Raw genomic sequence first — 137,370 nt, forward strand, 5'->3', positions numbered from 1 at the left:
CCCCTTTGGAAACAAGGCGGCCCTTTGGGCCTGGCAGCTCTAGGCCAAAGTAGCACGCCCAGAGCAGGAGTTCTACTTCAGCCAGATCAGGCCTGCCAAGAAACTGCGTTTCACAGGCCTTGGTAAGAGATGTTCCCGGTAGGCTGTAAGAGCACTGGGCAGAGCCAGTTGTTTCTTACCTTCCTGAAAAGCTGGAAGCAAGACGCTTGGGACCCCTCTGCCCGTTTGGGAACAAGGCAGCCTTTTGGGTCGGGAAGCTCTAGGCCAATGGAGCACACGCAGAGCAGGAGTTCTACTTCAGCCTGATCAGGCCTGCAAAGAAACAGCGTTTGACAGGCCTTGGTAAGAGATGTTCCCGGTAGGTGTAAGAGCACTGGGCAGAGCCAGTTGTTTCTTAGCTTCGCAAAGACCGGGAAGCAAGATGCTTTGGGCCTCTCTGCCCCTTGGAAACAGGGCAGCACTTGGGGCCTGGCAGCTCTAGGGCAATGGAGCACACCCAGAGCCGGAGTTCTAATTCAGCCAGATGAGGCCTGCCAAGAAACTGCGTTTCACAGGCCTTTCAAAGACATGTTCCCGGTAGGCTGTAAGAGCACGGGGCAGAGCGAGTTGGTTCTTAGCTTCCCAGAGAGCTGGAAGCAAGATGCTTTGGGGCCTCTCTGCCCCTTTGGAAACAAGGCAGCACCTTGGGCCTGGCAGCTCTAGGGCAATGGAGCACACCCAGAGCAGAAGTTCTACTTCAGCCAAATCAGGCCTGCCAGGAAACGGCGTTTCACAGGCCTTGGTAAGAGATGTTCCCGGTAGGCTGTAAGAGCACTGGGCAACGCCAGATGTTTCTTAGCTTCCCGAAGAGCTGGAAGCAAGATGCTTTGGTGCCACTCTCTCACTTTGGAATCAAGGCAGCCCTTTGGGGCAGGTAGCTCCAGGCCAGTGGAGCACACCCAGAGCAGAAGTTCTACTTCGGCCAGTTCAGGCCACCAACAAACTGCGTTTCACAGGCCTTGGTAAGAGATGTTCCCGGTAGGCTGTAAGAGCACTGGGCAACGCCAGATGTTTCTTAGCTTCCCGAAGAGCTGGAAGCAAGATGCTTTGGGGCCACTCTCTCACTTTGGAATCAAGGCAGCCCTTTGGGGCAGGTAGCTCCAGGCCAGTGGAGCACACCCAGAGCACAAGTTCTACTTCAGCTAGATCAGGCCACCTACAAAGTGCGTTTCACAGGCCTTGGTAAGAGATTTTCTCTCAGGCTGTAAGAGCACTGGGCAGAGCCAGTTGTTTCTTAGCTTCCCGAAGAGCTGGAAGCAAGATGCTTTGGGGGCTCCCTGCCCCTTTGCCAACAAGGCCGACCTTTGGGCCTTTCAGCTCTAGGCCAATGGAGCACACCCAGAGCAGAAGTTCTACCTCAGCCAGATAAGGCCTGCCAAGAAACTGCGTTTCAAAGGCTTTGGTAAGAGATGTTCCCGGTACTCTGTCAGAGCACTGGGCAGAGACAGTTGTTTCTTAGCTTCCCAATGAGCTGGAAGCAAGATGCTTTGGGGCCTCTCTGCCCCTTTGCAAACAAGGCATCCCTTTGGGCCTTTCAGCTCTAGGGCAATGGAGCACACCCAGAGCAGAAGTTCTACCTCAGCCAGATCAGGCCTGCCAAGAAACTGCTTTTCACAGGCCTTCGTAAGAGGTGTTCCCGGAAGGCTGTAAGAGTACCTGGCAGAGCGAGTTGTTTCTTAGCTTCAAAAACAGCTGGAAGCAACATGATTTGGGGCCTCTCTCCCCCTTTGGAAACAAAGCAGCCTTTGTGCCTGGCAGCTCTAGGCCAAAGTAGCACACCCAGAGCACAAGTTCTACCTCAGCCAGATAAGGCCTGTCAAGAAGCTGCGTTTCACAGGCCTTTGTATGTGACGTTCCCGGTTGGCTTTGAGAGCACTGTGCAGAGCCAGTTGTTTTAGCTTCCCAGAGAGCAGGAAGCAAGATGCTTTGGGGCCTCTCTCACACTTTGGAAATAAAGGCAGCCCTTTGGGCCTGGCAGCCCTAGGCCAATGGAGTACACCCAGAGCAGAAGTTCTACCTCAGCCAGATCAGGCCTTCCAAGAAACTGCGTCTCACAGGCCTTTCTCTGTCACGTTGCCGGTAGGCTGTGAGAGCACTGTGCAGAGCCAGTTGTTTCTTAGCTTCCCAAAGATTTGGAAGCAAGATACTTTGGGGACTCTCAGCCCCTTTGGAAACAAGGCGGCCCTTTGGGCCTGGCAGCTCTAGGCCAAAGTAGCACGCCCAGAGCAGGAGTTCTACTTCAGCCAGATCAGGCCTGCCAAGAAACTGCGTTTCACAGGCCTTGGTAAGAGATGTTCCCGGTAGGCTGTAAGAGCACTGGGCAGAGCCAGTTGTTTCTTACCTTCCTGAAAAGCTGGAAGCAAGACGCTTGGGACCCCTCTGCCCGTTTGGGAACAAGGCAGCCTTTTGGGTCGGGAAGCTCTAGGCCAATGGAGCACACGCAGAGCAGGAGTTCTACTTCAGCCTGATCAGGCCTGCAAAGAAACAGCGTTTGACAGGCCTTGGTAAGAGATGTTCCCGGTAGGTGTAAGAGCACTGGGCAGAGCCAGTTGTTTCTTAGCTTCGCAAAGACCGGGAAGCAAGATGCTTTGGGCCTCTCTGCCCCTTGGAAACAGGGCAGCACTTGGGGCCTGGCAGCTCTAGGGCAATGGAGCACACCCAGAGCCGGAGTTCTACTTCAGCCAGATGAGGCCTGCCAAGAAACTGCGTTTCACAGGCCTTTCAAAGACATGTTCCCGGTAGGCTGTAAGAGCACGGGGCAGAGCGAGTTGGTTCTTAGCTTCCCAGAGAGCTGGAAGCAAGATGCTTTGGGGCCTCTCTGCCCCTTTGGAAACAAGGCAGCACCTTGGGCCTGGCAGCTCTAGGGCAATGGAGCACACCCAGAGCAGAAGTTCTACTTCAGCCAAATCAGGCCTGCCAGGAAACGGCGTTTCACAGGCCTTGGTAAGAGATGTTCCCGGTAGGCTGTAAGAGCACTGGGCAACGCCAGATGTTTCTTAGCTTCCCGAAGAGCTGGAAGCAAGATGCTTTGGTGCCACTCTCTCACTTTGGAATCAAGGCAGCCCTTTGGGGCAGGTAGCTCCAGGCCAGTGGAGCACACCCAGAGCAGAAGTTCTACTTCGGCCAGTTCAGGCCACCAACAAACTGCGTTTCACAGGCCTTGGTAAGAGATGTTCCCGGTAGGCTGTAAGAGCACTGGGCAACGCCAGATGTTTCTTAGCTTCCCGAAGAGCTGGAAGCAAGATGCTTTGGGGCCTCTCTGCCCCTTTGCAAACAAGGCGGCCCTTTGGGCCAGGCAGCTCTAGGCCAAAGGAGCACACCCAGAGCAGAAGTTCTACTTCAGCTAGATCAGGCCACCTACAAAGTGCGTTTCACAGGCCTTGGTAAGAGATTTTCTCTCAGGCTGTAAGAGCACTGGGCAGAGCCAGTTGTTTCTTAGCTTCCCGAAGAGCTGGAAGCAAGATGCTTTGGGGGCTCCCTGCCCCTTTGCCAACAAGGCCGACCTTTGGGCCTTTCAGCTCTAGGCCAATGGAGCACACCCAGAGCAGAAGTTCTACCTCAGCCAGATAAGGCCTGCCAAGAAACTGCGTTTCAAAGGCTTTGGTAAGAGATGTTCCCGGTACTCTGTCAGAGCACTGGGCAGAGACAGTTGTTTCTTAGCTTCCCAATGAGCTGGAAGCAAGATGCTTTGGGGCCTCTCTGCCCCTTTGCAAACAAGGCATCCCTTTGGGCCTTTCAGCTCTAGGGCAATGGAGCACACCCAGAGCAGAAGTTCTACCTCAGCCAGATCAGGCCTGCCAAGAAACTGCTTTTCACAGGCCTTCGTAAGAGGTGTTCCCGGAAGGCTGTAAGAGTACCTGGCAGAGCGAGTTGTTTCTTAGCTTCAAAAACAGCTGGAAGCAACATGATTTGGGGCCTCTCTCCCCCTTTGGAAACAAAGCAGCCTTTGTGCCTGGCAGCTCTAGGCCAAAGTAGCACACCCAGAGCACAAGTTCTACCTCAGCCAGATCAGGCCTTCCAAGAAACTGCGTCTCACAGGCCTTTCTCTGTCACGTTGCCGGTAGGCTGTGAGAGCACTGTGCAGAGCCAGTTGTTTCTTAGCTTCCCAAAGATTTGGAAGCAAGATACTTTGGGGACTCTCAGCTCCTTTGGAAACAAGGCGGCCCTTTGGGCCTGGCAGCTCTAGGCCAAAGTAGCACGCCCAGAGCAGGAGTTCTACTTCAGCCAGATCAGGCCTGCCAAGAAACTGCGTTTCACAGGCCTTGGTAAGAGATGTTCCCGGTAGGCTGTAAGAGCACTGGGCAGAGCCAGTTGTTTCTTACCTTCCTGAAAAGCTGGAAGCAAGACGCTTGGGACCCCTCTGCCCGTTTGGGAACAAGGCAGCCTTTTGGGTCGGGAAGCTCTAGGACAATGGAGCACACGCAGAGCAGGAGTTCTACTTCAGCCTGATCAGGCCTGCAAAGAAACAGCGTTTGACAGGCCTTGGTAAGAGATGTTCCCGGTAGGTGTAAGAGCACTGGGCAGAGCCAGTTGTTTCATAGCTTCGCAAAGACCGGGAAGCAAGATGCTTTGGGCCTCTCTGCCCCTTGGAAACAGGGCAGCACTTGGGGCCTGGCAGCTCTAGGGCAATGGAGCACACCCAGAGCCGGAGTTCTACTTCAGCCAGATGAGGCCTGCCAAGAAACTGCGTTTCACAGGCCTTTCAAAGACATGTTCCCGGTAGGCTGTAAGAGCACGGGGCAGAGCGAGTTGGTTCTTAGCTTCCCAGAGAGCTGGAAACAAGATGCTTTGGGGCCTCTCTGCCCCTTTGGAAACAAGGCAGCACCTTGGGCCTGGCAGCTCTAGGGCAATGGAGCACACCCAGAGCAGAAGTTCTACTTCAGCCAAATCAGGCCTGCCAGGAAACGGCGTTTCACAGGCCTTGGTAAGAGATGTTCCCGGTAGGCTGTAAGAGCACTGGGCAACGCCAGATGTTTCTTAGCTTCCCGAAGAGCTGGAAGCAAGATGCTTTGGGGCCTCTCTGCCCCTTTGCAAACAAGGCGGCCCTTTGGGCCAGGCAGCTCTAGGCCAAAGGAGCACACCCAGAGCAGAAGTTCTACTTCAGCTAGATCAGGCCACCTACAAAGTGCGTTTCACAGGCCTTGGTAAGAGATTTTCTCTCAGGCTGTAAGAGCACTGGGCAGAGCCAGTTGTTTCTTAGCTTCCCGAAGAGCTGGAAGCAAGATGCTTTGGGGGCTCCCTGCCCCTTTGCCAACAAGGCCGACCTTTGGGCCTTTCAGCTCTAGGCCAATGGAGCACACCCAGAGCAGAAGTTCTACCTCAGCCAGATAAGGCCTGCCAAGAAACTGCGTTTCAAAGGCTTTGGTAAGAGATGTTCCCGGTACTCTGTCAGAGCACTGGGCAGAGACAGTTGTTTCTTAGCTTCCCAATGAGCTGGAAGCAAGATGCTTTGGGGCCTCTCTGCCCCTTTGCAAACAAGGCATCCCTTTGGGCCTTTCAGCTCTAGGGCAATGGAGCACACCCAGAGCAGAAGTTCTACCTCAGCCAGATCAGGCCTGCCAAGAAACTGCTTTTCACAGGCCTTCGTAAGAGGTGTTCCCGGAAGGCTGTAAGAGTACCTGGCAGAGCGAGTTGTTTCTTAGCTTCAAAAACAGCTGGAAGCAACATGATTTGGGGCCTCTCTCCCCCTTTGGAAACAAAGCAGCCTTTGTGCCTGGCAGCTCTAGGCCAAAGTAGCACACCCAGAGCACAAGTTCTACCTCAGCCAGATCAGGCCTTCCAAGAAACTGCGTCTCACAGGCCTTTCTCTGTCACGTTGCCGGTAGGCTGTGAGAGCACTGTGCAGAGCCAGTTGTTTCTTAGCTTCCCAAAGATTTGGAAGCAAGATACTTTGGGGACTCTCAGCTCCTGTGGAAACAAGGCGGCCCTTTGGGCCTGGCAGCTCTAGGCCAAAGTAGCACGCCCAGAGCAGGAGTTCTACTTCAGCCAGATCAGGCCTGCCAAGAAACTGCGTTTCACAGGCCTTGGTAAGAGATGTTCCCGGTAGGCTGTAAGAGCACTGGGCAGAGCCAGTTGTTTCTTACCTTCCTGAAAAGCTGGAAGCAAGACGCTTGGGACCCCTCTGCCCGTTTGGGAACAAGGCAGCCTTTTGGGTCGGGAAGCTCTAGGACAATGGAGCACACGCAGAGCAGGAGTTCTACTTCAGCCTGATCAGGCCTGCAAAGAAACAGCGTTTGACAGGCCTTGGTAAGAGATGTTCCCGGTAGGTGTAAGAGCACTGGGCAGAGCCAGTTGTTTCATAGCTTCGCAAAGACCGGGAAGCAAGATGCTTTGGGCCTCTCTGCCCCTTGGAAACAGGGCAGCACTTGGGGCCTGGCAGCTCTAGGGCAATGGAGCACACCCAGAGCCGGAGTTCTACTTCAGCCAGATGAGGCCTGCCAAGAAACTGCGTTTCACAGGCCTTTCAAAGACATGTTCCCGGTAGGCTGTAAGAGCACGGGGCAGAGCGAGTTGGTTCTTAGCTTCCCAGAGAGCTGGAAGCAAGATGCTTTGGGGCCTCTCTGCCCCTTTGGAAACAAGGCAGCACCTTGGGCCTGGCAGCTCTAGGGCAATGGAGCACACCCAGAGCAGAAGTTCTACTTCAGCCAAATCAGGCCTGCCAGGAAACGGCGTTTCACAGGCCTTGGTAAGAGATGTTCCCGGTAGGCTGTAAGAGCACTGGGCAACGCCAGATGTTTCTTAGCTTCCCGAAGAGCTGGAAGCAAGATGCTTTGGTGCCACTCTCTCACTTTGGAATCAAGGCAGCCCTTTGGGGCAGGTAGCTCCAGGCCAGTGGAGCACACCCAGAGCAGAAGTTCTACTTCAGCTAGATCAGGCCACCTACAAAGTGCGTTTCACAGGCCTTGGTAAGAGATTTTCTCTCAGGCTGTAAGAGCACTGGGCAGAGCCAGTTGTTTCTTAGCTTCCCGAAGAGCTGGAAGCAAGATGCTTTGGGGGCTCCCTGCCCCTTTGCCAACAAGGCCGACCTTTGGGCCTTTCAGCTCTAGGCCAATGGAGCACACCCAGAGCAGAAGTTCTACCTCAGCCAGATAAGGCCTGCCAAGAAACTGCGTTTCAAAGGCTTTGGTAAGAGATGTTCCCGGTACTCTGTCAGAGCACTGGGCAGAGACAGTTGTTTCTTAGCTTCCCAATGAGCTGGAAGCAAGATGCTTTGGGGCCTCTCTGCCCCTTTGCAAACAAGGCATCCCTTTGGGCCTTTCAGCTCTAGGGCAATGGAGCACACCCAGAGCAGAAGTTCTACCTCAGCCAGATCAGGCCTGCCAAGAAACTGCTTTTCACAGGCCTTCGTAAGAGGTGTTCCCGGAAGGCTGTAAGAGTACCTGGCAGAGCGAGTTGTTTCTTAGCTTCAAAAACAGCTGGAAGCAACATGATTTGGGGCCTCTCTCCCCCTTTGGAAACAAAGCAGCCTTTGTGCCTGGCAGCTCTAGGCCAAAGTAGCACACCCAGAGCACAAGTTCTACCTCAGCCAGATAAGGCCTGTCAAGAAGCTGCGTTTCACAGGCCTTTGTATGTGACGTTCCCGGTTGGCTTTGAGAGCACTGTGCAGAGCCAGTTGTTTTAGCTTCCCAGAGAGCAGGAAGCAAGATGCTTTGGGGCCTCTCTCACACTTTGGAAATAAAGGCAGCCCTTTGGGCCTGGCAGCCCTAGGCCAATGGAGTACACCCAGAGCAGAAGTTCTACCTCAGCCAGATCAGGCCTTCCAAGAAACTGCGTCTCACAGGCCTTTCTCTGTCACGTTGCCGGTAGGCTGTGAGAGCACTGTGCAGAGCCAGTTGTTTCTTAGCTTCCCAAAGATTTGGAAGCAAGATACTTTGGGGACTCTCAGCCCCTTTGGAAACAAGGCGAACCTTGGGGCCTGGCAGCTCTAGGCCAAAGTAGCACGCCCAGAGCAGGAGTTCTACTTCAGCCAGATCAGGCCTGCCAAGAAACTGCGTTTCACAGGCCTTGGTAAGAGATGTTCCCGGTAGGCTGTAAGAGCACTGGGCAGAGCCAGTTGTTTCTTACCTTCCTGAAAAGCTGGAAGCAAGACGCTTGGGACCCCTCTGCCCATTTGGGAACAAGGCAGCCTTTTGGGTCGGGAAGCTCTAGGACAATGGAGCACACGCAGAGCAGGAGTTCTACTTCAGCCTGATCAGGCCTGCAAAGAAACAGCGTTTCACAGGCCTTGGTAAGAGATGTTCCCGGTAGGTGTAAGAGCACTGGGCAGAGCCAGTTGTTTCATAGCTTCGCAAAGACCGGGAAGCAAGATGCTTTGGGCCTCTCTGCCCCTTGGAAACAGGGCAGCACTTGGGGCCTGGCAGCTCTAGGGCAATGGAGCACACCCAGAGCCGGAGTTCTACTTCAGCCAGATGAGGCCTGCCAAGAAACTGCGTTTCACAGGCCTTTCAAAGACATGTTCCCGGTAGGCTGTAAGAGCACGGGGCAGAGCGAGTTGGTTCTTAGCTTCCCAGAGAGCTGGAAGCAAGATGCTTTGGGGCCTCTCTGCCCCTTTGGAAACAAGGCAGCACCTTGGGCCTGGCAGCTCTAGGGCAATGGAGCACACCCAGAGCAGAAGTTCTACTTCAGCCAAATCAGGCCTGCCAGGAAACGGCGTTTCACAGGCCTTGGTAAGAGATGTTCCCGGTAGGCTGTAAGAGCACTGGGCAACGCCAGATGTTTCTTAGCTTCCCGAAGAGCTGGAAGCAAGATGCTTTGGTGCCACTCTCTCACTTTGGAATCAAGGCAGCCCTTTGGGGCAGGTAGCTCCAGGCCAGTGGAGCACACCCAGAGCAGAAGTTCTACTTCAGCTAGATCAGGCCACCTACAAAGTGCGTTTCACAGGCCTTGGTAAGAGATTTTCTCTCAGGCTGTAAGAGCACTGGGCAGAGCCAGTTGTTTCTTAGCTTCCCGAAGAGCTGGAAGCAAGATGCTTTGGGGGCTCCCTGCCCCTTTGCCAACAAGGCCGACCTTTGGGCCTTTCAGCTCTAGGCCAATGGAGCACACCCAGAGCAGAAGTTCTACCTCAGCCAGATAAGGCCTGCCAAGAAACTGCGTTTCAAAGGCTTTGGTAAGAGATGTTCCCGGTACTCTGTCAGAGCACTGGGCAGAGACAGTTGTTTCTTAGCTTCCCAATGAGCTGGAAGCAAGATGCTTTGGGGCCTCTCTGCCCCTTTGCAAACAAGGCATCCCTTTGGGCCTTTCAGCTCTAGGGCAATGGAGCACACCCAGAGCAGAAGTTCTACCTCAGCCAGATCAGGCCTGCCAAGAAACTGCTTTTCACAGGCCTTCGTAAGAGGTGTTCCCGGAAGGCTGTAAGAGTACCTGGCAGAGCGAGTTGTTTCTTAGCTTCAAAAACAGCTGGAAGCAACATGATTTGGGGCCTCTCTCCCCCTTTGGAAACAAAGCAGCCTTTGTGCCTGGCAGCTCTAGGCCAAAGTAGCACACCCAGAGCACAAGTTCTACCTCAGCCAGATAAGGCCTGTCAAGAAGCTGCGTTTCACAGGCCTTTGTATGTGACGTTCCCGGTTGGCTTTGAGAGCACTGTGCAGAGCCAGTTGTTTTAGCTTCCCAGAGAGCAGGAAGCAAGATGCTTTGGGGCCTCTCTCACACTTTGGAAATAAAGGCAGCCCTTTGGGCCTGGCAGCCCTAGGCCAATGGAGTACACCCAGAGCAGAAGTTCTACCTCAGCCAGATCAGGCCTTCCAAGAAACTGCGTCTCACAGGCCTTTCTCTGTCACGTTGCCGGTAGGCTGTGAGAGCACTGTGCAGAGCCAGTTGTTTCTTAGCTTCCCAAAGATTTGGAAGCAAGATACTTTGGGGACTCTCAGCCCCTTTGGAAACAAGGCGAACCTTGGGGCCTGGCAGCTCTAGGCCAAAGTAGCACGCCCAGAGCAGGAGTTCTACTTCAGCCAGATCAGGCCTGCCAAGAAACTGCGTTTCACAGGCCTTGGTAAGAGATGTTCCCGGTAGGCTGTAAGAGCACTGGGCAGAGCCAGTTGTTTCTTACCTTCCTGAAAAGCTGGAAGCAAGACGCTTGGGACCCCTCTGCCCATTTGGGAACAAGGCAGCCTTTTGGGTCGGGAAGCTCTAGGCCAATGGAGCACACGCAGAGCAGGAGTTCTACTTCAGCCTGATCAGGCCTGCAAAGAAACAGCGTTTGACAGGCCTTGGTAAGAGATGTTCCCGGTAGGTGTAAGAGCACTGGGCAGAGCCAGTTGTTTCATAGCTTCGCAAAGACCGGGAAGCAAGAAGCTTTGGGCCTCTCTGCCCCTTGGAAACAGGGCAGCACTTGGGGCCTGGCAGCTCTAGGGCAATGGAGCACACCCAGAGCCGGAGTTCTACTTCAGCCAGATTAGGCCTGCCAAGAAACTGCGTTTCACAGGCCTTTCAAAGACATGTTCCCGGTAGGCTGTAAGAGCACGGGGCAGAGCGAGTTGGTTCTTAGCTTCCCAGAGAGCTGGAAGCAAGATGCTTTGGGGCCTCTCTGCCCCTTTGGAAACAAGGCAGCACCTTGGGCCTGGCAGCTCTAGGGCAATGGAGCACACCCAGAGCAGAAGTTCTACTTCAGCCAAATCAGGCCTGCCAGGAAACGGCGTTTCACAGGCCTTGGTAAGAGATGTTCCCGGTAGGCTGTAAGAGCACTGGGCAACGCCAGATGTTTCTTAGCTTCCCGAAGAGCTGGAAGCAAGATGCTTTGGTGCCACTCTCTCACTTTGGAATCAAGGCAGCCCTTTGGGGCAGGTAGCTCCAGGCCAGTGGAGCACACCCAGAGCAGAAGTTCTACTTCGGCCAGTTCAGGCCACCAACAAACTGCGTTTCACAGGCCTTGGTAAGAGATGTTCCCGGTAGGCTGTAAGAGCACTGGGCAACGCCAGATGTTTCTTAGCTTCCCGAAGAGCTGGAAGCAAGATGCTTTGGGGCCTCTCTGCCCCTTTGCCAACAAGGCGGCCCTTTGGGCCAGGCAGCTCTAGGCCAATGGAGCACACCCAGAGCAGAAGTTCTACTTCAGCTAGATCAGGCCACCTACAAAGTGCGTTTCACAGGCCTTGGTAAGAGATTTTCTCTCAGGCTGTAAGAGCACTGGGCAGAGCCAGTTGTTTCTTAGCTTCCCGAAGAGCTGGAAGCAAGATGCTTTGGGGGCTCCCTGCCCCTTTGCCAACAAGGCCGACCTTTGGGCCTTTCAGCTCTAGGCCAATGGAGCACACCCAGAGCAGAAGTTCTACCTCAGCCAGATAAGGCCTGCCAAGAAACTGCGTTTCAAAGGCTTTGGTAAGAGATGTTCCCGGTACTCTGTCAGAGCACTGGGCAGAGACAGTTGTTTCTTAGCTTCCCAATGAGCTGGAAGCAAGATGCTTTGGGGCCTCTCTGCCCCTTTGCAAACAAGGCATCCCTTTGGGCCTTTCAGCTCTAGGGCAATGGAGCACACCCAGAGCAGAAGTTCTACCTCAGCCAGATCAGGCCTGCCAAGAAACTGCTTTTCACAGGCCTTCGTAAGAGGTGTTCCCGGAAGGCTGTAAGAGTACCTGGCAGAGCGAGTTGTTTCTTAGCTTCAAAAACAGCTGGAAGCAACATGATTTGGGGCCTCTCTCCCCCTTTGGAAACAAAGCAGCCTTTGTGCCTGGCAGCTCTAGGCCAAAGTAGCACACCCAGAGCACAAGTTCTACCTCAGCCAGATAAGGCCTGTCAAGAAGCTGCGTTTCACAGGCCTTTGTATGTGACGTTCCCGGTTGGCTTTGAGAGCACTGTGCAGAGCCAGTTGTTTTAGCTTCCCAGAGAGCAGGAAGCAAGATGCTTTGGGGCCTCTCTCACACTTTGGAAATAAAGGCAGCCCTTTGGGCCTGGCAGCCCTAGGCCAATGGAGTACACCCAGAGCAGAAGTTCTACCTCAGCCAGATCAGGCCTTCCAAGAAACTGCGTCTCACAGGCCTTTCTCTGTCACGTTGCCGGTAGGCTGTGAGAGCACTGTGCAGAGCCAGTTGTTTCTTAGCTTCCCAAAGATTTGGAAGCAAGATACTTTGGGGACTCTCAGCCCCTTTGGAAACAAGGCGAACCTTGGGGCCTGGCAGCTCTAGGCCAAAGTAGCACGCCCAGAGCAGGAGTTCTACTTCAGCCAGATCAGGCCTGCCAAGAAACTGCGTTTCACAGGCCTTGGTAAGAGATGTTCCCGGTAGGCTGTAAGAGCACTGGGCAGAGCCAGTTGTTTCTTACCTTCCTGAAAAGCTGGAAGCAAGACGCTTGGGACCCCTCTGCCCATTTGGGAACAAGGCAGCCTTTTGGGTCGGGAAGCTCTAGGCCAATGGAGCACACGCAGAGCAGGAGTTCTACTTCAGCCTGATCAGGCCTGCAAAGAAACAGCGTTTGACAGGCCTTGGTAAGAGATGTTCCCGGTAGGTGTAAGAGCACTGGGCAGAGCCAGTTGTTTCATAGCTTCGCAAAGACCGGGAAGCAAGAAGCTTTGGGCCTCTCTGCCCCTTGGAAACAGGGCAGCACTTGGGGCCTGGCAGCTCTAGGGCAATGGAGCACACCCAGAGCCGGAGTTCTACTTCAGCCAGATTAGGCCTGCCAAGAAACTGCGTTTCACAGGCCTTTCAAAGACATGTTCCCGGTAGGCTGTAAGAGCACGGGGCAGAGCGAGTTGGTTCTTAGCTTCCCAGAGAGCTGGAAGCAAGATGCTTTGGGGCCTCTCTGCCCCTTTGGAAACAAGGCAGCACCTTGGGCCTGGCAGCTCTAGGGCAATGGAGCACACCCAGAGCAGAAGTTCTACTTCAGCCAAATCAGGCCTGCCAGGAAACGGCGTTTCACAGGCCTTGGTAAGAGATGTTCCCGGTAGGCTGTAAGAGCACTGGGCAACGCCAGATGTTTCTTAGCTTCCCGAAGAGCTGGAAGCAAGATGCTTTGGTGCCACTCTCTCACTTTGGAATCAAGGCAGCCCTTTGGGGCAGGTAGCTCCAGGCCAGTGGAGCACACCCAGAGCAGAAGTTCTACTTCGGCCAGTTCAGGCCACCAACAAACTGCGTTTCACAGGCCTTGGTAAGAGATGTTCCCGGTAGGCTGTAAGAGCACTGGGCAACGCCAGATGTTTCTTAGCTTCCCGAAGAGCTGGAAGCAAGATGCTTTGGGGCCTCTCTGCCCCTTTGCCAACAAGGCGGCCCTTTGGGCCAGGCAGCTCTAGGCCAATGGAGCACACCCAGAGCAGAAGTTCTACTTCAGCTAGATCAGGCCACCTACAAAGTGCGTTTCACAGGCCTTGGTAAGAGATTTTCTCTCAGGCTGTAAGAGCACTGGGCAGAGCCAGTTGTTTCTTAGCTTCCCGAAGAGCTGGAAGCAAGATGCTTTGGGGGCTCCCTGCCCCTTTGCCAACAAGGCCGACCTTTGGGCCTTTCAGCTCTAGGCCAATGGAGCACACCCAGAGCAGAAGTTCTACCTCAGCCAGATAAGGCCTGCCAAGAAACTGCGTTTCAAAGGCTTTGGTAAGAGATGTTCCCGGTACTCTGTCAGAGCACTGGGCAGAGACAGTTGTTTCTTAGCTTCCCAATGAGCTGGAAGCAAGATGCTTTGGGGCCTCTCTGCCCCTTTGCAAACAAGGCATCCCTTTGGGCCTTTCAGCTCTAGGGCAATGGAGCACACCCAGAGCAGAAGTTCTACCTCAGCCAGATCAGGCCTGCCAAGAAACTGCTTTTCACAGGCCTTCGTAAGAGGTGTTCCCGGAAGGCTGTAAGAGTACCTGGCAGAGCGAGTTGTTTCTTAGCTTCAAAAACAGCTGGAAGCAACATGATTTGGGGCCTCTCTCCCCCTTTGGAAACAAAGCAGCCTTTGTGCCTGGCAGCTCTAGGCCAAAGTAGCACACCCAGAGCACAAGTTCTACCTCAGCCAGATAAGGCCTGTCAAGAAGCTGCGTTTCACAGGCCTTTGTATGTGACGTTCCCGGTTGGCTTTGAGAGCACTGTGCAGAGCCAGTTGTTTTAGCTTCCCAGAGAGCAGGAAGCAAGATGCTTTGGGGCCTCTCTCACACTTTGGAAATAAAGGCAGCCCTTTGGGCCTGGCAGCCCTAGGCCAATGGAGTACACCCAGAGCAGAAGTTCTACCTCAGCCAGATCAGGCCTTCCAAGAAACTGCGTCTCACAGGCCTTTCTCTGTCACGTTGCCGGTAGGCTGTGAGAGCACTGTGCAGAGCCAGTTGTTTCTTAGCTTCCCAAAGATTTGGAAGCAAGATACTTTGGGGACTCTCAGCCCCTTTGGAAACAAGGCGGCCCTTTGGGCCTGGCAGCTCTAGGCCAAAGTAGCACGCCCAGAGCAGGAGTTCTACTTCAGCCAGATCAGGCCTGCCAAGAAACTGCGTTTCACAGGCCTTGGTAAGAGATGTTCCCGGTAGGCTGTAAGAGCACTGGGCAGAGCCAGTTGTTTCTTACCTTCCTGAAAAGCTGGAAGCAAGACGCTTGGGACCCCTCTGCCCGTTTGGGAACAAGGCAGCCTTTTGGGTCGGGAAGCTCTAGGCCAATGGAGCACACGCAGAGCAGGAGTTCTACTTCAGCCTGATCAGGCCTGCAAAGAAACAGCGTTTGACAGGCCTTGGTAAGAGATGTTCCCGGTAGGTGTAAGAGCACTGGGCAGAGCCAGTTGTTTCTTAGCTTCGCAAAGACCAGGAAGCAAGATGCTTTGGGCCTCTCTGCCCCTTGGAAACAGGGCAGCACTTGGGGCCTGGCAGCTCTAGGGCAATGGAGCACACCCAGAGCCGGAGTTCTACTTCAGCCAGATGAGGCCTGCCAAGAAACTGCGTTTCACAGGCCTTTCAAAGACATGTTCCCGGTAGGCTGTAAGAGCACGGGGCAGAGCGAGTTGGTTCTTAGCTTCCCAGAGAGCTGGAAGCAAGATGCTTTGGGGCCTCTCTGCCCCTTTGGAAACAAGGCAGCACCTTGGGCCTGGCAGCTCTAGGGCAATGGAGCACACCCAGAGCAGAAGTTCTACTTCAGCCAAATCAGGCCTGCCAGGAAACGGCGTTTCACAGGCCTTGGTAAGAGATGTTCCCGGTAGGCTGTAAGAGCACTGGGCAACGCCAGATGTTTCTTAGCTTCCCGAAGAGCTGGAAGCAAGATGCTTTGGTGCCACTCTCTCACTTTGGAATCAAGGCAGCCCTTTGGGGCAGGTAGCTCCAGGCCAGTGGAGCACACCCAGAGCAGAAGTTCTACTTCGGCCAGTTCAGGCCACCAACAAACTGCGTTTCACAGGCCTTGGTAAGAGATGTTCCCGGTAGGCTGTAAGAGCACTGGGCAACGCCAGATGTTTCTTAGCTTCCCGAAGAGCTGGAAGCAAGATGCTTTGGGGCCACTCTCTCACTTTGGAATCAAGGCAGCCCTTTGGGGCAGGTAGCTCCAGGCCAGTGGAGCACACCCAGAGCACAAGTTCTACTTCAGCTAGATCAGGCCACCTACAAAGTGCGTTTCACAGGCCTTGGTAAGAGATTTTCTCTCAGGCTGTAAGAGCACTGGGCAGAGCCAGTTGTTTCTTAGCTTCCCGAAGAGCTGGAAGCAAGATGCTTTGGGGGCTCCCTGCCCCTTTGCCAACAAGGCCGACCTTTGGGCCTTTCAGCTCTAGGCCAATGGAGCACACCCAGAGCAGAAGTTCTACCTCAGCCAGATAAGGCCTGCCAAGAAACTGCGTTTCAAAGGCTTTGGTAAGAGATGTTCCCGGTACTCTGTCAGAGCACTGGGCAGAGACAGTTGTTTCTTAGCTTCCCAATGAGCTGGAAGCAAGATGCTTTGGGGCCTCTCTGCCCCTTTGCAAACAAGGCATCCCTTTGGGCCTTTCAGCTCTAGGGCAATGGAGCACACCCAGAGCAGAAGTTCTACCTCAGCCAGATCAGGCCTGCCAAGAAACTGCTTTTCACAGGCCTTCGTAAGAGGTGTTCCCGGAAGGCTGTAAGAGTACCTGGCAGAGCGAGTTGTTTCTTAGCTTCAAAAACAGCTGGAAGCAACATGATTTGGGGCCTCTCTCCCCCTTTGGAAACAAAGCAGCCTTTGTGCCTGGCAGCTCTAGGCCAAAGTAGCACACCCAGAGCACAAGTTCTACCTCAGCCAGATAAGGCCTGTCAAGAAGCTGCGTTTCACAGGCCTTTGTATGTGACGTTCCCGGTTGGCTTTGAGAGCACTGTGCAGAGCCAGTTGTTTTAGCTTCCCAGAGAGCAGGAAGCAAGATGCTTTGGGGCCTCTCTCACACTTTGGAAATAAAGGCAGCCCTTTGGGCCTGGCAGCCCTAGGCCAATGGAGTACACCCAGAGCAGAAGTTCTACCTCAGCCAGATCAGGCCTTCCAAGAAACTGCGTCTCACAGGCCTTTCTCTGTCACGTTGCCGGTAGGCTGTGAGAGCACTGTGCAGAGCCAGTTGTTTCTTAGCTTCCCAAAGATTTGGAAGCAAGATACTTTGGGGACTCTCAGCCCCTTTGGAAACAAGGCGGCCCTTTGGGCCTGGCAGCTCTAGGCCAAAGTAGCACGCCCAGAGCAGGAGTTCTACTTCAGCCAGATCAGGCCTGCCAAGAAACTGCGTTTCACAGGCCTTGGTAAGAGATGTTCCCGGTAGGCTGTAAGAGCACTGGGCAGAGCCAGTTGTTTCTTACCTTCCTGAAAAGCTGGAAGCAAGACGCTTGGGACCCCTCTGCCCGTTTGGGAACAAGGCAGCCTTTTGGGTCGGGAAGCTCTAGGCCAATGGAGCACACGCAGAGCAGGAGTTCTACTTCAGCCTGATCAGGCCTGCAAAGAAACAGCGTTTGACAGGCCTTGGTAAGAGATGTTCCCGGTAGGTGTAAGAGCACTGGGCAGAGCCAGTTGTTTCTTAGCTTCGCAAAGACCGGGAAGCAAGATGCTTTGGGCCTCTCTGCCCCTTGGAAACAGGGCAGCACTTGGGGCCTGGCAGCTCTAGGGCAATGGAGCACACCCAGAGCCGGAGTTCTACTTCAGCCAGATGAGGCCTGCCAAGAAACTGCGTTTCACAGGCCTTTCAAAGACATGTTCCCGGTAGGCTGTAAGAGCACGGGGCAGAGCGAGTTGGTTCTTAGCTTCCCAGAGAGCTGGAAGCAAGATGCTTTGGGGCCTCTCTGCCCCTTTGGAAACAAGGCAGCACCTTGGGCCTGGCAGCTCTAGGGCAATGGAGCACACCCAGAGCAGAAGTTCTACTTCAGCCAAATCAGGCCTGCCAGGAAACGGCGTTTCACAGGCCTTGGTAAGAGATGTTCCCGGTAGGCTGTAAGAGCACTGGGCAACGCCAGATGTTTCTTAGCTTCCCGAAGAGCTGGAAGCAAGATGCTTTGGTGCCACTCTCTCACTTTGGAATCAAGGCAGCCCTTTGGGGCAGGTAGCTCCAGGCCAGTGGAGCACACCCAGAGCAGAAGTTCTACTTCGGCCAGTTCAGGCCACCAACAAACTGCGTTTCACAGGCCTTGGTAAGAGATGTTCCCGGTAGGCTGTAAGAGCACTGGGCAACGCCAGATGTTTCTTAGCTTCCCGAAGAGCTGGAAGCAAGATGCTTTGGGGCCACTCTCTCACTTTGGAATCAAGGCAGCCCTTTGGGGCAGGTAGCTCCAGGCCAGTGGAGCACACCCAGAGCACAAGTTCTACTTCAGCTAGATCAGGCCACCTACAAAGTGCGTTTCACAGGCCTTGGTAAGAGATTTTCTCTCAGGCTGTAAGAGCACTGGGCAGAGCCAGTTGTTTCTTAGCTTCCCGAAGAGCTGGAAGCAAGATGCTTTGGGGGCTCCCTGCCCCTTTGCCAACAAGGCCGACCTTTGGGCCTTTCAGCTCTAGGCCAATGGAGCACACCCAGAGCAGAAGTTCTACCTCAGCCAGATAAGGCCTGCCAAGAAACTGCGTTTCAAAGGCTTTGGTAAGAGATGTTCCCGGTACTCTGTCAGAGCACTGGGCAGAGACAGTTGTTTCTTAGCTTCCCAATGAGCTGGAAGCAAGATGCTTTGGGGCCTCTCTGCCCCTTTGCAAACAAGGCATCCCTTTGGGCCTTTCAGCTCTAGGGCAATGGAGCACACCCAGAGCAGAAGTTCTACCTCAGCCAGATCAGGCCTGCCAAGAAACTGCTTTTCACAGGCCTTCGTAAGAGGTGTTCCCGGAAGGCTGTAAGAGTACCTGGCAGAGCGAGTTGTTTCTTAGCTTCAAAAACAGCTGGAAGCAACATGATTTTGGGCCTCTCTCCCCCTTTGGAAACAAAGCAGCCTTTGTGCCTGGCAGCTCTAGGCCAAAGTAGCACACCCAGAGCACAAGTTCTACCTCAGCCAGATAAGGCCTGTCAAGAAGCTGCGTTTCACAGGCCTTTGTATGTGACGTTCCCGGTTGGCTTTGAGAGCACTGTGCAGAGCCAGTTGTTTTAGCTTCCCAGAGAGCAGGAAGCAAGATGCTTTGGGGCCTCTCTCACACTTTGGAAATAAAGGCAGCCCTTTGGGCCTGGCAGCCCTAGGCCAATGGAGTACACCCAGAGCAGAAGTTCTACCTCAGCCAGCTCAGGCCTTCCAAGAAACTGCGTCTCACAGGCCTTTCTCTGTCACGTTGCCGGTAGGCTGTGAGAGCACTGTGCAGAGCCAGTTGTTTCTTAGCTTCCCAAAGATTTGGAAGCAAGATACTTTGGGGACTCTCAGCCCCTTTGGAAACAAGGCGGCCCTTTGGGCCTGGCAGCTCTAGGCCAAAGTAGCACGCCCAGAGCAGGAGTTCTACTTCAGCCAGATCAGGCCTGCCAAGAAACTGCGTTTCACAGGCCTTGGTAAGAGATGTTCCCGGTAGGCTGTAAGAGCACTGGGCAGAGCCAGTTGTTTCTTACCTTCCTGAAAAGCTGGAAGCAAGACGCTTGGGACCCCTCTGCCCGTTTGGGAACAAGGCAGCCTTTTGGGTCGGGAAGCTCTAGGCCAATGGAGCACACGCAGAGCAGGAGTTCTACTTCAGCCTGATCAGGCCTGCAAAGAAACAGCGTTTGACAGGCCTTGGTAAGAGATGTTCCCGTTAGGTGTAAGAGCACTGGGCAGAGCCAGTTGTTTCTTAGCTTCGCAAAGACCGGGAAGCAAGATGCTTTGGGCCTCTCTGCCCCTTGGAAACAGGGCAGCACTTGGGGCCTGGCAGCTCTAGGGCAATGGAGCACACCCAGAGCCGGAGTTCTACTTCAGCCAGATGAGGCCTGCCAAGAAACTGCGTTTCACAGGCCTTTCAAAGACATGTTCCCGGTAGGCTGTAAGAGCACGGGGCAGAGCGAGTTGGTTCTTAGCTTCCCAGAGAGCTGGAAGCAAGATGCTTTGGTGCCTCTCTGCCCCTTTGGAAACAAGGCAGCACCTTGGGCCTGGCAGCTCTAGGGCAATGGAGCACACCCAGAGCAGAAGTTCTACTTCAGCCAAATCAGGCCTGCCAGGAAACGGCGTTTCACAGGCCTTGGTAAGAGATGTTCCCGGTAGGCTGTAAGAGCACTGGGCAACGCCAGATGTTTCTTAGCTTCCCGAAGAGCTGGAAGCAAGATGCTTTGGTGCCACTCTCTCACTTTGGAATCAAGGCAGCCCTTTGGGGCAGGTAGCTCCAGGCCAGTGGAGCACACCCAGAGCAGAAGTTCTACTTCGGCCAGTTCAGGCCACCAACAAACTGCGTTTCACAGGCCTTGGTAAGAGATGTTCCCGGTAGGCTGTAAGAGCACTGGGCAACGCCAGATGTTTCTTAGCTTCCCGAAGAGCTGGAAGCAAGATGCTTTGGGGCCTCTCTGCCCCTTTGCAAACAAGGTGGCCCTTTGGGCCAGGCAGCTCTAGGCCAATGGAGCACACCCAGAGCAGAAGTTCTACTTCAGCTAGATCAGGCCACCTACAAAGTGCGTTTCACAGGCCTTGGTAAGAGATTTTCTCTCAGGCTGTAAGAGCACTGGGCAGAGCCAGTTGTTTCTTAGCTTCCCGAAGAGCTGGAAGCAAGATGCTTTGGGGGCTCCCTGCCCCTTTGCCAACAAGGCCGACCTTTGGGCCTTTCAGCTCTAGGCCAATGGAGCACACCCAGAGCAGAAGTTCTACCTCAGCCAGATAAGGCCTGCCAAGAAACTGCGTTTCAAAGGCTTTGGTAAGAGATGTTCCCGGTACTCTGTCAGAGCACTGGGCAGAGACAGTTGTTTCTTAGCTTCCCAATGAGCTGGAAGCAAGATGCTTTGGGGCCTCTCTGCCCCTTTGCAAACAAGGCATCCCTTTGGGCCTTTCAGCTCTAGGCCAAAGTAGCACACCCAGAGCACAAGTTCTACCTCAGCCAGATAAGGCCTATCAAGAAGCTGCGTTTCACAGGCCTTTGTATGTGACGTTCCCGGTTGGCTTTGAGAGCACTGTGCAGAGCCAGTTGTTTTAGCTTCCCAGAGAGCAGGAAGCAAGATGCTTTGGGGCCTCTCTCACACTTTGGAAATAAAGGCAGCCCTTTGGGCCTGGCAGCCCTAGGCCAATGGAGTACACCCAGAGCAGAAGTTCTACCTCAGCCAGATCAGGCCTTCCAAGAAACTGCGTCTCACAGGCCTTTCTCTGTCACGTTGCCGGTAGGCTGTGAGAGCACTGTGCAGAGCCAGTTGTTTCTTAGCTTCCCAAAGATTTGGAAGCAAGATACTTTGGGGACTCTCAGCCCCTTTGGAAACAAGGCGGCCCTTTGGGCCTGGCAGCTCTAGGCCAAAGTAGCACGCCCAGAGCAGGAGTTCTACTTCAGCCAGATGAGGCCTGCCAAGAAACTGCATTTCACAGGCCTTTCAAAGACATGTTCCCGGTAGGCTGTAAGAGCACGGGGCAGAGCGAGTTGGTTCTTAGCTTCCCAGAGAGCTGGAAGCAAGATGCTTTGGGGCCTCTCAGCCCCTTTGGAAACAAGGCAGCACCTTGGGCCTGGCAGCTCTAGGGCAATGGAGCACACCCAGAGCAGAAGTTCTACTTCAGCCAAATCAGGCCTGCCAGGAAACGGCGTTTCACAGGCCTTGGTAAGAGATGTTCCCGGTAGGCTGTAAGAGCACTGGGCAACGCCAGATGTTTCTTAGCTTCCCGAAGAGCTGGAAGCAAGATGCTTTGGTGCCACTCTCTCACTTTGGAATCAAGACAGCCCTTTGGGGCAGGTAGCTCCAGGCCAGTGGAGCACACCCAGAGCAGAAGTTCTACTTCGGCCAGTTCAGTCCACCAACAAACTGCGTTTCACAGGCCTTGGTAAGAGATGTTCCCAGTAGGCTGTAAGAGCACTGGGCAACGCCAGATGTTTCTTAGCTTCCCGAAGAGCTGGAAGCAAGATGCTTTGGGGCCTCTCTGCCCCTTTGCAAACAAGGCGGCCCTTTGGGCCAGGCAGCTCTAGGCCAAAGGAGCACACCCAGAGCAGAAGTTCTACTTCAGCTAGATCAGGCCACCTACAAAGTGCGTTTCACAGGCCTTGGTAAGAGATTTTCTCTCAGGCTGTAAGAGCACTGGGCAGAGCCAGTTGTTTCTTAGCTTCCCGAAGAGCTGGAAGCAAGATGCTTTGGGGGCTCCCTGCCCCTTTGCCAACAAGGCCGACCTTTGGGCCTTTCAGCTCTAGGCCAATGGAGCACACCCAGAGCAGAAGTTCTACCTCAGCCAGATAAGGCCTGCCAAGAAACTGCGTTTCCAAGGCTTTGGTAAGAGATGTTCCCGGTACTCTGTCAGAGCACTGGGCAGAGACAGTTGTTTCTTAGCTTCCCAATGAGCTGGAAGCAAGATGCTTTGGGGCCTCTCTGCCCCTTTGCAAACAAGGCATCCCTTTGGGCCTTTCAGCTCTAGGGCAATGGAGCACACCCAGAGCAGAAGTTCTACCTCAGCCAGATCAGGCCTGCCAAGAAACTGCTTTTCACAGGCCTTCGTAAGAGGTGTTCCCGGAAGGCTGTAAGAGTACCTGGCAGAGCGAGTTGTTTCTTAGCTTCAAAAACAGCTGGAAGCAACATGATTTGGGGCCCCTCTCCCCCTTTGGAAACAAAGCAGCCTTTGTGCCTGGCAGCTCTAGGCCAAAGTAGCACACCCAGAGCACAAGTTCTACCTCAGCCAGATCAGGCCTTCCAAGAAACTGCGTCTCACAGGCCTTTCTCTGTCACGTTGCCGGTAGGCTGTGAGAGCACTGTGCAGAGCCAGTTGTTTCTTACCTTCCCAAAGATTTGGAAGCAAGATACTTTGGGGACTCTCAGCCCCTTTGGAAACAAGGCGGCCCTTTGGGCCTGGCAGCTCTAGGCCAAAGTAGCACGCCCAGAGCAGGAGTTCTACTTCAGCCAGATCAGGCCTGCCAAGAAACTGCGTTTCACAGGCCTTGGTAAGAGATGTTCCCGGTAGGCTGTAAGAGCACTGGGCAGAGCCAGTTGTTTCTTACCTTCCTGAAAAGCTGGAAGCAAGACGCTTGGGACCCCTCTGCCCGTTTGGGAACAAGGCAGCCTTTTGGGTCGGGAAGCTCTAGGCCAATGGAGCACACGCAGAGCAGGAGTTCTACTTCAGCCTGATCAGGCCTGCAAAGAAACAGCGTTTGACAGGCCTTGGTAAGAGATGTTCCCGGTAGGTGTAAGAGCACTGGGCAGAGCCAGTTGTTTCTTAGCTTCGCAAAGACCGGGAAGCAAGATGCTTTGGGCCTCTCTGCCCCTTGGAAACAGGGCAGCACTTGGGGCCTGGCAGCTCTAGGGCAATGGAGCACACCCAGAGCCGGAGTTCTACTTCAGCCAGATGAGGCCTGCCAAGAAACTGCGTTTCACAGGCCTTTCAAAGACATGTTCCCGGTAGGCTGTAAGAGCACGGGGCAGAGCGAGTTGGTTCTTAGCTTCCCAGAGAGCTGGAAGCAAGATGCTTTGGGGCCTCTCTGCCCCTTTGGAAACAAGGCAGCACCTTGGGCCTGGCAGCTCTAGGGCAATGGAGCACACCCAGAGCAGAAGTTCTACTTCAGCCAAATCAGGCCTGCCAGGAAACGGCGTTTCACAGGCCTTGGTAAGAGATGTTCCCGGTAGGCTGTAAGAGCACTGGGCAACGCCAGATGTTTCTTAGCTTCCCGAAGAGCTGGAAGCAAGATGCTTTGGTGCCACTCTCTCACTTTGGAATCAAGGCAGCCCTTTGGGGCAGGTAGCTCCAGGCCAGTGGAGCACACCCAGAGCAGAAGTTCTACTTCGGCCAGTTCAGGCCACCAACAAACTGCGTTTCACAGGCCTTGGTAAGAGATGTTCCCGGTAGGCTGTAAGAGCACTGGGCAACGCCAGATGTTTCTTAGCTTCCCGAAGAGCTGGAAGCAAGATGCTTTGGGGCCTCTCTGCGCCTTTGCAAACAAGGCGGCCCTTTGGGCCAGGCAGCTCTAGGCCAATGGAGCACACCCAGAGCAGAAGTTCTACTTCAGCTAGATCAGGCCACCTACAAAGTGCGTTTCACAGGCCTTGGTAAGAGATTTTCTCTCAGGCTGTAAGAGCACTGGGCAGAGCCAGTTGTTTCTTAGCTTCCCGAAGAGCTGGAAGCAAGATGCTTTGGGGGCTCCCTGCCCCTTTGCCAACAAGGCCGACCTTTGGGCCTTTCAGCTCTAGGCCAATGGAGCACACCCAGAGCAGAAGTTCTACCTCAGCCAGATAAGGCCTGCCAAGAAACTGCGTTTCAAAGGCTTTGGTAAGAGATGTTCCCGGTACTCTGTCAGAGCACTGGGCAGAGACAGTTGTTTCTTAGCTTCCCAATGAGCTGGAAGCAAGATGCTTTGGGGCCTCTCTGCCCCTTTGCAAACAAGGCATCCCTTTGGGCCTTTCAGCTCTAGGGCAATGGAGCACACCCAGAGCAGAAGTTCTACCTCAGCCAGATCAGGCCTGCCAAGAAACTGCTTTTCACAGGCCTTCGTAAGAGGTGTTCCCGGAAGGCTGTAAGAGTACCTGGCAGAGCGAGTTGTTTCTTAGCTTCAAAAACAGCTGGAAGCAACATGATTTGGGGCCTCTCTCCCCCTTTGGAAACAAAGCAGCCTTTGTGCCTGGCAGCTCTAGGCCAAAGTAGCACACCCAGAGCACAAGTTCTACCTCAGCCAGATAAGGCCTGTCAAGAAGCTGCGTTTCACAGGCCTTTGTATGTGACGTTCCCGGTTGGCTTTGAGAGCACTGTGCAGAGCCAGTTGTTTTAGCTTCCCAGAGAGCAGGAAGCAAGATGCTTTGGGGCCTCTCTCACACTTTGGAAATAAAGGCAGCCCTTTGGGCCTGGCAGCCCTAGGCCAATGGAGTACACCCAGAGCAGAAGTTCTACCTCAGCCAGATCAGGCCTTCCAAGAAACTGCGTCTCACAGGCCTTTCTCTGTCACGTTGCCGGTAGGCTGTGAGAGCACTGTGCAGAGCCAGTTGTTTCTTAGCTTCCCAAAGATTTGGAAGCAAGATACTTTGGGGACTCTCAGCCCCTTTGGAAACAAGGCGGCCCTTTGGGCCTGGCAGCTCTAGGCCAAAGTAGCACGCCCAGAGCAGGAGTTCTACTTCAGCCAGATCAGGCCTGCCAAGAAACTGCGTTTCACAGGCCTTGGTAAGAGATGTTCCCGGTAGGCTGTAAGAGCACTGGGCAGAGCCAGTTGTTTCTTACCTTCCTGAAAAGCTGGAAGCAAGACGCTTGGGACCCCTCTGCCCGTTTGGGAACAAGGCAGCCTTTTGGGTCGGGAAGCTCTAGGCCAATGGAGCACACGCAGAGCAGGAGTTCTACTTCAGCCTGATCAGGCCTGCAAAGAAACAGCGTTTGACAGGCCTTGGTAAGAGATGATCCCGGTAGGTGTAAGAGCACTGGGCAGAGCCAGTTGTTTCTTAGCTTCGCAAAGACCGGGAAGCAAGATGCTTTGGGCCTCTCTGCCCCTTGGAAACAGGGCAGCACTTGGGGCCTGGCAGCTCTAGGGCAATGGAGCACACCCAGAGCCGGAGTTCTACTTCAGCCAGATGAGGCCTGCCAAGAAACTGCGTTTCACAGGCCTTTCAAAGACATGTTCCCGGTAGGCTGTAAGAGCACGGGGCAGAGCGAGTTGGTTCTTAGCTTCCCAGAGAGCTGGAAGCAAGATGCTTTGGGGCCTCTCTGCCCCTTTGGAAACAAGGCAGCACCTTGGGCCTGGCAGCTCTAGGGCAATGGAGCACACCCAGAGCAGAAGTTCTACTTCAGCCAAATCAGGCCTGCCAGGAAACGGCGTTTCACAGGCCTTGGTAAGAGATGTTCCCGGTAGGCTGTAAGAGCACTGGGCAACGCCAGATGTTTCTTAGCTTCCCGAAGAGCTGGAAGCAAGATGCTTTGGTGCCACTCTCTCACTTTGGAATAGAGGCAGCCCTTTGGGGCAGGTAGCTCCAGGCCAGTGGAGCACACCCAGAGCAGAAGTTCTACTTCGGCCAGTTCAGGCCACCAACAAACTGCGTTTCACAGGCCTTGGTAAGAGATGTTCCCGGTAGGCTGTAAGAGCACTGGGCAATGCCAGATGTTTCTTAGCTTCCCGAAGAGCTGGAAGCAAGATGCTTTGGGGCCTCTCATCCCCTTTGCAAACAAGGCGGCCCTTTGGGCCAGGCACCTCTAGGCCAATGGAGCACACCCAGAGCAGAAGTTCTACTTCAGCTAGATCAGGCCACCTACAAAGTGCGTTTCACAGGCCTTGGTAAGAGATTTTCTCTCAGGCTGTAAGAGCACTGGGCAGAGCCAGTTGTTTCTTAGCTTCCCAAAGAGCTGGAAGCAAGATGCTTTGGGGGCTCCCTGTCCCTTTGCCAACAAGGCCGACCTTTGGGCCTTTCAGCTCTAGGCCAATGGAGCACACCCAGAGCAGAAGTTCTACCTCAGCCAGATAAGGCCTGCCAAGAAACTGCGTTTCAAAGGCTTTGGTAAGAGATGTTGCCGGTACTCTGTCAGAGCACTGGGCAGAGACAGTTGTTTCTTAGCTTCCCAATGAGCTGGAAGCAAGATGCTTTGGGGCCTCTCTGCCCCTTTGCAAACAAGGCATCCCTTTGGGCCTTTCAGCTCTAGGCCAATGGAGCACAGCCAGAGCAGAAGTCCTACTTCAGCCAGATCAGGCGTGCCAAGGAACTGCGTTTCAGAGGCCTTTGTATGTGACGTTCCCGGTAGGCTGTGAGAGCACGGTGCAGAGCCAGTTGTTTCCTTGTTTCCCAAACAGCTGGAAGCAAGACGCTTTGGGGCCTCTCTGCCCCTTTGGAAACAAGGCAGCACGTTGGGTCTGGCAGCTCTAGGGCAATGGAGCACAACCAGAGCAGAAGTTCTACTTCTTCCAGATCAGGCCTGCCTAGAAAGTGCGTTTCACAGGCCTTGATAAGAGATGTTCTCTTAGGCTATAAGAGCACTGGGCACAGCCAGTTGTTTCTTAGCTTCCCCAGAGGTGGAAGCAAGATGCTTTGGGGCCTCTCTGCCCCTTTGCAAACAAGGCATCCCTTTGGGCCTTTCAGCTCTAGGGCAATGGAGCACACCCAGAGCAGAAGTTCTACCTCAGCCAGATCAGGCCTGCCAAGAAACTGCTTTTCACAGGCCTTCGTAAGAGGTGTTCCCGGAAGGCTGTAAGAGTACCTGGCAGAGCGAGTTGTTTCTTAGCTTCAAAAACAGCTGGAAGCAACATGATTTGGGGCCTCTCTCCCCCTTTGGAAACAAAGCAGCCTTTGTGCCTGGCAGCTCTAGGCCAAAGTAGCACACCCAGAGCACAAGTTCTACCTCAGCCAGATAAGGCCTGTCAAGAAGCTGCGTTTCACAGGCCTTTGTATGTGACGTTCCCGGTTGGCTTTGAGAGCACTGTGCAGAGCCAGTTGTTTTAGCTTCCCAGAGAGCAGGAAGCAAGATGCTTTGGGGCCTCTCTCACACTTTGGAAATAAAGGCAGCCCTTTGGGCCTGGCAGCCCTAGGCCAATGGAGTACACCCAGAGCAGAAGTTCTACCTCAGCCAGATCAGGCCTTCCAAGAAACTGCGTCTCACAGGCCTTTCTCTGTCACGTTGCCGGTAGGCTGTGAGAGCACTGTGCAGAGCCAGTTGTTTCTTACCTTCCCAAAGATTTGGAAGCAAGATACTTTGGGGACTCTCAGCCCCTTTGGAAACAAGGCGGCCCTTTGGGCCTGGCAGCTCTAGGCCAAAGTAGCACGCCCAGAGCAGGAGTTCTACTTCAGCCAGATCAGGCCTGCCAAGAAACTGCGTTTCACAGGCCTTGGTAAGAGATGTTCCCGGTAGGCTGTAAGAGCACTGGGCAGAGCCAGTTGTTTCTTACCTTCCTGAAAAGCTGGAAGCAAGACGCTTGGGACCCCTCTGCCCGTTTGGGAACAAGGCAGCCTTTTGGGTCGGGAAGCTCTAGGCCAATGGAGCACACGCAGAGCAGGAGTTCTACTTCAGCCTGATCAGGCCTGCAAAGAAACAGCGTTTGACAGGCCTTGGTAAGAGATGTTCCCGGTAGGTGTAAGAGCACTGGGCAGAGCCAGTTGTTTCTTAGCTTCGCAAAGACCGGGAAGCAAGATGCTTTGGGCCTCTCTGCCCCTTGGAAACAGGGCAGCACTTGGGGCCTGGCAGCTCTAGGGCAATGGAGCACACCCAGAGCCGGAGTTCTACTTCAGCCAGATGAGGCCTGCCAAGAAACTGCGTTTCACAGGCCTTTCAAAGACATGTTCCCGGTAGGCTGTAAGAGCACGGGGCAGAGCGAGTTGGTTCTTAGCTTCCCAGAGAGCTGGAAGCAAGATGCTTTGGGGCCTCTCTGCCCCTTTGGAAACAAGGCAGCACCTTGGGCCTGGCAGCTCTAGGGCAATGGAGCACACCCAGAGCAGAAGTTCTACTTCAGCCAAATCAGGCCTGCCAGGAAACGGCGTTTCACAGGCCTTGGTAAGAGATGTTCCCGGTAGGCTGTAAGAGCACTGGGCAACGCCAGATGTTTCTTAGCTTCCCGAAGAGCTGGAAGCAAGATGCTTTGGTGCCACTCTCTCACTTTGGAATCAAGGCAGCCCTTTGGGGCAGGTAGCTCCAGGCCAGTGGAGCACACCCAGAGCAGAAGTTCTACTTCGGCCAGTTCAGGCCACCAACAAACTGCGTTTCACAGGCCTTGGTAAGAGATGTTCCCGGTAGGCTGTAAGAGCACTGGGCAACGCCAGATGTTTCTTAGCTTCCCGAAGAGCTGGAAGCAAGATGCTTTGGGGCCTCTCTGCCCCTTTGCCAACAAGGCGGCCCTTTGGGCCAGGCAGCTCTAGGCCAATGGAGCACACCCAGAGCAGAAGTTCTACTTCAGCTAGATCAGGCCACCTACAAAGTGCGTTTCACAGGCCTTGGTAAGAGATTTTCTCTCAGGCTGTAAGAGCACTGGGCAGAGCCAGTTGTTTCTTAGCTTCCCGAAGAGCTGGAAGCAAGATGCTTTGGGGGCTCCCTGCCCCTTTGCCAACAAGGCCGACCTTTGGGCCTTTCAGCTCTAGGCCAATGGAGCACACCCAGAGCAGAAGTTCTACCTCAGCCAGATAAGGCCTGCCAAGAAACTGCGTTTCAAAGGCTTTGGTAAGAGATGTTCCCGGTACTCTGTCAGAGCACTGGGCAGAGACAGTTGTTTCTTAGCTTCCCAATGAGCTGGAAGCAAGATGCTTTGGGGCCTCTCTGCCCCTTTGCAAACAAGGCATCCCTTTGGGCCTTTCAGCTCTAGGCTAATGGAGCACAGCCAGAGCAGAAGTCCTACTTCAGCCAGATCAGGCGTGCCAAGGAACTGCGTTTCAGAGGCCTTTGTATGTGACGTTCCCGGTAGGCTGTGAGAGCACGGTGCAGAGCCAGTTGTTTCCTTGTTTCCCAAACAGCTGGAAGCAAGACGCTTTGGGGCCTCTCTGCCCCTTTGGAAACAAGGCAGCACGTTGGGTCTGGCAGCTCTAGGGCAATGGAGCACAACCAGAGCAGAAGTTCTACTTCTTCCAGATCAGGCCTGCCTAGAAAGTGCGTTTCACAGGCCTTGATAAGAGATGTTCTCTTAGGCTATAAGAGCACTGGGCACAGCCAGTTGTTTCTTAGCTTCCCCAGAGGTGGAAGCAAGATGCTTTGGGGCCTCTCTGCCCCTTTGCAAACAAGGCATCCCTTTGGGCCTTTCAGCTCTAGGGCAATGGAGCACACCCAGAGCAGAAGTTCTACCTCAGCCAGATCAGGCCTGCCAAGAAACTGCTTTTCACAGGCCTTCGTAAGAGGTGTTCCCGGAAGGCTGTAAGAGTACCTGGCAGAGCGAGTTGTTTCTTAGCTTCAAAAACAGCTGGAAGCAACATGATTTTGGGCCTCTCTCCCCCTTTGGAAACAAAGCAGCCTTTGTGCCTGGCAGCTCTAGGCCAAAGTAGCACACCCAGAGCACAAGTTCTACCTCAGCCAGATAAGGCCTGTCAAGAAGCTGCGTTTCACAGGCCTTTGTATGTGACGTTCCCGGTTGGCTTTGAGAGCACTGTGCAGAGCCAGTTGTTTTAGCTTCCCAGAGAGCAGGAAGCAAGATGCTTTGGGGCCTCTCTCACACTTTGGAAATAAAGGCAGCCCTTTGGGCCTGGCAGCCCTAGGCCAATGGAGTACACCCAGAGCAGAAGTTCTACCTCAGCCAGATCAGGCCTTCCAAGAAACTGCGTCTCACAGGCCTTTCTCTGTCACGTTGCCGGTAGGCTGTGAGAGCACTGTGCAGAGCCAGTTGTTTCTTAGCTTCCCAAAGATTTGGAAGCAAGATACTTTGGGGACTCTCAGCCCCTTTGGAAACAAGGCGGCCCTTTGGGCCTGGCAGCTCTAGGCCAAAGTAGCACGCCCAGAGCAGGAGTTCTACTTCAGCCAGATCAGGCCTGCCAAGAAACTGCGTTTCACAGGCCTTGGTAAGAGATGTTCCCGGTAGGCTGTAAGAGCACTGGGCAGAGCCAGTTGTTTCTTACCTTCCTGAAAAGCTGGAAGCAAGACGCTTGGGACCCCTCTGCCCGTTTGGGAACAAGGCAGCCTTTTGGGTCGGGAAGCTCTAGGCCAATGGAGCACACGCAGAGCAGGAGTTCTACTTCAGCCTGATCAGGCCTGCAAAGAAACAGCGTTTGACAGGCCTTGGTAAGAGATGTTCCCGGTAGGTGTAAGAGCACTGGGCAGAGCCAGTTGTTTCTTAGCTTCGCAAAGACCGGGAAGCAAGATGCTTTGGGCCTCTCTGCCCCTTGGAAACAGGGCAGCACTTGGGGCCTGGCAGCTCTAGGGCAATGGAGCACACCCAGAGCCGGAGTTCTACTTCAGCCAGATGAGGCCTGCCAAGAAACTGCGTTTCACAGGCCTTTCAAAGACATGTTCCCGGTAGGCTGTAAGAGCACGGGGCAGAGCGAGTTGGTTCTTAGCTTCCCAGAGAGCTGGAAGCAAGATGCTTTGGGGCCTCTCTGCCCCTTTGGAAACAAGGCAGCACCTTGGGCCTGGCAGCTCTAGGGCAATGGAGCACACCCAGAGCAGAAGTTCTACTTCAGCCAAATCAGGCCTGCCAGGAAACGGCGTTTCACAGGCCTTGGTAAGAGATGTTCCCGGTAGGCTGTAAGAGCACTGGGCAACGCCAGATGTTTCTTAGCTTCCCGAAGAGCTGGAAGCAAGATGCTTTGGTGCCACTCTCTCACTTTGGAATCAAGGCAGCCCTTTGGGGCAGGTAGCTCCAGGCTAGTGGAGCACACCCAGAGCAGAAGTTCTACTTCGGCCAGTTCAGGCCACCAACAAACTGCGTTTCACAGGCCTTGGTAAGAGATGTTCCCGGTAGGCTGTAAGAGCACTGGGCAACGCCAGATGTTTCTTAGCTTCCCGAAGAGCTGGAAGCAAGATGCTTTGGGGCCTCTCTGCCCCTTTGCCAACAAGGCGGCCCTTTGGGCCAGGCAGCTCTAGGCCAATGGAGCACACCCAGAGCAGAAGTTCTACTTCAGCTAGATCAGGCCACCTACAAAGTGCGTTTCACAGGCCTTGGTAAGAGATTTTCTCTCAGGCTGTAAGAGCACTGGGCAGAGCCAGTTGTTTCTTAGCTTCCCGAAGAGCTGGAAGCAAGATGCTTTGGGGGCTCCCTGCCCCTTTGCCAACAAGGCCGACCTTTGGGCCTTTCAGCTCTAGGCCAATGGAGCACACCCAGAGCAGAAGTTCTACCTCAGCCAGATAAGGCCTGCCAAGAAACTGCGTTTCAAAGGCTTTGGTAAGAGATGTTCCCGGTACTCTGTCAGAGCACTGGGCAGAGACAGTTGTTTCTTAGCTTCCCAATGAGCTGGAAGCAAGATGCTTTGGGGCCTCTCTGCCCCTTTGCAAACAAGGCATCCCTTTGGGCCTTTCAGCTCTAGGGCAATGGAGCACACCCAGAGCAGAAGTTCTACCTCAGCCAGATCAGGCCTGCCAAAAAACTGCTTTTCACAGGCCTTCGTAAGAGGTGTTCCCGGAAGGCTGTAAGAGTACCTGGCAGAGCGAGTTGTTTCTTAGCTTCAAAAACAGCTGGAAGCAACATGATTTGGGGCCTCTCTCCCCCTTTGGAAACAAAGCAGCCTTTGTGCCTGGCAGCTCTAGGCCAAAGTAGCACACCCAGAGCACAAGTTCTACCTCAGCCAGATAAGGCCTGTCAAGAAGCTGCTTTTCACAGGCCTTTGTATGTGACGTTCCCAGTTGGCTTTGAGAGCACTGTGCAGAGCCAGTTGTTTTAGCTTCCCAGAGAGCAGGAAGCAAGATGCTTTGGGGCCTCTCTCACACTTTGGAAATAAAGGCAGCCCTTTGGGCCTGGCAGCCCTAGGCCAATGGAGTACACCCAGAGCAGAAGTTCTACCTCAGCCAGATCAGGCCTTCCAAGAAACTGCGTCTCACAGGCCTTTCTCTGTCACGTTGCCGGTAGGCTGTGAGAGCACTGTGCAGAGCCAGTTGTTTCTTAGCTTCCCAAAGATTTGGAAGCAAGATACTTTGGGGACTCTCAGCCCCTTTGGAAACAAGGCGGCCCTTTGGGCCTGGCAGCTCTAGGCCAAAGTAGCACGCCCAGAGCAGGAGTTCTACTTCAGCCAGATCAGGCCTGCCAAGAAACTGCGTTTCACAGGCCTTGGTAAGAGATGTTCCCGGTAGGCTGTAAGAGCACTGGGCAGAGCCAGTTGTTTCTTACCTTCCTGAAAAGCTGGAAGCAAGACGCTTGGGACCCCTCTGCCCGTTTGGGAACAAGGCAGCCTTTTGGGTCGGGAAGCTCTAGGCCAATGGAGCACACGCAGAGCAGGAGTTCTACTTCAGCCTGATCAGGCCTGCAAAGAAACAGCGTTTGACAGGCCTTGGTAAGAGATGTTCCCGGTAGGTGTAAGAGCACTGGGCAGAGCCAGTTGTTTCTTAGCTTCGCAAAGACCGGGAAGCAAGATGCTTTGGGCCTCTCTGCCCCTTGGAAACAGGGCAGCACTTGGGGCCTGGCAGCTCTAGGGCAATGGAGCACACCCAGAGCCGGAGTTCTACTTCAGCCAGATGAGGCCTGCCAAGAAACTGCGTTTCACAGGCCTTTCAAAGACATGTTCCCGGTAGGCTGTAAGAGCACGGGGCAGAGCGAGTTGGTTCTTAGCTTCCCAGAGAGCTGGAAGCAAGATGCTTTGGGGCCTCTCTGCCCCTTTGGAAACAAGGCAGCACCTTGGGCCTGGCAGCTCTAGGGCAATGGAGCACACCCAGAGCAGAAGTTCTACTTCAGCCAAATCAGGCCTGCCAGGAAACGGCGTTTCACAGGCCTTGGTAAGAGATGTTCCCGGTAGGCTGTAAGAGCACTGGGCAACGCCAGATGTTTCTTAGCTTCCCGAAGAGCTGGAAGCAAGATGCTTTGGTGCCACTCTCTCACTTTGGAATCAAGGCAGCCCTTTGGGGCAGGTAGCTCCAGGCCAGTGGAGCACACCCAGAGCAGAAGTTCTACTTCGGCCAGTTCAGGCCACCAACAAACTGCGTTTCACAGGCCTTGGTAAGAGATGTTCCCGGTAGGCTGTAAGAGCACTGGGCAATGCCAGATGTTTCTTAGCTTCCCGAAGAGCTGGAAGCAAGATGCTTTGGGGCCTCTCATCCCCTTTGCAAACAAGGCGGCCCTTTGGGCCAGGCAGCTCTAGGCCAATGGAGCACACCCAGAGCAGAAGTTCTACTTCAGCTAGATCAGGCTACCTACAAAGTGCGTTTCACAGGCCTTGGTAAGAGATTTTCTCTCAGGCTGTAAGAGCACTGGGCAGAGCCAGTTGTTTCTTAGCTTCCCAAAGAGCTGGAAGCAAGATGCTTTGGGGGCTCCCTGTCCCTTTGCCAACAAGGCCGACCTTTGGGCCTTTCAGCTCTAGGCCAATGGAGCACACCCAGAGCAGAAGTTCTACCTCAGCCAGATAAGGCCTGCCAAGAAACTGCGTTTCAAAGGCTTTGGTAAGAGATGTTGCCGGTACTCTGTCAGAGCACTGGGCAGAGACAGTTGTTTCTTAGCTTCCCAATGAGCTGGAAGCAAGATGCTTTGGGGCCTCTCTGCCCCTTTGCAAACAAGGCATCCCTTTGGGCCTTTCAGCTCTAGGCCAATAGAGCACAGCCAGAGCAGAAGTCCTACTTCAGCCAGATCAGGCGTGCCAAGGAACTGCGTTTCAGAGGCCTTTGTATGTGACGTTCCCGGTAGGCTGTGAGAGCACGGTGCAGAGCCAGTTGTTTCCTTGTTTCCCAAACAGCTGGAAGCAAGACGCTTTGGGGCCTCTCTGCCCCTTTGGAAACAAGGCAGCACGTTGGGTCTGGCAGCTCTAGGGCAATGGAGCACAACCAGAGCAGAAGTTCTACTTCTTCCAGATCAGGCCTGCCTAGAAAGTGCGTTTCACAGGCCTTGATAAGAGATGTTCTCTTAGGCTATAAGAGCACTGGGCACAGCCAGTTGTTTCTTAGCTTCCCAAGAGGTGGAAGCAAGATGCTTTGGGGCCTCTCTCCCCCTTTGGAAACAAGGCAGCCCTTTGGGCCTTTCAGCTCTAGGGCAACGGAGCACACCCAGAGCAGAAGTTCTACCTCAGCCAGATCAGGCCTGCCAAGAAACTGCTTTTCACAGGCCTTCGTAAGAGGTGTTCCCGGAAGGCTGTAAGAGTACCTGGCAGAGCGAGTTGTTTCTTAGCTTCAAAAACAGCTGGAAGCAACATGATTTGGGGCCTCTCTCCCCCTTTGGAAACAAAGCAGCCTTTGTGCCTGGCAGCTCTAGGCCAAAGTAGCACACCCAGAGCACAAGTTCTACCTCAGCCAGATAAGGCCTGTCAAGAAGCTGCGTTTCACAGGCCTTTGTATGTGACGTTCCCGGTTGGCTTTGAGAGCACTGTGCAGAGCCAGTTGTTTTAGCTTCCCAGAGAGCAGGAAGCAAGATGCTTTGGGGCCTCTCTCACACTTTGGAAATAAAGGCAGCCCTTTGGGCCTGGCAGCCCTAGGCCAATGGAGTACACCCAGAGCAGAAGTTCTACCTCAGCCAGATCAGGCCTTCCAAGAAACTGCGTCTCACAGGCCTTTCTCTGTCACGTTGCCGGTAGGCTGTGAGAGCACTGTGCAGAGCCAGTTGTTTCTTAGCTTCCCAAAGATTTGGAAGCAAGATACTTTGGGGACTCTCAGCCCCTTTGGAAACAAGGCGGCCCTTTGGGCCTGGCAGCTCTAGGCCAAAGTAGCACGCCCAGAGCAGGAGTTCTACTTCAGCCAGATCAGGCCTGCCAAGAAACTGCGTTTCACAGGCCTTGGTAAGAGATGTTCCCGGTAGGCTGTAAGAGCACTGGGCAGAGCCAGTTGTTTCTTACCTTCCTGAAAAGCTGGAAGCAAGACGCTTGGGACCCCTCTGCCCGTTTGGGAACAAGGCAGCCTTTTGGGTCGGGAAGCTCTAGGCCAATGGAGCACACGCAGAGCAGGAGTTCTACTTCAGCCTGATCAGGCCTGCAAAGAAACAGCGTTTGACAGGCCTTGGTAAGAGATGTTCCCGGTAGGTGTAAGAGCACTGGGCAGAGCCAGTTGTTTCTTAGCTTCGCAAAGACCGGGAAGCAAGATGCTTTGGGCCTCTCTGCCCCTTGGAAACAGGGCAGCACTTGGGGCCTGGCAGCTCTAGGGCAATGGAGCACACCCAGAGCCGGAGTTCTACTTCAGCCAGATGAGGCCTGCCAAGAAACTGCGTTTCACAGGCCTTTCAAAGACATGTTCCCGGTAGGCTGTAAGAGCACGGGGCAGAGCGAGTTGGTTCTTAGCTTCCCAGAGAGCTGGAAGCAAGATGCTTTGGGGCCTCTCTGCCCCTTTGGAAACAAGGCAGCACCTTGGGCCTGGCAGCTCTAGGGCAATGGAGCACACCCAGAGCAGAAGTTCTACTTCAGCCAAATCAGGCCTGCCAGGAAACGGCGTTTCACAGGCCTTGGTAAGAGATGTTCCCGGTAGGCTGTAAGAGCACTGGGCAACGCCAGATGTTTCTTAGCTTCCCGAAGAGCTGGAAGCAAGATGCTTTGGTGCCACTCTCTCACTTTGGAATCAAGGCAGCCCTTTGGGGCAGGTAGCTCCAGGCCAGTGGAGCACACCCAGAGCAGAAGTTCTACTTCGGCCAGTTCAGGCCACCAACAAACTGCGTTTCACAGGCCTTGGTAAGAGATGTTCCCGGTAGGCTGTAAGAGCACTGGGCAACGCCAGATGTTTCTTAGCTTCCCGAAGAGCTGGAAGCAAGATGCTTTGGGGCCTCTCTGCCCCTTTGCCAACAAGGCGGCCCTTTGGGCCAGGCAGCTCTAGGCCAATGGAGCACACCCAGAGCAGAAGTTCTACTTCAGCTAGATCAGGCCACCTACAAAGTGCGTTTCACAGGCCTTGGTAAGAGATTTTCTCTCAGGCTGTAAGAGCACTGGGCAGAGCCAGTTGTTTCTTAGCTTCCCGAAGAGCTGGAAGCAAGATGCTTTGGGGGCTCCCTGCCCCTTTGCCAACAAGGCCGACCTTTGGGCCTTTCAGCTCTAGGCCAATGGAGCACACCCAGAGCAGAAGTTCTACTTCGGCCAGTTCAGGCCACCAACAAACTGCGTTTCACAGGCCTTGGTAATAGATGTTCCCGGTAGGCTGTAAGAGCACTGGGCAACGCCAGATGTTTCTTAGCTTCCCGAAGAGCTGGAAGCAAGATGCTTTGGGGCCTCTCTGCCCCTTTGCCAACAAGGCGGCCCTTTGGGCCAGGCAGCTCTAGGCCAATGGAGCACACCCAGAGCAGAAGTTCTACTTCAGCTAGATCAGGCCACCTACAAAGTGCGTTTCACAGGCCTTGGTAAGAGATTTTCTCTCAGGCTGTAAGAGCACTGGGCAGAGCCAGTTGTTTCTTAGCTTCCCAAAGAGCTGGAAGCAAGATGCTTTGGGGGCTCCCTGTCCCTTTGCCAACAAGGCCGACCTATGGGCCTTTCAGCTCTAGGCCAATGGAGCACACCCAGAGCAGAAGTTCTACCTCAGCCAGATAAGGCCTGCCAAGAAACTGCGTTTCAAAGGCTTTGGTAAGAGATGTTGCCGGTACTCTGTCAGAGCACTGGGCAGAGACAGTTGTTTCTTAGCTTCCCAATGAGCTGGAAGCAAGATGCTTTGGGGCCTCTCTGCCCCTTTGCAAACAAGGCATCCCTTTGGGCCTTTCAGCTCTAGGCCAATGGAGCACAGCCAGAGCAGAAGTCCTACTTCAGCCAGATCAGGCGTGCCAAGGAACTGCGTTTCAGAGGCCTTTGTATGTGACGTTCCCGGTAGGCTGTGAGAGCACGGTGCAGAGCCAGTTGTTTCCTTGTTCCCAAACAGCTGGAAGCAAGACGCTTTGGGGCCTCTCTGCCCCTTTGGAAACAAGGCAGCACGTTGGGTCTGGCAGCTCTAGGGCAATGGAGCACAACCAGAGCAGAAGTTCTACTTCTTCCAGATCAGGCCTGCCTAGAAAGTGCGTTTCACAGGCCTTGATAAGAGATGTTCTCTTAGGCTATAAGAGCACTGGGCACAGCCAGTTGTTTCTTAGCTTCCCCAGAGGTGGAAGCAAGATGCTTTGGGGCCTCTCTGCCCCTTTGCAAACAAGGCATCCCTTTGGGCCTTTCAGCTCTAGGGCAATGGAGCACACCCAGAGCAGAAGTTCTACCTCAGCCAGATCAGGCCTGCCAAGAAACTGCTTTTCACAGGCCTTCGTAAGAGGTGTTCCCGGAAGGCTGTAAGAGTACCTGGCAGAGCGAGTTGTTTCTTAGCTTCAAAAACAGCTGGAAGCAACATGATTTGGGGCCTCTCTCCCCCTTTGGAAACAAAGCAGCCTTTGTGCCTGGCAGCTCTAGGCCAAAGTAGCACACCCAGAGCACAAGTTCTACCTCAGCCAGATAAGGCCTGTCAAGAAGCTGCGTTTCACAGGCCTTTGTATGTGACGTTCCCGGTTGGCTTTGAGAGCACTGTGCAGAGCCAGTTGTTTTAGCTTCCCAGAGAGCAGGAAGCAAGATGCTTTGGGGCCTCTCTCACACTTTGGAAATAAAGGCAGCCCTTTGGGCCTGGCAGCCCTAGGCCAATGGAGTACACCCAGAGCAGAAGTTCTACCTCAGCCAGATCAGGCCTTCCAAGAAACTGCGTCTCACAGGCCTTTCTCTGTCACGTTGCCGGTAGGCTGTGAGAGCACTGTGCAGAGCCAGTTGTTTCTTAGCTTCCCAAAGATTTGGAAGCAAGATACTTTGGGGACTCTCAGCCCCTTTGGAAACAAGGCGGCCCTTTGGGCCTGGCAGCTCTAGGCCAAAGTAGCACGCCCAGAGCAGGAGTTCTACTTCAGCCAGATCAGGCCTGCCAAGAAACTGCGTTTCACAGGCCTTGGTAAGAGATGTTCCCGGTAGGCTGTAAGAGCACTGGGCAGAGCCAGTTGTTTCTTACCTTCCTGAAAAGCTGGAAGCAAGACGCTTGGGACCCCTCTGCCCGTTTGGGAACAAGGCAGCCTTTTGGGTCGGGAAGCTCTAGGCCAATGGAGCACACGCAGAGCAGGAGTTCTACTTCAGCCTGATCAGGCCTGCAAAGAAACAGCGTTTGACAGGCCTTGGTAAGAGATGTTCCCGGTAGGTGTAAGAGCACTGGGCAGAGCCAGTTGTTTCTTAGCTTCGCAAAGACCGGGAAGCAAGATGCTTTGGGCCTCTCTGCCCCTTGGAAACAGGGCAGCACTTGGGGCCTGGCAGCTCTAGGGCAATGGAGCACACCCAGAGCCGGAGTTCTACTTCAGCCAGATGAGGCCTGCCAAGAAACTGCGTTTCACAGGCCTTTCAAAGACATGTTCCCGGTAGGCTGTAAGAGCACGGGGCAGAGCGAGTTGGTTCTTAGCTTCCCAGAGAGCTGGAAGCAAGATGCTTTGGGGCCTCTCTGCCCCTTTGGAAACAAGGCAGCACCTTGGGCCTGGCAGCTCTAGGGCAATGGAGCACACCCAGAGCAGAAGTTCTACTTCAGCCAAATCAGGCCTGCCAGGAAACGGCGTTTCACAGGCCTTGGTAAGAGATGTTCCCGGTAGGCTGTAAGAGCACTGGGCAACGCCAGATGTTTCTTAGTTTCCCGAAGAGCTGGAAGCAAGATGCTTTGGTGCCACTCTCTCACTTTGGAATCAAGGCAGCCCTTTGGGGCAGGTAGCTCCAGGCCAGTGGAGCACACCCAGAGCAGAAGTTCTACTTCGGCCAGTTCAGGCCACCAACAAACTGCGTTTCACAGGCCTTGGTAAGAGATGTTCCCGGTAGGCTGTAAGAGCACTGGGCAACGCCAGATGTTTCTTAGCTTCCCGAAGAGCTGGAAGCAAGATGCTTTGGGGCCTCTCTGCCCCTTTGCCAACAAGGCGGCCCTTTGGGCCAGGCAGCTCTAGGCCAATGGAGCACACCCAGAGCAGAAGTTCTCTTTCAGCTAGATCAGGCCACCTACAAAGTGCGTTTCACAGGCCTTGGTAAGAGATTTTCTCTCAGGCTGTAAGAGCACTGGGCAGAGCCAGTTGTTTCTTAGCTTCCCGAAGAGCTGGAAGCAAGATGCTTTGGGGGCTCCCTGCCCCTTTGCCAACAAGGCCGACCTTTGGGCCTTTCAGCTCTAGGCCAATGGAGCACACCCAGAGCAGAAGTTCTACCTCAGCCAGATAAGGCCTGCCAAGAAACTGCGTTTCAAAGGCTTTGGTAAGAGATGTTCCCGGTACTCTGTCAGAGCACTGGGCAGAGACAGTTGTTTCTTAGCTTCCCAATGAGCTGGAAGCAAGATGCTTTGGGGCCTCTCTGCCCCTTTGCAAACAAGGCATCCCTTTGGGCCTTTCAGCTCTAGGGCAATGGAGCACACCCAGAGCAGAAGTTCTACCTCAGCCAGATCAGGCCTGCCAAGAAACTGCTTTTCACAGGCCTTCGTAAGAGGTGTTCCCGGAAGGCTGTAAGAGTACCTGGCAGAGCGAGTTGTTTCTTAGCTTCAAAAACAGCTGGAAGCAACATGATTTGGGGCCTCTCTCCCCCTTTGGAAACAAAGCAGCCTTTGTGCCTGGCAGCTCTAGGCCAAAGTAGCACACCCAGAGCACAAGTTCTACCTCAGCCAGATAAGGCCTGTCAAGAAGCTGCGTTTCACAGGCCTTTGTATGTGACGTTCCCGGTTGGGTTTGAGAGCACTGTGCAGAGCCAGTTGTTTTAGCTTCCCAGAGAGCAGGAAGCAAGATGCTTTGGGGCCTCTCTCACACTTTGGAAATAAAGGCAGCCCTTTGGGCCTGGCAGCCCTAGGCCAATGGAGTACACCCAGAGCAGAAGTTCTACCTCAGCCAGATCAGGCCTTCCAAGAAACTGCGTCTCACAGGCCTGTCTCTGTCACGTTGCCGGTAGGCTGTGAGAGCACTGTGCAGAGCCAGTTGTTTCTTAGCTTCCCAAAGATTTGGAAGCAAGATACTTTGGGGACTCTCAGCCCCTTTGGAAACAAGGCGGCCCTTTGGGCCTGGCAGCTCTAGGCCAAAGTAGCACGCCCAGAGCAGGAGTTCTACTTCAGCCAGATCAGGCCTGCCAAGAAACTGCGTTTCACAGGCCTTGGTAAGAGATGTTCCCGGTAGGCTGTAAGAGCACTGGGCAGAGCCAGTTGTTTCTTACCTTCCTGAAAAGCTGGAAGCAAGACGCTTGGGACCCCTCTGCCCGTTTGGGAACAAGGCAGCCTTATGAGTCGGGTAGCTCTAGGCCAATGGAGCACACGCAGAGCAGGAGTTCTACTTCAGCCTGATCAGGCCTGCAAAGAAACAGCGTTTGACAGGCCTTGGTAAGAGATGTTCCCGGTAGGTGTAAGAGCACTGGGCAGAGCCAGTTGTTTCTTAGCTTCGCAAAGACCGGGAAGCAAGATGCTTTGGGCCTCTCTGCCCCTTGGAAACAGGGCAGCACTTGGGGCCTGGCAGCTCTAGGGCAATGGAGCACACCCAGAGCCGGAGTTCTACTTCAGCCAGATGAGGCCTGCCAAGAAACTGCGTTTCACAGGCCTTTCAAAGACATGTTCCCGGTAGGCTGTAAGAGCACGGGGCAGAGCGAGTTGGTTCTTAGCTTCCCAGAGAGCTGGAAGCAAGATGCTTTGGGGCCTCTCTGCCCCTTTGGAAACAAGGCAGCACCTTGGGCCTGGCAGCTCTAGGGCAATGGAGCACACCCAGAGAGGAGTTCTACTTCAGCCAAATCAGGCCTGCCAGGAAACGGCGTTTCACAGGCCTTGGTAAGAGATGTTCCCGGTAGGCTGTAAGAGCACTGGGCAACGCCAGATGTTTCTTAGCTTCCCGAAGAGCTGGAAGCAAGATGCTTTGGGGGCTCCCTGCCCCTTTGCCAACAAGGCCGACCTTTGGGCCTTCAGCTCTAGGCCAATGGAGCACACCCAGAGCAGAAGTTCTACCTCAGCCAGATAAGGCCTGCCAAGAAACTGCGTTTCAAAGGCTTTGGTAAGAGATGTTGCCGGTACTCTGTCAGAGCACTGGGCAGAGACAGTTGTTTCTTAGCTTCCCAATGAGCTGGAAGCAAGATGCTTTGGGGCCTCTCTGCCCCTTTGCAAACAAGGCATCACTTTGGGCCTTTCAGCTCTAGGGCAATGGAGCACACCCAGAGCAGAAGTTCTACCTCAGCCAGATCAGGCCTGCCAAGAAACTGCTTTTCACAGGCCTTCGTAAGAGGTGTTCCCGGAAGGCTGTAAGAGTACCTGGCAGAGCGAGTTGTTTCTTAGCTTCAAAAACAGCTGGAAGCAACATGATTTGGGGCCTCTCTCCCCCTTTGGAAACAAAGCAGCCTTTGTGCCTGGCAGCTCTAGGCCAAAGTAGCACACCCAGAGCACAAGTTCTACCTCAGCCAGATAAGGCCTGTCAAGAAGCTGCGTTTCACAGGCCTTTGTATGTGACGTTCCCGGTTGGGTTTGAGAGCACTGTGCAGAGCCAGTTGTTTTAGCTTCCCAGAGAGCAGGAAGCAAGATGCTTTGGGGCCTCTCTCACACTTTGGAAATAAAGGCAGCCCTTTGGGCCTGGCAGCCCTAGGCCAATGGAGTACACCCAGAGCAGAAGTTCTACCTCAGCCAGATCAGGCCTTCCAAGAAACTGCGTCTCACAGGCCTGTCTCTGTCACGTTGCCGGTAGGCTGTGAGAGCACTGTGCAGAGCCAGTTGTTTCTTAGCTTCCCAAAGATTTGGAAGCAAGATACTTTGGGGACTCTCAGCCCCTTTGGAAACAAGGCGGCCCTTTGGGCCTGGCAGCTCTAGGCCAAAGTAGCACGCCCAGAGCAGGAGTTCTACTTCAGCCAGATCAGGCCTGCCAAGAAACTGCGTTTCACAGGCCTTGGTAAGAGATGTTCCCGGTAGGCTGTAAGAGCACTGGGCAGAGCCAGTTGTTTCTTACCTTCCTGAAAAGCTGGAAGCAAGACGCTTGGGACCCCTCTGCCCGTTTGGGAACAAGGCAGCCTTTTGGGTCGGGAAGCTCTAGGCCAATGGAGCACACGCAGAGCAGGAGTTCTACTTCAGCCTGATCAGGCCTGCAAAGAAACAGCGTTTGACAGGCCTTGGTAAGAGATGTTCCCGGTAGGTGTAAGAGCACTGGGCAGAGCCAGTTGTTTCTTAGCTTCGCAAAGACCGGGAAGCAAGATGCTTTGGGCCTCTCTGCCCCTTGGAAACAGGGCAGCACTTGGGGCCTGGCAGCTCTAGGGCAATGGAGCACACCCAGAGCCGGAGTTCTACTTCAGCCAGATGAGGCCTGCCAAGAAACTGCGTTTCACAGGCCTTTCAAAGACATGTTCCCGGTAGGCTGTAAGAGCACGGGGCAGAGCGAGTTGGTTCTTAGCTTCCCAGAGAGCTGGAAGCAAGATGCTTTGGGGCCTCTCTGCCCCTTTGGAAACAAGGCAGCACCTTGGGCCTGGCAGCTCTAGGGCAATGGAGCACACCCAGAGCAGAAGTTCTACTTCAGCCAAATCAGGCCTGCCAGGAAACGGCGTTTCACAGGCCTTGGTAAGAGATGTTCCCGGTAGGCTGTAAGAGCACTGGGCAACGCCAGATGTTTCTTAGCTTCCCGAAGAGCTGGAAGCAAGATGCTTTGGTGCCACTCTCTCACTTTGGAATCAAGGCAGCCCTTTGGGGCAGGTAGCTCCAGGCCAGTGGAGCACACCCAGAGCAGAAGTTCTACTTCGGCCAGTTCAGGCCACCAACAAACTGCGTTTCACAGGCCTTGGTAAGAGATGTTCCCGGTAGGCTGTAAGAGCACTGGGCAACGCCAGATGTTTCTTAGCTTCCCGAAGAGCTGGAAGCAAGATGCTTTGGGGCCTCTCTGCCCCTTTGCCAACAAGGCGGCCCTTTGGGCCAGGCAGCTCTAGGCCAATGGAGCACACCCAGAGCAGAAGTTCTACTTCAGCTAGATCAGGCCACCTACAAAGTGCGTTTCACAGGCCTTGGTAAGAGATTTTCTCTCAGGCTGTAAGAGCACTGGGCAGAGCCAGTTGTTTCTTAGCTTCCCGAAGAGCTGGAAGCAAGATGCTTTGGGGGCTCCCTGCCCCTTTGCCAACAAGGCCGACCTTTGGGCCTTTCAGCTCTAGGCCAATGGAGCACACCCAGAGCAGAAGTTCTACCTCAGCCAGATAAGGCCTGCCAAGAAACTGCGTTTCAAAGGCTTTGGTAAGAGATGTTCCCGGTACTCTGTCAGAGCACTGGGCAGAGACAGTTGTTTCTTAGCTTCCCAATGAGCTGGAAGCAAGATGCTTTGGGGCCTCTCTGCCCCTTTGCAAACAAGGCATCCCTTTGGGCCTTTCAGCTCTAGGGCAATGGAGCACACCCAGAGCAGAAGTTCTACCTCAGCCAGATCAGGCCTGCCAAGAAACTGCTTTTCACAGGCCTTCGTAAGAGGTGTTCCCGGAAGGCTGTAAGAGTACCTGGCAGAGCGAGTTGTTTCTTAGCTTCAAAAACAGCTGGAAGCAACATGATTTGGGGCCTCTCTCCCCCTTTGGAAACAAAGCAGCCTTTGTGCCTGGCAGCTCTAGGCCAAAGTAGCACACCCAGAGCACAAGTTCTACCTCAGCCAGATAAGGCCTGTCAAGAAGCTGCGTTTCACAGGCCTTTGTATGTGACGTTCCCGGTTGGCTTTGAGAGCACTGTGCAGAGCCAGTTGTTTTAGCTTCCCAGAGAGCAGGAAGCAAGATGCTTTGGGGCCTCTCTCACACTTTGGAAATAAAGGCAGCCCTTTGGGCCTGGCAGCCCTAGGCCAATGGAGTACACCCAGAGCAGAAGTTCTACCTCAGCCAGATCAGGCCTTCCAAGAAACTGCGTCTCACAGGCCTTTCTCTGTCACGTTGCCGGTAGGCTGTGAGAGCACTGTGCAGAGCCAGTTGTTTCTTAGCTTCCCAAAGATTTGGAAGCAAGATACTTTGGGGACTCTCAGCCCCTTTGGAAACAAGGCGGCCCTTTGGGCCTGGCAGCTCTAGGCCAAAGTAGCACGCCCAGAGCAGGAGTTCTACTTCAGCCAGATCAGGCCTGCCAAGAAACTGCGTTTCACAGGCCTTGGTAAGAGATGTTCCCGGTAGGCTGTAAGAGCACTGGGCAGAGCCAGTTGTTTCTTACCTTCCTGAAAAGCTGGAAGCAAGACGCTTGGGACCCCTCTGCCCGTTTGGGAACAAGGCAGCCTTTTGGGTCGGGAAGCTCTAGGCCAATGGAGCACACGCAGAGCAGGAGTTCTACTTCAGCCTGATCAGGCCTGCAAAGAAACAGCGTTTGACAGGCCTTGGTAAGAGATGTTCCCGGTAGGTGTAAGAGCACTGGGCAGAGCCAGTTGTTTCTTAGCTTCGCAAAGACCGGGAAGCAAGATGCTTTGGGCCTCTCTGCCCCTTGGAAACAGGGCAGCACTTGGGGCCTGGCAGCTCTAGGGCAATGGAGCACACCCAGAGCCGGAGTTCTACTTCAGCCAGATGAGGCCTGCCAAGAAACTGCGTTTCACAGGCCTTTCAAAGACATGTTCCCGGTAGGCTGTAAGAGCACGGGGCAGAGCGAGTTGGTTCTTAGCTTCCCAGAGAGCTGGAAGCAAGATGCTTTGGGGCCTCTCTGCCCCTTTGGAAACAAGGCAGCACCTTGGGCCTGGCAGCTCTAGGGCAATGGAGCACACCCAGAGAGGAGTTCTACTTCAGCCAAATCAGGCCTGCCAGGAAACGGCGTTTCACAGGCCTTGGTAAGAGATGTTCCCGGTAGGCTGTAAGAGCACTGGGCAACGCCAGATGTTTCTTAGCTTCCCGTAGAGCTGGAAGCAAGATGCTTTGGGGGCTCCCTGCCCCTTTGCCAACAAGGCCGACCTTTGGGCCTTTCAGCTCTAGGCCAATGGAGCACACCCAGAGCAGAAGTTCTACCTCAGCCAGATAAGGCTGCCAAGAAACTGCCTTTCAAAGGCTTTGGTAAGAGATGTTGCCGGTACTCTGTCAGAGCACTGGGCAGAGACAGTTGTTTCTTAGCTTCCCAATGAGCTGGAAGCAAGATGCTTTGGGGCCTCTCTGCCCCTTTGCAAACAAGGCATCCCTTTGGGCCTTTCAGCTCTAGGGCAATGGAGCACACCCAGAGCAGAAGTTCTACCTCAGCCAGATCAGGCCTGCCAAGAAACTGCTTTTCACAGGCCTTCGTAAGAGGTGTTCCCGGAAGGCTGTAAGAGTACCTGGCAGAGCGAGTTGTTTCTTAGCTTCAAAAACAGCTGGAAGCAACATGATTTGGGGCCTCTCTCCCCCTTTGGAAACAAAGCAGCCTTTGTGCCTGGCAGCTCTAGGCCAAAGTAGCACACCCAGAGCACAAGTTCTACCTCAGCCAGATAAGGCCTGTCAAGAAGCTGCGTTTCACAGGCCTTTGTATGTGACGTTCCCGGTTGGCTTTGAGAGCACTGTGCAGAGCCAGTTGTTTTAGCTTCCCAGAGAGCAGGAAGCCTGATGCTTTGGGGCCTCTCTCACACTTTGGAAATAAAGGCAGCCCTTTGGGCCTGGCAGCCCTAGGCCAATGGAGTACACCCAGAGCAGAAGTTCTACCTCAGCCAGATCAGGCCTTCCAAGAAACTGCGTCTCACAGGCCTTTCTCTGTCACGTTGCCGGTAGGCTGTGAGAGCACTGTGCAGAGCCACTTGTTTCTTAGCTTCCCAAAGATTTGGAAGCAAGATACTTTGGGGACTCTCAGCCCCTTTGGAAACAAGGCGGCCCTTTGGGCCTGGCAGCTCTAGGCCAAAGTAGCACGCCCAGAGCAGGAGTTCTACTTCAGCCAGATCAGGCCTGCCAAGAAACTGCGTTTCACAGGCCTTGGTAAGAGATGTTCCCGGTAGGCTGTAAGAGCACTGGGCAGAGCCAGTTGTTTCTTACCTTCCTGAAAAGCTGGAAGCAAGACGCTTGGGACCCCTCTGCCCGTTTGGGAACAAGGCAGCCTTTTGGGTCGGGAAGCTCTAGGCCAATGGAGCACACGCAGAGCAGGAGTTCTACTTCAGCCTGATCAGGCCTGCAAAGAAACAGCGTTTGACAGGCCTTGGTAAGAGATGTTCCCGGTAGGTGTAAGAGCACTGGGCAGAGCCAGTTGTTTCTTAGCTTCGCAAAGACCGGGAAGCAAGATGCTTTGGGCCTCTCTGCCCCTTGGAAACAGGGCAGCACTTGGGGCCTGGCAGCTCTAGGGCAATGGAGCACACCCAGAGCCGGAGTTCTACTTCAGCCAGATGAGGCCTGCCAAGAAACTGCGTTTCACAGGCCTTTCAAAGACATGTTCCCGGTAGGCTGTAAGAGCACGGGGCAGAGCGAGTTGGTTCTTAGCTTCCCAGAGAGCTGGAAGCAAGATGCTTTGGGGCCTCTCTGCCCCTTTGGAAACAAGGCAGCACCTTGGGCCTGGCAGCTCTAGGGCAATGGAGCACACCCAGAGCAGAAGTTCTACTTCAGCCAAATCAGGCCTGCCAGGAAACGGCGTTTCACAGGCCTTGGTAAGAGATGTTCCCGGTAGGCTGTAAGAGCACTGGGCAACGCCAGATGTTTCTTAGCTTCCCGAAGAGCTGGAAGCAAGATGCTTTGGTGCCACTCTCTCACTTTGGAATCAAGGCAGCCCTTTGGGGCAGGTAGCTCCAGGCCAGTGGAGCACACCCAGAGCAGAAGTTCTACTTCGGCCAGTTCAGGCCACCAACAAACTGCGTTTCACAGGCCTTGGTAAGAGATGTTCCCGGTAGGCTGTAAGAGCACTGGCCAACGCCAGATGTTTCTTAGCTTCCCGAAGAGCTGGAAGCAAGATGCTTTGGTGCCACTCTCTCACTTTGGAATCAAGGCAGCCCTTTGGGGCAGGTAGCTCCAGGCCAGTGGAGCACACCCAGAGCAGAAGTTCTACTTCGGCCAGTTCAGGCCACCAACAAACTGCGTTTCACAGGCCTTGGTAAGAGATGTTCCCGGTAGGCTGTAAGAGCACTGGGCAACGCCAGATGTTTCTTAGCTTCCCGAAGAGCTGGAAGCAAGATGCTTTGGGGCCTCTCTGCCCCTTTGCCAACAAGGCCGACCTTTGGGCCTTTCAGCTCTAGGCCAATGGAGCACACCCAGAGCAGAAGTTCTACTTCAGCTAGATCAGGCCACCTACAAAGTGCGTTTCACAGGCCTTGGTAAGAGATTTTCTCTCAGGCTGTAAGAGCACTGGGCAGAGCCAGTTGTTTCTTAGCTTCCCGAAGAGCTGGAAGCAAGATGCTTTGGGGGCTCCCTGCCCCTTTGCCAACAAGGCCGACCTTTGGGCCTTTCAGCTCTAGGCCAATGGAGCACACCCAGAGCAGAAGTTCTACCTCAGCCAGATAAGGCCTGCCAAGAAACTGCGTTTCAAAGGCTTTGGTAAGAGATGTTCCCGGTACTCTGTCAGAGCACTGGGCAGAGACAGTTGTTTCTTAGCTTCCCAATGAGCTGGAAGCAAGATGCTTTGGGGCCTCTCTGCCCCTTTGCAAACAAGGCATCCCTTTGGGCCTTTCAGCTCTAGGGCAATGGAGCACACCCAGAGCAGAAGTTCTACCTCAGCCAGATCAGGCCTGCCAAGAAACTGCTTTTCACAGGCCTTCGTAAGAGGTGTTCCCGGAAGGCTGTAAGAGTACCTGGCAGAGCGAGTTGTTTCTTAGCTTCAAAAACAGCTGGAAGCAACATGATTTGGGGCCTCTCTCCCCCTTTGGAAACAAAGCAGCCTTTGTGCCTGGCAGCTCTAGGCCAAAGTAGCACACCCAGAGCACAAGTTCTACCTCAGCCAGATAAGGCCTGTCAAGAAGCTGCGTTTCACAGGCCTTTGTATGTGACGTTCCCGGTTGGCTTTGAGAGCACTGTGCAGAGCCAGTTGTTTTAGCTTCCCAGAGAGCAGGAAGCAAGATGCTTTGGGGCCTCTCTCACACTTTGGAAATAAAGGCAGCCCTTTGGGCCTGGCAGCCCTAGGCCAATGGAGTACACCCAGAGCAGAAGTTCTACCTCAGCCAGATCAGGCCTTCCAAGAAACTGCGTCTCACAGGCCTTTCTCTGTCACGTTGCCGGTAGGCTGTGAGAGCACTGTGCAGAGCCAGTTGTTTCTTAGCTTCCCAAAGATTTGGAAGCAAGATACTTTGGGGACTCTCAGCCCCTTTGGAAAGAAGGCGGCCCTTTGGGCCTGGCAGCTCTAGGCCAAAGTAGCACGCCCAGAGCAGGAGTTCTACTTCAGCCAGATCAGGCCTGCCAAGAAACTGCGTTTCACAGGCCTTGGTAAGAGATGTTCCCGGTAGGCTGTGAGAGCACTGTGGAGAGCCAGTTGCTTTAGCTTCCCACAGAGCTGGAAGCAAGATGCTTTGGGGCCTCTCTCTCCCTTTGGACACAAGGCAGCCGTTTGGGCCTGGCAGCTCTAGGCCAATGGAGCACACCCACAGCAGAAGTTCTACTTCAGGCAGATCAGTCCTGCCCAGAAACTGCGTTTCACAGCCCTTGGTAAGAGATGTTCACGGTAGGCTGTGAGAGCACTGGGCAGAACCAGTTGTTTTTTAGCTTCCCAAAGTGCTGGAGGCAAGATGCTTTGGGGCCTCTCTCACCCTTTGGAAACAAGGCAGCCCTTAGGTCCTGGTAGCTCTAGGCCTATGTAGCACAACCAGAACAGAAGTTCTACTTCAGCCAGGTCAGGCCTGCCAAGAAACTGCGTTTCACAGGCCTTTCAAAGAGATGTTCTCTTAGGCTGTAAGAGCACTGGGCAGAGCCAGCTGTTTCTTAGCTTCCCGAAGAGCCGGGAGCAAGATGCTTTGGGTCCACTCTCCATCTTTGGAAACAAGGCAGCCCTTTGGGCCTGGCAGCTCTAGGGCAATGGAGCACACCCAGAGCAGAAGTTCTACTTCAGCCAGATCAGGCCTGCCAGGAAACTCGTTTCACAGGCCTTGGTATGAGATGTTCCCGGTAGGCTGTAAGAGCACTGGGCAGAGCCAGTTGTTTCTTACCTTCCTGAAAAGCTGGAAGCAAGATGCTTGGGACCCCTCTGCCCGTTTGGGAACAAGGCAGCCTTTTGGGTCGGGAAGCTCTAGGCCAATGGAGCACACGCAGAGCAGGAGTTCTACTTCAGCCTGATCAGGCCTGCAAAGAAACAGCGTTTGACAGGCCTTGGTAAGAGATGTTCCCGGTAGGCTGTAAGAGCACTGGGCAGAGCCAGTTGTTTCTTAGCTTCGCAAAGACCGGGAAGCAAGATGCTTTGGGCCTCTCTGCCCCTTGGAAACAGGGCAGCACTTGGGGCCTGGCAGCTCTAGGGCAATGGAGCACACCCAGAGCCGGAGTTCTACTTCAGCCAGATGAGGCCTGCCAAGAAACTGCGTTTCACAGGCCTTTCAAAGACATGTTCCCGGTAGGCTGTAAGAGCACGGGGCAGAGCGAGTTGGTTCTTAGCTTCCCAGAGAGCCGGAAGCAAGATGCTTTGGGGCCTCTCTGCCCCTTTGCAAACAAGGCATCCCTTTGGGCCTTTCAGCTCTAGGCCAATGGAGCACAGCCAGAGCAGAAGTCCTACTTCAGCCAGATCAGGCGTGCCAAGGAACTGCGTTTCAGAGGCCTTTGTATGTGACGTTCCCGGTAGGCTGTGAGAGCACGGTGCAGAGCCAGTTGTTTCCTTGTTTCCCAAACAGCTGGAAGCAAGACGCTTTGGGGCCTCTCTGCCCCTTTGAAAACAAGGCAGCACGTTGGGTCTGGCAGCTCTAGGGCAATGGAGCACAACCAGAGCAGAAGTTCTACTTCTTCCAGATCAGGCCTGCCTAGAAAGTGCGTTTCACAGGCCTTGATAAGAGATGTTCCCTTAGTCTATAAGAGCACTGGGCACAGCCAGTTGTTTCTTAGCTTCCCCAGAGGTGGAAGCAAGATGCTTTGGGGCCTCTCTCCCCCTTTGGAAACAAGGCAGCCCTTTGGGCCTTTCAGCTCTAGGGCAATGGAGCACACCCAGAGCAGAAGTTCTACCTCAGCCAGATCAGGCCTGCCAAGAAACTGCTTTTCACAGGCCTTCGTAAGAGGTGTTCCCGGAAGGCTGTAAGAGTACCTGGCAGAGCGAGTTGTTTCTTAGCTTCAAAAACAGCTGGAAGCAACATGATTTGGGGCCTCTCTCCCCCTTTGGAAACAAAGCAGCCTTTGTGCCTGGCAGCTCTAGGCCAAAGTAGCACACCCAGAGCACAAGTTCTACCTCAGCCAGATAAGGCCTGTCAAGAAGCTGCGTTTCACAGGCCTTTGTATGTGACGTTCCCGGTTGGCTTTGAGAGCACTGTGCAGAGCCAGTTGTTTTAGCTTCCCACAGAGCTGGAAGCAAGATGCTTTGGGGAGTCTCTCTCCCTTTGGACACAAGGCAGCCGTTTGGGCCTGGCAGCTCTAGGCCAATGGAGCACACCCACAGCAGAAGTTCTACTTCAGGCAGATCAGTCCTGCCCAGAAACTGCGTTTCACAGCCCTTGGTAAGAGATGTTCACGGTAGGCTGTGAGAGCACTGGGCAGAACCAGTTGTTTTTTAGCTTCCCAAAGTGCTGGAGGCAAGATGCTTTGGGGCCTCTCTCACCCTTTGGAAACAAGGCAGCCCTTAGGTCCTGGTAGCTCTAGGCCTATGTAGCACAACCAGAACAGAAGTTCTACTTCAGCCAGGTCGGGCCTGCCAAGAAACTGCGTTTCACAGGCCTTTCAAAGAGATGTTCTCTTAGGCTGTAAGAGCACTGGGCAGAGCCAGCTGTTTCTTAGCTTCCCGAAGAGCTGGGAGCAAGATGCTTTGGGTCCACTCTCCGTCTTTGGAAACAAGGCAGCCCTTTGGGCCTGGCAGCTCTAGGGCAATGGAGCACACCCAGAGCAGAAGTTCTACTTCAGCCAGATCAGGCCTGCCAGGAAACTGCGTTTCACAGGCCTTGGTAAGAGATGTTCCCGGTCTGCTGTAAGAGCACTGGGCAGAGCCAGTTGTTTCTTACCTTCCTGAAAAGCTGGAAGCAAGATGCTTGGGACCCCTCTGCCCGTTTGGGAACAAGGCAGCCTTTTGGGTCGGGAAGCTCTAGGCCAATGGAGCACACGCAGAGCAGGAGTTCTACTTCAGCCTGATCAGGCCTGCAAAGAAACAGCGTTTGACAGGCCTTGGTAAGAGATGTTCCCGGTAGGTGTAAGAGCACTGGGCAGAGCCAGTTGTGTCTTAGCTTCGCAAAGACCGGGAAGCAAGATGCTTTGGGCCTCTCTGCCCCTTGGAAACAGGGCAGCACTTGGGGCCTGGCAGCTCTAGGGCAATGGAGCACACCCAGAGCCGGAGTTCTACTTCAGCCAGATGAGGCCTGCCAAGAAACTGCGTTTCACAGGCCTTTCAAAGACATGTTCCCGGTAGGCTGTAAGAGCACGGGGCAGAGCGAGTTGGTTCTTAGCTTCCCAGAGAGCCGGAAGCAAGATGCTTTGGGGCCTCTCTGCCCCTTTGCAAACAAGGCATCCCTTTGGGCCTTTCAGCTCTAGGCCAATGGAGCACAGCCAGAGCAGAAGTCCTACTTCAGCCAGATCAGGCGTGCCAAGGAACTGCGTTTCAGAGGCCTTTGTATGTGACGTTCCCGGTAGGCTGTGAGAGCACGGTGCAGAGCCAGTTGTTTCCTTGTTTCCCAAACAGCTGGAAGCAAGACGCTTTGGGGCCTCTCTGCCCCTTTGAAAACAAGGCAGCACGTTGGGTCTGGCAGCTCTAGGGCAATGGAGCACAACCAGAGCAGAAGTTCTACTTCTTCCAGATCAGGCCTGCCTAGAAAGTGCGTTTCACAGGCCTTGATAAGAGATGTTCCCTTAGTCTATAAGAGCACTGGGCACAGCCAGTTGTTTCTTAGCTTCCCCAGAGGTGGAAGCAAGATGCTTTGGGGCCTCTCTCCCCCTTTGGAAACAAGGCAGCCCTTTGGGCCTTTCAGCTCTAGGGCAATGGAGCACACCCAGAGCAGAAGTTCTACCTCAGCCAGATCAGGCCTGCCAAGAAACTGCGTTTCACAGGCCTTTCAAAGACATGTTCCCGGTAGGCTGTAAGAGCACGGGGCAGAGCGAGTTGGTTCTTAGCTTCCCAGAGAGCTGGAAGCAAGATGCTTTGGGGCCTCTCTGCCCCTTTGGAAACAAGGCAGCACCTTGGGCCTGGCAGCTCTAGGGCAATGGAGCACACCCAGAGCAGAAGTTCTACTTCAGCCAAATCAGGCCTGCCAGGAAACGGCGTTTCACAGGCCTTGGTAAGAGATGTTCCCGGTAGGCTGTAAGAGCACTGGGCAACGCCAGATGTTTCTTAGCTTCCCGAAGAGCTGGAAGCAAGATGCTTTGGTGCCACTCTCTCACTTTGGAATCAAGGCAGCCCTTTGGGGCAGGTAGCTCCAGGCCAGTGGAGCACACCCAGAGCAGAAGTTCTACTTCGGCCAGTTCAGGCCACCAACAAACTGCGTTTCACAGGCCTTGGTAAGAGATGTTCCCGGTAGGCTGTAAGAGCACTGGCCAACGCCAGATGTTTCTTAGCTTCCCGAAGAGCTGGAAGCAAGATGCTTTGGTGCCACTCTCTCACTTTGGAATCAAGGCAGCCCTTTGGGGCAGGTAGCTCCAGGCCAGTGGAGCACACCCAGAGCAGAAGTTCTACTTCGGCCAGTTCAGGCCACCAACAAACTGCGTTTCACAGGCCTTGGTAAGAGATGTTCCCGGTAGGCTGTAAGAGCACTGGGCAACGCCAGATGTTTCTTAGCTTCCCGAAGAGCTGGAAGCAAGATGCTTTGGGGCCTCTCTGCCCCTTTGCCAACAAGGCCGACCTTTGGGCCTTTCAGCTCTAGGCCAATGGAGCACACCCAGAGCAGAAGTTCTACTTCAGCTAGATCAGGCCACCTACAAAGTGCGTTTCACAGGCCTTGGTAAGAGATTTTCTCTCAGGCTGTAAGAGCACTGGGCAGAGCCAGTTGTTTCTTAGCTTCCCGAAGAGCTGGAAGCAAGATGCTTTGGGGGCTCCCTGCCCCTTTGCCAACAAGGCCGACCTTTGGGCCTTTCAGCTCTAGGCCAATGGAGCACACCCAGAGCAGAAGTTCTACCTCAGCCAGATAAGGCCTGCCAAGAAACTGCGTTTCAAAGGCTTTGGTAAGAGATGTTCCCGGTACTCTGTCAGAGCACTGGGCAGAGACAGTTGTTTCTTAGCTTCCCAATGAGCTGGAAGCAAGATGCTTTGGGGCCTCTCTGCCCCTTTGCAAACAAGGCATCCCTTTGGGCCTTTCAGCTCTAGGGCAATGGAGCACACCCAGAGCAGAAGTTCTACCTCAGCCAGATCAGGCCTGCCAAGAAACTGCTTTTCACAGGCCTTCGTAAGAGGTGTTCCCGGAAGGCTGTAAGAGTACCTGGCAGAGCGAGTTGTTTCTTAGCTTCAAAAACAGCTGGAAGCAACATGATTTGGGGCCTCTCTCCCCCTTTGGAAACAAAGCAGCCTTTGTGCCTGGCAGCTCTAGGCCAAAGTAGCACACCCAGAGCACAAGTTCTACCTCAGCCAGATAAGGCCTGTCAAGAAGCTGCGTTTCACAGGCCTTTGTATGTGACGTTCCCGGTTGGCTTTGAGAGCACTGTGCAGAGCCAGTTGTTTTAGCTTCCCAGAGAGCAGGAAGCAAGATGCTTTGGGGCCTCTCTCACACTTTGGAAATAAAGGCAGCCCTTTGGGCCTGGCAGCCCTAGGCCAATGGAGTACACCCAGAGCAGAAGTTCTACCTCAGCCAGATCAGGCCTTCCAAGAAACTGCGTCTCACAGGCCTTTCTCTGTCACGTTGCCGGTAGGCTGTGAGAGCACTGTGCAGAGCCAGTTGTTTCTTAGCTTCCCAAAGATTTGGAAGCAAGATACTTTGGGGACTCTCAGCCCCTTTGGAAAGAAGGCGGCCCTTTGGGCCTGGCAGCTCTAGGCCAAAGTAGCACGCCCAGAGCAGGAGTTCTACTTCAGCCAGATCAGGCCTGCCAAGAAACTGCGTTTCACAGGCCTTGGTAAGAGATGTTCCCGGTAGGCTGTGAGAGCACTGTGGAGAGCCAGTTGCTTTAGCTTCCCACAGAGCTGGAAGCAAGATGCTTTGGGGCCTCTCTCTCCCTTTGGACACAAGGCAGCCGTTTGGGCCTGGCAGCTCTAGGCCAATGGAGCACACCCACAGCAGAAGTTCTACTTCAGGCAGATCAGTCCTGCCCAGAAACTGCGTTTCACAGCCCTTGGTAAGAGATGTTCACGGTAGGCTGTGAGAGCACTGGGCAGAACCAGTTGTTTTTTAGCTTCCCAAAGTGCTGGAGGCAAGATGCTTTGGGGCCTCTCTCACCCTTTGGAAACAAGGCAGCCCTTAGGTCCTGGTAGCTCTAGGCCTATGTAGCACAACCAGAACAGAAGTTCTACTTCAGCCAGGTCAGGCCTGCCAAGAAACTGCGTTTCACAGGCCTTTCAAAGAGATGTTCTCTTAGGCTGTAAGAGCACTGGGCAGAGCCAGCTGTTTCTTAGATTCCCGAAGAGCCGGGAGCAAGATGCTTTGGGTCCACTCTCCATCTTTGGAAACAAGGCAGCCCTTTGGGCCTGGCAGCTCTAGGGCAATGGAGCACACCCAGAGCAGAAGTTCTACTTCAGCCAGATCAGGCCTGCCAGGAAACTCGTTTCACAGGCCTTGGTATGAGATGTTCCCGGTAGGCTGTAAGAGCACTGGGCAGAGCCAGTTGTTTCTTACCTTCCTGAAAAGCTGGAAGCAAGATGCTTGGGACCCCTCTGCCCGTTTGGGAACAAGGCAGCCTTTTGGGTCGGGAAGCTCTAGGCCAATGGAGCACACGCAGAGCAGGAGTTCTACTTCAGCCTGATCAGGCCTGCAAAGAAACAGCGTTTGACAGGCCTTGGTAAGAGATGTTCCCGGTAGGCTGTAAGAGCACTGGGCAGAGCCAGTTGTTTCTTAGCTTCGCAAAGACCGGGAAGCAAGATGCTTTGGGCCTCTCTGCCCCTTGGAAACAGGGCAGCACTTGGGGCCTGGCAGCTCTAGGGCAATGGAGCACACCCAGAGCCGGAGTTCTACTTCAGCCAGATGAGGCCTGCCAAGAAACTGCGTTTCACAGGCCTTTCAAAGACATGTTCCCGGTAGGCTGTAAGAGCACGGGGCAGAGCGAGTTGGTTCTTAGCTTCCCAGAGAGCCGGAAGCAAGATGCTTTGGGGCCTCTCTGCCCCTTTGCAAACAAGGCATCCCTTTGGGCCTTTCAGCTCTAGGCCAATGGAGCACAGCCAGAGCAGAAGTCCTACTTCAGCCAGATCAGGCGTGCCAAGGAACTGCGTTTCAGAGGCCTTTGTATGTGACGTTCCCGGTAGGCTGTGAGAGCACGGTGCAGAGCCAGTTGTTTCCTTGTTTCCCAAACAGCTGGAAGCAAGACGCTTTGGGGCCTCTCTGCCCCTTTGAAAACAAGGCAGCACGTTGGGTCTGGCAGCTCTAGGGCAATGGAGCACAACCAGAGCCGAAGTTCTACTTCTTCCAGATCAGGCCTGCCTAGAAAGTGCGTTTCACAGGCCTTGATAAGAGATGTTCCCTTAGTCTATAAGAGCACTGGGCACAGCCAGTTGTTTCTTAGCTTCCCCAGAGGTGGAAGCAAGATGCTTTGGGGCCTCTCTCCCCCTTTGGAAACAAGGCAGCCCTTTGGGCCTTTCAGCTCTAGGGCAATGGAGCACACCCAGAGCAGAAGTTCTACCTCAGCCAGATCAGGCCTGCCAAGAAACTGCTTTTCACAGGCCTTCGTAAGAGGTGTTCCCGGAAGGCTGTAAGAGTACCTGGCAGAGCGAGTTGTTTCTTAGCTTCAAAAACAGCTGGAAGCAACATGATTTGGGGCCTCTCTCCCCCTTTGGAAACAAAGCAGCCTTTGTGCCTGGCAGCTCTAGGCCAAAGTAGCACACCCAGAGCACAAGTTCTACCTCAGCCAGATAAGGCCTGTCAAGAAGCTGCGTTTCACAGGCCTTTGTATGTGACGTTCCCGGTTGGCTTTGAGAGCACTGTGCAGAGCCAGTTGTTTTAGCTTCCCACAGAGCTGGAAGCAAGATGCTTTGGGGAGTCTCTCTCCCTTTGGACACAAGGCAGCCGTTTGGGCCTGGCAGCTCTAGGCCAATGGAGCACACCCACAGCAGAAGTTCTACTTCAGGCAGATCAGTCCTGCCCAGAAACTGCGTTTCACAGCCCTTGGTAAGAGATGTTCACGGTAGGCTGTGAGAGCACTGGGCAGAACCAGTTGTTTTTTAGCTTCCCAAAGTGCTGGAGGCAAGATGCTTTGGGGCCTCTCTCACCCTTTGGAAACAAGGCAGCCCTTAGGTCCTGGTAGCTCTAGGCCTATGTAGCACAACCAGAACAGAAGTTCTACTTCAGCCTGGTCGGGCCTGCCAAGAAACTGCGTTTCACAGGCCTTTCAAAGAGATGTTCTCTTAGGCTGTAAGAGCACTGGGCAGAGCCAGCTGTTTCTTAGCTTCCCGAAGAGCTGGGAGCAAGATGCTTTGGGTCCACTCTCCGTCTTTGGAAACAAGGCAGCCCTTTGGGCCTGGCAGCTCTAGGGCAATGGAGCACACCCAGAGCAGAAGTTCTACTTCAGCCAGATCAGGCCTGCCAGGAAACTGCGTTTCACAGGCCTTGGTAAGAGATGTTCCCGGTCTGCTGTAAGAGCACTGGGCAGAGCCAGTTGTTTCTTACCTTCCTGAAAAGCTGGAAGCAAGATGCTTGGGACCCCTCTGCCCGTTTGGGAACAAGGCAGCCTTTTGGGTCGGGAAGCTCTAGGCCAATGGAGCACACGCAGAGCAGGAGTTCTACTTCAGCCTGATCAGGCCTGCAAAGAAACAGCGTTTGACAGGCCTTGGTAAGAGATGTTCCCGGTAGGTGTAAGAGCACTGGGCAGAGCCAGTTGTTTCTTAGCTTCGCAAAGACCGGGAAGCAAGATGCTTTGGGCCTCTCTGCCCCTTGGAAACAGGGCAGCACTTGGGGCCTGGCAGCTCTAGGGCAATGGAGCACACCCAGAGCCGGAGTTCTACTTCAGCCAGATGAGGCCTGCCAAGAAACTGCGTTTCACAGGCCTTTCAAAGACATGTTCCCGGTAGGCTGTAAGAGCACGGGGCAGAGCGAGTTGGTTCTTAGCTTCCCAGAGAGCCGGAAGCAAGATGCTTTGGGGCCTCTCTGCCCCTTTGCAAACAAGGCATCCCTTTGGGCCTTTCAGCTCTAGGCCAATGGAGCACAGCCAGAGCAGAAGTCCTACTTCAGCCAGATCAGGCGTGCCAAGGAACTGCGTTTCAGAGGCCTTTGTATGTGACGTTCCCGGTAGGCTGTGAGAGCACGGTGCAGAGCCAGTTGTTTCCTTGTTTCCCAAACAGCTGGAAGCAAGACGCTTTGGGGCCTCTCTGCCCCTTTGAAAACAAGGCAGCACGTTGGGTCTGGCAGCTCTAGGGCAATGGAGCACAACCAGAGCAGAAGTTCTACTTCTTCCAGATCAGGCCTGCCTAGAAAGTGCGTTTCACAGGCCTTGATAAGAGATGTTCCCTTAGTCTATAAGAGCACTGGGCACAGCCAGTTGTTTCTTAGCTTCCCCAGAGGTGGAAGCAAGATGCTTTGGGGCCTCTCTCCCCCTTTGGAAACAAGGCAGCCCTTTGGGCCTTTCAGCTCTAGGGCAATGGAGCACACCCAGAGCAGAAGTTCTACCTCAGCCAGATCAGGCCTGCCAAGAAACTGCTTTTCACAGGCCTTCGTAAGAGGTGTTCCCGGAAGGCTGTAAGAGTACCTGGCAGAGCGAGTTGTTTCTTAGCTTCAAAAACAGCTGGAAGCAACATGATTTGGGGCCTCTCTCCCCCTTTGGAAACAAAGCAGCCTTTGTGCCTGGCAGCTCTAGGCCAAAGTAGCACACCCAGAGCACAAGTTCTACCTCAGCCAGATAAGGCCTGTCAAGAAGCTGCGCTTCACAGGCCTTTGTATGTGACGTTCCCGGTTGGCTTTGAGAGCACTGTGCAGAGCCAGTTGTTTTAGCTTCCCACAGAGCTGGAAGCAAGATGCTTTGGGGAGTCTCTCTCCCTTTGGACACAAGGCAGCCGTTTGGGCCTGGCAGCTCTAGGCCAATGGAGCACACCCACAGCAGAAGTTCTACTTCAGGCAGATCAGTCCTGCCCAGAAACTGCGTTTCACAGCCCTTGGTAAGAGATGTTCACGGTAGGCTGTGAGAGCACTGGGCAGAACCAGTTGTTTTTTAGCTTCCCAAAGTGCTGGAGGCAAGATGCTTTGGGGCCTCTCTCACCCTTTGGAAACAAGGCAGCCCTTAGGTCCTGGTAGCTCTAGGCCTATGTAGCACAACCAGAACAGAAGTTCTACTTCAGCCAGGTCAGGCCTGCCAAGAAACTGCGTTTCACAGGCCTTTCAAAGAGATGTTCTCTTAGGCTGTAAGAGCACAGGGCAGAGCCAGCTGTTTCTTAGCTTCCCGAAGAGCTGGGAGCAAGATGCTTTGGGTCCACTCTCCGTCTTTGGAAACAAGGCAGCCCTTTGGGCCTGGCAGCTCTAGGGCAATGGAGCACACCCAGAGCAGAAGTTCTACTTCAGCCAGATCAGGCCTGCCAGGAAACTGCGTTTCACAGGCCTTGGTAAGAGATGTTCCCGGTAGGCTGTAAGAGCACTGGGCAGAGCCAGTTGTTTCTTACCTTCCTGAAAAGCTGGAAGCAAGACGCTTGGGACCCCTCTGCCCGTTTGGGAACAAGGCAGCCTTTTGGGTCGGGAAGCTCTAGGCCAATGGAGCACACGCAGAGCAGGAGTTCTACTTCAGCCTGATCAGGCCTGCAAAGAAACAGCGTTTGACAGGCCTTGGTAAGAGATGTTCCCGGTAGGTGTAAGAGCACTGGGCAGAGCCAGTTGTTTCTTAGCTTCGCAAAGACCGGGAAGCAAGATGCTTTGGGCCTCTCTGCCCCTTGGAAACAGGGCAGCACTTGGGGCCTGGCAGCTCTAGGGCAATGGAGCACACCCAGAGCCGGAGTTCTACTTCAGCCAGATGAGGCCTGCCAAGAAACTGCGTTTCACAGGCCTTTCAAAGACATGTTCCTGGTAGGCTGTAAGAGCACGGGGCAGAGCGAGTTGCTTCTTAGCTTCCCAGAGAGCCGGAAGCAAGATGCTTTGGGGCCTCTCTGCCCCTTTGCAAACAAGGCATCCCTTTGGGCCTTTCAGCTCTAGGCCAATGGAGCACAGCCAGAGCAGAAGTCCTACTTCAGCCAGATCAGGCGTGCCAAGGAACTTCGTTTCAGAGGCCTTTGTATGTGACGTTCCCGGTAGGCTGTGAGAGCACGGTGCAGAGCCAGTTGTTTCCTTGTTTCCCAAACAGCTGGAAGCAAGACGCTTTGGGGCCTCTCTGCCCCTTTGGAAACAAGGCAGCACGTTGGGTCTGGCAGCTCTAGGGCAATGGAGCACAACCAGAGCAGAAGTTCTACTTCTTCCAGATCAGGCCTGCCTAGAAAGTGCGTTTCACAGGCCTTGATAAGAGATGTTCCCTTAGGCTATAAGAGCACTGGGCACAGCCAGTTGTTTCTTAGCTTCCCAAGAGGTGGAAGCAAGATGCTTTGGGGCCTCTCTCCCCCTTTGGAAACAAGGCAGCCCTTTGGGCCTTTCAGCTCTAGGGCAATGGAGCACACCCAGAGCAGAAGTTCTACCTCAGCCAGATCAGGCCTGCCAAGAAACTGCTTTTCACAGGCCTTCGTAAGAGGTGTTCCCGGAAGGCTGTAAGAGTACCTGGCAGAGCGAGTTGTTTCTTAGCTTCAAAAACAGCTGGAAGCAACATGATTTGGGGCCTCTCTCCCCCTTTGGAAACAAAGCAGCCTTTGTGCCTGGCAGCTCTAGGCCAAAGTAGCACACCCAGAGCACAAGTTCTACCTCAGCCAGATAAGGCCTGTCAAGAAGCTGCGTTTCACAGGCCTTTGTATGTGACGTTCCCGGTTGGCTTTGAGAGCACTGTGCAGAGCCAGTTGTTTTAGCTTCCCAGAGAGCAGGAAGCAAGATGCTTTGGGGCCTCTCTCACACTTTGGAAATAAAGGCAGCCCTTTGGGCCTGGCAGCCCTAGGCCAATGGAGTACACCCAGAGCAGAAGTTCTACCTCAGCCAGATCAGGCCTTCCAAGAAACTGCGTCTCACAGGCCTTTCTCTGTCACGTTGCCGGTAGGCTGTGAGAGCACTGTGCAGAGCCAGTTGTTTCTTAGCTTCCCAAAGATTTGGAAGCAAGATACTTTGGGGACTCTCAGCCCCTTTGGAAACAAGGCGGCCCTTTGGGCCTGGCAGCTCTAGGCCAAAGTAGCACGCCCAGAGCAGGAGTTCTACTTCAGCCAGATCAGGCCTGCCAAGAAACTGCGTTTCACAGGCCTTTCAAAGACATGTTCCCGGTAGGCTGTAAGAGAACGGGGCAGAGCGAGTTGGTTCTTAGCTTCCCAGAGAGCTGGAAGCAAGATGCTTTGGGGCCTCTCTGCCCCTTTGGAAACAAGGCAGCACCTTGGGCCTGGCAGCTCTAGGGCAATGGAGCACACCCAGAGCAGAAGTTCTACTTCAGCCAAATCAGGCCTGCCAGGAAACGGCGTTTCACAGGCCTTGGTAAGAGATGTTCCCGGTAGGCTGTAAGAGCACTGGGCAATGCCAGATGTTTCTTAGCTTCCCGAAGAGCTGGAAGCAAGATGCTTTGGTGCCACTCTCTCACTTTGGAATCAAGGCAGCCCTTTGGGGCAGGTAGCTCCAGGCCAGTGGAGCACACCCAGAGCAGAAGTTCTACTTCGGCCAGTTCAGGCCACCAACAAACTGCGTTTCACAGGCCTTGGTAAGAGATGTTCCCGGTAGGCTGTAAGAGCACTGGGCAACGCCAGATGTTTCTTAGCTTCCCGAAGAGCTGGAAGCAAGATGCTTTGGGGCCTCTCTGCCCCTTTGCCAACAAGGCGGCCCTTTGGGCCAGGCAGCTCTAGGCCAATGGAGCACACCCAGAGCAGAAGTTCTACTTCAGCTAGATCAGGCCACCTACAAAGTGCGTTTCACAGGCCTTGGTAAGAGATTTTCTCTCAGGCTGTAAGAGCACTGGGCAGAGCCAGTTGTTTCTTAGCTTCCCAAAGAGCTGGAAGCAAGATGCTTTGGGGGCTCCCTGTCCCTTTGCCAACAAGGCCGACCTTTGGGCCTTTCAGCTCTAGGCCAATGGAGCACACCCAGAGCAGAAGTTCTACCTCAGCCAGATAAGGCCTGCCAAGAAACTGCGTTTCAAAGGCTTTGGTAAGAGATGTTGCCGGTACTCTGTCAGAGCACTGGGCAGAGACAGTTGTTTCTTAGCTTCCCAATGAGCTGGAAGCAAGATGCTTTGGGGCCTCTCTGCCCCTTTGCAAACAAGGCATCCCTTTGGGCCTTTCAGCTCTAGGCCAATGGAGCACAGCCAGAGCAGAAGTCCTACTTCAGCCAGATCAGGCGTGCCAAGGAACTGCGTTTCAGAGGCCTTTGTATGTGACGTTCCCGGTAGGCTGTGAGAGCACGGTGCAGAGCCAGTTGTTTCCTTGTTTCCCAAACAGCTGGAAGCAAGACGCTTTGGGGCCTCTCTGCCCCTTTGGAAACAAGGCAGCACGTTGGGTCTGGCAGCTCTAGGGCAATGGAGCACAACCAGAGCCGAAGTTCTACTTCTTCCAGATCAGGCCTGCCTAGAAAGTGCGTTTCACAGGCCTTGATAAGAGATGTTCTCTTAGGCTATAAGAGCACTGGGCACAGCCAGTTGTTTCTTAGCTTCCCCAGAGGTGGAAGCAAGATGCTTTGGGGCCTCTCTGCCCCTTTGCAAACAAGGCATCCCTTTGGGCCTTTCAGCTCTAGGGCAATGGAGCACACCCAGAGCAGAAGTTCTACCTCAGCCAGATCAGGCCTGCCAAGAAACTGCTTTTCACAGGCCTTCGTAAGAGGTGTTCCCGGAAGGCTGTAAGAGTACCTGGCAGAGCGAGTTGTTTCTTAGCTTCAAAAACAGCTGGAAGCAACATGATTTGGGGCCTCTCTCCCCCTTTGGAAACAAAGCAGCCTTTGTGCCTGGCAGCTCTAGGCCAAAGTAGCACACCCAGAGCACAAGTTCTACCTCAGCCAGATAAGGCCTGTCAAGAAGCTGCGTTTCACAGGCCTTTGTATGTGACGTTCCCGGTTGGCTTTGAGAGCACTGTGCAGAGCCAGTTGTTTTAGCTTCCCAGAGAGCAGGAAGCAAGATGCTTTGGGGCCTCTCTCACACTTTGGAAATAAAGGCAGCCCTTTGGGCCTGGCAGCCCTAGGCCAATGGAGTACACCCAGAGCAGAAGTTCTACCTCAGCCAGATCAGGCCTTCCAAGAAACTGCGTCTCACAGGCCTTTCTCTGTCACGTTGCCGGTAGGCTGTGAGAGCACTGTGCAGAGCCAGTTGTTTCTTAGCTTCCCAAAGATTTGGAAGCAAGATACTTTGGGGACTCTCAGCCCCTTTGGAAACAAGGCGGCCCTTTGGGCCTGGCAGCTCTAGGCCAAAGTAGCACGCCCAGAGCAGGAGTTCTACTTCAGCCAGATCAGGCCTGCCAAGAAACTGCGTTTCACAGGCCTTGGTAAGAGATGTTCCCGGTAGGCTGTAAGAGCACTGGGCAGAGCCAGTTGTTTCTTACCTTCCTGAAAAGCTGGAAGCAAGACGCTTGGGACCCCTCTGCCCGTTTGGGAACAAGGCAGCCTTTTGGGTCAGGAAGCTCTAGGCCAATGGAGCACACGCAGAGCAGGAGTTCTACTTCAGCCTGATCAGGCCTGCAAAGAAACAGCGTTTGACAGGCCTTGGTAAGAGATGTTCCCGGTAGGTGTAAGAGCACTGGGCAGAGCCAGTTGTTTCTTAGCTTCGCAAAGACCGGGAAGCAAGATGCTTTGGGCCTCTCTGCCCCTTGGAAACAGGGCAGCACTTGGGGCCTGGCAGCTCTAGGGCAATGGAGCACACCCAGAGCCGGAGTTCTACTTCAGCCAGATGAGGCCTGCCAAGAAACTGCGTTTCACAGGCCTTTCAAAGACATGTTCCCGGTAGGCTGTAAGAGCACGGGGCAGAGCGAGTTGGTTCTTAGCTTCCCAGAGAGCCGGAAGCAAGATGCTTTGGGGCCTCTCTGCCCCTTTGCAAACAAGGCATCCCTTTGGGCCTTTCAGCTCTAGGCCAATGGAGCACAGCCAGAGCAGAAGTCCTACTTCAGCCAGATCAGGCGTGCCAAGGAACTGCGTTTCAGAGGCCTTTGTATGTGACGTTCCCGGTAGGCTGTGAGAGCACGGTGCAGAGCCAGTTGTTTCCTTGTTTCCCAAACAGCTGGAAGCAAGACGCTTTGGGGCCTCTCTGCCCCTTTGGAAACAAGGCAGCACGTTGGGTCTGGCAGCTCTAGGGCAATGGAGCACAACCAGAGCAGAAGTTCTACTTCTTCCAGATCAGGCCTGCCTAGAAAGTGCGTTTCACAGGCCTTGATAAGAGATGTTCCCTTAGTCTATAAGAGCACTGGGCACAGCCAGTTGTTTCTTAGCTTCCCCAGAGGTGAAAGCAAGATGCTTTGGGGCCTCTCTCCCCCTTTGGAAACAAGGCAGCCCTTTGGGCCTTTCAGCTCTAGGGCAATGGAGCACACCCAGAGCAGAAGTTCTACCTCAGCAAGATCAGGCCTGCCAAGAAACTGCTTTTCACAGGCCTTCGTAAGAGGTGTTCCCGGAAGGCTGTAAGAGTACCTGGCAGAGCGAGTTGTTTCTTAGCTTCAAAAACAGCTGGAAGCAACATGATTTGGGGCCTCTCTCCCCCTTTGGAAACAAAGCAGCCTTTGTGCCTGGCAGCTCTAGGCCAAAGTAGCACACCCAGAGCACAAGTTCTACCTCAGCCAGATAAGGCCTGTCAAGAAGCTGCGCTTCACAGGCCTTTGTATGTGACGTTCCCGGTTGGCTTTGAGAGCACTGTGCAGAGCCAGTTGTTTTAGCTTCCCACAGAGCTGGAAGCAAGATGCTTTGGGGAGTCTCTCTCCCTTTGGACACAAGGCAGCCGTTTGGGCCTGGCAGCTCTAGGCCAATGGAGCACACCCACAGCAGAAGTTCTACTTCAGGCAGATCAGTCCTGCCCAGAAACTGCGTTTCACAGCCCTTGGTAAGAGATGTTCACGGTAGGCTGTGAGAGCACTGGGCAGAACCAGTTGTTTTTTAGCTTCCCAAAGTGCTGGAGGCAAGATGCTTTGGGGCCTCTCTCACCCTTTGGAAACAAGGCAGCCCTTAGGTCCTGGTAGCTCTAGGCCTATGTAGCACAACCAGAACAGAAGTTCTACTTCAGATAGGTCAGGCCTGCCAAGAAACTGCGTTTCACAGGCCTTTCAAAGAGATGTTCTCTTAGGCTGTAAGAGCACAGGGCAGAGCCAGCTGTTTCTTAGCTTCCCGAAGAGCTGGGAGCAAGATGCTTTGGGTCCACTCTCCGTCTTTGGAAACAAGGCAGCCCTTTGGGCCTGGCAGCTCTAGGGCAATGGAGCACACCCAGAGCAGAAGTTCTACTTCAGCCAGATCAGGCCTGCCAGGAAACTGCGTTTCACAGGCCTTGGTAAGAGATGTTCCCGGTAGGCTGTAAGAGCACTGGGCAGAGCCAGTTGTTTCTTACCTTCCTGAAAAGCTGGAAGCAAGACGCTTGGGACCCCTCTGCCCGTTTGGGAACAAGGCAGCCTTTTGGGTCGGGAAGCTCTAGGCCAATGGAGCACACGCAGAGCAGGAGTTCTACTTCAGCCTGATCAGGCCTGCAAAGAAACAGCGTTTGACAGGCCTTGGTAAGAGATGTTCCCGGTAGGTGTAAGAGCACTGGGCAGAGCCAGTTGTTTCTTAGCTTCGCAAAGACCGGGAAGCAAGATGCTTTGGGCCTCTCTGCCCCTTGGAAACAGGGCAGCACTTGGGGCCTGGCAGCTCTAGGGCAATGGAGCACACCCAGAGCCGGAGTTCTACTTCAGCCAGATGAGGCCTGCCAAGAAACTGCGTTTCACAGGCCTTTCAAAGACATGTTCCTGGTAGGCTGTAAGAGCACGGGGCAGAGCGAGTTGCTTCTTAGCTTCCCAGAGAGCCGGAAGCAAGATGCTTTGGGGCCTCTCTGCCCCTTTGCAAACAAGGCATCCCTTTGGGCCTTTCAGCTCTAGGCCAATGGAGCACAGCCAGAGCAGAAGTCCTACTTCAGCCAGATCAGGCCTGCCAAGGAACTTCGTTTCAGAGGCCTTTGTATGTGACGTTCCCGGTAGGCTGTGAGAGCACGGTGCAGAGCCAGTTGTTTCCTTGTTTCCCAAACAGCTGGAAGCAAGACGCTTTGGGGCCTCTCTGCCCCTTTGGAAACAAGGCAGCACGTTGGGTCTGGCAGCTCTAGGGCAATGGAGCACAACCAGAGCAGAAGTTCTACTTCTTCCAGATCAGGCCTGCCTAGAAAGTGCGTTTCACAGGCCTTGATAAGAGATGTTCCCTTAGGCTATAAGAGCACTGGGCACAGCCAGTTGTTTCTTAGCTTCCCAAGAGGTGGAAGCAAGATGCTTTGGGGCCTCTCTCCCCCTTTGGAAACAAGGCAGCCCTTTGGGCCTTTCAGCTCTAGGGCAATGGAGCACACCCAGAGCAGAAGTTCTACCTCAGCCAGATCAGGCCTGCCAAGAAACTGCTTTTCACAGGCCTTCGTAAGAGGTGTTCCCGGAAGGCTGTAAGAGTACCTGGCAGAGCGAGTTGTTTCTTAGCTTCAAAAACAGCTGGAAGCAACATGATTTGGGGCCTCTCTCCCCCTTTGGAAACAAAGCAGCCTTTGTGCCTGGCAGCTCTAGGCCAAAGTAGCACACCCAGAGCACAAGTTCTACCTCAGCCAGATAAGGCCTGTCAAGAAGCTGCGTTTCACAGGCCTTTGTATGTGACGTTCCCGGTTGGCTTTGAGAGCACTGTGCAGAGCCAGTTGTTTTAGCTTCCCAGAGAGCAGGAAGCAAGATGCTTTGGGGCCTCTCTCACACTTTGGAAATAAAGGCAGCCCTTTGGGCCTGGCAGCCCTAGGCCAATGGAGTACACCCAGAGCAGAAGTTCTACCTCAGCCAGATCAGGCCTTCCAAGAAACTGCGTCTCACAGGCCTTTCTCTGTCACGTTGCCGGTAGGCTGTGAGAGCACTGTGCAGAGCCAGTTGTTTCTTAGCTTCCCAAAGATTTGGAAGCAAGATACTTTGGGGACTCTCAGCCCCTTTGGAAACAAGGCGGCCCTTTGGGCCTGGCAGCTCTAGGCCAAAGTAGCACGCCCAGAGCAGGAGTTCTACTTCAGCCAGATCAGGCCTGCCAAGAAACTGCGTTTCACAGGCCTTTCAAAGACATGTTCCCGGTAGGCTGTAAGAGAACGGGGCAGAGCGAGTTGGTTCTTAGCTTCCCAGAGAGCTGGAAGCAAGATGCTTTGGGGCCTCTCTGCCCCTTTGGAAACAAGGCAGCACCTTGGGCCTGGCAGCTCTAGGGCAATGGAGCACACCCAGAGCAGAAGTTCTACTTCAGCCAAATCAGGCCTGCCAGGAAACGGCGTTTCACAGGCCTTGGTAAGAGATGTTCCCGGTAGGCTGTAAGAGCACTGGGCAACGCCAGATGTTTCTTAGCTTCCCGAAGAGCTGGAAGCAAGATGCTTTGGTGCCACTCTCTCACTTTGGAATCAAGGCAGCCCTTTGGGGCAGGTAGCTCCAGGCCAGTGGAGCACACCCAGAGCAGAAGTTCTACTTCGGCCAGTTCAGGCCACCAACAAACTGCGTTTCACAGGCCTTGGTAAGAGATGTTCCCGGTAGGCTGTAAGAGCACTGGGCAACGCCAGATGTTTCTTAGCTTCCCGAAGAGCTGGAAGCAAGATGCTTTGGGGACTCTCTGCCCCTTTGCCAACAAGGCGGCCCTTTGGGCCAGGCAGCTCTAGGCCAATGGAGCACACCCAGAGCAGAAGTTCTACTTCAGCTAGATCAGGCCACCTACAAAGTGCGTTTCACAGGCCTTGGTAAGAGATTTTCTCTCAGGCTGTAAGAGCACTGGGCAGAGCCAGTTGTTTCTTAGCTTCCCAAAGAGCTGGAAGCAAGATGCTTTGGGGCCTCCCTGTCCCTTTGCCAACAAGGCCGACCTTTGGGCCTTTCAGCTCTAGGCCAATGGAGCACACCCAGAGCAGAAGTTCTACCTCAGCCAGATAAGGCCTGCCAAGAAACTGCGTTTCAAAGGCTTTGGTAAGAGATGTTGCCGGTACTCTGTCAGAGCACTGGGCAGAGACAGTTGTTTCTTAGCTTCCCAATGAGCTGGAAGCAAGATGCTTTGGGGCCTCTCTGCCCCTTTGCAAACAAGGCATCCCTTTGGGCCTTTCAGCTCTAGGGCAATGGAGCACACCCAGAGCAGAAGTTCTACCTCAGCCAGATCAGGCCTGCCAAGAAACTGCTTTTCACAGGCCTTCGTAAGAGGTGTTCCCGGAAGGCTGTAAGAGTACCTGGCAGAGCGAGTTGTTTCTTAGCTTCAAAAACAGCTGGAAGCAACATGATTTGGGGCCTCTCTCCCCCTTTGGAAACAAAGCAGCCTTTGTGCCTGGCAGCTCTAGGCCAAAGTAGCACACCCAGAGCACAAGTTCTACCTCAGCCAGATAAGGCCTGTCAAGAAGCTGCGTTTCACAGGCCTTTGTATGTGACGTTCCCGGTTGGCTTTGAGAGCACTGTGCAGAGCCAGTTGTTTTAGCTTCCCAGAGAGCAGGAAGCAAGATGCTTTGGGGCCTCTCTCACACTTTGGAAATAAAGGCAGCCCTTTGGGCCTGGCAGCCCTAGGCCAATGGAGTACACCCAGAGCAGAAGTTCTACCTCAGCCAGATCAGGCCTTCCAAGAAACTGCGTCTCACAGGCCTTTCTCTGTCACGTTGCCGGTAGGCTGTGAGAGCACTGTGCAGAGCCAGTTGTTTCTTAGCTTCCCAAAGATTTGGAAGCAAGATACTTTGGGGACTCTCAGCCCCTTTGGAAACAAGGCGGCCCTTTGGGCCTGGCAGCTCTAGGCCAAAGTAGCACGCCCAGAGCAGGAGTTCTACTTCAGCCAGATCAGGCCTGCCAAGAAACTGCGTTTCACAGGCCTTTCAAAGACATGTTCCCGGTAGGCTGTAAGAGAACGGGGCAGAGCGAGTTGGTTCTTAGCTTCCCAGAGAGCTGGAAGCAAGATGCTTTGGGGCCTCTCTGCCCCTTTGGAAACAAGGCAGCACCTTGGGCCTGGCAGCTCTAGGGCAATGGAGCACACCCAGAGCAGAAGTTCTACTTCAGCCAAATCAGGCCTGCCAGGAAACGGCGTTTCACAGGCCTTGGTAAGAGATGTTCCCGGTAGGCTGTAAGAGCACTGGGCAACGCCAGATGTTTCTTAGCTTCCCGAAGAGCTGGAAGCAAGATGCTTTGGTGCCACTCTCTCACTTTGGAATCAAGGCAGCCCTTTGGGGCAGGTAGCTCCAGGCCAGTGGAGCACACCCAGAGCAGAAGTTCTACTTCGGCCAGTTCAGGCCACCAACAAACTGCGTTTCACAGGCCTTGGTAAGAGATGTTCCCGGTAGGCTGTAAGAGCACTGGGCAACGCCAGATGTTTCTTAGCTTCCCGAAGAGCTGGAAGCAAGATGCTTTGGGGCCTCTCTGCCCCTTTGCCAACAAGGCGGCCCTTTGGGCCAGGCAGCTCTAGGCCAATGGAGCACACCCAGAGCAGAAGTTCTACTTCAGCTAGATCAGGCCACCTACAAAGTGCGTTTCACAGGCCTTGGTAAGAGATTTTCTCTCAGGCTGTAAGAGCACTGGGCAGAGCCAGTTGTTTCTTAGCTTCCCAAAGAGCTGGAAGCAAGATGCTTTGGGGGCTCCCTGTCCCTTTGCCAACAAGGCCGACCTTTGGGCCTTTCAGCTCTAGGCCAATGGAGCACACCCAGAGCAGAAGTTCTACCTCAGCCAGATAAGGCCTGCCAAGAAACTGCGTTTCAAAGGCTTTGGTAAGAGATGTTGCCGGTACTCTGTCAGAGCACTGGGCAGAGACAGTTGTTTCTTAGCTTCCCAATGAGCTGGAAGCAAGATGCTTTGGGGCCTCTCTGCCCCTTTGCAAACAAGGCATCCCTTTGGGCCTTTCAGCTCTAGGCCAATGGAGCACAGCCAGAGCAGAAGTCCTACTTCAGCCAGATCAGGCGTGCCAAGGAACTGCGTTTCAGAGGCCTTTGTATGTGACGTTCCCGGTAGGCTGTGAGAGCACGGTGCAGAGCCAGTTGTTTCCTTGTTTCCCAAACAGCTGGAAGCAAGACGCTTTGGGGCCTCTCTGCCCCTTTGGAAACAAGGCAGCACGTTGGGTCTGGCAGCTCTAGGGCAATGGAGCACAACCAGAGCCGAAGTTCTACTTCTTCCAGATCAGGCCTGCCTAGAAAGTGCGTTTCACAGGCCTTGATAAGAGATGTTCTCTTAGGCTATAAGAGCACTGGGCACAGCCAGTTGTTTCTTAGCTTCCCCAGAGGTGGAAGCAAGATGCTTTGGGGCCTCTCTGCCCCTTTGCAAACAAGGCATCCCTTTGGGCCTTTCAGCTCTAGGGCAATGGAGCACACCCAGAGCAGAAGTTCTACCTCAGCCAGATCAGGCCTGCCAAGAAACTGCTTTTCACAGGCCTTCGTAAGAGGTGTTCCCGGAAGGCTGTAAGAGTACCTGGCAGAGCGAGTTGTTTCTTAGCTTCAAAAACAGCTGGAAGCAACATGATTTGGGGCCCCTCTCCCCCTTTGGAAACAAAGCAGCCTTTGTGCCTGGCAGCTCTAGGCCAAAGTAGCACACCCAGAGCACAAGTTCTACCTCAGCCAGATAAGGCCTGTCAAGAAGCTGCGTTTCACAGGCCTTTGTATGTGACGTTCCCGGTTGGCTTTGAGAGCACTGTGCAGAGCCAGTTGTTTTAGCTTCCCAGAGAGCAGGAAGCAAGATGCTTTGGGGCCTCTCTCACACTTTGGAAATAAAGGCAGCCCTTTGGGCCTGGCAGCCCTAGGCCAATGGAGTACACCCAGAGCAGAAGTTCTACCTCAGCCAGATCAGGCCTTCCAAGAAACTGCGTCTCACAGGCCTTTCTCTGTCACGTTGCCGGTAGGCTGTGAGAGCACTGTGCAGAGCCAGTTGTTTCTTAGCTTCCCAAAGATTTGGAAGCAAGATACTTTGGGGACTCTCAGCCCCTTTGGAAACAAGGCGGCCCTTTGGGCCTGGCAGCTCTAGGCCAAAGTAGCACGCCCAGAGCAGGAGTTCTACTTCAGCCAGATCAGGCCTGCCAAGAAACTGCGTTTCACAGGCCTTGGTAAGAGATGTTCCCGGTAGGCTGTAAGAGCACTGGGCAGAGCCAGTTGTTTCTTACCTTCCTGAAAAGCTGGAAGCAAGACGCTTGGGACCCCTCTGCCCGTTTGGGAACAAGGCAGCCTTTTGGGTCAGGAAGCTCTAGGCCAATGGAGCACACGCAGAGCAGGAGTTCTACTTCAGCCTGATCAGGCCTGCAAAGAAACAGCGTTTGACAGGCCTTGGTAAGAGATGTTCCCGGTAGGTGTAAGAGCACTGGGCAGAGCCAGTTGTTTCTTAGCTTCGCAAAGACCGGGAAGCAAGATGCTTTGGGCCTCTCTGCCCCTTGGAAACAGGGCAGCACTTGGGGCCTGGCAGCTCTAGGGCAATGGAGCACACCCAGAGCCGGAGTTCTACTTCAGCCAGATGAGGCCTGCCAAGAAACTGCGTTTCACAGGCCTTTCAAAGACATGTTCCCGGTAGGCTGTAAGAGCACGGGGCAGAGCGAGTTGGTTCTTAGCTTCCCAGAGAGCTTGAAGCAAGATGCTTTGGGGCCTCTCTGCCCCTTTGGAAACAAGGCAGCACCTTGGGCCTGGCAGCTCTAGGGCAATGGAGCACACCCAGAGCAGAAGTTCTACTTCAGCCAAATCAGGCCTGCCAGGAAACGGCGTTTCACAGGCCTTGGTAAGAGATGTTCCCGGTAGGCTGTAAGAGCACTGGGCAACGCCAGATGTTTCTTAGCTTCCCGAAGAGCTGGAAGCAAGATGCTTTGGTGCCACTCTCTCACTTTGGAATCAAGGCAGCCCTTTGGGGCAGGTAGCTCCAGGCCAGTGGAGCACACCCAGAGCAGAAGTTCTACTTCGGCCAGTTCAGGCCACCAACAAACTGCGTTTCACAGGCCTTGGTAAGAGATGTTCCCGGTAGGCTGTAAGAGCACTGGGCAACGCCAGATGTTTCTTAGCTTCCCGAAGAGCTGGAAGCAAGATGCTTTGGGGCCTCTCTGCCCCTTTGCAAACAAGGCGGCCCTTTGGGCCAGGCAGCTCTAGGCCAATGGAGCACACCCAGAGCAGAAGTTCTACTTCAGCTAGATCAGGCCACCTACAAAGTGCGTTTCACAGGCCTTGGTAAGAGATTTTCTCTCAGGCTGTAAGAGCACTGGGCAGAGCCAGTTGTTTCTTAGCTTCCCGAAGAGCTGGAAGCAAGATGCTTTGGGGGCTCCCTGCCCCTTTGCCAACAAGGCCGACCTTTGGGCCTTTCAGCTCTAGGCCAATGGAGCACACCCAGAGCAGAAGTTCTACCTCAGCCAGATAAGGCCTGCCAAGAAACTGCGTTTCAAAGGCTTTGGTAAGAGATGTTCCCGGTACTCTGTCAGAGCACTGGGCAGAGACAGTTGTTTCTTAGCTTCCCAATGAGCTGGAAGCAAGATGCTTTGGGGCCTCTCTGCCCCTTTGCAAACAAGGCATCCCTTTGGGCCTTTCAGCTCTAGGGCAATGGAGCACACCCAGAGCAGAAGTTCTACCTCAGCCAGATCAGGCCTGCCAAGAAACTGCTTTTCACAGGCCTTCGTAAGAGGTGTTCCCGGAAGGCTGTAAGAGTACCTGGCAGAGCGAGTTGTTTCTTAGCTTCAAAAACAGCTGGAAGCAACATGATTTGGGGCCCCTCTCCCCCTTTGGAAACAAAGCAGCCTTTGTGCCTGGCAGCTCTAGGCCAAAGTAGCACACCCAGAGCACAAGTTCTACCTCAGCCAGATAAGGCCTGTCAAGAAGCTGCGTTTCACAGGCCTTTGTATGTGACGTTCCCGGTTGGCTTTGAGAGCACTGTGCAGAGCCAGTTGTTTTAGCTTCCCAGAGAGCAGGAAGCAAGATGCTTTGGGGCCTCTCTCACACTTTGGAAATAAAGGCAGCCCTTTGGGCCTGGCAGCCCTAGGCCAATGGAGTACACCCAGAGCAGAAGTTCTACCTCAGCCAGATCAGGCCTTCCAAGAAACTGCGTCTCACAGGCCTTTCTCTGTCACGTTGCCGGTAGGCTGTGAGAGCACTGTGCAGAGCCAGTTGTTTCTTAGCTTCCCAAAGATTTGGAAGCAAGATACTTTGGGGACTCTCAGCCCCTTTGGAAACAAGGCGGCCCTTTGGGCCTGGCAGCTCTAGGCCAAAGTAGCACGCCCAGAGCAGGAGTTCTACTTCAGCCAGATCAGGCCTGCCAAGAAACTGCGTTTCACAGGCCTTTCAAAGACATGTTCCCGGTAGGCTGTAAGAGAACGGGGCAGAGCGAGTTGGTTCTTAGCTTCCCAGAGAGCTGGAAGCAAGATGCTTTGGGGCCTCTCTGCCCCTTTGGAAACAAGGCAGCACCTTGGGCCTGGCAGCTCTAGGGCAATGGAGCACACCCAGAGCAGAAGTTCTACTTCAGCCAAATCAGGCCTGCCAGGAAACGGCGTTTCACAGGCCTTGGTAAGAGATGTTCCCGGTAGGCTGTAAGAGCACTGGGCAACGCCAGATGTTTCTTAGCTTCCCGAAGAGCTGGAAGCAAGATGCTTTGGTGCCACTCTCTCACTTTGGAATCAAGGCAGCCCTTTGGGGCAGGTAGCTCCAGGCCAGTGGAGCACACCCAGAGCAGAAGTTCTACTTCGGCCAGTTCAGGCCACCAACAAACTGCGTTTCACAGGCCTTGGTAAGAGATGTTCCCGGTAGGCTGTAAGAGCACTGGGCAACGCCAGATGTTTCTTAGCTTCCCGAAGAGCTGGAAGCAAGATGCTTTGGGGCCTCTCTGCCCCTTTGCAAACAAGGCGGCCCTTTGGGCCAGGCAGCTCTAGGCCAATGGAGCACACCCAGAGCAGAAGTTCTACTTCAGCTAGATCAGGCCACCTACAAAGTGCGTTTCACAGGCCTTGGTAAGAGATTTTCTCTCAGGCTGTAAGAGCACTGGGCAGAGCCAGTTGTTTCTTAGCTTCCCGAAGAGCTGGAAGCAAGATGCTTTGGGGGCTCCCTGCCCCTTTGCCAACAAGGCCGACCTTTGGGCCTTTCAGCTCTAGGCCAATGGAGCACACCCAGAGCAGAAGTTCTACCTCAGCCAGATAAGGCCTGCCAAGAAACTGCGTTTCAAAGGCTTTGGTAAGAGATGTTGCCGGTACTCTGTCAGAGCACTGGGCAGAGACAGTTGTTTCTTAGCTTCCCAATGAGCTGGAAGCAAGATGCTTTGGGGCCTCTCTGCCCCTTTGCAAACAAGGCATCCCTTTGGGCCTTTCAGCTCTAGGGCAATGGAGCACACCCAGAGCAGAAGTTCTACCTCAGCCAGATCAGGCCTGCCAAGAAACTGCTTTTCACAGGCCTTCGTAAGAGGTGTTCCCGGAAGGCTGTAAGAGTACCTGGCAGAGCGAGTTGTTTCTTAGCTTCAAAAACAGCTGGAAGCAACATGATTTGGGGCCCCTCTCCCCCTTTGGAAACAAAGCAGCCTTTGTGCCTGGCAGCTCTAGGCCAAAGTAGCACACCCAGAGCACAAGTTCTACCTCAGCCAGATAAGGCCTGTCAAGAAGCTGCGTTTCACAGGCCTTTGTATGTGACGTTCCCGGTTGGCTTTGAGAGCACTGTGCAGAGCCAGTTGTTTTAGCTTCCCAGAGAGCTGGAAGCAAGATGCTTTGGGGCCTCTCTCACACTTTGGACACAAGGCAGCCGTTTGGGCCTGGCAGCTCTAGGCCAATGGAGCACACCCACAGCAGAAGTTCTACTTCAGGCAGATCAGTCCTGCCCAGAAACTGCGTTTCACAGCCCTTGGTAAGAGATGTTCACGGTAGGCTGTGAGAGCACTGGGCAGAACCAGTTGTTTTTTAGCTTCCCAAAGTGCTGGAGGCAAGATGCTTTGGGGCCTCTCTCACCCTTTGGAAACAAGGCAGCCCTTAGGTCCTGGTAGCTCTAGGCCTATGTAGCACAACCAGAACAGAAGTTCTACTTCAGCCAGGTCAGGCCTGCCAAGAAACTGCGTTTCACAGGCCTTTCAAAGAGATGTTCTCTTAGGCTGTAAGAGCACAGGGCAGAGCCAGCTGTTTCTTAGCTTCCCGAAGAGCTGGGAGCAAGATGCTTTGGGTCCACTCTCCGTCTTTGGAAACAAGGCAGCCCTTTGGGCCTGGCAGCTCTAGGGCAATGGAGCACACCCAGAGCAGAAGTTCTACTTCAGCCAGATCAGGCCTGCCAGGAAACTGCGTTTCACAGGCCTTGGTAAGAGATGTTCCCGGTAGGCTGTAAGAGCACTGGGCAGAGCCAGTTGTTTCTTACCTTCCTGAAAAGCTGGAAGCAAGACGCTTGGGACCCCTCTGCCCGTTTGGGAACAAGGCAGCCTTTTGGGTCGGGAAGCTCTAGGCCAATGGAGCACACGCAGAGCAGGAGTTCTACTTCAGCCTGATCAGGCCTGCAAAGAAACAGCGTTTGACAGGCCTTGGTAAGAGATGTTCCCGGTAGGTGTAAGAGCACTGGGCAGAGCCAGTTGTTTCTTAGCTTCGCAAAGACCGGGAAGCAAGATGCTTTGGGCCTCTCTGCCCCTTGGAAACAGGGCAGCACTTGGGGCCTGGCAGCTCTAGGGCAATGGAGCACACCCAGAGCCGGAGTTCTACTTCAGCCAGATGAGGCCTGCCAAGAAACTGCGTTTCACAGGCCTTTCAAAGACATGTTCCTGGTAGGCTGTAAGAGCACGGGGCAGAGCGAGTTGCTTCTTAGCTTCCCAGAGAGCCGGAAGCAAGATGCTTTGGGGCCTCTCTGCCCCTTTGCAAACAAGGCATCCCTTTGGGCCTTTCAGCTCTAGGCCAATGGAGCACAGCCAGAGCAGAAGTCCTACTTCAGCCAGATCAGGCGTGCCAAGGAACTTCGTTTCAGAGGCCTTTGTATGTGACGTTCCCGGTAGGCTGTGAGAGCACGGTGCAGAGCCAGTTGTTTCCTTGTTTCCCAAACAGCTGGAAGCAAGACGCTTTGGGGCCTCTCTGCCCCTTTGGAAACAAGGCAGCACGTTGGGTCTGGCAGCTCTAGGGCAATGGAGCACAACCAGAGCAGAAGTTCTACTTCTTCCAGATCAGGCCTGCCTAGAAAGTGCGTTTCACAGGCCTTGATAAGAGATGTTCCCTTAGGCTATAAGAGCACTGGGCACAGCCAGTTGTTTCTTAGCTTCCCAAGAGGTGGAAGCAAGATGCTTTGGGGCCTCTCTCCCCCTTTGGAAACAAGGCAGCCCTTTGGGCCTTTCAGCTCTAGGGCAATGGAGCACACCCAGAGCAGAAGTTCTACCTCAGCCAGATCAGGCCTGCCAAGAAACTGCTTTTCACAGGCCTTCGTAAGAGGTGTTCCCGGAAGGCTGTAAGAGTACCTGGCAGAACGAGTTGTTTCTTAGCTTCAAAAACAGCTGGAAGCAACATGATTTGGGGCCTCTCTCCCCCTTTGGAAACAAAGCAGCCTTTGTGCCTGGCAGCTCTAGGCCAAAGTAGCACACCCAGAGCACAAGTTCTACCTCAGCCAGATAAGGCCTGTCAAGAAGCTGCGTTTCACAGGCCTTTGTATGTGACGTTCCCGGTTGGCTTTGAGAGCACTGTGCAGAGCCAGTTGTTTTAGCTTCCCAGAGAGCAGGAAGCAAGATGCTTTGGGGCCTCTCTCACACTTTGGAAATAAAGGCAGCCCTTTGGGCCTGGCAGCCCTAGGCCAATGGAGTACACCCAGAGCAGAAGTTCTACCTCAGCCAGATCAGGCCTTCCAAGAAACTGCGTCTCACAGGCCTTTCTCTGTCACGTTGCCGGTAGGCTGTGAGAGCACTGTGCAGAGCCAGTTGTTTCTTAGCTTCCCAAAGATTTGGAAGCAAGATACTTTGGGGACTCTCAGCCCCTTTGGAAACAAGGCGGCCCTTTGGGCCTGGCAGCTCTAGGCCAAAGTAGCACGCCCAGAGCAGGAGTTCTACTTCAGCCAGATCAGGCCTGCCAAGAAACTGCGTTTCACAGGCCTTTCAAAGACATGTTCCCGGTAGGCTGTAAGAGAACGGGGCAGAGCGAGTTGGTTCTTAGCTTCCCAGAGAGCTGGAAGCAAGATGCTTTGGGGCCTCTCTGCCCCTTTGGAAACAAGGCAGCACCTTGGGCCTGGCAGCTCTAGGGCAATGGAGCACACCCAGAGCAGAAGTTCTACTTCAGCCAAATCAGGCCTGCCAGGAAACGGCGTTTCACAGGCCTTGGTAAGAGATGTTCCCGGTAGGCTGTAAGAGCACTGGGCAACGCCAGATGTTTCTTAGCTTCCCGAAGAGCTGGAAGCAAGATGCTTTGGTGCCACTCTCTCACTTTGGAATCAAGGCAGCCCTTTGGGGCAGGTAGCTCCAGGCCAGTGGAGCACACCCAGAGCAGAAGTTCTACTTCGGCCAGTTCAGGCCACCAACAAACTGCGTTTCACAGGCCTTGGTAAGAGATGTTCCCGGTAGGCTGTAAGAGCACTGGGCAACGCCAGATGTTTCTTAGCTTCCCGAAGAGCTGGAAGCAAGATGCTTTGGGGACTCTCTGCCCCTTTGCCAACAAGGCGGCCCTTTGGGCCAGGCAGCTCTAGGCCAATGGAGCACACCCAGAGCAGAAGTTCTACTTCAGCTAGATCAGGCCACCTACAAAGTGCGTTTCACAGGCCTTGGTAAGAGATTTTCTCTCAGGCTGTAAGAGCACTGGGCAGAGCCAGTTGTTTCTTAGCTTCCCAAAGAGCTGGAAGCAAGATGCTTTGGGGGCTCCCTGTCCCTTTGCCAACAAGGCCGACCTTTGGGCCTTTCAGCTCTAGGCCAATGCAGCACACCCAGAGCAGAAGTTCTACCTCAGCCAGATAAGGCCTGCCAAGAAACTGCGTTTCAAAGGCTTTGGTAAGAGATGTTGCCGGTACTCTGTCAGAGCACTGGGCAGAGACAGTTGTTTCTTAGCTTCCCAATGAGCTGGAAGCAAGATGCTTTGGGGCCTCTCTGCCCCTTTGCAAACAAGGCATCCCTTTGGGCCTTTCAGCTCTAGGGCAATGGAGCACACCCAGAGCAGAAGTTCTACCTCAGCCAGATCAGGCCTGCCAAGAAACTGCTTTTCACAGGCCTTCGTAAGAGGTGTTCCCGGAAGGCTGTAAGAGTACCTGGCAGAGCGAGTTGTTTCTTAGCTTCAAAAACAGCTGGAAGCAACATGATTTGGGGCCTCTCTCCCCCTTTGGAAACAAAGCAGCCTTTGTGCCTGGCAGCTCTAGGCCAAAGTAGCACACCCAGAGCACAAGTTCTACCTCAGCCAGATAAGGCCTGTCAAGAAGCTGCGTTTCACAGGCCTTTGTATGTGACGTTCCCGGTTGGCTTTGAGAGCACTGTGCAGAGCCAGTTGTTTTAGCTTCCCAGAGAGCAGGAAGCAAGATGCTTTGGGGCCTCTCTCACACTTTGGAAATAAAGGCAGCCCTTTGGGCCTGGCAGCCCTAGGCCAATGGAGTACACCCAGAGCAGAAGTTCTACCTCAGCCAGATCAGGCCTTCCAAGAAACTGCGTCTCACAGGCCTTTCTCTGTCACGTTGCCGGTAGGCTGTGAGAGCACTGTGCAGAGCCAGTTGTTTCTTAGCTTCCCAAAGATTTGGAAGCAAGATACTTTGGGGACTCTCAGCCCCTTTGGAAACAAGGCGGCCCTTTGGGCCTGGCAGCTCTAGGCCAAAGTAGCACGCCCAGAGCAGGAGTTCTACTTCAGCCAGATCAGGCCTGCCAAGAAACTGCGTTTCACAGGCCTTTCAAAGACATGTTCCCGGTAGGCTGTAAGAGAACGGGGCAGAGCGAGTTGGTTCTTAGCTTCCCAGAGAGCTGGAAGCAAGATGCTTTGGGGCCTCTCTGCCCCTTTGGAAACAAGGCAGCACCTTGGGCCTGGCAGCTCTAGGGCAATGGAGCACACCCAGAGCAGAAGTTCTACTTCAGCCAAATCAGGCCTGCCAGGAAACGGCGTTTCACAGGCCTTGGTAAGAGATGTTCCCGGTAGGCTGTAAGAGCACTGGGCAACGCCAGATGTTTCTTAGCTTCCCGAAGAGCTGGAAGCAAGATGCTTTGGTGCCACTCTCTCACTTTGGAATCAAGGCAGCCCTTTGGGGCAGGTAGCTCCAGGCCAGTGGAGCACACCCAGAGCAGAAGTTCTACTTCGGCCAGTTCAGGCCACCAACAAACTGCGTTTCACAGGCCTTGGTAAGAGATGTTCCCGGTAGGCTGTAAGAGCACTGGGCAACGCCAGATGTTTCTTAGCTTCCCGAAGAGCTGGAAGCAAGATGCTTTGGGGCCTCTCTGCCCCTTTGCCAACAAGGCGGCCCTTTGGGCCAGGCAGCTCTAGGCCAATGGAGCACACCCAGAGCAGAAGTTCTACTTCAGCTAGATCAGGCCACCTACAAAGTGCGTTTCACAGGCCTTGGTAAGAGATTTTCTCTCAGGCTGTAAGAGCACTGGGCAGAGCCAGTTGTTTCTTAGCTTCCCAAAGAGCTGGAAGCAAGATGCTTTGGGGGCTCCCTGTCCCTTTGCCAACAAGGCCGACCTTTGGGCCTTTCAGCTCTAGGCCAATGGAGCACACCCAGAGCAGAAGTTCTACCTCAGCCAGATAAGGCCTGCCAAGAAACTGCGTTTCAAAGGCTTTGGTAAGAGATGTTGCCGGTACTCTGTCAGAGCACTGGGCAGAGACAGTTGTTTCTTAGCTTCCCAATGAGCTGGAAGCAAGATGCTTTGGGGCCTCTCTGCCCCTTTGCAAACAAGGCATCCCTTTGGGCCTTTCAGCTCTAGGCCAATGGAGCACAGCCAGAGCAGAAGTCCTACTTCAGCCAGATCAGGCGTGCCAAGGAACTGCGTTTCAGAGGCCTTTGTATGTGACGTTCCCGGTAGGCTGTGAGAGCACGGTGCAGAGCCAGTTGTTTCCTTGTTTCCCAAACAGCTGGAAGCAAGACGCTTTGGGGCCTCTCTGCCCCTTTGGAAACAAGGCAGCACGTTGGGTCTGGCAGCTCTAGGGCAATGGAGCACAACCAGAGCCGAAGTTCTACTTCTTCCAGATCAGGCCTGCCTAGAAAGTGCGTTTCACAGGCCTTGATAAGAGATGTTCTCTTAGGCTATAAGAGCACTGGGCACAGCCAGTTGTTTCTTAGCTTCCCCAGAGGTGGAAGCAAGATGCTTTGGGGCCTCTCTGCCCCTTTGCAAACAAGGCATCCCTTTGGGCCTTTCAGCTCTAGGGCAATGGAGCACACCCAGAGCAGAAGTTCTACCTCAGCCAGATCAGGCCTGCCAAGAAACTGCTTTTCACAGGCCTTCGTAAGAGGTGTTCCCGGAAGGCTGTAAGAGTACCTGGCAGAGCGAGTTGTTTCTTAGCTTCAAAAACAGCTGGAAGCAACATGATTTGGGGCCTCTCTCCCCCTTTGGAAACAAAGCAGCCTTTGTGCCTGGCAGCTCTAGGCCAAAGTAGCACACCCAGAGCACAAGTTCTACCTCAGCCAGATAAGGCCTGTCAAGAAGCTGCGTTTCACAGGCCTTTGTATGTGACGTTCCCGGTTGGCTTTGAGAGCACTGTGCAGAGCCAGTTGTTTTAGCTTCCCAGAGAGCAGGAAGCAAGATGCTTTGGGGCCTCTCTCACACTTTGGAAATAAAGGCAGCCCTTTGGGCCTGGCAGCCCTAGGCCAATGGAGTACACCCAGAGCAGAAGTTCTACCTCAGCCAGATCAGGCCTTCCAAGAAACTGCGTCTCACAGGCCTTTCTCTGTCACGTTGCCGGTAGGCTGTGAGAGCACTGTGCAGAGCCAGTTGTTTCTTAGCTTCCCAAAGATTTGGAAGCAAGATACTTTGGGGACTCCCAGCCCCTTTGGAAACAAGGCGGCCCTTTGGGCCTGGCAGCTCTAGGCCAAAGTAGCACGCCCAGAGCAGGAGTTCTACTTCAGCCAGATCAGGCCTGCCAAGAAACTGCGTTTCACAGGCCTTGGTAAGAGATGTTCCCGGTAGGCTGTAAGAGCACTGGGCAGAGCCAGTTGTTTCTTACCTTCCTGAAAAGCTGGAAGCAAGACGCTTGGGACCCCTCTGCCCGTTTGGGAACAAGGCAGCCTTTTGGGTCAGGAAGCTCTAGGCCAATGGAGCACACGCAGAGCAGGAGTTCTACTTCAGCCTGATCAGGCCTGCAAAGAAACAGCGTTTGACAGGCCTTGGTAAGAGATGTTCCCGGTAGGTGTAAGAGCACTGGGCAGAGCCAGTTGTTTCTTAGCTTCGCAAAGACCGGGAAGCAAGATGCTTTGGGCCTCTCTGCCCCTTGGAAACAGGGCAGCACTTGGGGCCTGGCAGCTCTAGGGCAATGGAGCACACCCAGAGCCGGAGTTCTACTTCAGCCAGATGAGGCCTGCCAAGAAACTGCGTTTCACAGGCCTTTCAAAGACATGTTCCCGGTAGGCTGTAAGAGCACGGGGCAGAGCGAGTTGGTTCTTAGCTTCCCAGAGAGCTGGAAGCAAGATGCTTTGGGGCCTCTCTGCCCCTTTGGAAACAAGGCAGCACCTTGGGCCTGGCAGCTCTAGGGCAATGGAGCACACCCAGAGCAGAAGTTCTACTTCAGCCAAATCAGGCCTGCCAGGAAACGGCGTTTCACAGGCCTTGGTAAGAGATGTTCCCGGTAGGCTGTAAGAGCACTGGGCAACGCCAGATGTTTCTTAGCTTCCCGAAGAGCTGGAAGCAAGATGCTTTGGTGCCACTCTCTCACTTTGGAATCAAGGCAGCCCTTTGGGGCAGGTAGCTCCAGGCCAGTGGAGCACACCCAGAGCAGAAGTTCTACTTCGGCCAGTTCAGGCCACCAACAAACTGCGTTTCACAGGCCTTGGTAAGAGATGTTCCCGGTAGGCTGTAAGAGCACTGGGCAACGCCAGATGTTTCTTAGCTTCCCGAAGAGCTGGAAGCAAGATGCTTTGGGGCCTCTCTGCCCCTTTGCAAACAAGGCGGCCCTTTGGGCCAGGCAGCTCTAGGCCAATGGAGCACACCCAGAGCAGAAGTTCTACTTCAGCTAGATCAGGCCACCTACAAAGTGCGTTTCACAGGCCTTGGTAAGAGATTTTCTCTCAGGCTGTAAGAGCACTGGGCAGAGCCAGTTGTTTCTTAGCTTCCCGAAGAGCTGGAAGCAAGATGCTTTGGGGGCTCCCTGCCCCTTTGCCAACAAGGCCGACCTTTGGGCCTTTCAGCTCTAGGCCAATGGAGCACACCCAGAGCAGAAGTTCTACCTCAGCCAGATAAGGCCTGCCAAGAAACTGCGTTTCAAAGGCTTTGGTAAGAGATGTTCCCGGTACTCTGTCAGAGCACTGGGCAGAGACAGTTGTTTCTTAGCTTCCCAATGAGCTGGAAGCAAGATGCTTTGGGGCCTCTCTGCCCCTTTGCAAACAAGGCATCCCTTTGGGCCTTTCAGCTCTAGGCCAATGGAGCACACCCAGAGCAGAAGTTCTACCTCAGCCAGATCAGGCCTGCCAAGAAACTGCTTTTCACAGGCCTTCGTAAGAGGTGTTCCCGGAAGGCTGTAAGAGTACCTGGCAGAGCGAGTTGTTTCTTAGCTTCAAAAACAGCTGGAAGCAACATGATTTGGGGCCTCTCTCCCCCTTTGGAAACAAAGCAGCCTTTGTGCCTGGCAGCTCTAGGCCAAAGTAGCACACCCAGAGCACAAGTTCTACCTCAGCCAGATAAGGCCTGTCAAGAAGCTGCGTTTCACAGGCCTTTGTATGTGACGTTCCCGGTTGGCTTTGAGAGCACTGTGCAGAGCCAGTTGTTTTAGCTTCCCAGAGAGCAGGAAGCAAGATGCTTTGGGGCCTCTCTCACACTTTGGAAATAAAGGCAGCCCTTTGGGCCTGGCAGCCCTAGGCCAATGGAGTACACCCAGAGCAGAAGTTCTACCTCAGCCAGATCAGGCCTTCCAAGAAACTGCGTCTCACAGGCCTTTCTCTGTCACGTTGCCGGTAGGCTGTGAGAGCACTGTGCAGAGCCAGTTGTTTCTTAGCTTCCCAAAGATTTGGAAGCAAGATACTTTGGGGACTCTCAGCCCCTTTGGAAACAAGGCGGCCCTTTGGGCCTGGCAGCTCTAGGCCAAAGTAGCACGCCCAGAGCAGGAGTTCTACTTCAGCCAGATGAGGCCTGCCAAGAAACTGCGTTTCACAGGCCTTGGTAAGAGATGTTCCCGGTAGGCTGTAAGAGAACGGGGCATAGCGAGTTGGTTCTTAGCTTCCCAGAGAGCTGGAAGCAAGATGCTTTGGGGCCTCTCTGCCCCTTTGGAAACAAGGCAGCACCTTGGGCCTGGCAGCTCTAGGGCAATGGAGCACACCCAGAGCAGAAGTTCTACTTCAGCCAGATCAGGCCTGCCAAGAAACTGCTTTTCACAGGCCTTCGTAAGAGGTGTTCCCGGAAGGCTGTAAGAGTACCTGGCAGAGCGAGTTGTTTCTTAGCTTCAAAAACAGCTGGAAGCAACATGATTTGGGGCCTCTCTCCCCCTTTGGAAACAAAGCAGCCTTTGTGCCTGGCAGCTCTAGGCCAAAGTAGCACACCCAGAGCACAAGTTCTACCTCAGCCAGATAAGGCCTGTCAAGAAGCTGCGTTTCACAGGCCTTTGTATGTGACGTTCCCGGTTGGCTTTGAGAGCACTGTGCAGAGCCAGTTGTTTTAGCTTCCCAGAGAGCAGGAAGCAAGATGCTTTGGGGCCTCTCTCACACTTTGGAAATAAAGGCAGCCCTTTGGGCCTGGCAGCCCTAGGCCAATGGAGTACACCCAGAGCAGAAGTTCTACCTCAGCCAGATCAGGCCTTCCAAGAAACTGCGTCTCACAGGCCTTTCTCTGTCACGTTGCCGGTAGGCTGTGAGAGCACTGTGCAGAGCCAGTTGTTTCTTAGCTTCCCAAAGATTTGGAAGCAAGATACTTTGGGGACTCTCAGCCCCTTTGGAAACAAGGCGGCCCTTTGGGCCTGGCAGCTCTAGGCCAAAGTAGCACGCCCAGAGCAGGAGTTCTACTTCAGCCAGATCAGGCCTGCCAAGAAACTGCGTTTCACAGGCCTTGGTAAGAGATGTTCCCGGTAGGCTGTAAGAGCACTGGGCAGAGCCAGTTGTTTCTTACCTTCCTGAAAAGCTGGAAGCAAGACGCTTGGGACCCCTCTGCCCGTTTGGGAACAAGGCAGCCTTTTGGGTCGGGAAGCTCTAGGCCAATGGAGCACACGCAGAGCAGGAGTTCTACTTCAGCCTGATCAGGCCTGCAAAGAAACAGCGTTTGACAGGCCTTGGTAAGAGATGTTCCCGGTAGGTGTAAGAGCACTGGGCAGAGCCAGTTGTTTCTTAGCTTCGCAAAGACCGGGAAGCAAGATGCTTTGGGCCTCTCTGCCCCTTGGAAACAGGGCAGCACTTGGGGCCTGGCAGCTCTAGGGCAATGGAGCACACCCAGAGCCGGAGTTCTACTTCAGCCAGATGAGGCCTGCCAAGAAACTGCGTTTCACAGGCCTTTCAAAGACATGTTCCCGGTAGGCTGTAAGAGCACGGGGCAGAGCGAGTTGGTTCTTAGCTTCCCAGAGAGCTGGAAGCAAGATGCTTTGGGGCCTCTCTGCCCCTTTGGAAACAAGGCAGCACCTTGGGCCTGGCAGCTCTAGGGCAATGGAGCACACCCAGAGAGGAGTTCTACTTCAGCCAAATCAGGCCTGCCAGGAAACGGCGTTTCACAGGCCTTGGTAAGAGATGTTCCCGGTAGGCTGTAAGAGCACTGGGCAACGCCAGATGTTTCTTAGCTTCCCGAAGAGCTGGAAGCAAGATGCTTTGGGGGCTCCCTGCCCCTTTGCCAACAAGGCCGACCTTTGGGCCTTTCAGCTCTAGGCCAATGGAGCACACCCAGAGCAGAAGTTCTACCTCAGCCAGATAAGGCCTGCCAAGAAACTGCGTTTCAAAGGCTTTGGTAAGAGATGTTGCCGGTACTCTGTCAGAGCACTGGGCAGAGACAGTTGTTTCTTAGCTTCCCAATGAGCTGGAAGCAAGATGCTTTGGGGCCTCTCTGCCCCTTTGCAAACAAGGCATCCCTTTGGGCCTTTCAGCTCTAGGGCAATGGAGCACACCCAGAGCAGAAGTTCTACCTCAGCCAGATCAGGCCTGCCAAGAAACTGCTTTTCACAGGCCTTCGTAAGAGGTGTTCCCGGAAGGCTGTAAGAGTACCTGGCAGAGCGAGTTGTTTCTTAGCTTCAAAAACAGCTGGAAGCAACATGATTTGGGGCCTCTCTCCCCCTTTGGAAACAAAGCAGCCTTTGTGCCTGGCAGCTCTAGGCCAAAGTAGCACACCCAGAGCACAAGTTCTACCTCAGCCAGATAAGGCCTGTCAAGAAGCTGCGTTTCACAGGCCTTTGTATGTGACGTTCCCGGTTGGCTTTGAGAGCACTGTGCAGAGCCAGTTGTTTTAGCTTCCCAGAGAGCAGGAAGCAAGATGCTTTGGGGCCTCTCTCACACTTTGGAAATAAAGGCAGCCCTTTGGGCCTGGCAGCCCTAGGCCAATGGAGTACACCCAGAGCAGAAGTTCTACCTCAGCCAGATCAGGCCTTCCAAGAAACTGCGTCTCACAGGCCTTTCTCTGTCACGTTGCCGGTAGGCTGTGAGAGCACTGTGCAGAGCCAGTTGTTTCTTAGCTTCCCAAAGATTTGGAAGCAAGATACTTTGGGGACTCTCAGCCCCTTTGGAAACAAGGCGGCCCTTTGGGCCTGGCAGCTCTAGGCCAAAGTAGCACGCCCAGAGCAGGAGTTCTACTTCAGCCAGATGAGGCCTGCCAAGAAACTGCGTTTCACAGGCCTTGGTAAGAGATGTTCCCGGTAGGCTGTAAGAGCACTGGGCAGAGCCAGTTGTTTCTTACCTTCCTGAAAAGCTGGAAGCAAGACGCTTGGGACCCCTCTGCCCGTTTGGGAACAAGGCAGCCTTTTGGGTCGGGAAGCTCTAGGCCAATGGAGCACACGCAGAGCAGGAGTTCTACTTCAGCCTGATCAGGCCTGCAAAGAAACAGCGTTTGACAGGCCTTGGTAAGAGATGTTCCCGGTAGGCTGTAAGAGCACTGGGCAGAGCCAGTTGTTTCTTAGCTTCGCAAAGACCGGGAAGCAAGATGCTTTGGGCCTCTCTGCCCCTTGGAAACAGGGCAGCACTTGGGGCCTGGCAGCTCTAGGGCAATGGAGCACACCCAGAGCCGGAGTTCTACTTCAGCCAGATGAGGCCTGCCAAGAAACTGCGTTTCACAGGCCTTTCAAAGACATGTTCCCGGTAGGCTGTAAGAGCACGGGGCAGAGCGAGTTGGTTCTTAGCTTCCCAGAGAGCTGGAAGCAAGATGCTTTGGGGCCTCTCTGCCCCTTTGGAAACAAGGCAGCACCTTGGGCCTGGCAGCTCTAGGGCAATGGAGCACACCCAGAGCAGAAGTTCTACTTCAGCCAAATCAGGCCTGCCAGGAAACGGCGTTTCACAGGCCTTGGTAAGAGATGTTCCCGGTAGGCTGTAAGAGCACTGGGCAACGCCAGATGTTTCTTAGCTTCCCGAAGAGCTGGAAGCAAGATGCTTTGGTGCCACTCTCTCACTTTGGAATCAAGGCAGCCCTTTGGGGCAGGTAGCTCCAGGCCAGTGGAGCACACCCAGAGCAGAAGTTCTACTTCGGCCAGTTCAGGCCACCAACAAAGTGCGTTTCACAGGCCTTGGTAAGAGATGTTCCCGGTAGGCTGTAAGAGCACTGGGCAACGCCAGATGTTTCTTAGCTTCCCAAAGAGCTGGAAGCAAGATGCTTTGGGGCCTCTCTGCCCCTTTGCCAACAAGGCGGCCCTTTGGGCCAGGCAGCTCTAGGCCAATGGAGCACACCCAGAGCAGAAGTTCTACTTCAGCTAGATCAGGCCACCAACAAAGTGCGTTTCACAGGCCTTGGTAAGAGATTTTCTCTCAGGCTGTAAGAGCACTGGGCAGAGCCAGTTGTTTCTTAGCTTCCCGAAGAGCTGGAAGCAAGATGCTTTGGGGGCTCCCTGCCCCTTTGCCAACAAGGCCGACCTTTGGGCCTTTCAGCTCTAGGCCAATGGAGCACACCCAGAGCAGAAGTTCTACCTCAGCCAGATAAGGCCTGCCAAGAAACTGCGTTTCAAAGGCTTTGGTAAGAGATGTTCCCGGTACTCTGTCAGAGCACTGGGCAGAGACAGTTGTTTCTTAGCTTCCCAATGAGCTGGAAGCAAGATGCTTTGGGGCCTCTCTGCCCCTTTGCAAACAAGGCATCCCTTTGGGCCTTTCAGCTCTAGGCCAATGGAGCACACCCAGAGCAGAAGTTCTACCTCAGCCAGATCAGGCCTGCCAAGAAACTGCTTTTCACAGGCCTTCGTAAGAGGTGTTCCCGGAAGGCTGTAAGAGTACCTGGCAGAGCGAGTTGTTTCTTAGCTTCAAAAACAGCTGGAAGCAACATGATTTGGGGCCTCTCTCCCCCTTTGGAAACAAAGCAGCCTTTGTGCCTGGCAGCTCTAGGCCAAAGTAGCACACCCAGAGCACAAGTTCTACCTCAGCCAGATAAGGCCTGTCAAGAAGCTGCGTTTCACAGGCCTTTGTATGTGACGTTCCCGGTTGGCTTTGAGAGCACTGTGCAGAGCCAGTTGTTTTAGCTTCCCAGAGAGCAGGAAGCAAGATGCTTTGGGGCCTCTCTCACACTTTGGAAATAAAGGCAGCCCTTTGGGCCTGGCAGCCCTAGGCCAATGGAGTACACCCAGAGCAGAAGTTCTACCTCAGCCAGATCAGGCCTTCCAAGAAACTGCGTCTCACAGGCCTTTCTCTGTCACGTTGCCGGTAGGCTGTGAGAGCACTGTGCAGAGCCAGTTGTTTCTTAGCTTCCCAAAGATTTGGAAGCAAGATACTTTGGGGACTCTCAGCCCCTTTGGAAACAAGGCGGCCCTTTGGGCCTGGCAGCTCTAGGCCAAAGTAGCACGCCCAGAGCAGGAGTTCTACTTCAGCCAGATCAGGCCTGCCAAGAAACTGCGTTTCACAGGCCTTGGTAAGAGATGTTCCCGGTAGGCTGTAAGAGCACTGGGCAGAGCCAGTTGTTTCTTACCTTCCTGAAAAGCTGGAAGCAAGACGCTTGGGACCCCTCTGCCCGTTTGGGAACAAGGCAGCCTTTTGGGTCGGGAAGCTCTAGGCCAATGGAGCACACGCAGAGCAGGAGTTCTACTTCAGCCTGATCAGGCCTGCAAAGAAACAGCGTTTGACAGGCCTTGGTAAGAGATGTTCCCGGTAGGTGTAAGAGCACTGGGCAGAGCCAGTTGTTTCTTAGCTTCGCAAAGACCGGGAAGCAAGATGCTTTGGGCCTCTCTGCCCCTTGGAAACAGGGCAGCACTTGGGGCCTGGCAGCTCTAGGGCAATGGAGCACACCCAGAGCCGGAGTTCTACTTCAGCCAGATGAGGCCTGCCAAGAAACTGCGTTTCACAGGCCTTTCAAAGACATGTTCCCGGTAGGCTGTAAGAGCACGGGGCAGAGCGAGTTGGTTCTTAGCTTCCCAGAGAGCTGGAAGCAAGATGCTTTGGGGCCTCTCTGCCCCTTTGGAAACAAGGCAGCACCTTGGGCCTGGCAGCTCTAGGGCAATGGAGCACACCCAGAGAGGAGTTCTACTTCAGCCAAATCAGGCCTGCCAGGAAACGGCGTTTCACAGGCCTTGGTAAGAGATGTTCCCGGTAGGCTGTAAGAGCACTGGGCAACGCCAGATGTTTCTTAGCTTCCCGAAGAGCTGGAAGCAAGATGCTTTGGGGGCTCCCTGCCCCTTTGCCAACAAGGCCGACCTTTGGGCCTTTCAGCTCTAGGCCAATGGAGCACACCCAGAGCAGAAGTTCTACCTCAGCCAGATAAGGCCTGCCAAGAAACTGCGTTTCAAAGGCTTTGGTAAGAGATGTTGCCGGTACTCTGTCAGAGCACTGGGCAGAGACAGTTGTTTCTTAGCTTCCCAATGAGCTGGAAGCAAGATGCTTTGGGGCCTCTCTGCCCCTTTGCAAACAAGGCATCCCTTTGGGCCTTTCAGCTCTAGGGCAATGGAGCACACCCAGAGCAGAAGTTCTACCTCAGCCAGATCAGGCCTGCCAAGAAACTGCTTTTCACAGGCCTTCGTAAGAGGTGTTCCCGGAAGGCTGTAAGAGTACCTGGCAGAGCGAGTTGTTTCTTAGCTTCAAAAACAGCTGGAAGCAACATGATTTGGGGCCTCTCTCCCCCTTTGGAAACAAAGCAGCCTTTGTGCCTGGCAGCTCTAGGCCAAAGTAGCACACCCAGAGCACAAGTTCTACCTCAGCCAGATAAGGCCTGTCAAGAAGCTGCGTTTCACAGGCCTTTGTATGTGACGTTCCCGGTTGGCTTTGAGAGCACTGTGCAGAGCCAGTTGTTTTAGCTTCCCAGAGAGCAGGAAGCAAGATGCTTTGGGGCCTCTCTCACACTTTGGAAATAAAGGCAGCCCTTTGGGCCTGGCAGCCCTAGGCCAATGGAGTACACCCAGAGCAGAAGTTCTACCTCAGCCAGATCAGGCCTTCCAAGAAACTGCGTCTCACAGGCCTTTCTCTGTCACGTTGCCGGTAGGCTGTGAGAGCACTGTGCAGAGCCAGTTGTTTCTTAGCTTCCCAAAGATTTGGAAGCAAGATACTTTGGGGACTCTCAGCCCCTTTGGAAACAAGGCGGCCCTTTGGGCCTGGCAGCTCTAGGCCAAAGTAGCACGCCCAGAGCAGGAGTTCTACTTCAGCCAGATCAGGCCTGCCAAGAAACTGCGTTTCACAGGCCTTGGTAAGAGATGTTCCCGGTAGGCTGTAAGAGCACTGGGCAGAGCCAGTTGTTTCTTACCTTCCTGAAAAGCTGGAAGCAAGACGCTTGGGACCCCTCTGCCCGTTTGGGAACAAGGCAGCCTTTTGGGTCGGGAAGCTCTAGGCCAATGGAGCACACGCAGAGCAGGAGTTCTACTTCAGCCTGATCAGGCCTGCAAAGAAACAGCGTTTGACAGGCCTTGGTAAGAGATGTTCCCGGTAGGTGTAAGAGCACTGGGCAGAGCCAGTTGTTTCTTAGCTTCGCAAAGACCGGGAAGCAAGATGCTTTGGGCCTCTCTGCCCCTTGGAAACAGGGCAGCACTTGGGGCCTGGCAGCTCTAGGGCAATGGAGCACACCCAGAGCCGGAGTTCTACTTCAGCCAGATGAGGCCTGCCAAGAAACTGCGTTTCACAGGCCTTTCAAAGACATGTTCCCGGTAGGCTGTAAGAGCACGGGGCAGAGCGAGTTGGTTCTTAGCTTCCCAGAGAGCTGGAAGCAAGATGCTTTGGGGCCTCTCTGCCCCTTTGGAAACAAGGCAGCACCTTGGGCCTGGCAGCTCTAGGGCAATGGAGCACACCCAGAGAGGAGTTCTACTTCAGCCAAATCAGGCCTGCCAGGAAACGGCGTTTCACAGGCCTTGGTAAGAGATGTTCCCGGTAGGCTGTAAGAGCACTGGGCAACGCCAGATGTTTCTTAGCTTCCCAAAGAGCTGGAAGCAAGATGCTTTGGGGCCTCTCTGCCCCTTTGCCAACAAGGCGGCCCTTTGGGCCAGGCAGCTCTAGGCCAATGGAGCACACCCAGAGCAGAAGTTCTACTTCAGCTAGATCAGGCCACCTACAAAGTGCGTTTCACAGGCCTTGGTAAGAGATTTTCTCTCAGGCTGTAAGAGCACTGGGCAGAGCCAGTTGTTTCTTAGCTTCCCGAAGAGCTGGAAGCAAGATGCTTTGGGGGCTCCCTGCCCCTTTGCCAACAAGGCCGACCTTTGGGCCTTTCAGCTCTAGGCCAATGGAGCACACCCAGAGCAGAAGTTCTACCTCAGCCAGATAAGGCCTGCCAAGAAACTGCGTTTCAAAGGCTTTGGTAAGAGATGTTCCCGGTACTCTGTCAGAGCACTGGGCAGAGACAGTTGTTTCTTAGCTTCCCAATGAGCTGGAAGCAAGATGCTTTGGGGCCTCTCTGCCCCTTTGCAAACAAGGCATCCCTTTGGGCCTTTCAGCTCTAGGCCAATGGAGCACACCCAGAGCAGAAGTTCTACCTCAGCCAGATCAGGCCTGCCAAGAAACTGCTTTTCACAGGCCTTCGTAAGAGGTGTTCCCGGAAGGCTGTAAGAGTACCTGGCAGAGCGAGTTGTTTCTTAGCTTCAAAAACAGCTGGAAGCAACATGATTTGGGGCCTCTCTCCCCCTTTGGAAACAAAGCAGCCTTTGTGCCTGGCAGCTCTAGGCCAAAGTAGCACACCCAGAGCACAAGTTCTACCTCAGCCAGATAAGGCCTGTCAAGAAGCTGCGTTTCACAGGCCTTTGTATGTGACGTTCCCGGTTGGCTTTGAGAGCACTGTGCAGAGCCAGTTGTTTTAGCTTCCCAGAGAGCAGGAAGCAAGATGCTTTGGGGCCTCTCTCACACTTTGGAAATAAAGGCAGCCCTTTGGGCCTGGCAGCCCTAGGCCAATGGAGTACACCCAGAGCAGAAGTTCTACCTCAGCCAGATCAGGCCTTCCAAGAAACTGCGTCTCACAGGCCTTTCTCTGTCACGTTGCCGGTAGGCTGTGAGAGCACTGTGCAGAGCCAGTTGTTTCTTAGCTTCCCAAAGATTTGGAAGCAAGATACTTTGGGGACTCTCAGCCCCTTTGGAAACAAGGCGGCCCTTTGGGCCTGGCAGCTCTAGGCCAAAGTAGCACGCCCAGAGCAGGAGTTCTACTTCAGCCAGATCAGGCCTGCCAAGAAACTGCGTTTCACAGGCCTTGGTAAGAGATGTTCCCGGTAGGCTGTAAGAGCACTGGGCAGAGCCAGTTGTTTCTTACCTTCCTGAAAAGCTGGAAGCAAGACGCTTGGGACCCCTCTGCCCGTTTGGGAACAAGGCAGCCTTTTGGGTCGGGAAGCTCTAGGCCAATGGAGCACACGCAGAGCAGGAGTTCTACTTCAGCCTGATCAGGCCTGCAAAGAAACAGCGTTTGACAGGCCTTGGTAAGAGATGTTCCCGGTAGGTGTAAGAGCACTGGGCAGAGCCAGTTGTTTCTTAGCTTCGCAAAGACCGGGAAGCAAGATGCTTTGGGCCTCTCTGCCCCTTGGAAACAGGGCAGCACTTGGGGCCTGGCAGCTCTAGGGCAATGGAGCACACCCAGAGCCGGAGTTCTACTTCAGCCAGATGAGGCCTGCCAAGAAACTGCGTTTCACAGGCCTTTCAAAGACATGTTCCCGGTAGGCTGTAAGAGCACGGGGCAGAGCGAGTTGGTTCTTAGCTTCCCAGAGAGCTGGAAGCAAGATGCTTTGGGGCCTCTCTGCCCCTTTGGAAACAAGGCAGCACCTTGGGCCTGGCAGCTCTAGGGCAATGGAGCACACCCAGAGAGGAGTTCTACTTCAGCCAAATCAGGCCTGCCAGGAAACGGCGTTTCACAGGCCTTGGTAAGAGATGTTCCCGGTAGGCTGTAAGAGCACTGGGCAACGCCAGATGTTTCTTAGCTTCCCGAAGAGCTGGAAGCAAGATGCTTTGGTGCCACTCTCTCACTTTGGAATCAAGGCAGCCCTTTGGGGCAGGTAGCTCCAGGCCAGTGGAGCACACCCAGAGCAGAAGTTCTACTTCGGCCAGTTCAGGCCACCAACAAAGTGCGTTTCACAGGCCTTGGTAAGAGATGTTCCCGGTAGGCTGTAAGAGCACTGGGCAACGCCAGATGTTTCTTAGCTTCCCAAAGAGCTGGAAGCAAGATGCTTTGGGGCCTCTCTGCCCCTTTGCCAACAAGGCGGCCCTTTGGGCCAGGCAGCTCTAGGCCAATGGAGCACACCCAGAGCAGAAGTTCTACTTCAGCTAGATCAGGCCACCTACAAAGTGCGTTTCACAGGCCTTGGTAAGAGATTTTCTCTCAGGCTGTAAGAGCACTGGGCAGAGCCAGTTGTTTCTTAGCTTCCCGAAGAGCTGGAAGCAAGATGCTTTGGGGGCTCCCTGCCCCTTTGCCAACAAGGCCGACCTTTGGGCCTTTCAGCTCTAGGCCAATGGAGCACACCCAGAGCAGAAGTTCTACCTCAGCCAGATAAGGCCTGCCAAGAAACTGCGTTTCAAAGGCTTTGGTAAGAGATGTTCCCGGTACTCTGTCAGAGCACTGGGCAGAGACAGTTGTTTCTTAGCTTCCCAATGAGCTGGAAGCAAGATGCTTTGGGGCCTCTCTGCCCCTTTGCAAACAAGGCATCCCTTTGGGCCTTTCAGCTCTAGGCCAATGGAGCACACCCAGAGCAGAAGTTCTACCTCAGCCAGATCAGGCCTGCCAAGAAACTGCTTTTCACAGGCCTTCGTAAGAGGTGTTCCCGGAAGGCTGTAAGAGTACCTGGCAGAGCGAGTTGTTTCTTAGCTTCAAAAACAGCTGGAAGCAACATGATTTGGGGCCTCTCTCCCCCTTTGGAAACAAAGCAGCCTTTGTGCCTGGCAGCTCTAGGCCAAAGTAGCACACCCAGAGCACAAGTTCTACCTCAGCCAGATAAGGCCTGTCAAGAAGCTGCGTTTCACAGGCCTTTGTATGTGACGTTCCCGGTTGGCTTTGAGAGCACTGTGCAGAGCCAGTTGTTTTAGCTTCCCAGAGAGCAGGAAGCAAGATGCTTTGGGGCCTCTCTCACACTTTGGAAATAAAGGCAGCCCTTTGGGCCTGGCAGCCCTAGGCCAATGGAGTACACCCAGAGCAGAAGTTCTACCTCAGCCAGATCAGGCCTTCCAAGAAACTGCGTCTCACAGGCCTTTCTCTGTCACGTTGCCGGTAGGCTGTGAGAGCACTGTGCAGAGCCAGTTGTTTCTTAGCTTCCCAAAGATTTGGAAGCAAGATACTTTGGGGACTCTCAGCCCCTTTGGAAAGAAGGCGGCCCTTTGGGCCTGGCAGCTCTAGGCCAAAGTAGCACGCCCAGAGCAGGAGTTCTACTTCAGCCAGATCAGGCCTGCCAAGAAACTGCGTTTCACAGGCCTTGGTAAGAGATGTTCCCGGTAGGCTGTGAGAGCACTGTGGAGAGCCAGTTGCTTTAGCTTCCCACAGAGCTGGAAGCAAGATGCTTTGGGGCCTCTCTCTCCCTTTGGACACAAGGCAGCCGTTTGGGCCTGGCAGCTCTAGGCCAATGGAGCACACCCACAGCAGAAGTTCTACTTCAGGCAGATCAGTCCTGCCCAGAAACTGCGTTTCACAGCCCTTGGTAAGAGATGTTCACGGTAGGCTGTGAGAGCACTGGGCAGAACCAGTTGTTTTTTAGCTTCCCAAAGTGCTGGAGGCAAGATGCTTTGGGGCCTCTCTCACCCTTTGGAAACAAGGCAGCCCTTAGGTCCTGGTAGCTCTAGGCCTATGTAGCACAACCAGAACAGAAGTTCTACTTCAGCCAGGTCAGGCCTGCCAAGAAACTGCGTTTCACAGGCCTTTCAAAGAGATGTTCTCTTAGGCTGTAAGAGCACTGGGCAGAGCCAGCTGTTTCTTAGCTTCCCGAAGAGCCGGAAGCAAGATGCTTTGGGTCCACTCTCCATCTTTGGAAACAAGGCAGCCCTTTGGGCCTGGCAGCTCTAGGGCAATGGAGCACACCCAGAGCAGAAGTTCTACTTCAGCCAGATCAGGCCTGCCAGGAAACTCGTTTCAAAGGCCTTGGTATGAGATGTTCCCGGTAGGCTGTAAGAGCACTGGGCAGAGCCAGTTGATTCTTACCTTCCTGAAAAGCTGGAAGCAAGATGCTTGGGACCCCTCTGCCCGTTTGGGAACAAGGCAGCCTTTTGGGTCGGGAAGCTCTAGGCCAATGGAGCACACGCAGAGCAGGAGTTCTAATTCTGCCTGATCAGGCCTGCAAAGAAACAGCGTTTGACAGGCCTTGGTAAGAGATGTTCCCGGTAGGCTGTAAGAGCACTGGGCAGAGCCAGTTGTTTCTTAGCTTCGCAAAGACCGGGAAGCAAGATGCTTTGGGCCTCTCTGCCCCTTGGAAACAGGGCAGCACTTGGGGCCTGGCAGCTCTAGGGCAATGGAGCACACCCAGAGCCGGAGTTCTACTTCAGCCAGATGAGGCCTGCCAAGAAACTGCGTTTCACAGGCCTTTCAAAGACATGTTCCCGGTAGGCTGTAAGAGCACGGGGCAGAGCGAGTTGGTTCTTAGCTTCCCAGAGAGCCGGAAGCAAGATGCTTTGGGGCCTCTCTGCCCCTTTGCAAACAAGGCATCCCTTTGGGCCTTTCAGCTCTAGGCCAATGGAGCACAGCCAGAGCATAAGTCCTACTTCAGCCAGATCAGGCGTGCCAAGGAACTGCGTTTCAGAGGCCTTTGTATGTGACGTTCCCGGTAGGCTGTGAGAGCACGGTGCAGAGCCAGTTGTTTCCTTGTTTCCCAAACAGCTGGAAGCAAGACGCTTTGGGGCCTCTCTGCCCCTTTGGAAACAAGGCAGCACGTTGGGTCTGGCAGCTCTAGGGCAATGGAGCACAACCAGAGCAGAAGTTCTACTTCTTCCAGATCAGGCCTGCCTAGAAAGTGCGTTTCACAGGCCTTGATAAGAGATGTTCCCTTAGGCTATAAGAGCACTGGGCACAGCCAGTTGTTTCTTAGCTTCCCAAGAGGTGGAAGCAAGATGCTTTGGGGCCTCTCTCCCCCTTTGGAAACAAGGCAGCCCTTTGGGCCTTTCAGCTCTAGGGCAATGGAGCACACCCAGAGCAGAAGTTCTACCTCAGCCAGATCAGGCCTGCCAAGAAACTGCTTTTCACAGGCCTTCGTAAGAGGTGTTCCCGGAAGGCTGTAAGAGTACCTGGCAGAGCGAGTTGTTTCTTAGCTTCAAAAACAGCTGGAAGCAACATGATTTGGGGCCTCTCTCCCCCTTTGGAAACAAAGCAGCCTTTGTGCCTGGCAGCTCTAGGCCAAAGTAGCACACCCAGAGCACAAGTTCTACCTCAGCCAGATAAGGCCTGTCAAGAAGCTGCGTTTCACAGGCCTTTGTATGTGACGTTCCCGGTTGGCTTTGAGAGCACTGTGCAGAGCCAGTTGTTTTAGCTTCCCAGAGAGCAGGAAGCAAGATGCTTTGGGGCCTCTCTCACACTTTGGAAATAAAGGCAGCCCTTTGGGCCTGGCAGCCCTAGGCCAATGGAGTACACCCAGAGCAGAAGTTCTACCTCAGCCAGATCAGGCCTTCCAAGAAACTGCGTCTCACAGGCCTTTCTCTGTCACGTTGCCGGTAGGCTGTGAGAGCACTGTGCAGAGCCAGTTGTTTCTTAGCTTCCCAAAGATTTGGAAGCAAGATACTTTGGGGACTCTCAGCCCCTTTGGAAAGAAGGCGGCCCTTTGGGCCTGGCAGCTCTAGGCCAAAGTAGCACGCCCAGAGCAGGAGTTCTACTTCAGCCAGATCAGGCCTGCCAAGAAACTGCGTTTCACAGGCCTTGGTAAGAGATGTTCCCGGTAGGCTGTGAGAGCACTGTGGAGAGCCAGTTGCTTTAGCTTCCCACAGAGCTGGAAGCAAGATGCTTTGGGGCCTCTCTCTCCCTTTGGACACAAGGCAGCCGTTTGGGCCTGGCAGCTCTAGGCCAATGGAGCACACCCACAGCAGAAGTTCTACTTCAGGCAGATCAGTCCTGCCCAGAAACTGCGTTTCACAGCCCCTGGTAAGAGATGTTCACGGTAGGCTGTGAGAGCACTGGGCAGAACAAGTTGTTTTTTAGCTTCCCAAAGTGCTGGAGGCAAGATGCTTTGGGGCCTCTCTCACCCTTTGGAAACAAGGCAGCCCTTAGGTCCTGGTAGCTCTAGGCCTATGTAGCACAACCAGAACAGAAGTTCTACTTCAGCCAGGTCAGGCCTGCCAAGAAACTGCGTTTCACAGGCCTTTCAAAGAGATGTTCTCTTAGGCTGTAAGAGCACTGGGCAGAGCCAGCTGTTTCTTAGCTTCCCGAAGAGCCGGGAGCAAGATGCTTTGGGTCCACTCTCCATCTTTGGAAACAAGGCAGCCCTTTGGGCCTGGCAGCTCTAGGGCAATGGAGCACACCCAGATCAGAAGTTCTACTTCAGCCAGATCAGGCCTGCCAGGAAACTGCGTTTCACAGGCCTTGGTAAGAGATGTTCCCGGTAGGCTGTAAGAGCCCTGGGCAGAGCCAGTTGTTTCTTACCTTCCTGAAGAGCTGGAAGCAAGATGCTTGGGACCCCTCTGCCCGTTTGGGAACAAGGCAGCCTTTTGGGTCGGGAAGCTCTAGGCCAATGGAGCACACGCAGAGCAGGAGTTCTACTTCAGCCTGATCAGGCCTGCAAAGAAACAGCGTTTGACAGGCCTTGGTAAGAGATGTTCCCGGTAGGTGTAAGAGCACTGGGCAGAGCCAGTTGTTTCTTAGCTTCGCAAAGACCGGGAAGCAAGATGCTTTGGGCCTCTCTGCCCCTTGGAAACAGGGCAGCACTTGGGGCCTGGCAGCTCTAGGGCAATGGAGCACACCCAGAGCCGGAGTTGTACTTCAGCCAGATGAGGCCTGCCAAGAAACTGCGTTTCACAGGCCTTTCAAAGACATGTTCCCGGTAGGCTGTAAGAGCACGGGGCAGAGCGAGTTGGTTCTTAGCTTCCCAGAGAGCCGGAAGCAAGATGCTTTGGGGCCTCTCTGCCCCTTTGGAAACAAGGCAGCACCTTGGGCCTGGCAGCTCTAGGGCAATGGAGCACACCCAGAGCAGAAGTTCTACTTCAGCCAAATCAGGCCTGCCAGGAAACGGCGTTTCACAGGCCTTGGTAAGAGATGTTCCCGGTAGGCTGTAAGAGCACTGGGCAGAACCAGTTGTTTTTTAGCTTCCCAAAGTGCTGGAGGCAAGATGCTTTGGGGCCTCTCTCACCCTTTGGAAACAAGGCAGCCCTTAGGTCCTGGTAGCTCTAGGCCTATGTAGCACAACCAGAACAGAAGTTCAACTTCAGCCAGGTCAGGCCTGCCAAGAAACTGCGTTTCACAGGCCTTTCAAAGAGATGTTCTCTTAGGCTGTAAGAGCACTGGGCAGAGCCAGCTGTTTCTTAGCTTCCCGAAGAGCTGGGAGCAAGATGCTTTGGGTCCACTCTCCATCTTTGGAAACAAGGCAGCCCTTTGGGCCTGGCAGCTCTAGGGCAATGGAGCACACCCAGAGCAGAAGTTCTACTTCAGCCAGATCAGGCCTGCCAGGAAACTGCGTTTCACAGGCCTTGGTAAGAGATGTTCCCGGTAGGCTGTAAGAGCACTGGGCAGAGCCAGTTGTTTCTTACCTTCCTGAAAAGCTGGAAGCAAGACGCTTGGGACCCCTCTGCCCGTTTGGGAACAAGGCAGCCTTTTGGGTCGGGAAGCTCTAGTTCACTGGAGCACACGCAGAGCAGGAGTTCTACTTCAGCCTGATCAGGCCTTCAAAGAAACAGCGTTTGACAGGCCTTGGTAAGAGATGTTCCCGGTAGGTGTAAGAGCACTGGGCAGAGCCAGTTGTTTCTTAGCTTTGCAAAGACCGGGAAGCAAGATGCTTTGGGCCTCTCTGCCCCTTGGAAACAGGGCAGCACTGGGTCCTGGCAGCCCTAGGGCAATGGAGCACACCCAGAGCCGGAGTTCTACTTCAGCCAGATGAGGCCTGCCAAGAAACTGCGTTTCACAGGCCTTTCAAAGACATGTTCCCGGTAGGCTGTAAGAGCACGGGGCAGAGCGAGTTGGTTCTTAGCTTCCCAGAGAGCTGGAAGCAAGATGCTTTGGGGCCTCTCTGCCCCTTTGGAAACAAGGCAGCACCTTGGGCCTGGCAGCTCTAGGGCAATGGAGCACACCCAGAGCAGAAGTTCTACTTCAGCCAAATCAGGCCTGCCAGGAAACGGCGTTTCACAGGCCTTGGTAAGAGATGTTCCCGGTAGGCTGTAAGAGCACTGGGCAACGCCAGATGTTTCTTAGCTTCCCGAAGAGCTGGAAGCAAGAAGCTTTGGTGCCACTCTCTCACTTTGGAATCAAGGCAGCACTTTGGGGCAGGTAGCTCTAGGCCAGTGGAGCACACCCAGAGCAGAAGTTCTACTTCGGCCAGTTCAGGCCACCAACAAACTGCGTTTCACAGGCCTTGGTAAGAGATGTTCCCGGTAGGCTGTAAGAGCACTGGGCAACGCCAGATGTTTCTTAGCTTCCCGAAGAGCTGGAAGCAAGATGCTTTGGTGCCACTCTCTCACTTTGGAATCAAGGCAGCCCTTTGGGGCAGGTAGCTCCAGGCCAGTGGAGCACACCCAGAGCAGAAGTTCTACTTCGGCCAGTTCAGGCCACCAACAAACTGCGTTTCACAGGCCTTGGTAAGAGATGTTCCCGGTAGGCTGTAAGAGCACTGGGCAACGCCAGATGTTTCTTAGCTTCCCGAAGAGCTGGAAGCAAGATGCTTTGGGGCCTCTCTGCCCCTTTGCAAACAAGGCGGCCCTTTGGGCCAGGCAGCTCTAGGCCAATGGAGCACACCCAGAGCAGAAGTTCTACTTCAGCTAGATCAGGCCACCAACAAAGTGCATTTCACAGGCCTTGGTAAGAGATTTTCTCTCAGGCTGTAAGAGCACTGGGCAGAGCCAGTTGTTTCTTAGCTTCCCAAAGACCGGGAAGCAAGATGCTTTGGGGGCTCCCTGCCCCTTTGCCAACAAGGCCGACCTTTGGACCTTTCAGCTCTAGGCCAATGGAGCACACCCAGAGCAGAAGTTCTACCTCAGCCAGATAAGGCCTGCCAAGAAACTGCGTTTCAAAGGCTTTGGTAAGAGATGCTCCCGGTACTCTGTCAGAGCACTGGGCAGAGACAGTTGTTTCTTAGCTTCCCAATGAGCTGGAAGCAAGATGCTTTGGGGCCTCTCTGCCCCTTTGCAAACAAGGCATCCCTTTGGGCCTTTCAGCTCTAGGGCAATGGAGCACACCCAGAGCAGAAGTTCTACCTCAGCCAGATCAGGCCTGCCAAGAAACTGCTTTTCACAGGCCTTCGTAAGAGGTGTTCCCGGAAGGCTGTAAGAGTACCTGGCAGAGCGAGTTGTTTCTTAGCTTCAAAAACAGCTGGAAGCAACATGATTTGGGGCCTCTCTCCCCCTTTGGAAACAAAGCAGCCTTTGTGCCTGGCAGCTCTAGGCCAAAGTAGCACACCCAGAGCACAAGTTCTACCCCAGCCAGATAAGGCCTGTCAAGAAGCTGCGTTTCACAGGCCTTTGTATGTGACGTTCCCGGTTGGCTTTGAGAGCACTGTGCAGAGCCAGTTGTTTTAGCTTCCCAGAGAGCAGGAAGCAAGATGCTTTGGGGCCTCTCTCACACTTTGGAAATAAAGGCAGCCCTTTGGGCCTGGCAGCCCTACGCCAATGGAGTACACCCAGAGCAGAAGTTCTACCTCAGCCAGATCAGGCCTTCCAAGAAACTGCGTCTCACAGGCCTTTCTCTGTCACGTTGCCGGTAGGCTGTGAGAGCACTGTGGAGAGCCAGTTGCTTTAGCTTCCCACAGAGCTGGAAGCAAGATGCTTTGGGGCCTCTCTCACCCTTTGGACACAAGGCAGCCGTTTGGGCCTGGCAGCTCTAGGCCAATGGAGCACACCCACAGCAGAAGTTCTACTTCAGGCAGATCAGTCCTGCCCAGAAACTGCGTTTCACAGCCCTTGGTAAGAGATGTTCACGGTAGGCTGTGAGAGCACTGGGCAGAACCAGTTGTTTTTTAGCTTCCCAAAGTGCTGGAGGCAAGATGCTTTGGGGCCTCTCTCACCCTTTGGAAACAAGGCAGCCCTTAGGTCCTGGTAGCTCTAGGCCTATGTAGCACAACCAGAACAGAAGTTCTACTTCAGCCAGGTCATGCCTGCCAAGAAACTGCGTTTCACAGGCCTTTCAAAGAGATGTTCTCTTAGGCTGTAAGAGCACTGGGCAGAGCCAGCTGTTTCTTAGCTTCCCGAAGAGCCGGGAGCAAGATGCTTTGGGTCCACTCTCCATCTTTGGAAACAAGGCAGCCCTTTGGGCCTGGCAGCTCTAGGTCAATGGAGCACACCCAGAGCAGAAGTTCTACTTCAGCCAGATCAGGCCTGCCAGGAAACTCGTTTCAAAGGCCTTGGTATGAGATGTTCCCGGTAGGCTGTAAGAGCACTGGGCAGAGCCAGTTGATTCTTACCTTCCTGAAAAGCTGGAAGCAAGATGCTTGGGACCCCTCTGCCCGTTTGGGAACAAGGCAGCCTTTTGGGTCGGGAAGCTCTAGGCCAATGGAGCACATGCAGAGCAGGAGTTCTAATTCTGCCTGATCAGGCCTGCAAAGAAACAGCGTTTGACAGGCCTTGGTAAGAGATGTTCCCGGTAGGCTGTAAGAGCACTGGGCAGAGCCAGTTGTTTCTTAGCTTCGCAAAGACCGGGAAGCAAGATGCTTTGGGCCTCTCTGCCCCTTGGAAACAGGGCAGCACTTGGGGCCTGGCAGCTCTAGGGCAATGGAGCACACCCAGAGCCGGAGTTCTACTTCAGCCAGATGAGGCCTGCCAAGAAACTGCGTTTCACAGGCCTTTCAAAGACATGTTCCCGGTAGGCTGTAAGAGCACGGGGCAGAGCGAGTTGGTTCTTAGCTTCCCAGAGAGCCGGAAGCAAGATGCTTTGGGGCCTCTCTGCCCCTTTGCAAACAAGGCATCCCTTTGGGCCTTTCAGCTCTAGGCCAATGGAGCACAGCCAGAGCAGAAGTCCTACTTCAGCCAGATCAGGCGTGCCAAGGAACTGCGTTTCAGAGGCCTTTGTATGTGACGTTCCCGGTAGGCTGTGAGAGCACGGTGCAGAGCCAGTTGTTTCATTGTTTCCCAAACAGCTGGAAGCAAGACGCTTTGGGGCCTCTCTGCCCCTTTGGAAACAAGGCAGCACGTTGGGTCTGGCAGCTCTAGGGCAATGGAGCACAACCAGAGCAGAAGTTCTACTTCTTCCAGATCAGGCCTGCCTAGAAAGTGCGTTTCACAGGCCTTGATAAGAGATGTTCCCTTAGGCTATAAGAGCACTGGGCACAGCCAGTTGTTTCTTAGCTTCCCAAGAGGTGGAAGCAAGATGCTTTGGGGCCTCTCTCCCCCTTTGGAAACAAGGCAGCCCTTTGGGCCTTTCAGCTCTAGGGCAATGGAGCACACCCAGAGCAGAAGTTCTACCTCAGCCAGATCAGGCCTGCCAAGAAACTGCTTTTCACAGGCCTTCGTAAGAGGTGTTCCCGGAAGGCTGTAAGAGTACCTGGCAGAGCGAGTTGTTTCTTAGCTTCAAAAACAGCTGGAAGCAACATGATTTGGGGCCTCTCTCCCCCTTTGGAAACAAAGCAGCCTTTGTGCCTGGCAGCTCTAGGCCAAAGTAGCACACCCAGAGCACAAGTTCTACCTCAGCCAGATAAGGCCTGTCAAGAAGCTGCGTTTCACAGGCCTTTGTATGTGACGTTCCCGGTTGGCTTTGAGAGCACTGTGCAGAGCCAGTTGTTTTAGCTTCCCAGAGAGCAGGAAGCAAGATGCTTTGGGGCCTCTCTCACACTTTGGAAATAAAGGCAGCCCTTTGGGCCTGGCAGCCCTAGGCCAATGGAGTACACCCAGAGCAGAAGTTCTACCTCAGCCAGATCAGGCCTTCCAAGAAACTGCGTCTCACAGGCCTTTCTCTGTCACGTTGCCGGTAGGCTGTGAGAGCACTGTGCAGAGCCAGTTGTTTCTTAGCTTCCCAAAGATTTGGAAGCAAGATACTTTGGGGACTCTCAGCCCCTTTGGAAAGAAGGCGGCCCTTTGGGCCTGGCAGCTCTAGGCCAAAGTAGCACGCCCAGAGCAGGAGTTGTACTTCAGCCAGATCAGGCCTGCCAAGAAACTGCGTTTCACAGGCCTTGGTAAGAGATGTTCCCGGTAGGCTGTGAGAGCACTGTGGAGAGCCAGTTGCTTTAGCTTCCCACAGAGCTGGAAGCAAGATGCTTTGGGGCCTCTCTCTCCCTTTGGACACAAGGCAGCCGTTTGGGCCTGGCAGCTCTAGGCCAATGGAGCACACCCACAGCAGAAGTTCTACTTCAGGCAGATCAGTCCTGCCCAGAAACTGCGTTTCACAGCCCCTGGTAAGAGATGTTCACGGTAGGCTGTGAGAGCACTGGGCAGAACAAGTTGTTTTTTAGCTTCCCAAAGTGCTGGAGGCAAGATGCTTTGGGGCCTCTCTCACCCTTTGGAAACAAGGCAGCCCTTAGGTCCTGGTAGCTCTAGGCCTATGTAGCACAACCAGAACAGAAGTTCTACTTCAGCCAGGTCAGGCCTGCCAAGAAACTGCGTTTCACAGGCCTTTCAAAGAGATGTTCTCTTAGGCTGTAAGAGCACTGGGCAGAGCCAGCTGTTTCTTAGCTTCCCGAAGAGCCGGGAGCAAGATGCTTTGGGTCCACTCTCCATCTTTGGAAACAAGGCAGCCCTTTGGGCCTGGCAGCTCTAGGGCAATGGAGCACACCCAGATCAGAAGTTCTACTTCAGCCAGATCAGGCCTGCCAGGAAACTGCGTTTCACAGGCCTTGGTAAGAGATGTTCCCGGTAGGCTGTAAGAGCACTGGGCAGAGCCAGTTGTTTCTTACCTTCCTGAAAAGCTGGAAGCAAGATGCTTGGGACCCCTCTGCCCGTTTGGGAACAAGGCAGCCTTTTGGGTCGGGAAGCTCTAGGCCAATGGAGCACACGCAGAGCAGGAGTTCTACTTCAGCCTGATCAGGCCTGCAAAGAAACAGCGTTTGACAGGCCTTGGTAAGAGATGTTCCCGGTAGGTGTAAGAGCACTGGGCAGAGCCAGTTGTTTCTTAGCTTCGCAAAGACCGGGAAGCAAGATGCTTTGGGCCTCTCTGCCCCTTGGAAACAGGGCAGCACTTGGGGCCTGGCAGCTCTAGGGCAATGGAGCACACCCAGAGCCGGAGTTCTACTTCAGCCAGATGAGGCCTGCCAAGAAACTGCGTTTCACAGGCCTTTCAAAGACATGTTCCCGGTAGGCTGTAAGAGCACGGGGCAGAGCGAGTTGGTTCTTAGCTTCCCAGAGAGCCGGAAGCAAGATGCTTTGGGGCCTCTCTGCCCCTTTGGAAACAAGGCAGCACCTTGGGCCTGGCAGCTCTAGGGCAATGGAGCACACCCAGAGCAGAAGTTCTACTTCAGCCAAATCAGGCCTGCCAGGAAACGGCGTTTCACAGGCCTTGGTAAGAGATGTTCCCGGTAGGCTGTAAGAGCACTGGGCAGAACCAGTTGTTTTTTAGCTTCCCAAAGTGCTGGAGGCAAGATGCTTTGGGGCCTCTCTCACCCTTTGGAAACAAGGCAGCCCTTAGGTCCTGGTAGCTCTAGGCCTATGTAGCACAACCAGAACAGAAGTTCAACTTCAGCCAGGTCAGGCCTGCCAAGAAACTGCGTTTCACAGGCCTTTCAAAGAGATGTTCTCTTAGGCTGTAAGAGCACTGGGCAGAGCCAGCTGTTTCTTAGCTTCCCGAAGAGCTGGGAGCAAGATGCTTTGGGTCCACTCTCCATCTTTGGAAACAAGGCAGCCCTTTGGGCCTGGCAGCTCTAGGGCAATGGAGCACACCCAGAGCAGAAGTTCTACTTCAGCCAGATCAGGCCTGCCAGGAAACTGCGTTTCACAGGCCTTGGTAAGAGATGTTCCCGGTAGGCTGTAAGAGCACTGGGCAGAGCCAGTTGTTTCTTACCTTCCTGAAAAGCTGGAAGCAAGACGCTTGGGACCCCTCTGCCCGTTTGGGAACAAGGCAGCCTTTTGGGTCGGGAAGCTCTAGTTCACTGGAGCACACGCAGAGCAGGAGTTCTACTTCAGCCTGATCAGGCCTGCAAAGAAACAGCGTTTGACAGGCCTTGGTAAGAGATGTTCCCGGTAGGTGTAAGAGCACTGGGCAGAGCCAGTTGTTTCTTAGCTTTGCAAAGACCGGGAAGCAAGATGCTTTGGGCCTCTCTGCCCCTTGGAAACAGGGCAGCACTGGGTCCTGGCAGCCCTAGGGCAATGGAGCACACCCAGAGCCGGAGTTCTACTTCAGCCAGATGAGGCCTGCCAAGAAACTGCGTTTCACAGGCCTTTCAAAGACATGTTCCCGGTAGGCTGTAAGAGCACGGGGCAGAGCGAGTTGGTTCTTAGCTTCCCAGAGAGCTGGAAGCAAGATGCTTTGGGGCCTCTCTGCCCCTTTGGAAACAAGGCAGCACCTTGGGCCTGGCAGCTCTAGGGCAATGGAGCACACCCAGAGCAGAAGTTCTACTTCAGCCAAATCAGGCCTGCCAGGAAACGGCGTTTCACAGGCCTTGGTAAGAGATGTTCCCGGTAGGCTGTAAGAGCACTGGGCAACGCCAGATGTTTCTTAGCTTCCCGAAGAGCTGGAAGCAAGAAGCTTTGGTGCCACTCTCTCACTTTGGAATCAAGGCAGCCCTTTGGGGCAGGTAGCTCTAGGCCAGTGGAGCACACCCAGAGCAGAAGTTCTACTTCGGCTAGTTCAGGCCACCAACAAACTGCGTTTCACAGGCCTTGGTAAGAGATGTTCCCGGTAGGCTGTAAGAGCACTGGGCAACGCCAGATGTTTCTTAGCTTCCCGAAGAGCTGGAAGCAAGATGCTTTGGTGCCACTCTCTCACTTTGGAATCAAGGCAGCCCTTTGGGGCAGGTAGCTCCAGGCCAGTGGAGCACACCCAGAGCAGAAGTTCTACTTCGGCCAGTTCAGGCCACCAACAAACTGCGTTTCACAGGCCTTGGTAAGAGATGTTCCCGGTAGGCTGTAAGAGCACTGGGCAACGCCAGATGTTTCTTAGCTTCCCGAAGAGCTGGAAGCAAGATGCTTTGGGGCCTCTCTGCCCCTTTGCAAACAAGGCGGCCCTTTGGGCCAGGCAGCTCTAGGCCAATGGAGCACACCCAGAGCAGAAGTTCTACTTCAGCTAGATCAGGCCACCAACAAAGTGCATTTCACAGGCCTTGGTAAGAGATTTTCTCTCAGGCTGTAAGAGCACTGGGCAGAGCCAGTTGTTTCTTAGCTTCCCAAAGACCGGGAAGCAAGATGCTTTGGGGGCTCCCTGCCACTTTGCCAACAAGGCCGACCTTTGGACCTTTCAGCTCTAGGCCAATGGAGCACACCGAGAGCAGAAGTTCTACCTCAGCCAGATAAGGCCTGCCAAGAAACTGCGTTTCAAAGGCTTTGGTAAGAGATGCTCCCGGTACTCTGTCAGAGCACTGGGCAGAGACAGTTGTTTCTTAGCTTCCCAATGAGCTGGAAGCAAGATGCTTTGGGGCCTCTCTGCCCCTTTGCAAACAAGGCATCCCTTTGGGCCTTTCAGCTCTAGGCCAATGGAGCACACCCAGAGCAGAAGTTCTACCTCAGCCAGATCAGGCCTGCCAAGAAACTGCTTTTCACAGGCCTTCGTAAGAGGTGTTCCCGGAAGGCTGTAAGAGTACCTGGCAGAGCGAGTTGTTTCTTAGCTTCAAAAACAGCTGGAAGCAACATGATTTGGGGCCTCTCTCCCCCTTTGGAAACAAAGCAGCCTTTGTGCCTGGCAGCTCTAGGCCAAAGTAGCACACCCAGAGCACAAGTTCTACCCCAGCCAGATAAGGCCTGTCAAGAAGCTGCGTTTCACAGGCCTTTGTATGTGACGTTCCCGGTTGGCTTTGAGAGCACTGTGCAGAGCCAGTTGTTTTAGCTTCCCAGAGAGCAGGAAGCAAGATGCTTTGGGGCCTCTCTCACACTTTGGAAATAAAGGCAGCCCTTTGGGCCTGGCAGCCCTAGGCCAATGGAGTACACCCAGAGCAGAAGTTCTACCTCAGCCAGATCAGGCCTTCCAAGAAACTGCGTCTCACAGGCCTTTCTCTGTCACGTTGCCGGTAGGCTGTGAGAGCACTGTGCAGAGCCAGTTGTTTCTTAGCTTCCCAAAGATTTGGAAGCAAGATACTTTGGGGACTCTCAGCCCCTTTGGAAAGAAGGCGGCCCTTTGGGCCTGGCAGCTCTAGGCCAATGGAGCACACCCACAGCAGAAGTTCTACTTCAGGCAGATCAGTCCTGCCCAGAAACTGCGTTTCACAGCCCTTGGTAAGAGATGTTCACGGTAGGCTGTGAGAGCACTGGGCAGAACCAGTTGTTTTTTAGCTTCCCAAAGTGCTGGAGGCAAGATGCTTTGGGGCCTCTCTCACCCTTTGGAAACAAGGCAGCCCTTAGGTCCTGGTAGCTCTAGGCCTATGTAGCACAACCAGAACAGAAGTTCTACTTCAGCCAGGTCAGGCCTGCCAAGAAACTGCGTTTCACAGGCCTTTCAAAGAGATGTTCTCTTAGGCTGTAAGAGCACTGGGCAGAGCCAGCTGTTTCTTAACTTCCTGAAGAGCCGGGAGCAAGATGCTTTGGGTCCACTCTCCATCTTTGGAAACAAGGCAGCCCTTTGGGCCTGGCAGCTCTAGGGCAATGGAGCACACCCAGAGCAGAAGTTCTACTTCAGCCAGATCAGGCCTGCCAGGAAACTCGTTTCACAGGCCTTGGTATGAGATGTTCCCTGTAGGCTGTAAGAGCACTGGGCAGAGCCAGTTGTTTCTTACCTTCCTGAAAAGCTGGAAGCAAGATGCTTGGGACCCCTCTGCCCGTTTGGGAACAAGGCAGCCTTTTGGGTCGGGAAGCTCTAGGCCAATGGAGCACACGCAGAGCAGGAGTTCTACTTCAGCCTGATCAGGCCTGCAAAGAAACAGCGTTTGACAGGCCTTGGTAAGAGATGTTCCCGGTAGGCTGTAAGAGCACTGGGCAGAGCCAGTTGTTTCTTAGCTTCGCAAAGACCGGGAAGCAAGATGCTTTGGGCCTCTCTGCCCCTTGGAAACAGGGCAGCACTTGGGGCCTGGCAGCTCTAGGGCAATGGAGCACACCCAGAGCCGGAGTTCTACTTCAGCCAGATGAGGCCTGCCAAGAAACTGCGTTTCACAGGCCTTTCAAAGACATGTTCCCGGTAGGCTGTAAGAGCACGGGGCAGAGCGAGTTGGTTCTTAGCTTCCCAGAGAGCCGGAAGCAAGATGCTTTGGGGCCTCTCTGCCCCTTTGCAAACAAGGCATCCCTTTGGGCCTTTCAGCTCTAGGCCAATGGAGCACAGCCAGAGCAGAAGTCCTACTTCAGCCAGATCAGGCGTGCCAAGGAACTGCGTTTCAGAGGCCTTTGTATGTGACGTTCCCGGTAGGCTGTGAGAGCACGGTGCAGAGCCAGTTGTTTCCTTGTTTCCCAAACAGCTGGAAGCAAGACGCTTTGGGGCCTCTCTGCCCCTTTGGAAACAAGGCAGCACGTTGGGTCTGGCAGCTCTAGGGCAATGGAGCACAACCAGAGCAGAAGTTCTACTTCTTCCAGATCAGGCCTGCCTAGAAAGTGCGTTTCACAGGCCTTGATAAGAGATGTTCCCTTAGGCTATAAGAGCACTGGGCACAGCCAGTTGTTTCTTAGCTTCCCAAGAGGTGGAAGCAAGATGCTTTGGGGCCTCTCTCCACCTTTGGAAACAAGGCAGCCCTTTGGGCCTTTCAGCTCTAGGGCAATGGAGCACACCCAGAGCAGAAGTTCTACCTCAGCCAGATCAGGCCTGCCAAGAAACTGCTTTTCACAGGCCTTCGTAAGAGGTGTTCCCGGAAGGCTGTAAGAGTACCTGGCAGAGCGAGTTGTTTCTTAGCTTCAAAAACAGCTGGAAGCAACATGATTTGGGGCCTCTCTCCCCCTTTGGAAACAAAGCAGCCTTTGTGCCTGGCAGCTCTAGGCCAAAGTAGCACACCCAGAGCACAAGTTCTACCTCAGCCAGATAAGGCCTGTCAAGAAGCTGCGTTTCACAGGCCTTTGTATGTGACGTTCCCGGTTGGCTTTGAGAGCACTGTGCAGAGCCAGTTGTTTTAGCTTCCCACAGAGCTGGAAGCAAGATGCTTTGGGGAGTCTCTCTCCCTTTGGACACAAGGCAGCCGTTTGGGCCAGGCAGCTCTAGGCCAATGGAGCACACCCACAGCAGAAGTTCTACTTCAGGCAGATCAGTCCTGCCCAGAAACTGCGTTTCACAGCCCTTGGTAAGAGATGTTCACGGTAGGCTGTGAGAGCACTGGGCAGAACCAGTTGTTTTTTAGCTTCCCAAAGTGCTGGAGGCAAGATGCTTTGGGGCCTCTCTCACCCTTTGGAAACAAGGCAGCCCTTAGGTCCTGGTAGCTCTAGGCCTATGTAGCACAACCAGAACAGAAGTTCTACTTCAGCCAGGTCAGGCCTGCCAAGAAACTGCGTTTCACAGGCCTTTCAAAGAGATGTTCTCTTAGGCTGTAAGAGCACAGGGCAGAGTCAGCTGTTTCTTAGCTTCCCGAAGAGCTGGGAGCAAGATGCTTTGGGTCCACTCTCCGTCTTTGGAAACAAGGCAGCCCTTTGGGCCTGGCAGCTCTAGGGCAATGGAGCACACCCAGAGCAGAAGTTCTACTTCAGCCAGATCAGGCCTGCCAGGAAACTGCGTTTCACAGGCCTTGGTAAGAGATGTTCCCGGTAGGCTGTAAGAGCACTGGGCAGAGCCAGTTGTTTCTTACCTTCCTGAAAAGCTGGAAGCAAGACGCTTGGGACCCCTCTGCCCGTTTGGGAACAAGGCAGCCTTTTGGGTCGGGAAGCTCTAGGCCAATGGAGCACACGCAGAGCAGGAGTTCTACTTCAGCCTGATCAGGCCTGCAAAGAAACAGCGTTTGACAGGCCTTGGTAAGAGATGTTCCCGGTAGGTGTAAGAGCACTGGGCAGAGCCAGTTGTTTCTTAGCTTCGCAAAGACCGGGAAGCAAGATGCTTTGGGCCTCTCTGCCCCTTGGAAACAGGGCAGCACTTGGGGCCTGGCAGCTCTAGGGCAATGGAGCACACCCAGAGCCGGAGTTCTACTTCAGCCAGATGAGGCCTGCCAAGAAACTGCGTTTCACAGGCCTTTCAAAGACATGTTCCCGGTAGGCTGTAAGAGCACGGGGCAGAGCGAGTTGGTTCTTAGCTTCCCAGAGAGCCGGAAGCAAGATGCTTTGGGGCCTCTCTGCCCCTTTGCAAACAAGGCATCCCTTTGGGCCTTTCAGCTCTAGGCCAATGGAGCACAGCCAGAGCATAAGTCCTACTTCAGCCAGATCAGGCGTGCCAAGGAACTGCGTTTCAGAGGCCTTTGTATGTGACGTTCCCGGTAGGCTGTGAGAGCACGGTGCAGAGCCAGTTGTTTCCTTGTTTCCCAAACAGCTGGAAGCAAGACGCTTTGGGGCCTCTCTGCCCCTTTGGAAACAAGGCAGCACGTTGGGTCTGGCAGCTCTAGGGCAATGGAGCACAACCAGAGCAGAAGTTCTACTTCTTCCAGATCAGGCCTGCCTAGAAAGTGCGTTTCACAGGCCTTGATAAGAGATGTTCCCTTAGGCTATAAGAGCACTGGGCACAGCCAGTTGTTTCTTAGCTTCCCAAGAGGTGGAAGCAAGATGCTTTGGGGCCTCTCTCCCCCTTTGGAAACAAGGCAGCCCTTTGGGCCTTTCAGCTCTAGGGCAATGGAGCACACCCAGAGCAGAAGTTCTACCTCAGCCAGATCAGGCCTGCCAAGAAACTGCTTTTCACAGGCCTTCGTAAGAGGTGTTCCCGGAAGGCTGTAAGAGTACCTGGCAGAGCGAGTTGTTTCTTAGCTTCAAAAACAGCTGGAAGCAACATGATTTGGGGCCTCTCTCCCCCTTTGGAAACAAAGCAGCCTTTGTGCCTGGCAGCTCTAGGCCAAAGTAGCACACCCAGAGCACAAGTTCTACCTCAGCCAGATAAGGCCTGTCAAGAAGCTGCGTTTCACAGGCCTTTGTATGTGACGTTCCCGGTTGGCTTTGAGAGCACTGTGCAGAGCCAGTTGTTTTAGCTTCCCAGAGAGCAGGAAGCAAGATGCTTTGGGGCCTCTCTCACACTTTGGAAATAAAGGCAGCCCTTTGGGCCTGGCAGCCCTAGGCCAATGGAGTACACCCAGAGCAGAAGTTCTACCTCAGCCAGATCAGGCCTTCCAAGAAACTGCGTCTCACAGGCCTTTCTCTGTCACGTTGCCGGTAGGCTGTGAGAGCACTGTGCAGAGCCAGTTGTTTCTTAGCTTCCCAAAGATTTGGAAGCAAGATACTTTGGGGACTCTCAGCCCCTTTGGAAACAAGGCGGCCCTTTGGGCCTGGCAGCTCTAGGCCAAAGTAGCACGCCCAGAGCAGGAGTTCTACTTCAGCCAGATCAGGCCTGCCAAGAAACTGCGTTTCACAGGCCTTGGTAAGAGATGTTCCCGGTAGGCTGTGAGAGCACTGTGGAGAGCCAGTTGCTTTAGGTTCCCACAGAGCTGGAAGCAAGATGCTTTGGGGCCTCTCTCTCCCTTTGGACACAAGGCAGCCGTTTGCGCCTGGCAGCTCTAGGCCAATGGAGCACACCAACAGCAGAAGTTCTACTTCAGGCAGATCAGTCCTGCCCAGAAACTGCGTTTCACAGCCCTTGGTAAGAGATGTTCACGGTAGGCTGTGAGAGCACTGGGCAGAACCAGTTGTTTTTTAGCTTCCCAAAGTGCAGGAGGCAAGATGCTTTGGGGCCTCTCTCACCCTTTGGAAACAAGGCAGCCCTTAGGTCCTGGTAGCTCTAGGCCTATGTAGCACAACCAGAACAGAAGTTCTACTTCAGCCAGGTCAGGCCTGCCAAGAAACTGCGTTTCACAGGCCTTTCAAAGAGATGTTCTCTTAGGCTGTAAGAGCACAGGGCAGAGCCAGCTGTTTCTTAGCTTCCCGAAGAGCTGGGAGCAAGATGCTTTGGGTCCACTCTCCGTCTTTGGAAACAAGGCAGCCCTTTGGGCCTGGCAGCTCTAGGGCAATGGAGCACACCCAGAGCAGAAGTTCTACTTCAGCCAGATCAGGCCTGCCAGGAAACTGCGTTTCACAGGCCTTGGTAAGAGATGTTCCCGGTAGGCTGTAAGAGCACTGGGCAGAGCCAGTTGTTTCTTACCTTCCTGAAAAGCTGGAAGCAAGACGCTTGGGACCCCTCTGCCCGTTTGGGAACAAGGCAGCCTTTTGGGTCGGGAAGCTCTTGGCCAATGGAGCACACACAGAGCAGGAGTTCTACTTCAGCCTGATCAGGCCTGCAAAGAAACAGCGTTTGACAGGCCTTGGTAAGAGATGTTCCCGGTAGGTGTAAGAGCACGGGGCAGAGCGAGTTGGTTCTTAGCTTCCCAGAGAGCTGGAAGCAAGATGCTTTGGGGCCTCTCTGCCCCTTTGGAAACAAGGCAGCACCTTGGGCCTGGCAGCTCTAGGGCAACGGAGCACACCCAGAGCAGAAATTCTACTTCAGCCTAATCAGGCATGCCAGGAAACGGCGTTTCACAGGCCTTGGTAAGAGATGTTCCCGGTAGGCTGTAAGAGCACTGGGCAACGCCAGATGTTTCTTAGCTTCCCGAAGAGCTGGAAGCAAGACGCTTTGGTGCCACTCTCTCACTTTGGAATCAAGGCAGTCCTTTGGGGCAGGTAGCTCTAGGCCAGTGGAGCACACCCAGAGCAGAAGTTCTACTTCGGCCAGTTCAGGCCACCAACAAACTGCGTTTCACAGGCCTTGATAAGAGATGTTCCCTTAGGCTATAAGAGCACTGGGCACAGCCAGTTGTTTCTTAGCTTCCCAAGAGGTGGAAGCAAGATGCTTTGGGGCCTCTCTCCCCCTTTGGAAACAAGGCAGCCCTTTGGGCCTTTCAGCTCTAGGGCAATGGAGCACACCCAGAGCAGAAGTTCTACCTCAGCCAGATCAGGCCTGCCAAGAAACTGCTTTTCACAGGCCTTCGTAAGAGGTGTTCCCGGAAGGCTGTAAGAGTACCTGGCAGAGCGAGTTGTTTCTTAGCTTCAAAAACAGCTGGAAGCAACATGATTTGGGGCCTCTCTCCCCCTTTGGAAACAAAGCAGCCTTTGTGCCTGGCAGCTCTAGGCCAAAGTAGCACACCCAGAGCACAAGTTCTACCTCAGCCAGATAAGGCCTGTCAAGAAGCTGCGTTTCACAGGCCTTTGTATGTGACGTTCCCGGTTGGCTTTGAGAGCACTGTGCAGAGCCAGTTGTTTTAGCTTCCCAGAGAGCAGGAAGCAAGATGCTTTGGGGCCTCTCTCACACTTTGGAAATAAAGGCAGCCCTTTGGGCCTGGCAGCCCTAGGCCAATGGAGTACACCCAGAGCAGAAGTTCTACCTCAGCCAGATCAGGCCTTCCAAGAAACTGCGTCTCACAGGCCTTTCTCTGTCACGTTGCCGGTAGGCTGTGAGAGCACTGTGCAGAGCCAGTTGTTTCTTAGCTTCCCAAAGATTTGGAAGCAAGATACTTTGGGGACTCTCAGCCCCTTTGGAAACAAGGCGGCCCTTTGGGCCTGGCAGCTCTAGGCCAAAGTAGCACGCCCAGAGCAGGAGTTCTACTTCAGCCAGATCAGGCCTGCCAAGAAACTGCGTTTCACAGGCCTTGGTAAGAGATGTTCCCGGTAGGCTGTGAGAGCACTGTGGAGAGCCAGTTGCTTTAGGTTCCCACAGAGCTGGAAGCAAGATGCTTTGGGGCCTCTCTCTCCCTTTGGACACAAGGCAGCCGTTTGCGCCTGGCAGCTCTAGGCCAATGGAGCACACCAACAGCAGAAGTTCTACTTCAGGCAGATCAGTCCTGCCCAGAAACTGCGTTTCACAGCCCTTGGTAAGAGATGTTCACGGTAGGCTGTGAGAGCACTGGGCAGAACCAGTTGTTTTTTAGCTTCCCAAAGTGCAGGAGGCAAGATGCTTTGGGGCCTCTCTCACCCTTTGGAAACAAGGCAGCCCTTAGGTCCTGGTAGCTCTAGGCCTATGTAGCACAACCAGAACAGAAGTTCTACTTCAGCCAGGTCAGGCCTGCCAAGAAACTGCGTTTCACAGGCCTTTCAAAGAGATGTTCTCTTAGGCTGTAAGAGCACAGGGCAGAGCCAGCTGTTTCTTAGCTTCCCGAAGAGCTGGGAGCAAGATGCTTTGGGTCCACTCTCCGTCTTTGGAAACAAGGCAGCCCTTTGGGCCTGGCAGCTCTAGGGCAATGGAGCACACCCAGAGCAGAAGTTCTACTTCAGCCAGATCAGGCCTGCCAGGAAACTGCGTTTCACAGGCCTTGGTAAGAGATGTTCCCGGTAGGCTGTAAGAGCACTGGGCAGAGCCAGTTGTTTCTTACCTTCCTGAAAAGCTGGAAGCAAGACGCTTGGGACCCCTCTGCCCGTTTGGGAACAAGGCAGCCTTTTGGGTCGGGAAGCTCTTGGCCAATGGAGCACACACAGAGCAGGAGTTCTACTTCAGCCTGATCAGGCCTGCAAAGAAACAGCGTTTGACAGGCCTTGGTAAGAGATGTTCCCGGTAGGTGTAAGAGCACGGGGCAGAGCGAGTTGGTTCTTAGCTTCCCAGAGAGCTGGAAGCAAGATGCTTTGGGGCCTCTCTGCCCCTTTGGAAACAAGGCAGCACCTTGGGCCTGGCAGCTCTAGGGCAACGGAGCACACCCAGAGCAGAAATTCTACTTCAGCCTAATCAGGCATGCCAGGAAACGGCGTTTCACAGGCCTTGGTAAGAGATGTTCCCGGTAGGCTGTAAGAGCACTGGGCAACGCCAGATGTTTCTTAGCTTCCCGAAGAGCTGGAAGCAAGATGCTTTGGTGCCACTCTCTCACTTTGGAATCAAGGCAGTCCTTTGGGGCAGGTAGCTCTAGGCCAGTGGAGCACACCCAGAGCAGAAGTTCTACTTCGGCCAGTTCAGGCCACCAACAAACTGCGTTTCACAGGCCTTGATAAGAGATGTTCCCTTAGGCTATAAGAGCACTGGGCACAGCCAGTTGTTTCTTAGCTTCCCAAGAGGTGGAAGCAAGATGCTTTGGGGCCTCTCTCCCCCTTTGGAAACAAGGCAGCCCTTTGGGCCTTTCAGCTCTAGGGCAATGGAGCACACCCAGAGCAGAAGTTCTACCTCAGCCAGATCAGGCCTGCCAAGAAACTGCTTTTCACAGGCCTTCGTAAGAGGTGTTCCCGGAAGGCTGTAAGAGTACCTGGCAGAGCGAGTTGTTTCTTAGCTTCAAAAACAGCTGGAAGCAACATGATTTGGGGCCTCTCTCCCCCTTTGGAAACAAAGCAGCCTTTGTGCCTGGCAGCTCTAGGCCAAAGTAGCACACCCAGAGCACAAGTTCTACCTCAGCCAGATAAGGCCTGTCAAGAAGCTGCGTTTCACAGGCCTTTGTATGTGACGTTCCCGGTTGGCTTTGAGAGCACTGTGCAGAGCCAGTTGTTTTAGCTTCCCAGAGAGCAGGAAGCAAGATGCTTTGGGGCCTCTCTCACACTTTGGAAATAAAGGCAGCCCTTTGGGCCTGGCAGCCCTAGGCCAATGGAGTACACCCAGAGCAGAAGTTCTACCTCAGCCAGATCAGGCCTTCCAAGAAACTGCGTCTCACAGGCCTTTCTCTGTCACGTTGCCGGTAGGCTGTGAGAGCACTGTGCAGAGCCAGTTGTTTCTTAGCTTCCCAAAGATTTGGAAGCAAGATACTTTGGGGACTCTCAGCCCCTTTGGAAACAAGGCGGCCCTTTGGGCCTGGCAGCTCTAGGCCAAAGTAGCACGCCCAGAGCAGGAGTTCTACTTCAGCCAGATCAGGCCTGCCAAGAAACTGCGTTTCACAGGCCTTGGTAAGAGATGTTCCCGGTAGGCTGTGAGAGCACTGTGGAGAGCCAGTTGCTTTAGCTTCCCACAGAGCTGGAAGCAAGATGCTTTGGGGCCTCTCTCTCCCTTTGGACACAAGGCAGCCGTTTGCGCCTGGCAGCTCTAGGCCAATGGAGCACACCAACAGCAGAAGTTCTACTTCAGGCAGATCAGTCCTGCCCAGAAACTGCGTTTCACAGCCCTTGGTAAGAGATGTTCACGGTAGGCTGTGAGAGCACTGGGCAGAACCAGTTGTTTTTTAGCTTCCCAAAGTGCAGGAGGCAAGATGCTTTGGGGCCTCTCTCACCCTTTGGAAACAAGGCAGCCCTTAGGTCCTGGTAGCTCTAGGCCTATGTAGCACAACCAGAACAGAAGTTCTACTTCAGCCAGGTCAGGCCTGCCAAGAAACTGCGTTTCACAGGCCTTTCAAAGAGATGTTCTCTTAGGCTGTAAGAGCACAGGGCAGAGCCAGCTGTTTCTTAGCTTCCCGAAGAGCTGGGAGCAAGATGCTTTGGGTCCACTCTCCGTCTTTGGAAACAAGGCAGCCCTTTGGGCCTGGCAGCTCTAGGGCAATGGAGCACACCCAGAGCAGAAGTTCTACTTCAGCCAGATCAGGCCTGCCAGGAAACTGCGTTTCACAGGCCTTGGTAAGAGATGTTCCCGGTAGGCTGTAAGAGCACTGGGCAGAGCCAGTTGTTTCTTACCTTCCTGAAAAGCTGGAAGCAAGACGCTTGGGACCCCTCTGCCCGTTTGGGAACAAGGCAGCCTTTTGGGTCGGGAAGCTCTTGGCCAATGGAGCACACACAGAGCAGGAGTTCTACTTCAGCCTGATCAGGCCTGCAAAGAAACAGCGTTTGACAGGCCTTGGTAAGAGATGTTCCCGGTAGGTGTAAGAGCACGGGGCAGAGCGAGTTGGTTCTTAGCTTCCCAGAGAGCTGGAAGCAAGATGCTTTGGGGCCTCTCTGCCCCTTTGGAAACAAGGCAGCACCTTGGGCCTGGCAGCTCTAGGGCAACGGAGCACACCCAGAGCAGAAATTCTACTTCAGCCTAATCAGGCATGCCAGGAAACGGCGTTTCACAGGCCTTGGTAAGAGATGTTCCCGGTAGGCTGTAAGAGCACTGGGCAACGCCAGATGTTTCTTAGCTTCCCGAAGAGCTGGAAGCAAGACGCTTTGGTGCCACTCTCTCACTTTGGAATCAAGGCAGTCCTTTGGGGCAGGTAGCTCTAGGCCAATGGAGCACACCCAGAGCAGAAGTTCTACTTCGGCCAGTTCAGGCCACCAACAAACTGCGTTTCACAGGCCTTGGTAAGAGATGTTCCCGGTAGGCTATAAGAGCACTGGGCACAGCCAGTTGTTTCTTAGCTTCCCAAGAGGTGGAAGCAAGATGCTTTGGGGCCTCTCTCCCCCTTTGGAAACAAGGCAGCCCTTTGGGCCTTTCAGCTCTAGGGCAATGGAGCACACCCAGAGCAGAAGTTCTACCTCAGCCAGATCAGGCCTGCCAAGAAACTGCTTTTCACAGGCCTTCGTAAGAGGTGTTCCCGGAAGGCTGTAAGAGTACCTGGCAGAGCGAGTTGTTTCTTAGCTTCAAAAACAGCTGGAAGCAACATGATTTGGGGCCTCTCTCCCCCTTTGGAAACAAAGCAGCCTTTGTGCCTGGCAGCTCTAGGCCAAAGTAGCACACCCAGAGCACAAGTTCTACCTCAGCCAGATAAGGCCTGTCAAGAAGCTGCGTTTCACAGGCCTTTGTATGTGACGTTCCCGGTTGGCTTTGAGAGCACTGTGCAGAGCCAGTTGTTTTAGCTTCCCAGAGAGCAGGAAGCAAGATGCTTTGGGGCCTCTCTCACACTTTGGAAATAAAGGCAGCCCTTTGGGCCTGGCAGCCCTAGGCCAATGGAGTACACCCAGAGCAGAAGTTCTACCTCAGCCAGATCAGGCCTTCCAAGAAACTGCGTCTCACAGGCCTTTCTCTGTCACGTTGCCGGTAGGCTGTGAGAGCACTGTGCAGAGCCAGTTGTTTCTTAGCTTCCCAAAGATTTGGAAGCAAGATACTTTGGGGACTCTCAGCCCCTTTGGAAACAAGGCGGCCCTTTGGGCCTGGCAGCTCTAGGCCAAAGTAGCACGCCCAGAGCAGGAGTTCTACTTCAGCCAGATCAGGCCTGCCAAGAAACTGCGTTTCACAGGCCTTGGTAAGAGATGTTCCCGGTAGGCTGTGAGAGCACTGTGGAGAGCCAGTTGCTTTAGGTTCCCACAGAGCTGGAAGCAAGATGCTTTGGGGCCTCTCTCTCCCTTTGGACACAAGGCAGCCGTTTGCGCCTGGCAGCTCTAGGCCAATGGAGCACACCAACAGCAGAAGTTCTACTTCAGGCAGATCAGTCCTGCCCAGAAACTGCGTTTCACAGCCCTTGGTAAGAGATGTTCACGGTAGGCTGTGAGAGCACTGGGCAGAACCAGTTGTTTTTTAGCTTCCCAAAGTGCAGGAGGCAAGATGCTTTGGGGCCTCTCTCACCCTTTGGAAACAAGGCAGCCCTTAGGTCCTGGTAGCTCTAGGCCTATGTAGCACAACCAGAACAGAAGTTCTACTTCAGCCAGGTCAGGCCTGCCAAGAAACTGCGTTTCACAGGCCTTTCAAAGAGATGTTCTCTTAGGCTGTAAGAGCACAGGGCAGAGCCAGCTGTTTCTTAGCTTCCCGAAGAGCTGGGAGCAAGATGCTTTGGGTCCACTCTCCGTCTTTGGAAACAAGGCAGCCCTTTGGGCCTGGCAGCTCTAGGGCAATGGAGCACACCCAGAGCAGAAGTTCTACTTCAGCCAGATCAGGCCTGCCAGGAAACTGCGTTTCACAGGCCTTGGTAAGAGATGTTCCCGGTAGGCTGTAAGAGCACTGGGCAGAGCCAGTTGTTTCTTACCTTCCTGAAAAGCTGGAAGCAAGACGCTTGGGACCCCTCTGCCCGTTTGGGAACAAGGCAGCCTTTTGGGTCGGGAAGCTCTTGGCCAATGGAGCACACACAGAGCAGGAGTTCTACTTCAGCCTGATCAGGCCTGCAAAGAAACAGCGTTTGACAGGCCTTGGTAAGAGATGTTCCCGGTAGGTGTAAGAGCACGGGGCAGAGCGAGTTGGTTCTTAGCTTCCCAGAGAGCTGGAAGCAAGATGCTTTGGGGCCTCTCTGCCCCTTTGGAAACAAGGCAGCACCTTGGGCCTGGCAGCTCTAGGGCAACGGAGCACACCCAGAGCAGAAGTTCTACTTCAGCCTAATCAGGCATGCCAGGAAACGGCGTTTCACAGGCCTTGGTAAGAGATGTTCCCGGTAGGCTGTAAGAGCACTGGGCAACGCCAGATGTTTCTTAGCTTCCCGAAGAGCTGGAAGCAAGATGCTTTGGTGCCACTCTCTCACTTTGGAATCAAGGCAGTCCTTTGGGGCAGGTAGCTCTAGGCCAGTGGAGCACACCCAGAGCAGAAGTTCTACTTCGGCCAGTTCAGGCCACCAACAAACTGCGTTTCACAGGCCTTGGTAAGAGATGTTCCCGGTAGGCTGTAAGAGCACTGGGCAACGCCAGATGTTTCTTAGCTTCCCGAAGAGCTGGAAGCAAGATGCTTTGGGGCCTCTCATCCCCTTTGCAAACAAGGCGGCCCTTTGGGCCAGGCAGCTCTAGGCCAATGGAGCACACCCAGAGCAGAAGTTCTACTTCAGCTAGATCAGGCCACCAACAAAGTGCGTTTCACAGGCCTTGGTAAGAGATTTTCTCTCAGGCTGTAAGAGCACTGGGCAGAGCCAGTTGTTTCTTAGCTTCACAAAGAGCTGGAAGCAAGATGCTTTGGGGGCTCCCTGCCCCTTTGCCAACAAGGCCGACCTTTGGACCTTTCAGCTCTAGGCCAATGGAGCACACCCAGAGCAGAAGTTCTACCTCAGCCAGATAAGGCCTGCCAAGAAACTGCGTTTCAAAGGCTTTGGTAAGAGATGTTGCCGGTACTCTGTCAGAGCACTGGGCAGAGACAGTTGTTTCTTAGCTTCCCAATGAGCTGGAAGCAAGATGCGTTGGGGCATCTCTGCCCCTTTGCAAACAAGGCATCCCTTTGGGCCTTTCAGCTCTAGGGCAATGGAGCACACACAGAGCAGAAGTTCTACCTCAGCCAGATCAGGCCTGCCAAGAAACTGCTTTTCACAGGCCTTCGTAAGAGGTGTTCCCGGAAGGCTGTAAGAGTACCTGGCAGAGCGAGTTGTTTCTTAGCTTCAAAAACAGCTGGAAGCAACATGATTTGGGGCCTCTCTCCCCCTTTGGAAACAAAGCAGCCTTTGTGCCTGGCAGCTCTAGGCCAAAGTAGCACACCCAGAGCACAAGTTCTACCTCAGCCAGATAAGGCCTGTCAAGAAGCTGCGTTTCACAGGCCTTTGTATGTGACGTTCCCGGTTGGCTTTGAGAGCACTGTGCAGAGCCAGTTGTTTTAGCTTCCCAGAGAGCAGGAAGCAAGATGCTTTGGGGCCTCTCTCACACTTTGGAAATAAAGGCAGCCCTTTGGGCCTGGCAGCCCTAGGCCAATGGAGTACACCCAGAGCAGAAGTTCTACCTCAGCCAGATCAGGCCTTCCAAGAAACTGCGTCTCACAGGCCTTTCTCTGTCACGTTGCCGGTAGGCTGTGAGAGCACTGTGCAGAGCCAGTTGTTTCTTAGCTTCCCAAAGATTTGGAAGCAAGATACTTTGGGGACTCTCAGCCCCTTTGGAAACAAGGCGGCCCTTTGGGCCTGGCAGCTCTAGGCCAAAGTAGCACGCCCAGAGCAGGAGTTCTACTTCAGCCAGATCAGGCCTGCCAAGAAACTGCGTTTCACAGGCCTTGGTAAGAGATGTTCCCGGTAGGCTGTGAGAGCACTGTGGAGAGCCAGTTGCTTTAGCTTCCCACAGAGCTGGAAGCAAGATGCTTTGGGGCCTCTCTCTCCCTTTGGACACAAGGCAGCCGTTTGGGCCTGGCAGCTCTAGGCCAATGGAGCACACCCACAGCAGAAGTTCTACTTCAGGCAGATCAGTCCTGCCCAGAAACTGCGTTTCACAGCCCCTGTTAAGAGATGTTCACGGTACGCTGTGAGAGCACTGGGCAGAACCAGTTGTTTTTTAGCTTCCCAAAGTGCTGGAGGCAAGATGCTTTGGGGCCTCTCTCACCCTTTGGAAACAAGGCAGCCCTTAGGTCCTGGTAGCTCTAGGCCTATGTAGCACAACCAGAACAGAAGTTCTACTTCAGCCAGGTCAGGCCTGCCAAGAAACTGCGTTTCACAGGCCTTTCAAAGAGATGTTCTCTTAGGCTGTAATAGCACTGGGCAGAGCCAGCTGTTTCTTAGCTTCCCGAAGAGCCGGGAGCAAGATGCTTTGGGTCCACTCTCCATCTTTGGAAACAAGGCAGCCCTTTGGGCCTGGCAGCTCTAGGGCAATGGAGCACACCCAGAGCAGAAGTTCTACTTCAGCCAGATCAGGCCTGCCAGGAAACTGCGTTTCACAGGCCTTGGTAAGAGATGTTCCTGGTAGGCTGTAAGAGCACTGGGCAGAGCCAGTTGTTTCTTACCTTCCTGAAAAGCTGGAAGCAAGATGCTTGGGACCCCTCTGCCCGTTTGGGAACAAGGCAGCCTTTTGGGTCGGGAAGCTCTAGGCCAATGGAGCACACGCAGAGCAGGAGTTCTACTTCAGCCTGATCAGGCCTGCTAAGAAACAGCGTTTGACAGGCCTTGGTAAGAGATGTTCCCGGTAGGTGTAAGAGCACTGGGCAGAGCCAGTTGTTTCTGAGCTTCGCAAAGACCGGGAAGCAAGATGCTTTGGGACTCTCTGCCCCTTGGAAACAGGGCAGCACTTGGGGCCTGGCAGCTCTAGGGCAATGGAGCACACCCAGAGCCGGAGTTCTACTTCAGCCAGATGAGGCCTGCCAAGAAACTGCGTTTCACAGGCCTTTCAAAGACATGTTCCCGGTAGGCTGTAAGAGCACGGGGCAGAGCGAGTTGGTTCTTAGCTTCCCAGAGAGCCATAAGCATGATGCTTTGGGGCCTCTCTGCCCCTTTGGAAACAAGGCAGCACCTTGGGCCTGGCAGCTCTAGGGCAATGGACCACACCCAGAGCAGAAGTTCTACTTCAGCCAAATCTGGCCTGCCAGGACACGGCGTTTCACAGGCCTTGGTAAGAGATGTTCCCGGTAGGCTGTAAGAGCACTGGGCAACGCCAGATGTTTCTTAGCTTCCCGAAGAGCTGGAAGCAAGATGCTTTGGGGCCTCTCTGCCCCTTTGCAAACAAGGCGGCCCTTTGGGCCAGGCAGCTCTAGGCCAATGGAGCACACCCAGAGCAGAAGTTCTACCTCAGCCAGATAAGGCCTGCCAAGAAACTGCGTTTCAAAGGCTTTGGTAAGAGATGTTCCCGGTACTCTGTCAGAGCACTGGGCAGAGACAGTTGTTTCTTAGCTTCCCAATGAGCTGGAAGCAAGATGCGTTGGGGCCTCTCTGCCCCTTTGCAAACAGGGCATCCCTTTGGGCCTTTCAGCTCTAGGGCAATGGAGCACACCCAGAGCAGAAGTTCTACCTCAGCCAGATCAGGCCTGCCAAGAAACTGCTTTTCACAGGCCTTCGTAAGAGGTGTTCCCGGAAGGCTGTAAGAGTACCTGGCAGAGCGAGTTGTTTCTTAGCTTCAAAAACAGCTGGAAGCAACATGATTTGGGGCCTCTCTCCCCCTTTGGAAACAAAGCAGCCTTTGTGCCTGGCAGCTCTAGGCCAAAGTAGCACACCCAGAGCACAAGTTCTACCTCAGCCAGATAAGGCCTGTCAAGAAGCTGCATTTCACAGGCCTTTGTATGTGACGTTCCCGGTTGGCTTTGAGAGCACTGTGCAGAGCCAGTTGTTTTAGCTTCCCAGAGAGCAGGAAGCAAGATGCTTTGGGGCCTCTCTCACACTTTGGAAATAAAGGCAGCCCTTTGGGCCTGGCAGCCCTAGGCCAATGGAGTACACCCAGAGCAGAAGTTCTACCTCAGCCAGATCAGGCCTTCCAAGAAACTGCGTCTCACAGGCCTTTCTCTGTCACGTTGCCGGTAGGCTGTGAGAGCACTGTGCAGAGCCAGTTGTTTCTTAGCTTCCCAAAGATTTGGAAGCAGGATACTTTGGGGACTCTCAGCCCCTTTGGAAACAAGGCGGCCCTTTGGGCCTGGCAGCTCTAGGCCAAAGTAGCACGCCCAGAGCAGGAGTTCTACTTCAGCCAGATCAGGCCTGCCAGGAAACTGCGTTTCACAGGCCTTGGTAAGAGATGTTCCCGGTAGGCTGTAAGAGCACTGGGCAGAGCCAGTTGTTTCTTACCTTCCTGAAAAGCTGGAAGCAAGATGCTTGGGACCCCTCTGCCCGTTTGGGAACAAGGCAGCCTTTTGGGTCGGGAAGCTCTAGGCCAATGGAGCACACGCAGAGCAGGAGTTCTACTTCAGCCTGATCAGGCCTGCAAAGAAACAGCGTTTGACAGGCCTTGGTAAGAGATGTTCCCGGTAGGTGTAAGAGCACTGGGCAGAGCCAGTTGTTTCTTAGCTTCGCAAAGACCGGGAAGCAAGATGCTTTGGGCCTCTCTGCCCCTTGGAAACAGGGCAGCACTTGGGGCCTGGCAGCTCTAGGGCAATGGAGCACACCCAGAGCCGGAGTTCTACTTCAGCCAGATGAGGCCTGCCAAGAAACTGCGTTTCACAGGCCTTTCAAAGACATGTTCCCGGTAGGCTGTAAGAGCACGGGGCAGAGCGAGTTGGTTCTTAGCTTCCCAGAGAGCTGGAAGCAAGATGCTTTGGGGCCTCTCTGCCCCTTTGGAAACAAGGCAGCACCTTGGTCCTGGCAGCTCTGGGGCAACGGAGCACACCCAGAGCAGAAGTTCTACTTCAGCCTAATCAGGCATGCCAGGAAACGGCGTTTCACAGGCCTTGGTAAGAGATGTTCCCGGTAGGCTGTAAGAGCACTGGGCAACGCCAGATGTTTCTTAGCTTCCCGAAGAGCTGGAAGCAAGATGCTTTGGGGCCTCTCATCCCCTTTGCAAACAAGGCGGCCCTTTGGGCCAGGCAGCTCTAGGCCAATGGAGCACACCCAGAGCAGAAGTTCTACTTCAGCTAGATCAGGCCACCAACAAAGTGCGTTTCACAGGCCTTGGTAAGAGATTTTCTCTCAGGCTGAAAGAGCACTGGGCAGAGCCAGTTGTTTCTTAGCTTCCCGAAGAGCTGGAAGCAAGATGCTTTGGGGGCTCCCTGCCCCTTTGCCAACAAGGCCGACCTTTGGGCCTTTCAGCTCTAGGCGAATGGAGCACACCCAGAGCAGAAGTTCTACCTCAGCCAGATAAGGCCTGCCAAGAAACTGCGTTTCAAAAGCTTTGGTAAGAGATGTTCCCGGTACTCTGTCAGAGCAAGGGCAGAGACAGTTGTTTCTTAGCTTCCCAATGAGCTGGAAGCAAGATGCTTTGGGGCCTCTCTGCCCCTTTGCAAACAAGGCATCCCTTTGGGCCATTCAGCTCTAGGGCAATGGAGCACACCCAGAGCAGAAGTTCTACCTCAGCCAGATCAGGCCTGCCAAGAAACTGCTTTTCACAGGCCTTCGTAAGAGGTGTTCCCGGAAGGCTGTAAGAGTACCTGGCAGAGCGAGTTGTTTCTTAGCTTCAAAAACAGCTGGAAGCAACATGATTTGGGGCCTCTCTCCCCCTTTGGAAACAAAGCAGCCTTTGTGCCTGGCAGCTCTAGGCCAAAGTAGCACACCCAGAGCACAAGTTCTACCTCAGCCAGATAAGGCCTGTCAAGAAGCTGCGTTTCACAGGCCTTTGTATGTGACGTTCCCGGTTGGCTTTGAGAGCACTGTGCAGAGCCAGTTGTTTTAGCTTCCCAGAGAGCAGGAAGCAAGATGCTTTGGGGCCTCTCTCACACTTTGGAAATAAAGGCAGCCCTTTGGGCCTGGCAGCCCTAGGACAATGGAGTACACCCAGAGCAGAAGTTCTACCTCAGCCAGATCAGGCCTTCCAAGAAACTGCGTCTCACAGGCCTTTCTCTGTCACGTTGCCGGTAGGCTGTGAGAGCACTGTGCAGAGCCAGTTGTTTCTTAGCTTCCCAAAGATTTGGAAGCAAGGTACTTTGGGGACTCTCAGCCCCTTTGGAAACAAGGCGGCCCTTTGAGCCTGGCAGCTCTAGGCCAAAGTAGCACGCCCAGAGCAGGAGTTCTACTTCAGCCAGATGAGGCCTGCCAAGAAACTGCGTTTCAAAGGCTTTGGTAAGAGATGTTGCCGGTACTCTGTCAGAGCACTGGGCAGAGACAGTTGTTTCTTAGCTTCCCAAAGAGCTGGAAGCAAGATGCTTTGGGGCCTCTCTGCCCCTTTGCAAACAAGGCATCCCTTTGGGCCTTTCAGCTCTAGGCCAATGGAGCACAGCCAGAGCAGAAGTCCTACTTCAGCCAGATCAGGCGTGCCAAGGAACTGCGTTTCAGAGGCCTTTGTATGTGACGTTCCCAGTAGGCTGTGAGAGCACGGTGCAGAGCCAGTTGTTTCCTTGTTTCCCAAACAGCTGGAAGCAAGACGCTTTGGGGCCTCTCTGCCCCTTTGGAAACAAGGCAGCACGTTGGGTCTGGCAGCTCTAGGGCAATGGAGCACAACCAGAGCAGAAGTTCTACTTCTTCCAGATCAGGCCTGCCTAGAAAATGCGTTTCACAGGCCTTGATAAGAGATGTTCTCTTAGGCTATAAGAGCACTGGGCACAGCCAGTTGTTTCTTAGCTTCCCAAGAGGTGGAATCAAGATGCCTTCGGGCCTCTCTCCCCCTTTGGAAACAAGGCAGCCCTTTGGGCCTTTTAGCTCTAGGGCAATGGAGCACACCCAGAGCAGAAGTTCTACCTCAGCCAGATCAGGCCTGCCAAGAAACTGCTTTTCACAGGCCTTCGTAAGAGGTGTTCCCGGAAGGCTGTAAGAGTACCTGGCAGAGCGAGTTGTTTCTTAGCTTCAAAAACAGCTGGAAGCAACATGATTTGGGGCCTCTCTCCCCCTTTGGAAACAAAGCAGCCTTTGTGCCTGGCAGCTCTAGGCCAAAGTAGCACACCCAGAGCACAAGTTCTACCTCAGCCAGATAAGGCCTGTCAAGAAGCTGCGTTTCACAGGCCTTTGTATGTGACGTACCCGGTTGGCTTTGAGAGCACTGTGCAGAGCCAGTTGTTTTAGCTTCCCAGAGAGCAGGAAGCAAGATGCTTTGGGGCCTCTCTCACACTTTGGAAATAAAGGCAGCCCTTTGGGCCTGGCAGCCCTAGGCCAATGGAGTACACCCAGAGCAGAAGTTCTACCTCAGCCAGATCAGGCCTTCCAAGAAACTGCGTCTCACAGGCCTTTCTCTGTCACGTTGCCGGTAGGCTGTGAGAGCACTGTGCAGAGCCAGTTGTTTCTTAGCTTCCCAAAGATTTGGAAGCAAGATACTTTGGGGACTCTCAGCCCCTTTGGAAACAAGGCGGCCCTTTGGGCCTGGCAGCTCTAGGCCAAAGTAGCACGCCCAGAGCAGGAGTTCTACTTCAGCCAGATCAGGCCTGCCAAGAAACTGCGTTTCACAGGCCTTGGTAAGAGATGTTCCCGGTAGGCTGTGAGAGCACTGTGGAGAGCCAGTTGCTTTAGCTTCCCACAGAGCTGGAAGCAAGATGCTTTGGGGTCTCTCTCTCCCTTTGGACACAAGGCAGCCGTTTGGGCCTGGCAGCTCTAGGCCAATGGAGCACACCCACAGCAGAAGTTCTACTTCAGGCAGATCAGTCCTGCCCAGAAACTGCGTTTCACAGCCCCTGGTAAGAGATGTTCACGGTACGCTGTGAGAGCACTGGGCAGAACCAGTTGTTTTTTAGCTTCCCAAAGTGCTGGAGGCAAGATGCTTTGGGGCCTCTCTCACCCTTTGGAAACAAGGCAGCCCTTAGGTCCTGGTAGCTCTAGGCCTATGTAGCACAACCAGAACAGAAGTTCTACTTCAGCCAGGTCAGGCCTGCCAAGAAACTGCGTTTCACAGGCCTTTCAAAGAGATGTTCTCTTAGGCTGTAAGAGCACAGGGCACAGCCAGCTGTTTCTTAGCTTCCCGAAGAGCCGGGAGCAAGATGCTTTGGGTCCACTCTCCATCTTTGGAAACAAGGCAGCCCTTTGGGCCTGGCAGCTCTAGGGCAATGGAGCACACCCAGAGCAGAAGTTCTACTTCAGCCAGATCAGGCCTGCCAGGAAACTGCGTTTCACAGGCCTTGGTAAGAGATGTTCCCGGTAGGCTGTAAGAGCACTGGGCAGAGCCAGTTGTTTCTTACCTTCCTGAAAAGCTGGAAGCAAGATGCTTGGGACCCCTCTGCCCGTTTGGGAACAAGGCAGCCTTTTGGGTCGGGAAGCTCTAGGCCAATGGAGCACACGCAGAGCAGGAGTTCTACTTTAGCCTGATCAGGCCTGCTAAGAAACAGCGTTTGACAGGCCTTGGTAAGAGATGTTCCCGGTAGGTGTAAGAGCACTGGGCAGAGCCAGTTGTTTCTGAGCTTCGCAAAGACCGGGAAGCAAGATGCTTTGGGACTCTCTGCCCCTTGGAAACAGGGCAGCACTTGGGGCCTGGCAGCTCTAGGGCAATGGAGCACACCCAGAGCCGGAGTTCTACTTCAGCCAGATGAGGCCTGCCAAGAAACTGCGTTTCACAGGCCTTTCAAAGACATGTTCCCGGTAGGCTGTAAGAGCACGGGGCAGAGCGAGTTGGTTCTTAGCTTCCCAGTGAGCCGGAAGCAAGATGCTTTGGGGCCTCTCTGCCCCTTTGGAAACAAGGCAGCACCTTGGGCCTGGCAGCTCTAGGGAAATGGACCACACCCAGAGCAGAAGTTCTACTTCAGCCAAATCAGGCCTGCCAGGACACGGCGTTTCACAGGCCTTGGTAAGAGATGTTCCCGGTAGGCTGTAAGAGCACTGGGCAACGCCAGATGTTTCTTAGCTTCCCGAAGAGCTGGAAGCAAGATGCTTTGGTGCCACTCTCTCACTTTGGAATCAAGGCAGCCCTTTGGGGCAGGTAGCTCTAGGCCAGTGGAGCACACCCAGAGCAGAAGTTCTACTTCGGCCAGTTCAGGCCACCAACAAACTGCGTTTCACAGGCCTTGGTAAGAGATGTTCCCGGTAGGCTGTAAGAGCACTGGGCAATGCCAGATGTTTCTTAGCTTCCCGAAGAGCTGGAAGCAAGATGCTTTGGGGCCTCTCTGCCCCTTTGCAAACAAGGCGGCCCTTTGGGCCAGGCAGCTCTAGGCCAATGGAGCACACCCAGAGCAGAAGTTCTACTTCAGCTAGATCAGGCCACCAACAAAGTGCGTTTCACAGGCCTTGGTAAGAGATTTTCTCTTAGGCTGTAAGAGCACTGGGCACAGCCAGTTGTTTCTTAGCTTCCCAAAGAGCTGGAAGCAAGATGCTTTGGGGGCTCCCTGCCCCTTTGCCAACAAGGCCGACCTTTGGGCCTTTCAGCTCTAGGCCAATGGAGCACACCCAGAGCAGAAGTTCTACTTCGGCCAGTTCAGGCCACCAACAAACTGCGTTTCACAGGCCTTGGTAAGAGATGTTCCCGGTAGGCTGTAAGAGCACTGGGCAACGCCAGATGTTTCTTAGCTTCCCGAAGAGCTGGAAGCAAGATGCTTTGGGGCCTCTCTGCCCCTTTGCAAACAAGGCGGCCCTTTGGGCCAGGCAGCTCTAGGCCAATGGAGCACACCCAGAGCAGAAGTTCTACTTCAGCTAGATCAGGCCACCAACAAAGTGCGTTTCACAGGCCTTGGTAAGAGATTTTCTCTTAGGCTGTAAGAGCACTGGGCACAGCCAGTTGTTTCTTAGCTTCCCAAAGAGCTGGAAGCAAGATGCTTTGGGGGCTCCCTGCCCCTTTGCCAACAAGGCCGACCTTTGGGCCTTTCAGCTCTAGGCCAATGGAGCACACCCAGAGCAGAAGTTCTACTTCGGCCAGTTCAGGCCACCAACAAACTGCGTTTCACAGGCCTTGGTAAGAGATGTTCCCGGTAGGCTGTAAGAGCACTGGGCAACGCCAGATGTTTCTTAGCTTCCCGAAGAGCTGGAAGCAAGATGCTTTGGGGCCTCTCTGCCCCTTTGCAAACAAGGCGGCCCTTTGGGCCAGGCAGCTCTAGGCCAATGGAGCACACCCAGAGCAGAAGTTCTACCTCAGCCAGATAAGGCCTGCCAAGAAACTGCGTTTCAAAGGCTTTGGTAAGAGATGTTCCCGGTACTCTGTCAGAGCACTGGGCAGAGACAGTTGTTTCTTAGCTTCCCAATGAGCTGGAAGCAAGATGCGTTGGGGCCTCTCTGCCCCTTTGCAAACAGGGCATCCCTTTGGGCCTTTCAGCTCTAGGGCAATGGAGCACACCCAGAGCAGAAGTTCTACCTCAGCCAGATCAGGCCTGCCAAGAAACTGCTTTTCACAGGCCTTCGTAAGAGGTGTTCCCGGAAGGCTGTAAGAGTACCTGGCAGAGCGAGTTGTTTCTTAGCTTCAAAAACAGCTGGAAGCAACATGATTTGGGGCCTCTCTCCCCCTTTGGAAACAAAGCAGCCTTTGTGCCTGGCAGCTCTAGGCCAAAGTAGCACACCCAGAGCACAAGTTCTACCTCAGCCAGATAAGGCCTGTCAAGAAGCTGCATTTCACAGGCCTTTGTATGTGACGTTCCCGGTTGGCTTTGAGAGCACTGTGCAGAGCCAGTTGTTTTAGCTTCCCAGAGAGCAGGAAGCAAGATGCTTTGGGGCCTCTCTCACACTTTGGAAATAAAGGCAGCCCTTTGGGCCTGGCAGCCCTAGGCCAATGGAGTACACCCAGAGCAGAAGTTCTACCTCAGCCAGATCAGGCCTTCCAAGAAACTGCGTCTCACAGGCCTTTCTCTGTCACGTTGCCGGTAGGCTGTGAGAGCACTGTGCAGAGCCAGTTGTTTCTTAGCTTCCCAAAGATTTGGAAGCAGGATACTTTGGGGACTCTCAGCCCCTTTGGAAACAAGGCGGCCCTTTGGGCCTGGCAGCTCTAGGCCAAAGTAGCACGCCCAGAGCAGGAGTTCTACTTCAGCCAGATCAGGCCTGCCAGGAAACTGCGTTTCACAGGCCTTGGTAAGAGATGTTCCCGGTAGGCTGTAAGAGCACTGGGCAGAGCCAGTTGTTTCTTACCTTCCTGAAAAGCTGGAAGCAAGATGCTTCGGACCCCTCTGCCCGTTTGGGAACAAGGCAGCCTTTTGGGTCGGGAAGCTCTAGGCCAATGGAGCACACGCAGAGCAGGAGTTCTACTTCAGCCTGATCAGGCCTGCAAAGAAACAGCGTTTGACAGGCCTTGGTAAGAGATGTTCCCGGTAGGTGTAAGAGCACTGGGCAGAGCCAGTTGTTTCTTAGCTTCGCAAAGACCGGGAAGCAAGATGCTTTGGGCCTCTCTGCCCCTTGGAAACAGGGCAGCACTTGGGGCCTGGCAGCTCTAGGGCAATGGAGCACACCCAGAGCCGGAGTTCTACTTCAGCCAGATGAGGCCTGCCAAGAAACTGCGTTTCACAGGCCTTTCAAAGACATGTTCCCGGTAGGCTGTAAGAGCACGGGGCACAGCGAGTTGGTTCTTAGCTTCCCAGAGAGCTGGAAGCAAGATGCTTTGGGGCCTCTCTGCCCCTTTGCAAACAAGGCATCCCTTTGGGCCTTTCAGCTCTAGGCCAATGGAGCACAGCCAGAGCAGAAGTCCTACTTCAGCCAGATCAGGCGTGCCAAGGAACTGCGTTTCAGAGGCCTTTGTATGTGACGTTCCCGGTAGGCTGTGAGAGCACGGTGCAGAGCCAGTTGTTTCCTTGTTTCCCAAACAGCTGGAAGCAAGACGCTTTGGGGCCTCTCTGCCCCTTTGGAAACAAGGCAGCACGTTGGGTCTGGCAGCTCTAGGGCAATGGAGCACAACCAGAGCAGAAGTTCTACTTCTTCCAGATCAGGCCTGCCTAGAAAGTGCGTTTCACAGGCCTTGATAAGAGATGTTCTCTTAGGCTATAAGAGCACTGGGCACAGCCAGTTGTTTCTTAGCTTCCCAAGAGGTGGAAGCAAGATGCTTTGGGTCCTCTCTCCCCCTTTGGAAACAAGGCAGCCCTTTGGGCCTTTCAGCTCTAGGCCAATGAAGCACACCCAGAGCAGAAGTTCTACCTCAGCCAGATCAGGCCTTCCAAGAAACTGCTTTTCACAGGCCTTCGTAAGAGGTGTTCCCGGAAGGCTGTAAGAGTACCTGGCAGAGCGAGTTGTTTCTTAGCTTCAAAAACAGCTGGAAGCAACATGATTTGGGGCCTCTCTCCCCCTTTGGAAACAAAGCAGCCTTTGTGCCTGGCAGCTCTAGGCCAAAGTAGCACACCCAGAGCACAAGTTCTACCTCAGCCAGATAAGGCCTGTCAAGAAGCTGCGTTTCACAGGCCTTTGTATGTGACGTTCCCGGTTGGCTTTGAGAGCACTGTGCAGAGCCAGTTGTTTTAGCTTCCCAGAGAGCAGGAAGCAAGATGCTTTGGGGCCTCTCTCACACTTTGGAAATAAAGGCAGCCCTTTGGGCCTGGCAGCCCTAGGCCAATGGAGTACACCCAGAGCAGAAGTTCTACCTCAGCCAGATCAGGCCTTCCAAGAAACTGCGTCTCACAGGCCTTTCTCTGTCACGTTGCCGGTAGGCTGTGAGAGCACTGTGCAGAGCCAGTTGTTTCTTAGCTTCCCAAAGATTTGGAAGCAAGATACTTTGGGGACTCTCAGCCCCTTTGGAAACAAGGCGGCCCTTTGGGCCTGGCAGCTCTAGGCCAAAGTAGCACGCCCAGAGCAGGAGTTCTACTTCAGCCAGATCAGGCCTGCCAAGAAACTGCGTTTCACAGGCCTTGGTAAGAGATGTTCCCGGTAGGCTGTGAGAGCACTGTGGAGAGCCAGTTGCTTTAGCTTCCCACAGAGCTGGAAGCAAGATGCTTTGGGGCCTCTCTCTCCCTTTGGACACAAGGCAGCCGTTTGGGCCTGGCAGCTCTAGGCCAATGGAGCACACCCACAGCAGAAGTTCTACTTCAGGCAGATCAGTCCTGCCCAGAAACTGCGTTTCACAGCCCTTGGTAAGAGATGTTCACGGTAGGCTGTGAGAGCACTGGGCAGAACCAGTTGTTTTTTAGCTTCCCAAAGTGCTGGAGGCAAGATGCTTTGGGGCCTCTCTCACCCTTTGGAAACAAGGCAGCCCTTAGGTCCTGGTAGCTCTAGGCCTATGTAGCACAACCAGAACAGAAGTTCTACTTCAGCCAGGTCAGGCCTGCCAAGAAACTGCGTTTCACAGGCCTTTCAAAGAGATGTTCTCTTAGGCTGTAAGAGCACTGGGCAGAGCCAGCTGTTTCTTAGCTTCCCGAAGAGCTGGGAGCAAGATGCTTTGGGTCCACTCTCCGTCTTTGGAAACAAGGCAGCCCTTTGGGCCTTTCAGCTCTAGGGCAATGGAGCACACCCAGAGCAGAAGTTCTACTTCAGCCAGATCAGGCCTGCCAGGAAACTGCGTTTCACAGGCCTTGGTAAGAGATGTTCCCGGTAGGCTGTAAGAGCACTGGGCAGAGCCAGTTGTTTCTTACCTTCCTGAAAAGCTGGAAGCAAGACGCTTGGGACCCCTCTGCCCGTTTGGGAACAAGGCAGCCTTTTGGGTCGGGAAGCTCTAGGCCAATGGAGCACACGCAGAGCAGGAGTTCTACTTCAGCCTGATCAGGCCTGCAAAGAAACAGCGTTTGACAGGCCTTGGTAAGAGATGTTCCCGGTAGGTGTAAGAGCACGGGGCAGAGCGAGTTGGTTCTTAGCTTCCCAGAGAGCTGGAAGCAAGATGCTTTGGGGCCTCTCATCCCGTTTGCAAACAAGGCGGCCCTTTGGGCCAGGCAGCTCTAGGCCAATGGAGCACACCCAGAGCAGAAGTTCTACTTCAGCTAGATCAGGCCACCAACAAAGTGCGTTTCACAGGCCTTGGTAAGAGATTTTCTCTCAGGCTGTAAGAGCACTGGGCAGAGCCAGTTTTTTCTTAGCTTCCCAAAGAGCTGGAAGCAAGATGCTTTGGGGGCTCCCTGCCCCTTTGCCAACAAGGCCGACCATTGGGCCTTTCAGCTCTAGGCCAATGGAGCACACCCAGAGCAGAAGTTCTACCTCAGCCAGATCAGGCCTGCCAAGAAACTGCTTTTCACAGGCCTTCGTAAGAGGTGTTCCCGGAAGGCTGTAAGAGTACCTGGCAGAGCGAGTTGTTTCTTAGCTTCAAAAACAGCTGGAAGCAACATGATTTGGGGCCTCTCTCCCCCTTTGGAAACAAAGCAGCCTTTGTGCCTGGCAGCTCTAGGCCAAAGTAGCACACCCAGAGCACAAGTTCTACCTCAGCCAGATAAGGCCTGTCAAGAAGCTGCGTTTCACAGGCCTTTGTATGTGACGTTCCCGGTTGGCTTTGAGAGCACTGTGCAGAGCCAGTTGTTTTAGCTTCCCAGAGAGCAGGAAGCAAGATGCTTTGGGGCCTCTCTCACACTTTGGAAATAAAGGCAGCCCTTTGGGCCTGGCAGCCCTAGGCCAATGGAGTACACCCAGAGCAGAAGTTCTACCTCAGCCAGATCAGGCCTTCCAAGAAACTGCGTCTCACAGGCCTTTCTCTGTCACGTTGCCGGTAGGCTGTGAGAGCACTGTGCAGAGCCAGTTGTTTCTTAGCTTCCCAAAGATTTGGAAGCAAGATACTTTGGGGACTCTCAGCCCCTTTGGAAACAAGGCGGCCCTTTGGGCCTGGCAGCTCTAGGCCAAAGTAGCACGCCCAGAGCAGGAGTTCTACTTCAGCCAGATCAGGCCTGCCAAGAAACTGCGTTTCACAGGCCTTGGTAAGAGATGTTCCCGGTAGGCTGTAAGAGCACTGGGCAGAGCCAGTTGTTTCTTACCTTCCTGAAAAGCTGGAAGCAAGATGCTTGGGACCCCTCTGCCCGTTTGGGAACAAGGCAGCCTTTTGGGTCGGGAAGCTCTAGGCCAATGGAGCACACGCAGAGCAGGAGTTCTACTTCAGCCTGATCAGGCCTGCAAAGAAACAGCGTTTGACAGGCCTTGGTAAGAGATGTTCCCGGTAGGTGTAAGAGCACTGGGCAGAGCCAGTTGTTTCTTAGCTTCGCAAAGACCGGGAAGCAAGATGCTTTGGGCCTCTCTGCCCCTTGGAAACAGGGCAGCACTTGGGGCCTGGCAGCTCTAGGGCAATGGAGCACACCCAGAGCCGGAGTTCTACTTCAGCCAGATGAGGCCTGCCAAGAAACTGCGTTTCACAGGCCTTTCAAAGACATGTTCCCGGTAGGCTGTAAGAGCACGGGGCAGAGCGAGTTGGTTCTTAGCTTCCCAGAGAGCTGGAAGCAAGATGCTTTGGGGCCTCTCTGCCCCTTTGGAAACAAGGCAGCACCTTGGGCCTGGCAGCTCTAGGGCAACGGAGCACACCCAGAGCAGAAGTTCTACTTCAGCCAAATCAGGCCTGCCAGGAAACGGCGTTTCACAGGCCTTGGTAAGAGATGTTCCCGGTAGGCTGTAAGAGCACTGGGCAACGCCAGATGTTTCTTAGCTTCCCGAAGAGCTGGAAGCAAGATGCTTTGGTGCCACTCTCTCACTTTGGAATCAAGGCAGCCCTTTGGGGCAGGTAGCTCCAGGCCAGTGGAGCACACCCAGAGCAGAAGTTCTACTTCGGCCAGTTCAGGCCACCAACAAACTGCGTTTCACAGGCCTTGGTAAGAGATGTTCCCGGTAGGCTGTAAGAGCACTGGGCAACGCCAGATGTTTCTTAGCTTCCCGAAGAGCTGGAAGCAAGATGCTTTGGGGCCTCTCTGCCCCTTTGCAAACAAGGCGGCCCTTTGGACCAGGCAGCTCTAGGCCAAAGGAGCACACCCAGAGCAGAAGTTCTACTTCAGCTAGATCAGGCCACCTACAAAGTGCGTTTCACAGGCCTTGGTAAGAGATTTTCTCTCAGGCTGTAAGAGCACTGGGCAGAGCCAGTTGTTTCTTAGCTTCCCAAAGAGCTGGAAGCAAGATGCTTTGGGGGCTCCCTGTCCCTTTGCCAACAAGGCCGACCTTTGGGCCTTTCAGCTCTAGGCCAATGGAGCACACCCAGAGCAGAAGTTCTACCTCAGCCAGATAAGGCCTGCCAAGAAACTGCGTTTCAAAGGCTTTGGTAAGAGATGTTCCCGGTACTCTGTCAGAGCACTGGGCAGAGACAGTTGTTTCTTAGCTTCCCAATGAGCTGGAAGCAATATGCTTTGGGGCCTCTCTGCCCCTTTGCAAACAAGGCATCCCTTTGGGCCTTTCAGCTCTAGGGCAATGGAGCACACCCAGAGCAGAAGTTCTACCTCAGCCAGATCAGGCCTGCCAAGAAACTGCTTTTCACAGGCCTTCGTAAGAGGTGTTCCCGGAAGGCTGTAAGAGTACCTGGCAGAGCGAGTTGTTTCTTAGCTTCAAAAACAGCTGGAAGCAACATGATTTGGGGCCTCTCTCCCCCTTTGGAAACAAAGCAGCCTTTGTGCCTGGCAGCTCTAGGCCAAAGTAGCACACCCAGAGCACAAGTTCTACCTCAGCCAGATAAGGCCTGTCAAGAAGCTGCGTTTCACAGGCCTTTGTATGTGACGTTCCCGGTTGGCTTTGAGAGCACTGTGCAGAGCCAGTTGTTTTAGCTTCCCAGAGAGCAGGAAGCAAGATGCTTTGGGGCCTCTCTCACACTTTGGAAATAAAGGCAGCCCTTTGGGCCTGGCAGCCATAGGCCAATGGAGTACACCCAGAGCAGAAGTTCTACCTCAGCCAGATCAGGCCTTCCAAGAAACTGCGTCTCACAGGCCTTTCTCTGTCACGTTGCCGGTAGGCTGTGAGAGCACTGTGCAGAGCCAGTTGTTTCTTAGCTTCCCAAAGATTTGGAAGCAAGATGCTTTGGGGACTCTCAGCCCCTTTGGAAACAAGGCGGCCCTTTGGGCCTGGCAGCTCTAGGCCAAAGTAGCACGCCCAGAGCAGGAGTTCTACTTCAGCCAGATCAGGCCTGCCAAGAAACTGCGTTTCACAGGCCTTGGTAAGAGATGTTCCCGGTAGGCTGTAAGAGCACTGGGCAGAGCCAGTTGTTTCTTACCTTCCTGAAAAGCTGGAAGCAAGATGCTTGGGACCCCTCTGCCCGTTTGGGAACAAGGCAGCCTTTTGGGTCGGGAAGCTCTAGGCCAATGGAGCACACGCAGAGCAGGAGTTCTACTTCAGCCTGATCAGGCCTGCAAAGAAACAGCGTTTGACAGGCCTTGGTAAGAGATGTTCCCGGTAGGTGTAAGAGCACTGGGCAGAGCCAGTTGTTTCTTAGCTTCGCAAAGACCGGGAAGCAAGATGCTTTGGGCCTCTCTGCCCCTTGGAAACAGGGCAGCACTTGGGGCCTGGCAGCTCTAGGGCAATGGAGCACACCCAGAGCCGGAGTTCTACTTCAGCCAGATGAGGCCTGCCAAGAAACTGCGTTTCACAGGCCTTTCAAAGACATGTTCCCGGTAGGCTGTAAGAGCACGGGGCAGAGCGAGTTGGTTCTTAGCTTCCCAGAGAGCTGGAAGCAAGATGCTTTGGGGCCTCTCTGCCCCTTTGGAAACAAGGCAGCACCTTGGGCCTGGCAGCTCTAGGGCAATGGAGCACACCCAGAGCAGAAGTTCTACTTCAGCCAAATCAGGCCTGCCAGGAAACGGCGTTTCACAGGCCTTGGTAAGAGATGTTCCCGGTAGGCTGTAAGAGCACTGGGCAACGCCAGATGTTTCTTAGCTTCCCGAAGAGCTGGAAGCAAGATGCTTTGGTGCCACTCTCTCACTTTGGAATCAAGGCAGCCCTTTGGGGCAGGTAGCTCCAGGCCAGTGGAGCACACCCAGAGCAGAAGTTCTACTTTGGCCAGTTCAGGCCACCAACAAACTGCGTTTCACAGGCCTTGGTAAGAGATGTTCCCGGTAGGCTGTAAGAGCACTGGGCAACGCCAGATGTTTCTTAGCTTCCCGAAGAGCTGGAAGCAAGATGCTTTGGGGCCTCTCTGCCCCTTTGCAAACAAGGCGGCCCTTTGGGCCAGGCAGCTCTAGGCCAAAGGAGCACACCCAGAGCAGAAGTTCTACTTCAGCTAGATCAGGCCACCTACAAAGTGCGTTTCACAGGCCTTGGTAAGAGATTTTCTCTCAGGCTGTAAGAGCACTGGGCAGAGCCAGTTGTTTCTTAGCTTCCCGAAGAGCTGGAAGCAAGATGCTTTGGGGGCTCCCTGCCCCTTTGCCAACAAGGCCGACCTTTGGGCCTTTCAGCTCTAGGCCAATGGAGCACACCCAGAGCAGAAGTTCTACCTCAGCCAGATAAGGCCTGCCAAGAAACTGCGTTTCAAAGGCTTTGGTAAGAGATGTTCCCGGTACTCTGTCAGAGCACTGGGCAGAGACAGTTGTTTCTTAGCTTCCCAATGAGCTGGAAGCAAGATGCTTTGGGGCCTCTCTGCCCCTTGGAAAACAAGGCATCCCTTTGGGCCTTTCAGCTCTAGGGCAATGGAGCACACCCAGAGCAGAAGTTCTACCTCAGCCAGATCAGGCCTGCCAAGAAACTGCTTTTCACAGGCCTTCGTAAGAGGTGTTCCCGGAGTGCTGTAAGAGTACCTGGCAGAGCGAGTTGTTTCTTAGCTTCAAAAACAGCTGGAAGCAACATGATTTGGGGCCTCTCTCCCCCTTTGGAAACAAAGCAGCCTTTGTGCCTGGCAGCTCTAGGCCAAAGTAGCACACCCAGAGCACAAGTTCTACCTCAGCCAGATAAGGCCTGTCAAGAAGCTGCGTTTCACAGGCCTTTGTATGTGACGTTCCCGGTTGGCTTTGAGAGCACTGTGCAGAGCCAGTTGTTTTAGCTTCCCAGAGAGCAGGAAGCAAGATGCTTTGGGGCCTCTCTCACACTTTGGAAATAAAGGCAGCCCTTTGGGCCTGGCAGCCCTAGGCCAATGGAGTACACCCAGAGCAGAAGTTCTACCTCAGCCAGATCAGGCCTTCCAAGAAACTGCGTCTCACAGGCCTTTCTCTGTCACGTTGCCGGTAGGCTGTGAGAGCACTGTGCAGAGCCAGTTGTTTCTTAGCTTCCCAAAGATTTGGAAGCAAGATGCTTTGGGGACTCTCAGCCCCTTTGGAAACAAGGCGGCCCTTTGGGCCTGGCAGCTCTAGGCCAAAGTAGCACGCCCAGAGCAGGAGTTCTACTTCAGCCAGATCAGGCCTGCCAGGAAACTGCGTTTCACAGGCCTTGGTAAGAGATGTTCCCGGTAGGCTGTAAGAGCACTGTGCAGAGCCAGTTGTTTCTTACCTTCCTGAAAAGCTGGAAGCAAGACGCTTGGGACCCCTCTGCCCGTTTGGGAACAAGGCAGCCTTTTGGGTCGGGAAGCTCTAGGCCAATGGAGCACACGCAGAGCAGGAGTTCTACTTCAGCCTGATCAGGCCTGCAAAGAAACAGCGTTTGACAGGCCTTGGTAAGAGATGTTCCCGGTAGGTGTAAGAGCACTGGGCAGAGCCAGTTGTTTCTTAGCTTCGCAAAGACCGGGAAGCAAGATGCTTTGGGCCTCTCTGCCCCTTGGAAACAGGGCAGCACTTGGGGCCTGGCAGCTCTAGGGCAATGGAGCACACCCAGAGCCGGAGTTCTACTTCAGCCAGATGAGGCCTGCCAAGAAACTGCGTTTCACAGGCCTTTCAAAGACATGTTCCCGGTAGGCTGTAAGAGCACGGGGCAGAGCGAGTTGGTTCTTAGCTTCCCAGAGAGCTGGAAGCAAGATGCTTTGGGGCCTCTCTGCCCCTTTGGAAACAAGGCAGCACCTTGGGCCTGGCAGCTC

The sequence above is a fragment of the Equus asinus genome, unplaced genomic scaffold (assembly GCF_041296235.1).
Source record: "Equus asinus isolate D_3611 breed Donkey unplaced genomic scaffold, EquAss-T2T_v2 contig_196, whole genome shotgun sequence".
In the NCBI taxonomy this organism is placed as follows: Eukaryota; Metazoa; Chordata; class Mammalia; order Perissodactyla; family Equidae; genus Equus; species Equus asinus.